The sequence below is a fragment of the Panicum virgatum genome, chromosome 7K (genome assembly GCF_016808335.1).
Source record: "Panicum virgatum strain AP13 chromosome 7K, P.virgatum_v5, whole genome shotgun sequence".
NCBI classification, from domain to species: Eukaryota; Viridiplantae; Streptophyta; class Magnoliopsida; order Poales; family Poaceae; genus Panicum; species Panicum virgatum.
In genome coordinates this window covers 36,432,944-36,547,839 of record NC_053142.1, presented here as the reverse complement: position 1 = coordinate 36,547,839, position 114,896 = coordinate 36,432,944, and the positions used below count along the sequence as shown (strand labels likewise).

General features: G+C 47.8%; 10 protein-coding genes and 5 pseudogenes across 49 annotated transcripts in view; 7 read left to right on the top strand and 8 right to left on the bottom strand.

Annotated features, from left to right (window-relative positions):
- The first annotated feature begins 3,666 nt into the window (after positions 1–3,666).
- LOC120641240 (copper methylamine oxidase-like) lies at positions 3,667–11,977 on the top strand. Its single transcript, XM_039917281.1, has 12 exons — positions 3,667–4,222; positions 7,555–7,664; positions 7,747–8,052; positions 8,373–8,485; positions 8,604–8,934; positions 9,018–9,233; positions 9,315–9,551; positions 9,807–9,992; positions 10,525–10,665; positions 11,051–11,319; positions 11,430–11,511; positions 11,640–11,977. Exons 1-12 carry the CDS (start codon positions 3,988–3,990, stop codon positions 11,760–11,762), a joined length of 2,349 nt encoding a protein of 782 aa, XP_039773215.1. The 5' UTR covers positions 3,667–3,987; the 3' UTR covers positions 11,763–11,977.
- Positions 11,978–13,008: 1,031 nt separating this feature from the next.
- LOC120641242 (glucan endo-1,3-beta-D-glucosidase-like) lies at positions 13,009–14,368 on the bottom strand. Of its 2 annotated transcripts, none has more exons than XM_039917282.1 (4): positions 14,182–14,368; positions 13,709–13,737; positions 13,365–13,602; positions 13,009–13,263 (listed from the first exon to the last, which is right to left on the bottom strand). In XM_039917282.1, exons 1-4 carry the CDS (start codon positions 14,255–14,257, stop codon positions 13,238–13,240), a joined length of 369 nt encoding a protein of 122 aa, XP_039773216.1. In that variant the 5' UTR covers positions 14,258–14,368; the 3' UTR covers positions 13,009–13,237. The 2 variants fall into 2 exon arrangements, with proteins under 2 accessions (XP_039773216.1, XP_039773217.1); XM_039917283.1 differs by having other exon boundaries at positions 13,365–13,599; positions 14,182–14,366.
- A 2,024-nt stretch (positions 14,369–16,392) lies between these two features.
- LOC120641241 lies at positions 16,393–20,421 on the bottom strand (annotated as a pseudogene). Its single transcript, XR_005662202.1, has 4 exons — positions 20,195–20,421; positions 18,557–19,152; positions 18,378–18,439; positions 16,393–18,291 (listed from the first exon to the last, which is right to left on the bottom strand). The product of XR_005662202.1 is annotated as a pentatricopeptide repeat-containing protein At5g11310, mitochondrial-like (transcript).
- A 2,126-nt stretch (positions 20,422–22,547) lies between these two features.
- Positions 22,548–25,700, bottom strand: LOC120641238 (F-box protein At1g70590-like). Its single transcript, XM_039917280.1, has 4 exons — positions 25,054–25,700; positions 24,543–24,676; positions 23,816–23,998; positions 22,548–23,338 (listed from the first exon to the last, which is right to left on the bottom strand). Exons 1-4 carry the CDS (start codon positions 25,649–25,651, stop codon positions 23,165–23,167), a joined length of 1,089 nt encoding a protein of 362 aa, XP_039773214.1. The 5' UTR covers positions 25,652–25,700; the 3' UTR covers positions 22,548–23,164.
- Positions 25,701–26,375: 675 nt separating this feature from the next.
- On the bottom strand, positions 26,376–56,008 carry LOC120641236. 37 transcript variants are annotated; one of them, XR_005662198.1, is made up of 10 exons: positions 55,250–56,008; positions 55,089–55,145; positions 53,255–53,767; positions 40,571–40,654; positions 28,404–28,532; positions 27,958–28,064; positions 27,520–27,598; positions 27,298–27,399; positions 27,042–27,153; positions 26,381–26,941 (listed from the first exon to the last, which is right to left on the bottom strand). XR_005662198.1 is itself a non-coding variant. In XM_039917274.1 (6 exons), exons 1-5 carry the CDS (start codon positions 29,029–29,031, stop codon positions 27,043–27,045), a joined length of 537 nt encoding a protein of 178 aa, XP_039773208.1. In that variant the 5' UTR covers positions 29,032–29,806; the 3' UTR covers positions 26,376–26,735; position 27,042. The 37 variants fall into 37 exon arrangements, 13 of the variants coding, with proteins under 13 accessions (XP_039773208.1, XP_039773200.1, XP_039773209.1 ...); XR_005662196.1 differs by having other exon boundaries at positions 27,520–27,627; positions 55,250–56,007; XR_005662186.1 differs by having other exon boundaries at positions 27,520–27,713; positions 55,250–56,006.
- A 1,407-nt stretch (positions 56,009–57,415) lies between these two features.
- Positions 57,416–61,741, bottom strand: LOC120641235 (annotated as a pseudogene). The gene is made up of 10 exons (XR_005662176.1): positions 61,338–61,741; positions 60,921–61,073; positions 59,967–60,837; positions 59,618–59,741; positions 59,437–59,493; positions 59,283–59,362; positions 58,636–58,880; positions 58,236–58,544; positions 58,081–58,144; positions 57,416–57,855 (listed from the first exon to the last, which is right to left on the bottom strand). The product of XR_005662176.1 is annotated as a telomere-binding protein 1-like (transcript).
- A 1,353-nt stretch (positions 61,742–63,094) lies between these two features.
- On the bottom strand, positions 63,095–64,301 carry LOC120640196. Its single transcript, XM_039916059.1, has one exon. It carries the CDS (start codon positions 64,299–64,301, stop codon positions 63,114–63,116), a length of 1,188 nt encoding a protein of 395 aa, XP_039771993.1. The 3' UTR covers positions 63,095–63,113.
- Positions 64,302–64,667: 366 nt separating this feature from the next.
- Positions 64,668–66,380, top strand: LOC120640195. The gene has a single exon (XM_039916058.1). It carries the CDS (start codon positions 64,668–64,670, stop codon positions 66,378–66,380), a length of 1,713 nt encoding a protein of 570 aa, XP_039771992.1.
- Positions 66,381–71,069: 4,689 nt separating this feature from the next.
- On the top strand, positions 71,070–74,114 carry LOC120641234 (annotated as a pseudogene).
- Positions 74,115–77,756: 3,642 nt separating this feature from the next.
- On the top strand, positions 77,757–80,144 carry LOC120640194 (annotated as a pseudogene).
- A 4,666-nt stretch (positions 80,145–84,810) lies between these two features.
- Positions 84,811–86,323, top strand: LOC120641233 (2-oxoglutarate-dependent dioxygenase DAO-like). The gene is made up of 3 exons (XM_039917265.1): positions 84,811–85,404; positions 85,526–85,844; positions 85,929–86,323. The coding sequence occupies exons 1-3, from the start codon at positions 85,067–85,069 to the stop codon at positions 86,169–86,171; spliced, it is 900 nt and encodes a 299-aa protein (XP_039773199.1). The 5' UTR covers positions 84,811–85,066; the 3' UTR covers positions 86,172–86,323.
- A 3,053-nt stretch (positions 86,324–89,376) lies between these two features.
- LOC120641232 (protein THYLAKOID ASSEMBLY 8, chloroplastic-like) lies at positions 89,377–91,506 on the top strand. Its single transcript, XM_039917264.1, has 2 exons — positions 89,377–89,765; positions 90,742–91,506. Exons 1-2 carry the CDS (start codon positions 89,463–89,465, stop codon positions 91,144–91,146), a joined length of 708 nt encoding a protein of 235 aa, XP_039773198.1. The 5' UTR covers positions 89,377–89,462; the 3' UTR covers positions 91,147–91,506.
- A 3,083-nt stretch (positions 91,507–94,589) lies between these two features.
- Positions 94,590–95,466, top strand: LOC120641231 (annotated as a pseudogene).
- A 15,390-nt stretch (positions 95,467–110,856) lies between these two features.
- Positions 110,857–113,669, bottom strand: LOC120641229 (putative protein Brevis radix-like 5). Its single transcript, XM_039917263.1, has 4 exons — positions 113,423–113,669; positions 112,669–113,328; positions 111,574–111,815; positions 110,857–111,110 (listed from the first exon to the last, which is right to left on the bottom strand). The coding sequence occupies exons 1-3, from the start codon at positions 113,486–113,488 to the stop codon at positions 111,600–111,602; spliced, it is 942 nt and encodes a 313-aa protein (XP_039773197.1). The 5' UTR covers positions 113,489–113,669; the 3' UTR covers positions 110,857–111,110; positions 111,574–111,599.
- Positions 113,670–114,389: 720 nt separating this feature from the next.
- LOC120640193 (G-type lectin S-receptor-like serine/threonine-protein kinase LECRK1) overlaps positions 114,390–114,896 on the bottom strand; it is a 2,429-nt gene continuing 1,922 nt past the window's right edge. The window contains exon 2 of the mRNA XM_039916056.1: positions 114,390–114,896. This exon is cut by the window's right edge and continues 1,145 nt beyond it. Within this exon, the coding sequence (XP_039771990.1) occupies positions 114,509–114,896 (388 nt within the window). The 3' untranslated portion in view covers positions 114,390–114,508.

The window sequence follows — 114,896 nt, the reverse complement described above, 5'->3', positions numbered from 1 at the left end:
GGCCCAGCACACGGTGAACAAAAAGAAACCGAAAACGAGAGCCGTCCTGCAACCGGGTGCTAGAGACATGTCTGCTGCGAGGCCGCCATCGGTGTTTCCCCGACGTTCACAGCGGATTGCGTTTTGTCGCATCAATAGATCCGCGCGGGATAAAAGGAACTCGATCGGGCCGCTTTTGCGATAAGTGCACAGTGGCTATGCCGTACTACAATGTCAAACCATTGTTTGTCTAAACGGTCGTTTAGCTTGTTTAAACACTACAGTGGCACACCGTTTCCGTTTAATTGGTTGTTTTCACCGTTTAAACAGCCGTTTTTCCCGTTTAAACACTCGTTTTGCCCGAATAATGGGCTAAACGGCAGGTGACCGACTGTTTACCGTTTAGCGTTTAGGATAACACTGTGTCAAACACGTTTGCGGCTCGTCGTTGTCGCGCGCATGACTTTGTAGCGTCATGACGGAGAAAAAAAGAATGAACAAAAGTTTCTTTACAGAATCTTCCACACTCTTACTGAAATGTCAAAGACAATATGCTTAATAGAAAAAAGTGAAGAGTGTCCTTATTGTTAGTTTGTTAATAAAACTAGTGGAGACGCAAGTGCCACGATCAGATTATTTAAAAGTAATTGAATCACATCACATGACTACTAAAAATATCATATATAAGTAAATAAATAACAAAGTTTTGCTACGCCATGTAATTCTATATATGGGAGCTATGTGCGAGTCACAAGCGAGGAAATGGATCTTATAAGTTCCATAAATAACAAATATTTTATTTCATTTCTTTCAACCAACAATAAGTGCAAAATAAGCACAATTATATATGGACCACAGGATCAATAACCACTTCTACTCTATCTTAAGAATTAAACTATATAGAAACGAATCTATATGATGGGATATGTCCTAAGACAGAGAGATCAAAACGCCTACCCGACGGCATGCCAAAGGTCGACGAACCATTCTCCAATAGCGAGGTGAACCTGCCTGACTGGATTGGGCGATTACAATGAAGTTGATGGCGCTTCATACGTCGCTGAGGCGAGAGCTCACCTTCTAACCATCATATGTTATAGTATCAATTGATTCAATCATCAATCAATTTATCAATATTAAATGCATTGCTATATTCATGGTAAGCTTATATATGGTGAGCATGCGGATCATGGTGGTTTCTTCCAATCTTGCCTTTGAATTAAGCTTGTTTGAGTGTCATTATTTTCCTTCCTTGCATGCAACACATTTCCTTCTAAACTTATTCTCATGTCACACGAAAGTTTAATTTATTTTCTTTCTTTCTTTTTTTTTCTACCATGCTCGTCACTTGAGACTTTGCTTTGGTCCTCCTTCCATGCTTATTATCTTGGGAACATATCAGATGCAAACCAACCTCTCCGTGCAAACTATGGAAACTTCAATTTGGGACATCAGATCAACATCCCAGGAGAGGGGCGCAGAGAGGTGGGAGGGGAGATTTGTAAAAGTGTGATTACTCAATCCAAAGACGGGTCCAGATCGTAAAATTACTCAATCCCCCATACCCCTTGGATGTTGATTCAATAACTTAGATTGAAGTTTTCATAGTTTGCACGGAGAGATTGGTTTGCACCTGATACGTTGTCTATTATCTTTCCTCCAATTGCCCACGAGAGGATCCAAAATCCTATACATTAAAGAGGACATGATCAACCCGCGCCATATCTTTTATTGTTAATAAACTGATTCAAGCATCAATCAATATTAAATATAATTGTTATATGCATGGCAGATTTATATATGTACACATGCGGATCAGGGTGTTTGTTTTTCATTTTTTTCCCTTTCAATTAGGCTAACTTGAGTTTTCATTATCTCCTATCCGGCAGAGAAGATATGATCAACACATGCTCGAGAATCCCAGCCATACTCCAATTTGCTCGCGAGCCCAGCCATCCATGATGATTTATTTTTGTTCATGGCAACGTGCGGCACCCTTGACGAGCATCCAAAGCACGAAACGAGGGATGCTACATTGCACATGCGTACCACCATATCAATGTTCATATCGGCCGCCAGTGTGACAACTATTTGGGACACCCGCGAGGCCGCGAACCATGTTGATGTGTATCACCATAGCCGTTGTCTGCACTCTATTCCTATACTCAATTACTCATCATCATGTTAGGTGCAACTAGCTTATTACACAATGTCTTGCGGGTCTGCTATATCACATTGTGAGTTCTTTTGGCACGCGTTGTGATATCTCCGTCAAAAAATGCTAATCAATGTAAGTACTCCTTGTAACCTAATCTAACCTGTTAGTTCTAGGACTCATTTGGATCACAAGTTGACGCACTACCTTTTTGCTAAATTTGAATAAAATTTTCTATTTTATTTGCACTGGCGCCAAAAATCTAAGACTACACCAGGGAAGATTAGCAAATAAACTCGTTTTTTACTACACCAAGAGTTTTTGCTAAAGTTAATTTTGCTAATCAATTAATTTTGCATGATATAAAAAAATTGAGGGGGGAATTTTTTTTGAGGGGGATATAAAAAATTTACTACACCAAGAGCAAAATTAATTGATATATCATGCAAAAAAATTTTATATCTTTGTGCCTTCCAATCAAGAGCTTTTCTATATCTTGTGCATAGTCCAAAGAATCATTCTTACTCTTCATCTTTGGCTAGCGAGAAATACGGAATAGATGATGTCTGTATTTAGATATCCAATTGAAGAGCCTATTGCAAAGTATTTTTTTAATCAAAATCTCTATTCCTGTAAACCAGAAAAGATATAAAGAGGCTCTTGGAGATACTCTAAGTGGGGAAGCAAATAACAAAAGTAAGCGGGGAAGCAAGTAACAAAAGTAAGCGGGGAAGCAAGTAACAAAAGTATTAAAATTTTGACAGAAACATTTTAGAATCTTTAAAAGCATGGGTCTCCACAGCTCCTATCAAACCTCTCGGCATGAGAAGCCGACCTCCGTAAGGGGTGCAGCGGGTTTATTCTTACGAGAATTGGTTTCAAATATTTCAATTTTTATGTTAATAAAGTAGAAAAGTGAAGAGTACCCTTATTGTTAGAGCATCTCCAAGAGCTCTTGTATCTATGGATAGCTAAAATCCTGATATAGCTATTATGTAAAACGAAATAGCTAGTGAAAAAGGGACGAAATCCAACAGCTTCTCCAAAATCCAAAAAGGAATGGCTAGCGCTAGGCAAAGATGCCCAGCGACACCCTCTAGATAGAAAACGAGAATAAAAGACGAGGTAGATAGAGTTTCTGTTGAAAAGAAATTTTTTGTCTTTTTTTTTCTTTTTTTAGCTAACTCACCCAAGATATAAAAACTCTTGGAGATGCTTTTAGTTTGTTACCACTAGCAACTTGTTCATTATGGAAAATTGAAATAATTTGACCGTAATAAATTTTCATGTAAATTCTAGACCAACGTGATTCTTTATATTTGAACTAGTCATACAACTCAGCTGTATATTAGGGGACTCTACACATATGTAATTGGAAAATAATTACCCGTTTTGTGCTAACAAAAACAATAAAAAAAGGCAAAATCCGGAAGAACCGAGCCCACCCACAGGCCACAGCGCACGCCCAGCGGCTCGGGTCACTTTTCCCCTCGCCTTTTTTCTATAAATCCACGTGAGCCCCCGACGCATCGCTCTCCAAATCACCCGGCAGTCGGGCACCCTCCTTCCCGAGTCCCTCACCGCCACCGCCACACCACTGCAAACCCGAGTTCCCCTCCCCGGCGGCGGCTCGCTGACGGAGAGAACTCCGCTCGCTTACCTAGGGTTCCCGTAACCCTAGCCCCGACCCGTACACGCGAGGGCCCCGGCGACACGAGGAGGAGGCGGCGGAGAGGGGAGGGGGCAGAAGGCGCGGGAGGCGCAGGCCTGTGCTGTATGTCAGATCGTGGGAGCCGGCGAGGCGGAGGAGGAGGCGGAGACTACGGACACGGTCAGCTCGCGAACCCGCTCCAATGGCCGCAGCTCAGGAAAAGGCGGCGGCATGCTGCCGCGCCGCGCCCGCGCGCGTCGCTGGAGGCGCCCCTGCCGTCCCCGTGCGGGCGATCGCCGCGCCACCGCCCGGGAAGGTCGTCGCCCTCGCCGCGGGGTCCGGTGAGCGCGTGGCCGCGTCCGCCGCCGGCGCGGGTGGCGCCGTGATCGAGGAGATCGCCGCGGTCCAGCCCACAACGGCGAAGGCCTCCTCCAAAGGTATGCCGGGTTCGCCACCTCCGTCCAACTCTGTCCCTCTGTCTCGATCGAGTCGAATCATATAGGTTGATTGCGTCATGAGATATGTTACGGGAGTGCCCTGCCGTGCATGGATCTTAAATTAGTTGGGGCATGCGATGGTGGTGTTTCTGTCCATCACGATTTATCGTGAGCTCGAATTTGAGTGCAGGAAACGCAATCTACTGGTGGTAGTTGCACAGAATGCATCGTTTCGGGCGCATGCAAGCAGAGGATGCAGATTAGTTCGTAGGATCGGACGGTTTTCTCGTGGGATCAGATCAGATACATGGATGATATTTGCACCAACCACATAATTCTTGTTTACATGCGATTGGATTGTGTAGATTGACGAGTAGGCCGTATAGTAGCTGGCGTGCAAATTAGATCTTACAGAGGCAAATCGTGGTTTGCTCTGCCTTATCTGGCTATTGATGATTGGAACACTGGGGGCGGGGTTGGTGTGATGGCGGCAGGGCGCTGCCATACTGTGGCAGTTTACTGTTCAGGCTTTTTTTTGTGCTTGATCATAATTTGGTGCTCCAATTTTTCCTTTGATCATAGGGATCTGATCACTAGTTGCAGCGATCAACTTGTTTTTTACTTCTATACTTTTTGTTTGACGACAAGGTTTCTGCCTTTCCGGTAGGAAAGAAAAATGTCCGGATCTGGATAGTGATGTCAGCTTGGCAAGTACCACCCCCCACACACTCTTTTTCAGTCATGGGTCAAACAGAGTTTTTGGCATTCACGTTTCTGGACGCGCCACTAGGCATAAGCTGCTGATGAATGCTGCTCCATCCAGTCCACTTGGTTGGCAGTGGGCATGCCTTCAACTAGTAGTATTTCTGGGGATTCTGAATTGGTGAGATGCACGCAAGGTTAGCACATAATCGTTGTCTAGCATGCCCATGCTACCTTTTATGGTTCACAGGATGCTCGAAATGATGTAGACTTCGATGCTGCTTTTTTTTATCTGTAATGGGAAAATGACATCGTATCAACCTTACCTCTCGTGTCAACCAAAAATATCATTAAAGATTTGAGACAGATCCTTCTTGATAGCTTATCTCTTATGTGTAACGGATTTTGGTCGGACAGTTATAATACTAATAATGCTAAAATAGTAAATTTTTAATGATGTTGGCATGGATTTCCTCTGAAGAAAATTATTTGGCATTTAACTCAGTCGGATTTCCTGTGTTTTTGAGAAAACTCATCAAACTTACTAGTTGAATACTCCGCGCGTTGCTGCGGGATTTGTAGACAAAAATGTTGAAGTTGAGTGTATTGAAAAGATGGAGATATGAAGTTGTAGTCAATTTTAGCATTGGAGATATATGACATGGTTGTATATAAGATATGCTTAAATACTAAAATTGAAGTACATATAAAAAATTCAAGTTGATGAAACTGATAAAAAGAGGAATCGTAATTGGTATGGTAAGATCGCTTTAATTTTATTCTAGGAGAAAATGGAAAAAGTCTGCATCATTTTTTGAAGTGATTCGACTTTGTATCGACTCTTTGGCTAAGCGAAATTTATGCAAATATTTTTTTTAAAATGAAATGTGAGGAATGCAGTTGTGTGTGAAATGTTGATAATTGGAAATATAGTTGTACAAATATAGTTGTGTCAAACAGTAAAATATTAAGGAGGAACCAAACATAGTATCAATATCAGAACATAATGAATGAATGTGTAACATTGAAGAGAAGAGATCTGGAACAATCCTTCACGGTGCTCTTCCTGCATGCCACAGTGATGCAAGACAAAATTTAAGAGTAGCAAAACAGCTGGGGAAGGCAAGGAGCTACCAGAGCCGAATGGAATAATGGAGTCGAGAGTGTGTGTAACGCTACGATGGCTTCAACTAAGCAAAATATATAGAGCGTTGGGTTCTACAGATCATGAGAAGTGGAAGGGGTGGTGGTGGTAGTGTATTGTTAGATAGAGAGACTTAAGGAAATGACAGTTTGGATGATCAAGTTACAAACATGAGAGAAATGAAGAGACATAGTAAGGTGGATGAAGGAGTGCTTCTTCCATTGTTGGTGGCTCAATGGGGATTGAGAGAAATATAAATTAACATTTTCTAGTGGGATGCATCAATCTTAGAAGACAGAAATACAATAGGAGACTAATTGTTTTTCTTTTTGTTAATGTTTCCTAGTGGGATGCATCAATTTAGAAGACAGAAATACCATAGGAGACTAATTGTTTTTCTTTTTGAAACAAATGTGGATTTATTTATTAATATTAGATAGACTAATATTTAATTGATAAATGAAAATAATGTTCATGAGACAATAATAAAAGAAAATAAAGGGAGGGGATTTAACATATGTATGTTGCATAGAGTAATCTTTAATTGACAAATAAAAAATTTGGCTGTTGGGCTTCTTCTTTAATTATACTTTTGATGAACCGCAACATATTGAAAAACATGACTGAGAGAAATAGAAATTATGACACTCAGTGGATTGATGGCATAGCAACATGGCACTTAGTGGATTGATGACGTGGCAGCACGAGGATTGAGAGAAATACAATTATGACACTTAGTGGGTTGCATCATAGAATATATAGATTCCTGTTCGCCATCGACTTCTTTATCATGCATAGGTGATGAAGCACGAACAGTTTAAACTCGACACGCCTAATCTAATGAGATCGTAACGTTGGTGATTGTATTATTACAGATAGAACAAACAAAGAACATCCAACCTGTCTTGGGACAATATTCTTAGATTGTCCTCTATTTACTTAGAATTGTTCTAACCAGTAAGAAGATGTCTAAATCCAAGACATGAGGCACTGGTTGATTACACGATAATTTAAGACTTGCATTTACACTGTAAGATTCATGCCAGTACACCCTCTTATGTTTTGCCTCAGAGAGGTCAGCATTCATTCATTTATCTATTTTATTGTTAATTCCTCTGACCTCCTGATAAGAACAAGAGAGCGTAGTGCTCCTGACCTGCCAAATTACCTATATTTCGAAAACTTGACCTACTTTTTTTTTTGAAAGGCGCATCTCTCAGCTTGACCTCCTCTAAGAATTAACCTTTTTTATTCCTGTTTTTCTGTGATTTGCGATGTTTGTGGTAGCTGTTCAATATGCATCTACTGCCCCATATTCTTTCTATTGCTCATCGCGACTGTATGACACTTCTGCATGTGTTCTCTTAATTTACCATCTATTCACAGACTATAACTTTGATAGATACCTGGTATGCCGTACATGCTATTTGAAATGTGTACCATGTCTTGACTGAACTAATGTTTTGCTGGACCCAAAAATATGCAGGGATACCAATAATGACAAGAGCCCAGAGGTGCCACCCTTTAGACCCATTATCTGCCGCTGAAATTGCAGTTGCTGTAGCAACTGTAAGAGCTGCTGGAAGATCTCCTGAGGTATGCCAACAATTTTTTTATATATACTTTTCCACACAAGCCTAATAAAATTTTTTTGACTAGCAAACTTTTATGATTGTAGGAAAGAGATAGCATGCGCTTTGTTGAAGTTGTACTGTTGGAGCCAGAAAAGAATGTGGTGGCATTAGCTGATGCCTACTTCTTCCCACCTTTCCAACCATCACTGCTCCCGAGAACCAAAGGTTCTGCTGTTATTCCAAGCAGGTTGCCTCCTAGGAGGGCCAGACTTGTTGTCTACAATAAACAATCAAATGAGACTAGCATCTGGATAGTAGAACTATCTGAAGTGCATGCAGCTACAAGGGGTGGGCATCACAGAGGAAAGGTGATATCATCTGTAGTTGTTCCAGATGTTCAACCTGCAATGGTATGTCTACTAAGTTCGTTTAGAATTCTGCATGCCTTATGCCTATTTTGTCTCAATCTGCCAATCACTCGCTCCATGTAATAGCATTTCATGACCAGTTATTATTTCACAATGGTATTTGTTTGTTATTCTTCAAACATTCATGTTAGCTGGCTGAAGATTTGTTCTTGTCATGAAAAGTTCTTTCACTATGTTATCTGTTTGTTATTTTTCAAACATTCATGTTAACCCAGAGATGTCTGAAGAGTTTTTTTTCTTTTGAAGTTCCTTTTGCACCTTTACCTTTTGCAGCATTTAGTTTGAAATTTTATATTTCACAGGATGCTATGGAGTATGCTGAATGTGAGGCTACTGTCAAAAGTTACCCACCATTTATTGAAGCTATGAAGAGAAGAGGCGTGGACGACATGGATCTTGTTATGGTAGATGCCTGGTAAGATATCTGCAAGAAATTCGTTGTGCTACATCTTTTCATATATTGCTAAGTTTTCAGCATACATTATCATATTGAACATTGGAAAATCGACTTTTTGTATCTATTAAATTGTCAGGTGTGCCGGCTACTATGGTGAAGCTGATGCTCCCAGTCGCAGACTTGGCAAGCCTCTGATATTTTGCAGGACTGAGAGTGATAGCCCCATGGAAAATGGTTATGCCCGTCCTGTGGAAGGAATTCATGTTGTTGTTGATATGCAGAATAATACTGTAATAGAGTTTGAAGATAGGAAGTTGGTTCCTCTCCCCCCACCAGATCATTTGAGGAATTATACTCCTGGGGAAACAAGAGGTGGTGTTGATCGAAGTGATGTAAAACCACTTATTATCAATCAGCCCGAGGGTCCAAGTTTCCGCATCAATGGCTATTTTGTGGAATGGCAGAAGGTAAATATTTGCAATCTATAATCTAAAATTCTAGTGTTAATATAATGCCCTTTGAAATTACAACACTTAATGGTTCTGCCCAGTGGAACTTCCGTATTGGCTTCACCCCCAAAGAGGGTTTGGTTATCTATTCTGTTGCGTATGTTGATGGTAGCCGTGGACGTCGACCTATTGCGCATAGGCTGAGCTTTGTTGAGATGGTTGTTCCTTATGGAGATCCAAATGAACCACATTATCGCAAGAATGCATTTGATGCTGGAGAAGATGGACTTGGCAAAAATGCTCATTCTCTTAAGAAGGTCATTTACTCAGTTCTTGATGAGTATACTATTTGATAATTTAATATTGTTTTGACTCTATCTTTTAACCTTTCTGTGCAGGGATGTGATTGCTTGGGATACATAAAATATTTTGATGCACATTTCACAAACTTCACTGGTGGTGTTGAGACAATTGAGAACTGTGTTTGTTTGCATGAGGAGGACCATGGAATCCTCTGGAAACACCAAGACTGGAGAACTGGTTTAGCAGAAGTAAGGCGGTCAAGGAGGCTCACTGTCTCATTTATCTGTACTGTTGCAAACTACGAATATGGGTTTTACTGGCACTTCTATCAGGTAACTATATCATTGAATTTTCTCTTATAATGTCGGAATAATAAGTAGCATTTAACCAACAAGATCCAATATTATATTACTTATATAAGTTTGCTTAGTTATGCATCTAAGAGTTAAATTTTGTGTTGCCAATGTCATCATGTCTACAGGCTTAGTTAATCCAGTTATGAATTTCCTTTAAAGTATTGTGAAGCTGCAAAGTTCTATTGACATACTTTTTGCCGTGTAATTTAATGTTGATCCTCTTGGTTGCAGGATGGAAAAATAGAAGCAGAAGTAAAGCTTACTGGGATTCTCAGCTTAGGAGCCCTGATGCCCGGGGAATCAAGGAAATATGGCACAACTATTGCCCCTGGTCTGTATGCACCAGTTCATCAGCATTTCTTTGTTGCCCGTATGGACATGGCTGTGGATTGCAAACCTAATGAGGCTCATAATCAGGTGGGTTGCCATCTCCCCCCCCCCCACCCCCCCCGCGCGCGCGTCAAAACAAAAACTAGTTTGCAATCTGAAACAAAAACTAGTTTGCAATCTGAATAGACCACACAAAGTCAAATTATATCTTGAGATTAGATAAAAGAAATTGGGCGAAATAATCAAATGAAAGTTGCTTCACTCTGCAAAATTAAGTACAATGTTCACCCATAGTTCTTATCGCGGTTTTAACAAGAAAACAAGCGATCACGTCCCTAACATAAAAAGAAAATTACACGTTTGAAAACAAAAAAAAAATGCACAACAAACCACGATATCCCGCAGACACTCCTTCTGAAGTGCAGTTGGCAAGGTCAATTGGTTGGAGGGTGTCTGTTCAACTTTGTAATTCTAAATTCTATGTGGCAGTTTATGCTTCTTAGTCCTTTATGGGCAAAACTACCTTGTGTCGCATTATTTCCGTCCTGTACCTTTGCAGTATCTCTGTATGTCCACTATAAGCCATTGTGATTGATAATTTAAATTTCTCTTTCCACAGGTGGTCGAGGTTAATGTTAAAGTGGAAAGTGCAGGCACGCATAATGTGCATAACAATGCTTTCTATGCTGAAGAGAAGTTGCTGAAGTCTGAGCTGAAAGCAATGCGGGATTGTGACCCTTCATCTGCACGCCATTGGATTGTAAGAACTCTATTTGATTCTTTGTCTTAACCTTATGTCATTGCTACCAGTAAATTGTGTATCCAGCATCCAGTCATTATATTTATGCTATTCAATAACAGATGGAAAATATGGTTGGTCTCTGGTGATAATAGATGCAATTGCTTCACCATGCACCTTTTCCTTAGTATTTGTACCATTATTAATCCTCCATCAAGCTAATGCCAGTATAACCTATCATTAGTAACTGCACTATCTTCGATCTTCCATCAAGTAATGTCTGCATGGAATTACTTCAGTGACTGAAGATGGCACCACAATTCACAAATGCAGCCTAGAGCACAAATATAAGTGCATTAAACTTGTGCTATCGTGCCACATTTTATTTGATACTCATTCTGATCAGGTAAGGAACACGCGAACTGTAAACCGCACTGGGCAGCCAACTGGTTACAGGCTCGTGCCTGGTTCAAACTGCCTGCCATTGGCTCTGCCGGAGGCGAAATTTCTGAGGAGAGCTGGGTTCTTGAAGCACAATCTCTGGGTCACCCAATACAAGAGCGACGAGATGTTCCCTGGAGGGGAGTTTCCCAACCAGAATCCTCGAATCCACGAGGGTTTGGCTACATGGGTCCAGAAGGATAGGCCCCTGGAGGAAACCAACATTGTTCTCTGGTACTTTCTTCATCATGGACCATTTTCTTGAACGACGGCACTCTGAAATTGGAATTGTTTGTTCAGCTTACATCTTGCAAAATCTTATAAACTGTGTTCTGGATCTGCAGGTACATGTTCGGGCTTACCCATATCCCAAGGCTGGAAGACTGGCCGGTCATGCCGGTAGAGCGCATCGGCTTCATGCTCATGGTATCAGCTTTGGAGCCTTTCAGCATTTCTTGTCATAGGCAGTGAACCGATGGAAACCTTTGTTGCTTCTTCACATAAATATGATAACCTGGCTTTCCATAGTTAATAATGATGTTTGCGCCCTGCAGCCACACGGATTCTTCAACTGCTCGCCTGCGGTCGACGTGCCTCCCAGCTCCTCCGATGCCGACGTCAAAGAAGCCGAGTCGCCCAAGGCCATCCAGAGTGGCAGTCTCATCTCGAAGCTGTGAGCTTCGCTGTTCCTCGAATTAAGTGACAACCAGGGTGCTGCTGCTCCTACTATTCTATTGTGTTGCTCTAATAAAAGGAAAACTGTTTTCCACTGTCCTGTGGTTTTTTGATGCCCTGTAATATCGTTTCGTTCGCTATGCTTGTTAAATGTTTATCGGCAAACTGTTGAACAGCTGCATTGCTAGCTTACAATAAAGTTTGGACTCGCATAATATCCCTGGTTGTCTGCAGCCCTGCACCAATGAAATCATGATGCAGAAGCAGAACGTCTTCGTCTTCGGTGAAACTAGATTTAGTAATTTCTACTGTGTGTTCGTTGAAACAACAAGCAGTGGACCGTACTTGAACTGAAATTGCGATGAAGACGTCTCGAACCGATCAAGTAGGATGTAAAAAAGGGGTAGATTGAAAAAGTGCCCCTCTAAAATTTAAAATGAGCCCTCCTCTCCCCTCCCGGCGATATCCAATCCGGCCACAGCAACTCCGCATCACTCTAACGTTTCCGTCGACTGGACTGCCGTGGCGGATCGTGGCCAAGTAACTCCTTCACCGTGGCCGGGAACTCAACGGCCATGGTGTCGCTGGAGGCCCTGGCGAGTAGCAGGTGCGCCAGCCTCGCGGGCTCCCCGACCACCCTTCGCTTTGCTCCAGCTTCGCCACTGTTCATCGTGGCCGGGAATGCAACGGCCATGGTGTCGCTGGTGGCCTTGGCGAGTAGCAGGCGCGCCAGCCTCGCGGGCTCCCCGACCCTGCACCCGCCGCCTTTCTCACGGTGGTAATAATGGCGGATCCAGGCGTCCAGCCTCCACTTCTCCCTGTCGCGGTGCTGGGTCGAGGAGGAGGATGAGCAGGGACGCGGTCGCCATGGTATCCGAGAACGGCGCCGTCTCGGGTTGGCGTGTCGTTGCTTGCCGCTGCAGTCGCCGGCTTCGGCAGCGCTAGATTGTGCCTCTGCTCCTGGTGCTGCTCTTCAGAGGACAGCCGGTCTTCGTCTTCCACCCGCTGGAGGGAAGCGAAGAAGCGGCCGTGCCGGGAGAAGGGCCGCCGCCGCGTCGCGTCGTCGCCGGGTTCTGGAGCGGGGCGCCGTGCGGTTGGGTTCCCCGCCGCCAGCGGTTTGGTAGAGGTCCGTCACGGGGATGAGAAATTGGATTGGAAAGAATCATTCGTCAGTTCGTTTGTTCGTATGGCCGCCGGAGCGAACAAATCACGCGCAAACGAGTTCCAAAAAAAAAAAAATCACGCGCAAACGGCAAGTCGACCGACTCATTTTTGAGGCGACAACCTCGAGTTAAGATATCAATGAGCTAGCTGTTCGAAAATATTCAGAGGTCAACTGCATTTGCATCACAGCTTACTGGACACAAGACAAGGTAGCAATCTGCGTCTGCTGCCGTTCCTCAACAAAGAGCAACAGGGACACACTCTCAGTAGTTCAGCTCGCACGGCGTCCCTCCACAACCGGCGGCACTCACCATCAGTAGTACGTGCAGGATCCGTAACCTGCAAACGGTGCCCATTCATCAGTCAGATAACGCACGGCGCACGGATCATCATCGTTTCAGAGCACAAGCATCATCAGATCAGCAGCAGCAGCAACGTACTGGGGTCGGACTGGACGACGAGGGCGGAGTTGTTGAAGTAGCAGTTCCAGGCGTGGCGGCCGCTGTAGGCGTAGTAGAGGTTCATGGCGACGGCGGCGCGGGAGACGAGGCTGTCCGGGTAGTAGCACGGCCCGCCCTTCTGGATCACGGCGCAGCTCACCTGGGAGCACGCGTAGTCCAGGTTCTGCGCCAGGATCTCGTTCGACGCCGACGGCTTCGCGATGCACCACGTCTTCTGCTACGATGCGATGCGATGCAACCCCGCCCCACCCCCATTGCAGATCGTCAGGAACAAGGGAAGCAAAAAAGACGAGGAGGCGAGCGGATCATGGTCTGTACTGTACCTGTGCCTCCGCAAGACGGACGGTGCTGCCTGCAAATCAGCAGAGAAATGAACAGTTTAGACGAAAGCACAATCCACTAATGATGGACGGGCAGCGAAAGCTTTTGCAGATCAAGTATTCATAGGTAGTAGATCTTGGCTACAATTTACCCAAAGTTCAATCAGACGCATACCCAACGGCATCTTCCCTCGCTGGCCAGAATGGCACCGACACGCTACAGAAAGTCAGAAACTGCCTACCCTTTTCAGGCTAAATCTAGATGAGCTAGTGCCCACAGCATTACGACTTTGTGAAAAACAGCTGGAAAAGGTTTGGCAGAAAGTGCGATTGGGAAACAGAGTGTTCAGTTGCTCATCCTCCTACTGACCAGAAATGAAATCTCAGACTGACAAAAATCATCAGCTCCAACTAAGCCCTAGTGAAGAGCGACCAAGTGCTGAATCGCCTACTAGTAGAAATGAACTTGAACTTACCTGCGGTGAAGTAGAGGAGCACCAGCCCCAGGGAGAAGAGCAGGAGCGGCGCAGATGGTTGAGCTCCCCTGCCCATCTTGCTCTGCTTCAGAACAGGCACCAGCACCAAGCAGAAGCTGGGAGCTGGGAGCTTGCCAAGGCCAAGAAGAGTCAGATCACACTAGTGCTTCTGCACAGGGGTAGCAAGCTGGTTTATAATAAGGAAAAGGAGCGAGCCGTTTGATTGCCTTTTTTTTTATAATACGTATCTGTATTTCTAGGTAAGGAAAACGTACAAGTACGTGTACAAATACAGATACAGGAACAGCTGCCCCAGCCGAACTGCGCTAAGGACCCGACAGAAAATAAAAATTACACTGAAGTCCCTGGATCCAGAGCAAGCCGAAGGCACTCGTCGCCGGCCGCCGCCACCACCGAAGAAGACGCCGGGCATCACCTTGAGCAGGAAGAATCCCATTGCCCACGGGATTTGAAAGGAGTCGAAAAAAACACCCGTCGCGAACGGCGGGATGAAGCCTTCGGCGGTCGCCCATCGACCGAGGCCGCGCCTCGACCCATCCTGCTCTTGGATCTAAACTCGCCATCGACAGACCCCGCCGCCGAGGGAAGACCGAGGCAGATCCAGCCAGCCACCTTCCACAGCACCCGCAGCACATCCCGCATCCTGAAGGGCGGGATGGGTCGACGAAGATCAGGGCAGGAGCAACATCACCTGAAGGGCGACGAAGATCCAAGCCCGGACTCCTGTACAACAGCTCCCAAACTCGCCGGTGGCACCAGAGTGGAGCACTATCGGGGCGAGGAGGAGTTGGAGTATTATTCCTCACGCCGCCGCCGCCATCGCCTCGTTGACGCCGCCCCGGAACACAAGCCGCAGAGGAACATCCCCTGGCTAAACCTAGCTCCGCCGACGGCCACCACCGGCGAGTAGACCCTAGACCTAGCTACTCTATGTACATCCGCACGGCGCTTCCCCAGACCTCCACCCTCTCTAACTCCATCCCAGCCGCCAGAGAAGGAGGAGGCCGGCGGAACCGCCGCCGGAACCGGCGTTCGCCCCCTTTTCGCCTCTCTCAGCTGTAGCAGAGGAAAGAGACGGAAGGGTCGAGAGACCCGTTTGATTACCTTGTTGAGTAGAGTAGGTGACACTCTTCTTGCTTGGTTGTTGGGAGGGGATGGAATGGCATGCTACATCCATGTGACTGTGAATTTGAACAGACATAGGTCTAACCCAAAGGGCAACCTCCCATGTGCCTCCAGCAGGACAACAAATCTTGTCCTGATCTGGGAGTTCTCTCTCCCCTCTCAACAAGTCTGAGTCTGCAGTGAACCTTGGTGTCCCACGAAGCTTGGTGGATCCGCACACAGGACATTTTGGCCCACGTTGACCCGCTCGTGATCCTTCCTTCAGCGGTTTCCTGTCCCCAGTCTTTGTGATGTATGCTAGTCAAAATAGGACCATTGAGAACAAAAGGCCTGATACTGTTCAACTTGGTTTCAGATTTGAGTTTACATTACTTCAAAAAAAAGATTTGAGTTTACAATTGTGTACTGCTTTCCAAAGAGCGCTCACATTTGTTTCCTTATACAACCCAGAGTTTATGTCTACGGTTTGGCTCTAGGCACGCAAACATTACCATACTGTATTGTTCGACGACAAACAGATGGACATGATTAACCAATGATGCACTGCTCTGAGATCCACGTGGGTTCCACAACCGTGATAGATACAGAAATCAGTGCTACCCCCTGTCAGTAAAAGATGCCATCAGTCACTTAAACATACCCTGCTTTGCTCCCTTGCTTTCCCAACAAATGATGCTGTAAACTGAACCTGTTATCTGTCTTTTAAGTAAGGCAGGGGCAAAGACATAAAAAATGATTGTACTCAGAACATAGCTTTTACCGACATATATGAGATAGCATAATAGTCACAGAAATAAAACTAGGTTGGCGGGGGCTCAAACCAAACAGGCTTGAGTAACTCTGTTCGGCTGACTGTGGCTGATGCTGATTTGCTGTGAGAGAAAAATACTGCTGACTAGCTGGTGACTGTGTTGATTTGTTGTGATAGAAAAGCACTGCTGCTGGTTGCCAGTAGAATAGAGTGAATAAGGGATAGCATAGTCACATAAATTTGCCATCTTGTTCCTCAAAAGAAAAAATGCCATCTTGACAGGAAGACTCTCAGCAATCAGACGAGGGAAACAATCACTAAACAGTTGATCTGCGTGCCTGCGTCACAATCTACTAGTATTACCTTTTTTTCAAGATACATGGAGCATGTAAGAATTGCTTAGATGATCATAGTTTCAGATGAATAATGCAACCGACTGCAAAACCCATCATCATGCAATTAATATTTATAAGTATACACCATGGAACTAAATGTTCATGAAACAGACGGCTCTATCCTAGAGACGTCTCTGTATACTCTTTTCCTAATGTTGGCTACAATCCTATCTGCAACCTGGACATCGGTTTCTTCAGGATTTTTGAGCTTGTGCTGTTTCTTCGGATCTTTACACTCCTTTAAAACATCTGAAACGGCCTGGGCTTTCTGTAATATTGATTTCTTCTTCTCTATAGCATCATCTCCTTCCTTGTCCCTGTAACTGCCAGGTAACTTTGTGGAATGTGGTACTGAACGCATTAGATCTGTCAACTTCTGTACCAATTTGACTAAACCAAGCCTCTTGAGCTCTTTCATAAGCATCCGGTAAGTGATATACTGGGGCACAATCCCTCTCTCAAACATATGCTCAAACTCCGCAAAAGCCTCCTCAAACTGATGGCGCCGGCAGAGCAAATGTATCAGCATGGTGCTGATTGCAAGATCCGGCTCAAAACCACTATTTCTCATCTCCTGGAGCATCTGCAGTGTTAATTCAAGCCGGTTCGCTTCGCACAACATCTTGATGAGGAGGTGGTAAGTGAGACGGTCTGGCGCATAGCCATTGCTGACCATCTTGCTGTAGAGATTCATCCCCAACTCAATACTGCAGTTCCTCGAAAAGACCATAAAAAAGTAGTTGTATGTCCTTGCGGTTGGCGAAATGCCCCGCCCCAGCATCGCCTTGAGCACTCTACTAGCCCCAGCAAGGTCACCATGCTTGCAGTAGCCCAAGACGAGGGAGTTAAATGTCGAGATATTCGGCGCAACACCGTAGAGGGGGAATTTCTCGAGCACCTTGTGTGCGTCCCCGAAACGGCCTGCCTGCGCAAGGGCATACACGATGGGGTTGCAGGTGAGCAGATTCGCCTCGATCCCCTCCTCCCGCATCTGGTCAAGGAGCCCCATCGCCTGGTCAGGCTGCCGCATGACGCAGTGCGCGTCGATGAGGGTCCCGTATGTGACCACCGTCGGCCGCACGCCGGCATGGCGCATCGCCACCCAAAGCTTCTCCACCTTGTCGAGCCGTCGCGCGCGGGACCATCCGTTGAGTAGGACGTTGTAGACCTGCACGTCAGGCGTCCACCCAGGGTCCTCGCGCCGGAGCTGCTCGACGAGCTGCGCCGCGGCACGCGGGTGGCCCTCCTTGCAGAGCGCGTCGACGGCCAGGATCAACGGGGAGACCTCTGCGCCAGACGACGAGCCGTCGTCGTCGTCGACATCGTTGCTGACAGTGTACCGGTCGGGGTTGCAGCGCAGGAAGCGGAACGCGCGGACTGCGGCGGCGGTGCGCCCGAGGCGCGCGTAGCGGCGGAGGAGCGAGGCGAATGCGGCGGGGAGGAAGGTGATTGGAGCAAGAGGAAGCGCCAGGCGGCGGCGAAGAGGCCGCGGGAGGCAAGGAGGGAGACGGCGGTGGCGGCGCCGGCCCAACGGGCGAGGGCGGGGATCGCGAGGTCGGGGAGGGTGGGGAGCGCGGGGCGGAGGTGCTGGAGTATGGTGGGCGTTGGGGCGATGCCGGCCGCAGGGAGAAGGCGGTCAGGGTCAGCCCCGCGGAGGATGGAGAGCACGGTGGCAGCAGAGGCGGCGGCGGCGGCTGAGTCGCTGGGGAGGGCGGGAGCGAGGACACGCATCGGCCGGGAAGGCATTGCCCCCTTGCCTTGGATGCTGACAGTGACAGGACGCCGTGGGTGCAGCAACACTGTTACGGCTGATGCTACCTAGGGAAAACAAATGATGTGTTTAGTTGTCATGACTCATGTATCAAATGAGACATGTACGGTAGTTTATCAATAATAAAAATTACTTGTGCAGTTGGTCAGATAGGTCCTTGAATGGAGAGTGAACCCCAGATCGTTTTTAAGACATCTGTAAAGGAAGGTAGCTCACATTTGATCAACACTATCAAGATTCTGGTATGAGAGTATTAAAACCGTGCAGGAACAACAAAGATTGACAATGATGTCTCCATTTCAAGAGCCATACCGGGTAAGGCAGACAGCCTAGTCCTACCAAGGTGTGCCATCGGCTGCTCTGTTTAGACCACAAACTGACAAAGCCTGCAGACAGATTAGGCAAAAATATTGGATGTCAGAACAGAAATGTTGCCAACATGTGTACGAGGTTGTAGCATGATGCTGAGTTAAGCAATCAAATTCATGGATTGTAGGGATTAAACAAAGCGCTTTGGCATTGTATAATTGAATTATTTGCTTCATACCAACCTGTTGATGGCTGCAAATCTGCAATGAACAGCGCTACAGAGCACAGTATCAGTTAAGAAGCCAAATATGAGTAATTATCACCAGAGTACTACTCATTCCGGCAATTTTCTTCTATCAGATTATCTATTTTTCAATAACATCAAGTCGTGTTTCACCAATCTGGTGGGTTTCTACTTACAGTTTGTATGTTTTGCATATTTCTTCCACTCTTGCTTAGATACAGTCACAACTTCTTTAATTGCCTCTTTAAGCATGAAGAAAAAGTGTAAGTTGATAGAAAAGCAAGAACCAACTTACAAAGATTATCCTAAACAACTGATTTCTTACTATACGCCAGGGTACTGCAATAAGCATCCTCTGCAAATTTTCACAATACAAGTGTGACTACAACATCAATGAAATTACAGAAATATTGCAAGCATCAAATGTCAGCAAGTATTTCCGAATGAATGATAAAGAGATATATTCTGCCAGTTGCAACAGCAGTACAACCACAGTTTTTCTTTGTCCAATTCTATGTTAGCTTACTCCAGCAACCTTATTTTTTGTTCTCTCCATCCCTCCATCCCCATATGAAGAGGAAGCACTTAAATCTATGAGTCAATTTTTTTCTGGCTGTGGCCTCTTTTCATGGGGTTAGCTCTAATGTTTGCATGAGGATGATATCATCTGTTGGGGAATCCAGTCAGCTAAAGATGGTTTATTACCATGAAGACTAAACTGAGAATAATATGATAGTGCAGAGGATGACCCATCAATATTTTGAAAATTATCCTTTATCTAATTTCTACAGGATTTTTTATAAGTCATTTTGCTTAATCTGAATCTCTACAAAGATACATCTGATTCAGGGATTAGATGGCACCATATGCATGTGTATGAAATTGAAATCAGAGAAGCCACTTAACGCAATTTCATCTAGATGGAGGATCCAGGTGCAGTTGTACTACCTGCGAACCAGAACCCGAGGTTTTAGGAAACATTTTGCATTCTTAAATAGTGACATGTACTTGTGAGTTGAAGCTCAATGCCGAGCTAGTAGGTTCAGAAAAGCTCCCTCGAATGATGTACCCGAGATATTGCACAAATGGCTGACACAATGCGAATCCTGAAGGGGGCCATATCGCAAACAAGATATCAAATTCTCTGCTACTTCCACATCCAGCAATCCACCAGTAATAAATCCCCCATGTTATTTGTCTTCCCAGGTTCTGATTTAAAACATCACGTTGGTCAAACATGAATGGTCATAGCTACGTACCAAATAATGCCCTCTACAATGTATTTATCTGTTTTGACGGGAAATCTAATTGTCCCCCGACTTCACCACACGGAATCAGTAAACGCATAGGTGGAATCAAACGGGATCATCAAGAAATTAAAGGGGCGCATTACATACGTTGAGGATGTGGTAGGTGCTAGGCGTTTGAGCACCTTGGAGCTGGAGCGCTGTCGTCGCTCCCGCGGAAAAGGAAGTCCGGAAGTCCTTCAGCACCTCCTCGACGGCCGACGGGGAGGTGGTCCGCGCGGTGAAGGTCGCGGAGGAGCAAGCCGAGGAATGCGCGGTGGGGAGGCCGTCGCCGCGGCGCCCGCCAAGTGTGCGCCTCCGGGTGCGGGCTGTCGGGGGGGGGGGGGGGGGGGGTGGCGGGGGGCGGCGCCGAAGAGTAAAAGGAGTGAAGCTGCGGAGGATTGGTGTGGACGCGAAATGCTGCGTAGTCGGGGACGGAACCGGCTTTTAGGCTTTTGGCCCGTTCGGCTCAGCTAAAAAGAGCTGGCTGGGCTGTTTCTACAGTTCCCGCTGGCTGGGACGTTCCAGCTGCAGCTGGATCTGCGGACCCTTTTTTTCCAATTGGATACAAATACAAAAAGGGGACTAATGCAAACTTACGTGGATGTGGGAGGCTATATCAGCAACTGTCAGCCTCAAACCGTTTTCGTGCTGCCTCAAGATCCATTCATAAAGCTTCTCCTGCATCAAACAGATAAAGTGGGCTTTTAGTTACTAAGCAGGGGACAAAGAAAAATAGCAGATGTTTACCATATCAATAACAGTTAATGAAAAGAAATAAGAGCTGCTAATACTAATGGGAGCATTATGGATGGGTACATTGTCAGCCTACAATCTCTGCATTGGCATGACAAACATACAGCCTCTAGGTTTATCCACTACATGTTTGTACACAAGACATAAATTATATCTGCACTGGTATAAATGATAGGTTTTGGAAACAGCATAAGGAAGGGTTCCCCCATAAGGAAGGTTGACCTGATACCCATTCATCACAGTATTTTTGTTCATTCTCTGACCATTGTTTTTCCTGTATCGCTCACTGCTCAATCTAAGATTGAGATAGAAAAACATAATTTGCACCTTGGACAGACCACAGTTTAACTGCATGGGATTCTTAAGATCAGAGTCTAAGATAGCTCGATCCAAGAAATTTAGGTCCAAAAATAAAAAGATTTGCCGAGTAGCTAAACATTTCAAGAAACGGCAGGTGCTTCTCCGTGGTGGAACGCAACAAGAAATGGAATGCCCCGAGTGAGCACCTCTGGCGGGAGTCCGCGGCGGCGGGGCGGAGCTCGTCGATGGAGACAGCGGCGGACCTCGCCGATGGAGACGACGGCGGCGCGGGGCGGCCCAGACGACAGCGGTGCGGGGCGGGAGGCAAGCCGGCGGCGTCGGGGTGCACGGACGGCGCCGCGGGACAGGACGGCCGGCCGGCGGCGGCGCGGCCCCCAACCCTAGGCTTGGGTGGTCGGGAGTCGGGACGCGGGGGAGGAGGGGCGCTATGACGGGCTGAAGGCCCCTTCGGGCGGACGCTTTTGCTTTTTACAGGGAGTCGGGCGGAAAGCCGTTCGGCTGCTCCGTCCCAGCCGAACGGCTGGGCTTATCACTCCAGCAAGAATCAGCCCAGCCAGGGCTTTTAGCCCATCCGAACAGGCCGTTTGTTGCTGTCTGTTTGAGCAGTTGGCCTCCAGGAACCTCGGTCAGAAAATTGCATTTTTAGGACTCTAAATGTTGGGCTTCGCTATTTTAAGATTTTAAATATCAACTTCGCTAAAACGATTTTTGAAACATTACCTCTTTACTATACATGACATTAGGTCCTTTTAATCAATTTGGTAAATTGAAATACATGTATTTGCACCCTCTAGGACCGTCTAGGTGCGGGCCGTAACGGCCGGCGCGCGACTCGCGTCCAGGCCGTCTCCGCCTACCTGTGCTCTACGCGGGGCGAGCACCAGGACCAGGAGGCCGGCGCGGGGCGAGCCGGAACGGCCGGCGAGCACCAGGAGGCCGGCACCGGGCGTGTTCTGCGCGGCTCGCAGGGTCGCACATGCCGGCGAGCACCAGGAGGCCGGCGCCGGGCGAGCTGTGCGGCGGCGGCGCGGATGGCTCGGCGAAGTCCCAGACACCACGACGTCCCCATGGCTGCGGCCGTGAATGAGCAGCAGCCCGTTGAGGCACAAAGGCAAAAAGGTCCTAGAGGGTTGAAATACATGTATTTCAATTTATCAAATTAATTAAAAAGACCTAATGTCATGTATAGCGAAGAGGCAATGTTTCAAAGGTCGTTTTAGCGAAATCGATGTTTGAAGTCCCAAAATAGCAAAGCCCAACATTTGGAGTCCCAAAAATGCAATTTTCTCGAAAAGAACTGAACAAACAAACCCAGAACTAATTCCTATAAAAAAACAGAACTAGCTGATGCGGGATTTTCAGAAAACTTTCTCTAAAGGAATATATCAGCACTAATGTCCAATCCAGTCCAGTGCATACATACTTGAAAAATAGATGGCAGCTTCTTTTCTCCAACAAAAGACCAATAATACCATCTCCTTTTGTGGTGATTATATATAGTTTTGGGGCCCTCGTCTTCAGACATCCTGTCAACAATATGAACCTTCTTATCCAAAAAAAAAAAACTCAACCGAGACTCTATAGGAGTTCATCACTTCTTTTAATTGCAACAGCGACACAGCATTCACACATTTGGTCTATGACCAAAGATTTCTGTCTTTTTTCAATGGACAAAATTTCTTTTACAACAAAGACACAAGTCCAGCCTCCAGGCGTCAGCCCTGATGAAATCAGCAGTTTGAACTGTACAGTTTTGTTTGCACCACTGCATCTCCTTCAGAACTATTGCCATGGGAATTCTTTGCAACTTCTCCCGTTGTTATCTGTGATGGACGGCTTTGTACAGATTGAGAAGGTATGGCTACAGCAAGGTAACACTCAAGATGCTGCAAAAGCATACATGTTTGCTCCACCCATTCGAGCCATACTTCAGTTCTGGTTACGAATGACATAGGCAATGGCCATCTGGATGATATAGTTGTTGATGTTTTGGTGTGGTCCATCTCACCTTCTTGGATGGAGAGCCCTAGGTTTCCATTTATCAGCATCTGATAGGGCACGCTGTGAGTTCGCAGCAGAGAGTGATTCCAGTATTACGTCTCTCATATGGGCAGCTGCAGTTTCTCCACGCCGTGTTGCCAACTCCAAATATGTGAGAGACTTGACCTTGTCTCCTGCCTGCATATAAGAGAGACACCATCTTAAAAATGGGTGCCACTGAGTCACCAGGTAAAGGCATGGATGTTCTCTTGACATTGAGGAAGCAAAAACATTAATATCAGCTGGTATGATTTCTAGATAGTGGCAAATGTAAAACCTATTATCATCTTTTGATGCTAGTTTGGGTTGTAGTTACTAGTTGATTAGTTAAAACCTGTGTTTGGGACATTCACATTGCCTGCATCCACCCAATATCTAACCTTCTCTACAGAGGAATTAGGTACAGCTGAAGTGCTGCTTTTCACTTGACCTAGCAGCTCCTAGGAGGATTTCTAACCCCAAGAAATCAAGCAGTACATACTCACATTGTGAGGGCAATATTTCTAGAGAAGAGAACAGGTCTAAAACTAAGGGTATGCTATTATGTTGATTCTTTTTGGAGGCAAACAATCTATACATGGAATTCCCATTAGAAAGAGATAAGGAATGACATACCGCACAGAGTTTAATACCACACTCATAAAGAGCTTTCTTGTGACCACAATCAGCCGCTAGTTGCAGCCACCTCTTAGCACGCACTGGATCTTGTGCAAGCCCTTCACCATAGCTGTAACACAGGGAAATGTTATACATGGCTCGTACATTCCCTCCCTCTGCAGCTCGCAAGTACCACTTTGCCTGCATTAATAAGTTTATCTCAACTTTACATAACATAGCCAAAACAAGTAGATAGTATACACCTCGAGTACTACAGTTCTACAAAGAAGATGAGAGGAGCCTGATGCTAATCTGGTATCTCCTGGTTAGAGTATACACAGTATACACCTCGAGTACTACAGTTCTACAAAGAAGATGAGAGGAGCCTGATGCTAATCTGGTATCTCCTGGTTAGAGCATATACTGATTTATCCTGGTGAGATAGATCTGATTACCTTGGTAGGGGGAATCCAACCAAGATAAACAGCTAATTTCTTACTAGAGTTAAGGAATTTCAACAGAGTATGGTAATCTCAGCATCCTCAGAACCCAAGGTAAATAGTTGTTCAGCAACTTGATAGCATAAATTGTCAAGTCCTAACCTAGTTAGTATGAGATGTGTGCATACAGTAACAATTGATTGCCTAGGTGATTCAACAATTGATTGCATTTAGAGAACAAGAATGTTTCTCTTATGGGAAAATTTTTCAAACTGCGGATGTGCAACATAGCAGAGGTATCTTACAGCTTCCTTCTGATTACGCTTGATCCCTTTCCCATTCTGCAAGCAAAGGCCTAGGTTGTATTGAGCACGAGCATTGCCTGCTGATGCAGATGGATAAAACCATCGGATGGCTTGCTCAGCCTTGGGTGGATCAGCTGCAGAAATGTTTGGCACAAAATCAGGTGTAATGCCTTGGGAGTTGGCACAAACAAGATGATTGGTTGCAGACAAAGGAATAACAAGCTTGGTTAAGCTGATAAAGTATTGGCTGATTCTTTATCACTATGTAGGTTTAGAGTTGGACCTAAACAATGGATGCAAGATAAGAGACAAAGGCGACAGAGCAACGCCAAAGCTTCCCCTAAACTATTGAATGATTCCAACTGCTCTGCGAAGAAAGCTGATAATGCGCGTCGAATATAAGATAATTGGAAACAAGCCTAATCCGCCCTGAATTCCGAATCTTTCTACAACCACCGAGAACAAGTCTCCAAGAGAAAGCTAACTGCACTGTAAGCCAAATCGACCGTACCTTCAAGGTAGGAGACCCCAAGGTTGCACATCCCGACGGGGTGCCCCAGCTCCGCGGCGCTCCGGTAGTACTCCACGGCCTCCTCCCGCCGCCCCTCCTCCCAGCACATGAGCCCGGCGTCCACCATCGCCGCCGCGGAGCCCAGCCTCGCCGCCCGCTGGAACAGTCCCAGCGCGCGCTGCCTCTCCGTATCGATACGCCCTCCGCCCCCGACCCCGACCCCGCGAGCGGCGGCACCCGCCACGGGGCCGTGCTTGACGCGCCGGCCGTACGCGTGCAGCACCGCGGCCTCGCGGAGCGGCCGCAGCGCGTCCCGCCACGCGCGGCACGCGCGGCTGGCCGCCGCGACGTCGGAGGCGCACGAGGCCGCGAGCGCTCGGTGCACGAGCTCCGGCGGGAGCGCGGAGAAGTCCGCACCCTGCGGCGCCGGCGCCGGCGCCGGCGTCGGGGGCGGGGGCGGCTCCGCGGGCGGGGGCTTGTGCTGCTTCTTGGAGTGGCGGCGCCGGCGACGGTGCGGGGAAGGAGACGCGCGGAGACGCGAGGAGAAGGGCGGCGGCGAGGGGGCCGGGGGCGGCCAGGTCTGGCTCCCGGCGTCCATGAGAGCAGCGGAGAGCGCCGGGCGCGCGCCGAGACGCGTCGCGATGTTGGGGGCGGAGAGGGGATGGAGGCGGCCGCGGGTATATGAGCGGCGGGGCGGGGTGCGTCGTTGTGCGGATGACAGGTGGGGCCACAGGTCGGTTGGGCCCTGTGCAGTGACTTGCCATGGTAGCCGGGGTGCGTTGGGCTATTTTTCTAGTACGGGTGTCCCAGTCCTTGTACAATTCTTTAAAATAACTACTTGTACAATTCTTTAAAATAACTAGAACATTAGGCGCGCGCAGTAAATCGAAATAATAAAAATATGCAATTAAATATAAATAAAATGAAGGTAATAAAATGTGACAAAGTGTGTATGGTATAGGATCAATACAAAATCACAGCATATGGTAACACTGCAAATACATCGTTAACATGCTTACATTTGAGCAGCATGGGTACACCATCTATCCAACATATGAATCATGAATATTATAGATCCTCTTTTCATGCTGCCTATTGTTCAACATCTACCACTGAAGACCCTCTTTTCAGAGAAGAAACAAAGGCAGCTATCGATCTCAAGTTGAACGGTCCAAATTTATTTGAGCTAATATTCTCGACAGTAGCAAGAGCAACTGTGGGCCTGGCATCAAATACAAGCAACACAACGCCACCAACGAATATAAGTCAGGAGACACGCAAATGACCATCACATCAAAAGCAGCAGCAATTGGTGAAGTTCATGAAGTTGAACATGGCAGCCAATCAGGCACATGTGATGCATGAAGCATCAATAGGTAGAGTTTGTAGACAGAATGTAAATCACAGCAAAAATGGCAGCTTGAGTTTGAATATTGGATAGAGTAATTGGTTAATTACATATGCAAGGCCCACGCCTAGCGCAACCTCTTCTTCGACGCCGCACCCACGCCCTGGTTGAAGTAATCTCTAACGAACGAAATCAGCACCATCGGCTCGAGCACGAGATTGGGCAACGTCACTGCTATTTATCCACTGTCGGATCTTCCATCAACGGTCAAAATCAAGCACGGAGCAGGCAGGGTCGATTCTCAAGTGAGTAACCCATACTAACTGACACCAGACTGGAAAAGAAAATTAGGAAGAATTAGGTAGAGATATGTTTTGATGAAGAAAAAAATGACATGTGGGCTAAAGTAGTCTACATCTCGAGTTCAATTAAATATCTAGTTAGCATGTCGCCTCATAAAAGGTATCTGGCTAAAATTGGGACGATCCAATCTCCACTCGATCATTTGTATGGTTCATCTAACTCAACCTGCTTGCTGTGCTGCAAACAAAAAAAAAAATCAAGTTGCCTGTTGCTTGAAATCCAACTATGATGTTTATGGGACTATACGCATCAGATTAAGCAAAAGGGTTAGTATTACCTCATGATGGCACACCCTGCAGGCAAGTATCTGCAGCGAGAAACAATACATGGTGTACTGTAGATGGAAATGTTGTGCCTGTAGATAACCCCATGTTGGATTGGACACTGAACTGAAGAAATAATAGAGGAATGTTGTACATCATCCCCAAAGCACAAGGTTGAAGCATTTGAGTGAATCAAGCACCCTGAATTGTGCTATTCGCCGAATGTCTAATTACATTCAGATAAAATCCTCGTCTGGAATTATTCATTACCTTCTTCAAGACATTCTCATAGCTTTTCCTGCTGACCAGAGAGGAGAGGATGAACACATCCACACCCCTGTAGCAAAGAGGCCTCAATCTGATGTGATCCTCCTGACATGCATACAAGGTCAAGCTGAATCAATGATTCGCAGAAGAAAGAGAAAAAAAATACTTGGGTAGTTATCAGCATCACTGAACTGCCTCAATCTCTTGTAATCTGATCACGCTCACCTGCCGTGTCCCAGAGGCCCGAGTTGACAGTGCTCCCATCCACCGAGACATTGGCACTGAAGACAGTGGGGATGTAATCCTGCAAAAGCACATAGAAAACCACACGCCCTTCATCGAGGGAGCACTGTCAACTTGGGAAATGTTGATCAGGCAACTGAAGCTTTTCAACTCTTGAGAAATGTTGATCAGCTTAGCTACAAATTTTCAAATACATCCATTATGCTTGCATTATGTATCTAGTGTAGCAGTGGTTGATATAGCATGTATTTGATTAACACCAATTTTATTTTGTCCATTGAGATAGAACCAAGGTCGAGACAATAATAGTAGAGGCGATACGTGGTAGGAACATTGATTGAGTAAACCTGATCAAATACACAAAGCCAAAGCACAGGCTGTGTATATGTATGTAACAAAATATAGTCCAGAAAACTATACCTCGTTTTTAGATTGTGTAGCTCTTAGGATTAAAGTTAGGATTTGTGGTCATGGTCAATCTACTTAGGTAAGCTGAAGCTATGAGCTCTGTCCATATATATAACCACCTAAACAAAGCACATGTTAAAGTTAATAGTAGAAAAAAGAAGAAGATGCAAGCGGACACGTGAAATTGTAAAAAGAAATTGATCCACTGGTCATCTCAGTTTTTTTTACACTGTTTCTTTGATATATCAATCTTTTATGCTTCTGTGACATGCAAAACACAGTTATTGAGCACAACTGCGTGTAGCACTAAGTTTGTGCCCTACAAATTATCTATTATACCTCAAAATTAAGAGTCGACAGATATAATTCATTAAGTATCAAATGCATGGTATTTTTGCTTGAAAAAGTTACTGCTTGAGGAAAAAAGAAAATTCATTTTTTTCAGATAACATGGTTACCTTAGCTAAGCACAGTAGTTCATTTTCCCTTCTTCTCCGTCTCTGTTTTCCTTCTATCATAAAAACAAAGTGCCTTCTGATGAGCTTCAGGTAGTTACATATCTTGATTAATGGCAAGGATTCTTTGTTCTGCAGAAACATGAGCATAGTTATTTGATTAGTTTGTTGAAATCAGCTATCATTCTTGCACAGATATACCATCGAGGACATGTTATCCATCCCATTCCCGTGCAGCAAGAGAGATAAAGAAATAAATTGGCAATTGGTTAACTCAACATTGTTACGGCATGCTCTTGATGAAAATAATCAGATGGATTCTGAAAACCGAAACAAAACAAGCAGTCTGACTATCAACAACAGAAGTAAAAGAATGGGAATGTAGTAAATCCAACGCCACCTTTGCTCATGCAAATCCAATCAAGACTGGTACTGAATCTGCATTCCATTTTCTTGAAACCAGAGCTACCCAAATCCAAATCATATCAAGAGGAATCAAAATGCAGGAATAAAGGGGCGCAGCTAAAGAATCGAAGATTGGAGTAAAATGGAGTGGATGGGGAGTCAGTATCAGCACCCTAACCGTGGGGAACTTGCAGGGGCAACAGATGAGCATGCAGGTCTTCCCCATGGCAACACCACCGCCGCCGATGAGAGAGATGCGAAGACTGGCAGCTAGGGTGTAGATGGATGGGACGGGGATTTCGGGAGGGGGGAGGCGGCGGCGGGGAGGCAGAGAGCAGAGAGGGAGAGAGAGTGAGGCGTCGGCGGGGAGCAGGAGGGAGGGAGAAGGGCGGCGGGGAGCCGGGACTCGGGGAGGAGAGCGAGCGAGGGGGTTTAGGGTTCGCAGGTGCGGGAGGGGGTTAATGGAAAATTGCCCGTGGGGTTTTTTGCAAATACGACGGCATTATCGAATTTCTTCTTCTTTAGGTGGAAATAAACGTTAGTTTAAGGTTTTATGTGAAAAACTTACAAACGCGGTTGCTGTGTGGGCTGGCTGATCTGGATCTAGCTATGATTTTTAAAAAATTGGAGGACTTTTTTGAAAAAAATGCCGAACACTGTGGGAGATCGACACACGTCCTGTTTTTCTGAGACGCGGGGAGAGGAACGCATAGAGGGGATTTTAACCATTCCGACTATTCGGCGAGCGATGCGCGCCCTACTGTTTGAACAATCAAATCCAGCAATAAAATCAAAATAATATTTAAGACAACATAAATTCTTCACCCTTTACTATAAGGTAATTAAAAGGCTCCTATTGTCATCATCATTTGACAAACAGACTTACCTTAAACCCTTTGAGTGCCCTATCATGACAACAACATTAGAAATTGTGATACTAGAACATAATAGGTTCTATATTTGATTAAACACTGTATATTTAATTTAATATTGTTCAGGTTGGGTATTGTAACGACCCAGGTTTTTAAATAGCCAATTTAGGGTAATTAGAACCAAATCATGCATCATGTGCTTGAATTGCTTGAAAAAGGATCTTTTTGTAAATATAAAGGTTATATGTGTAATTATGATTTTATGCAAGGTCCTTTCTATAGTTATTTTGAATGGGGTGTGCATTTATAGCTTTTGTGGAGGGTGATTTTGCAAAAATTCAGTGCATTTATTGCTTGGCAGGAAACTTTTCAAATCAGCCCAAGTTTGAAGTGAAATTTCATTGAAAAAGTCAAGTTTCCTTTAAATTCAAATTCCCTTCTATGTTTTCAAATTTAGCTCTTGAATCTTTGATCAAATAAATTTTTGCTCAACATCAATGTTGTAGATCTTGAAAAACTGAACAACTTTCATGTTGGGCACTTTTTCATTTGAGCCCTAGATTAATAGTTATCAAGGCTTTACAGTTTGGTCCCTAAATTTTTTGGAAATTGCGTTTAGGTCCTTGTCTTCTTCCTTAGCCTGCCTGCTCCTCTGTTTCCCGCCGACAGCGCCACGCCGCCTGCCGCCGCGCTGGACCGGCCGCAGGCCAACTCCGACTTCGCCTTTGCTTCGCGCTGGCACCTACGCGTCGCCCCGGAGCCGCCCCACCGCCCTCCTTCCTCGCGCTGGTGCTCCCAGGCCGTGCCACGCACCCTCGCCGCTTCCAGAGCCGCCGTGCCGCCACCACCTCAACGCCGCGGTGGCGAGCCCGCTGCAGTACCCCAGACCACCAATTCGCGCGCGCTTGAGAACCCAGAGCACCGCAGCCTTCTTTTCCCCCACTCCTTTGCCCGCTCGCTGCTCCGAAAACCCCAGAACGCTGCTGCCCCCTCCGTGGTTGCCGGCGAGCTCCGCTCGGCCGCCGCCGACCCCCTTCCACCCTCACCTGGCTCAAACCCGAGGCACCACGAGCTTCGCCTCGCTCCACTGAAGCTCCTAGGTCCGGCTTCTCCTTCCAATCGCCACCAGAGCGCCGCCGCCATCTACTTGAACGCCGGCAAGCAAGCCGCCGCCGCGAACCCACCATTTCAGACCCGATCCGCCCCCACAGACCCCGCCATTAGCACCACACGAGTACTGCGCATCTCCCAGGCATCTTCCCCACCCCAATCCGCCGCCGCAGAACGGTCGCCGGCGAGCTACCCAAGCCGCCGCCGCACCTCGCCGCGGGGAACCCCCAATCCGACCACCCCGAGCCCCAAAAAGACCACCTTTGGGTTCGTCTCGGCCTCTTCTTCGTTTCCCCCAACCCAGACCTCGCCGCCGGTGAGCCGAGGCGCCGGTAAAGGCCGGCCATCCTCCCTCTGTTCCTTTTTCCCACGGCCAGGGACCTCGGGTTCAAATTCAAGACAACCCGGGGGGTTTTATGCATAGCCCAAGACTCATATGAATAGTGCCAGCAGGGACTCCTTTGTAATTTTTGCAGTGAACTTTGAAATTCCATAGAAAATCATAGGAAATTCAGAAAAAGGCAAATCTTGATGTTTTGGAATCCTTGTGTTTAGCTCTATGCAGTAGAATCATAATATGTTAGGCTTTTGTTGAAAGTTTTTGCTGTATAAATGGTTTTGTGTCACTAGGTAAATAAATACTAAATGTTTTATCTTTTTCTTATCTGATGATTAAAAGCTTGTCTTGCAGTGAAACTTTTATGGTAGTTTACTCTTGTTACACTAGCTTTTCTATAAAAATTTCATGATCAGTTCCTTGTTGTAGCTATTTATTTGATTTAATCCTTGTTTAGTATACTTAATTTATGGTAAATAGTTTCTGTTCTTGTTAAATCCTGAAAATATTCCTGAGCGTTCATCTAGAATATCTTAACTTGTCCAGGAAGTTTGAGCATCAGTTAATGGCTAGAACAGGAGCTAAAATTGAATCTTGCTAAACTGATGTCTGTTTTGTTTATTTTATCAGAATTAATTCTGTGTATATAAAATCATGAAAAATTCACAGTAGCTAGATCGTCTCTGTTTCAACCTCCTGTTAAATTTTGAGCTTCTGCTCTGCTTCAGTTTGACCTGTGTAATTCATGCTTGTTCTAGATATTATCTGAGTGAATGAAATATTCTGAATAAATGGTTAGATGTTATGGCATGATTTTTACAGGGTAGATTACTTTGTTCATTTTCTATTTAGTGTAATTTTTGCAGAATTTATTACTATTTTTACTCGGAGTAGTTGATTTATTAGCAAACTATGTTTTGTTTGTTATAGAAAACCACCCCCACTTGTTTATGGAGTAGTTCACTTCAGTTGTGCTGTTGATCATGATGCCTTGTGTAGTTAGATTTGTTAGTTAACTACTCTATAAACGATTGTCCATGTGTTATGTTTGTTTGCCAGTTGTTAGCCTACAACTTTACCATGATCTGAGTGTATTTATAATGTCACCTCTTGCATTTCATATAGATACGACTGCCTTATCGGACGGGACGTACGAGTTGATCCCGAAGTCTGACAGAGGTGATCCAGAAGTCCAGGTGAATGCAGCTGAACTAACTGAAGCCCCGAACCAAAGTTCGGAAGAGCCTAGAGCTGAAATAGTTAGCAACTACCGAGAAGGCAAGCCCCGGACATAACCTATATTTCAAATTATTATCATTTACTGTTATTACTTATTTGTGCATTTACAGTTCTTAGGATTTGAATTGAAACCCTAGATGCATGATCCTAGGAACCTATGTACTGAACACTAGACCTGAGTTCGACTATCTGCTAAGCTTATAGGAACGGTAAAAGTCGAGTGATTGCCTGTCACTCGCGAGCTTTATAGGAATTGCTTGTTTACTTTCTGTTATCAATATAAGGACGACGGACGGGGTTGTGTTCGATATCATGTCCTATGTGAGACCCCGTCTGTGTTGATGAACTTACTAAGGTCGCGGTGTGTGGTAGTGCCGGTTAAGTTTTTGAACGTACTAGCCACATGCCGTAAATATGGTACGCGGTAAGCCTAGTAACCGATTGGACCGGGGAGTGGATATACCTGACACTCTCTCTTAGAGATAGGTTTTATTTTATGTTGCGCAACACTACGACTTCTAGGGACAAGGGTGGACCGGGCACGGGTGGACCTTGGAGCCCTGTAGTCGGGGAGAGTGTTCCTATCCACGAGCCGGAAAGAAAGGCAAACGGTTGTTTGGAAACGACCCGGCGGTGTTCCAAACGTGTGTGTTAGGTTATCCTTGCAAGGTTGAATTTCGATTCAGAATCGTCCGCCTCTCACGATGAAATGAGACTGCTTAATTGATCTGCCACACAGAGTAATAAGAGCAACAATATTCTTATTAATCTTGATGTTTGCTTAGAAGTTCCACCATGTTTGGATAGTAGATGCTTACATAGAATGGTTAATCAACTAGAATCTTGAAGCTAAAACTTGAAAGTAAAGACCTACTCTTTATTGATTTTCAGCAAAGGAAAACCAGAGCCTTACAAAGCCTTGCATAGTCTAGCTAAGGTGGGCTACTTATACCCGTTGTCGGTTAAGTCTTGCTGAGTATTAGAATACTCAGCCTTGCTTTTGAAAACCCTTTTTCAGGTATGACTTTTGAGGATCAGATCGCTAGCTTGACCTATCCTTGCTCATTGCCTCCTGGCTGGTCCGTAGAATGGGATACGTCTTCGGCCAGCAATGACTGTGACGAGTAATACCATACTTGGGCTAGCTTGGTATACTTTTGCGACGTGTTGTAGTCATCGTGTCTCATCTTCCGCTGTTTAGACTCTGAACTTATAATCATAACTTGTATAACTGTTTTATTTAAGTTGGCCTTGTAATAATGTTTTTAACTGGCTTGTAATCATTACTATGCCTGTGTTGTAAAAATTGTGGTTGTAATATCTCTGGACTCGCCTTCGTGCGGGGTATGCTTGTTTGATCCGAGAATCGGTGGTTGTATCGGGACGTTACCCGACAGACCAAAAATTGTTCCGTTTGAAGTGCGTTTAAGCTAATGTTGCCTTTATGGTGATGGTTTACGCACTTGAGCCGGGATAATTTAGGCGGTTCTGCCACAGCTGGCATCAGAGCTGCAAGCGTACATCAGAGGTGTTGGAACCTTAAAAATCGCTTTCCATATAAAAGTGGAACAACAGGGTATTTCGAAAAGCTACGTTGGATTCGTTAAGGGTTGTGCTTAGAACGTAAAGTCCTAGGAAATTTATGGGAATTACTAGGTGGTTATCTCTGTATGGTTTATGTTATCTGACTTCCAGCACTTTACATCTTGTCAAACCATACTCACAAGCAACTCTTAATTCCTGTAACGACGCACCTACGTTGAGGTAAGATGGTAAGGATCCTCAGTCAGCTGAGGGAGTCTGACCTTCCCGTCGGCGATGCGAACCGAACGCTGTGCTCAAGCAGTGGCCTACTTGAGCTGCTGCCAATATATCGATCTCGGTCGACTATATCGGGAGTAAAGGAACTTGTGAATACGTCTCTGAGTAGCGTATGTTAACGTTGGCCATACGGCGGAAATTGTATGGCTGCCGCTTCTATAGTGAGCGGTAATGTTTGGGAACGCTTTCATGAGTGCTGGCATGAAAGGTTCATTGGATATATATATATGTTTTGTCAATCTTATGCAGGTACACTAACCACGATTCGATAAGATAAGAACGGTTAGATTTTACCGGCTAGCTATATAGGGAGAGCCGTATTTATGTATGCCACCGTGCTAACCACGTAAGCCCAACGATAGTTGGCAATTATTTATCTTGTGAGGAACGATCAGGACGTGCATGCATATCTAGTTGATGTTTGATTTGGTTCCTAGTGTTTGAAGTTGTTACATGAGCTTTGTAAGGAATTTCTAGTATGAATCCTTATAGATAAATGTTAGTATGTTTAAATCATGAGTGGGTTAAATTTTGATTTTAGTAGAATGCTTGTAAAATGCTTAGGTTTCCTTAGATGAAAAATATGGTTTCGAGTCATGCCTTCCTCCTAAGCCCCATCTTGTTGTTGTAAGGATCTTTTCATTTCTTAGAATCTCAAATGATGAACCAGTACCGATTGTGGTTTATTATTCTCTGAGTTTGGAACCATATCATCTTTGAATTTAGAATCATATTTGCTTTTCCGCAGTCTTTTTAAAGCTTTATTTGAGAAGGTCTTTTGCAAGTTAGTGGCTTTGGATTGTGTATAAACCTTACCATTGATCTTAGCTTGTTCATCAATCCATCCCTTGATCAATGTCTTGAATCTATTCCTATCAAAATCATTATTCCTTTTCCTTCATGGCTCCCTGGTTAAGCCATGATGTTGTTAACAAAACCCCATCAATAGTCATTCTATTCCTCTTGGTGTTATGCCGGATCTTGCTGGCTATGTTGATATCTAAATCCTATATTTTCATTCTTGCTCACTCAATCTTTTTTTGGATAAAATTAAAAAGGTTTATGGTAATAATAAACTTTTGAAATACAGTCCTTGATGCAATAATCATGCGTCACATCATTTCATGACATTCGTCAATGCATAGTGTTGCCTCATGATCGGGAATCTGTAGACTGACTAAGGGTTATGCGTTTGAGTACCACTTCGTGGGTTGTCTTCGGTTCCTATCTTATCGTTGCTGGCGCTATTGGGTTGCCACTCTTGATTTCTTTTGTGGTGGAGTTTAGTCATATAACCTTGATGCCGCGACGAAACCTAGACTCTCGTGTGTGCTGCAGCCACATGATTGAGTTACTAGGAGCGCGCTGGTGTCAAGGTATGTGTGACGTAACTCACTGCAATCCCCTTCTATGCAACCTTACTAGTGTCCTAACCCCTGATCCTTCCTCAAGTGTATAGGGCTTACGAGTTTTAATCGGGGGAATATGGGTACGATATGCGCATTGCGCTGTGTGCATCATCAACTCACCCTTGTGGGCATCATGCTTATGCATTTTCATACATGCATCCATCTAGAGCATCATCAGAGTGTATGCAAATTTAGGTCCGCATCGTGGCAATTACATTGTGTCATAAGCACCGTTTCAATTGTGTATAAAATATTTCGTTATTGCATTGCACCAGCATTGCAATCATACATCTCGAGGATGCATCATTCTCATGGTCATCGAGCATATGCATCTCGCATCATATTGTTTAATCTAATCAACAGTTTGAGCAAAAATGTCCTTGAGCAAAAATTCACCTTGATATCTTTTCTATCCAGATTCACCACCAGATTGAGACCTTGATCCTACTAGAACTTAGGTCCTCTCTTCTTTACAAGAATCCTACTATATGTCAGTACTAGAATAGTCCACCAGTCTTTTCCAACCAACTTTGATGGTGATTGTGATCTCATGTTTTATCCACCGACTCTTGCTGCAAAGAATGAAATCCTAGAGCCTTTAGTGTGGAAAAACAATTGATTAGTTCACACAATCGCACAGTAATTCCTCTCGCTCATAAATTCATACCTTGTTTCTTGAACTTTCTCTAAGTTCTCAATCCTTATCTACAAAAGATCATATCGTCAACATCAACCTTATTTATCGTGACTTTGTCCTGTTGGCTTTGATGGTTAGTCTACTCCTCTTCCCTTAAGAGTTTTTCGTTCGGAATCTCGGGACGAGATTCTTTTTAAGGGGGGTAGGCTGTAACGACCCAGGTTTTTAAATAGCCAATTTAGGGTAATTAGAACCAAATCATGCATCATGTGCTTGAATTGCTTGAAAAAGGATCTTTTTGTAAATATAAAGGTTATATGTGTAATTATGATTTTATGCAAGGTCCTTTCTATAGTTATTTTGAATGGGGTGTGCATTTATAGCTTTTGTGGAGGGTGATTTTGCAAAAATTCAGTGCATTTATTGCTTGGCAGGAAACTTTTCAAATCAGCCCAAGTTTGAAGTGAAATTTCATTGAAAAAGTCAAGTTTCCTTTAAATTCAAATTCCCTTCTATGTTTTCAAATTTAGCTCTTGAATCTTTGATCAAATAAATTTTTGCTCAACATCAATGTTGTAGATCTTGAAAAACTGAACAACTTTCATGTTGGGCACTTTTTCATTTGAGCCCTAGATTAATAGTTATCAAGGCTTTACAGTTTGGTCCCTAAAATTTTTGGAAATTGCGTTTAGGTCCCTGTCTTCTTCCTTAGCCTGCCTGCTCCTCTGTTTCCCGCCGACAGCGCCACGCCGCCCGCCGCCGCACTGGACCGGCCGCAGGCCAACTCCGACTTCGCCTTTGCTTCGCGCTGGCACCTACGCGTCGCCCCGGAGCCGCCCCACCGCCCTCCTTCCTCGCGCTGGTGCTCCCAGGCCGTGCCACGCACCCTCGCCGCTTCCAGAGCCGCCGTGCCGCCGCCACCTCAACGCCGCGGTGGCGAGCCCGCTGCAGTACCCCAGACCACCAATTCGCGCGCGCTTGAGAACCCAGAGCACCGCAGCCTTCTTTTCCCCCACTCCTTTGCCCGCTCGCTGCTCCGAAAACCCCAGAACGCTGCTGCCCCCTCCGTGGTTGCCGGCGAGCTCCGCTCGGCCGCCGCCGACCCCCTTCCACCCTCACCTGGCTCAAACCCGAGGCACCACGAGCTTCGCCTCGCTCCACTGAAGCTCCTAGGTCCGGCTTCTCCTCCCAATCGCCACCAGAGCGCCGCCGCCATCTACTTGAACGCCGGCAAGCAAGCCGCCGCCGCGAACCCACCATTTCAGACCCGATCCGTCCCCACAGACCCCGCCATTAGCACCACACGAGTACTGCGCATCTCCCAGGCATCTTCCCCACCCCAATCCGCCGCCGCAGAACGGTCGCCGGCGAGCTACCCAAGCCGCCGCCGCACCTCGCCGCGGGGAACCCCCAATCCGACCACCCCGAGCCCCAAAAAGACCACCTTTGGGTTCGTCTCGGCCTCTTCTTCGTTTCCCCCAACCCAGACCTCGCCGCCGGTGAGCCGAGGCGCCGGTAAAGGCCGGCCATCCTCCCTCTGTTCCTTTTTCCCACGGCCAGGGACCTCGGGTTCAAATTCAAGACAACCCGGGGGGTTTTATGCATAGCCCAAGACTCATATGAATAGTGCCAGCAGGGACTCCTTTGTAATTTTTGCAGTGAACTTTGAAATTCCATAGAAAATCATAGGAAATTCAGAAAAAGGCAAATCTTGATGTTTTGGAATCCTTGTGTTTAGCTCTATGTAGTAGAATCATAATATGTTAGGCTTTTGTTGAAAGTTTTTGCTGTATAAATGGTTTTGTGTCACTAGGTAAATAAATACTAAATGTTTTATCTTTTTCTTATCTGATGATTAAAAGCTTGTCTTGCAGTGAAACTTTTATGGTAGTTTACTCTTGTTACACTAGCTTTTCTATAAAAATTTCATGATCAGTTCCTTGTTGTAGCTATTTATTTGATTTAATCCTTGTTTAGTATACTTAATTTATGGTAAATAGTTTCTGTTCTTGTTAAATCCTGAAAATATTCCTGAGTGTGCATCTGGAATATCTTAACTTGTCCAGGAAGTTTGAGCATCAGTTAATGGCTAGAACAGGAGCTAAAATTGAATCTTGCTAAACTGATGTCTGTTTTGTTTATTTTATCAGAATTAATTCTGTGTATATAAAATCATGAAAAATTCACAGTAGCTAGACCGTCTCTGTTTCAACCTCCTGTTAAATTTTGAGCTTCTTCTCTGCTTCAGTTTGACCTGTGTAATTCATGCTTGTTCTAGATATTATCTGAGTGAATGAATTATTCTGAATAAATGGTTAGATGTTATGGCATGATTTTTACAGGGTAGATTACTTTGTTCATTTTCTATTTAGTGTAATTTTTGCAGAATTTATTACTGTTTTTACTCTGAGTAGTTGATTTATTAGCAAACTATGTTTTGTTTGTTATAGAAAACCACCCCCACTTGTTTATGGAGTAGTTCACTTCAGTTGTGCTGTTGATCATGATGCCTTGTGTAGTTAGATTTGTTAGTTAACTACTCTATAAACGATTGTCCATGTGTTATGTTTGTTTGCCAGTTGTTAGCCTACAACTTTACCATGATCTGAGTGTATTTATAATGTCACCTCTTGCATTTCATATAGATACGACTGCCTTATCGGACGGGACGTACGAGTTGATCCCAAAGTCTGACAGAGGTGATCCAGAAGTCCAGGTGAATGCAGCTGAACTAACTGAAGCCCCGAACCAAAGTTCGGAAGAGCCTAGAGCTGAAATAGTTAGCAACTACCGAGAAGGCAAGCCCCGGACATAACCTATATTTCAAATTATTATCATTTACTGTTATTACTTATTTGTGCATTTACAGTTCTTAGGATTTGAATTGAAACCCTAGATGCATGATCCTAGGAACCTATGTACTGAACACTAGACCTGAGTTCGACTATCTGCTAAGCTTATAGGAACGGTAAAAGTCGAGTGATTGCCTGTCACTCGCGAGCTTTATAGGAATTGCTTGTTTACTTTCTGTTATCAATATAAGGACGACGGACGGGGTTGTGTTCGATATCATGTCCTATGTGAGACCCCGTCTGTGTTGATGAACTTACTAAGGTCGCGGTGTGTGGTAGTGCCGGTTAAGTTTTTGAACGTACTAGCCACATGCCGTAAATATGGTACGCGGTAAGCCTAGTAACCGATTGGACCGGGGAGTGGATATACCTGACACTCTCTCTTAGAGATAGGTTTTATTTTATGTTGCGCAACACTACGACTTCTAGGGACAAGGGTGGACCGGGCACGGGTGGACCTTGGAGCCCTGTAGTCGGGGAGAGTGTTCCTATCCACGAGCCGGAAAGAAAGGCAAACGGTTGTTTGGAAACGACCCGATGGTGTTCCAAACGTGTGTGTTAGGTTATCCTTGCAAGGTTGAATTTCGATTCAGAATCGTCCGCCTCTCACGATGAAATGAGACTGCTTAATTGATCTGTCCACACAGAGTAATAAGAGCAACAATATTCTTATTAATCTTGATGTTTGCTTAGAAGTTCCACCATGTTTGGATAGTAGATGCTTACATAGAATGGTTAATCAACTAGAATCTTGAAGCTAAAACTTGAAAGTAAGGACCTACTCTTTATTGATTTTCAGGAAAGGTAAACCAGAGCCTTACAAAGCCTTGCATAGTCTAGCTAAGGTGGGCTACTTATACCCGTTGTCGGTTAAGTCTTGCTGAGTATTAGAATACTCAGCCTTGCTTTTGAAAACCCTTTTTCAGGTATGACTTTTGAGGATCAGATCGCTAGCTTGACCTATCCTTGCTCATTGCCTCCTGGCTGGTCCATAGAATGGGATACGTCTTCGGCCAGCAATGACTGTGACGAGTAATACCATACTTGGGCTAGCTTGGTATACTTTTGCGACGTGTTGTAGTCATCGTGTCTCATCTTTCGCTGTTTAGACTCTGAACTTATAATCATAACTTGTATAACTGTTTTATTTAAGTTGGCCTTGTAATAATGTTTTTAACTGGCTTGTAATCATTACTATGCCTGTGTTGTAAAAATTGTGGTTGTAATATCTCTGGACTCGCCTTCGTGCGGGGTATGCTTGTTCGATCCGAGAATCGGTGGTTGTATCGGGACGTTACCCGATAGACCAAAAATTGTTCCGTTTGAAGTGCGTTTAAGCTAATGTTGCCTTTATGGTGATGGTTTACGCACTTGAGCCGGGATAATTTAGGCGGTTCTGCCACAGGTATATACATTTGATAATTAGCATATCAACTCTTGTGAGCCGAGTAAATCCAGCATACATAGATAGGCTGAGATCAACTCAACTTGTGCGGCCACACACAATCCTTCACGAGTTTGCTGGCTTCAGAACATGCATGATTGCCAATGAATATGATGCATCAATATTTGCTACAAAGGATAGAGTAACATAAGAGTAATTCAAATGCCATTTAGTTATACATATCCGGAAGGTTAGTTTGCTTCAATCGTAATAAGAAAATACTTATGATAAACCAACAAGCATGTTGAAAATAGTACAGTATACTCAAATCAAATCATGTCAGAATATATTAACATTGAGTGATCAACACATATAAAATTGCTATCCTGATTCCATATACAGGCAACAAGATAGGTTAGGTTCTTTATAAATGAAACTTCTATAACTGAAACTAAAGGAGGCACGAGCATGGCCCTTATTATTGTCACAGAACAGTCCAAACAATACCGATCAAGTGCACTAATTAACCATTTAACTTAATCCTCCAATAATGCACTTCACCAGTACACTCAGACTGCCTGCTTTAACCAGGATCGGTTGCACAGGAACTCTCGCCAAAAGACGAGCACAGGTGATTACAAGCAACAAAAGTTTCCAAACTTAACTTACAGCCAGAGTTAAAATAAAAGTCTCCAAATTAATTTACAATAAAGCTTTACAAGCCAGAGCTACCTTTCGAATACAGAGTTCAAACGCAGCGGAAAATACAAACAGTTTGAAACAAACTTCAAAATACCGTACGGTAGATAACGTCGATGGCAAAAGACGAGCTTCACATCTTGCCCACTGATGTGAGGCTCACCTGCCTTCACTTCACGGAGGAGACGGAACCCACTCGACCGTCCAACCTGGAGGAAGAGGCTGACCACTCCAGGACGCACTAATTTCCTTGAAGTCTTCCGGAATACAACCTGCTCGGAAGGGTTACAACCAAACCCTGAGTATTCTAATACTCAGCAAGGCTTACCCGGCTATGGGTATACTTAGCCCATTACCTAGACATGCATAGCTCTTTGGCTCTGGGTTATTTTGCTGAAAAGCTACTAAAACTGGATCCTTACATTCAATATTTTAGCTCCAATTGTGATGATAGCTAGAAACTAGGTTTACCTAATTCTTTAGAGCACACATGGTTAATCATATTATCTTTTCAAGAATATCAACAAAAGTCCAACTTTTCTTTTTCTGCCCTTTCAATCCTTACTACGATGCGACGCATTGACCAAGGCTCTCATATCCGCGAGTCACGGCGAATCGATCCGATTTAACCTTGCAAGGTGGACCTAACTCACACGACACATGCAAGCCCAGTCGGGCCATGTGCGTCAACTGTTTCCACATTACCACGGCATCTGAACTACGCCTGCTAAAACCCAGGTGATGGGCCCCTCGCAGTGAACTCCCGGAGAACCCGGAGGCGGCATCCTATCCAACACCCGCCAACTCCCACGCCCAGCGTAGCATGGCGGAATTCAAATCACCGCTGTAATGTGGTACACAGCTTACCGGTTTCGACTACCTCCTACTTCCGGTATGTGGTTAGTACTGTTCAATCCTCAGTCAAAGGGCCAACAACGGAACGGTCCTCAATCGACACAGGCGGAGACTCAACTTTCTTTACCCAAATATCATGCCCAACTTTTCCTCCGCCCGGTCTCCAATTTCCTTCTCATTGCCTTATTCCTGACAACACTGCCTGAAGTAACAACCCTATATCTCGCGGGTGATAGGAAATCACCCGTCTTCTACCGAGTTTACTTAAGCCTAGCAGTGCTAGCGATACCTACACTAGTAAGGACACTGGGTATCAAGATTATGCCTCTATGGTTCCCATCAATTCCTTAAACGTAAATGCACAATAATTTAAATATAACATGGAGTAATTAAAATAAGGGATATGCTCCGGGGCTTGCCTTGCAAGTCAGCGGGGTTAGCGATTTCTTCAGGTGCGTGCTCGACTGCGTCCTCCTGCTGTTCTCCCGCTTGCGGCTCCTGAATCGGCTCGGCAACCAGCTCGTAGGCGACTTCGGTGTCAGCGGCTACACGAGGAAAAAATATGCCATGCATAAGATTCACGAAAAGGTACAATGCAATGCAGCACGCGCAACTAGAGTTATAAACAAAACCGATAAACCACACTTTCAAAACTACAGTCCAACGGAATGGTGTAGTGCTGAGATGGGTTTCGGTTGCTAATTCCTTTTAGCCTGAAGTGTTTCCTTCAAAACATCAACTACTAAGTTTGCTTAGGGCAGCACGGAGTAAGACAGGAGTTTGTTTTGTTGAGGTTACACATGCATGAAACAATAATCAAATAACCACACTTATAAAAGAAAAGTGTAGCTAGGAGCCAAATAAAAGCAAGGACTCGACATGCAGATATGATCAAGCCACAAGAAGTTACCAAAATAACATGATTTTGATAAGCATGCCACATAAATTTTCCAACATTTATTGACGACAGAAAGTATTTATTTTAACCCTAGAAAAGAAATCAAACACTAATAGATCCACAAAAAATGTACACAGGCTATGCACCTGAAACTTTTTCAGTGGACTACACATTCAAAGATTAATCTACTAAATAAATTTCATAATTTTTAGAGCAACGGAACAACCGGTATTAAATAAACTAGTTTAAACACAAAACATAATTTAAGCAGGGGCAAAAGTGATATTTTTCATGCATGAGTATTTTTCTACAGAAGATCTTGATTTTAGAAACCTAACAAAATTTGTTTGGCATTTTTCGTATTTTTTTGTGAATTTCTAGGCAATTTAGAATTACCAGCCGAAATAATTGAAAGATAACATAAAAGAGAGGGGGCTGACAGCTGGGCCCCACTTGCCAGGGACCCAGCCCGCCCCCCACTCCTCTGTTTTGCGCCGCACGGGCGGTCGGCCGGCCGGCGCGCGGCTAGGCGGCCCGCAGCGGCCCTGGCTCCCGCTGGCGGCGGCCTGCCGGCGGCGTGGCTCGGCGGAGCCGAGGCCAGGGCGGGGAGGTGGGGCAGGGAGGCGCGTAGGGCGGCGCAGGGGCGCTCCGCAGCGGGCGGGCGGCGGAGGTGGCATGCGCGGGGCGGGGGCGCGTGGCCGTTCCGGCCGGGCCACGGCCAACCGGCGGCGGAGGCGGGCGGCACCGCGGCCAGGGGGTCCCGGCAGCCCTAGGGCGCACAGCGGCGGCCCGCGAGCTGGCTCAGGGAGGGCAGGCGGCGTGCGCGCGGGGCGAGCGGCGCGTTCCGCGGCGGCGCGGCGGCGATTCGGCGGCGGCAGCCGCGGATTCCGGCGGGGAAAAGCTCGGGGAGCGAGAGGAGGTGGCTGTGGAGCTCACCTAGGGTTCGTTTTGGGCGGGGAACGGCCGGAGGTGGAAGCTCGGCGTAGAGGGGCGGAGCTCGGGGAAGACAGCAATGGCGGGCGACAGTCTGAGCTTGATTTCGGCCGGGTTTGGGCACGGCCACGCTCGTGGGGGGTCGGAGTGGGTGGACGGCGAGGCTGCGCAGCTCGGGGTGCGACGAATCGAAGCGAGGTGGCGAGGGTTGGCCGGCGGGATGACGAACGACGGCCGGCGCAATGAGCTAGGGTTCGCTCGGTCCGTTCACGGCGCGAGGAAGGGGAATGGGGAACTGGAAGCTTCGAGGGCGCGCGCGACGATAAGAGCGGTGCTCGAACAACGAGGATCGTCGGGATAGATGACGCGTGGAGTCGCTTGCCGGCGTTCAGTCGCCGGTATGGGCGCGGGCGTGCACAGTGCCGAGCAGTTGCTCTGTTCACTCGTTTGAAAGATTTTAGCTCGAGTTTGACTAGTTGAAACTCCAATTTCCATATAGAAACTTGAAATTTGGCCAAAATAAAAGTTGTAGAGGAAGAAAAGATCTACAACTTTCGTTTTGGGCGAAAATCGATTTGAGGCTCGGATCAAGGACAAAAACGAGATCGAACATCGCTAAAACAAAGATTACTATGCGAATCCGATTAACGCTAACGACGAACTTGAGTCCACGATTAGCGAAATAAATCAGTGATTAGCGAGCACAATTAACACAGGGGTGTTACAGCCTTCCCCCCTTAAAGGAATCTCGTCCCGAGATTCACGCGCGTATGGGACAGATAAGGAGGGAAGATGCTCGTTAACCAAGGATATTAGAACTATCCAAAAATTACCTTCCCCAACTGACTTACCTTCGGAATCTTTCTTGGGGGTAGCACATTCAGCGTGATCCATCCCTTCCTGAAGGTACCCTGCACAGGATTTTTCACTATCGCATTGCTTATTCGACCTCTGACCTTGTGTAGGTGGTTCGTACTGTGCAGCTAACATCCGAAGTAGATGGCTTGAGTCGCCTCCCGACATACGAACACTGGATAGTATCTTTGCCCAGTTCGGATTATTAAAGGTGCTATCCGAATTCAGTGGATCTTTCCAAGTGGATGAACGGCAGTCCCGGATAAAATGGCCGTATTCGCCACACTTGAAACAAGGTTGACACCCGGTGCAACGACATTTCTTCTTTGATCTCATTGAACTCCGAACAGGTGAACGAGTTCTTGCTCTTATAACTGGGTCGACATCAGTAGTACTCCTAACTTGCCTTCTACCACGTGGAGAGAATTCTGTGCATGTAATTTCCCATCCACTCAAGTCTATGCTGCCTGCGCCGAGCTTGGGAGTCCGACAATTTACCTGGTGATCTTTAATTCCCATCGGAAGTCGCGATGGTGGAATTAAGGAGTCCGAATAAACATTCTGCGTCTTTTCTTGCTTCCAATTTATTTCCGGTCTGGGGTTAGTATATTCTTCAAGTCCTTCGCTGTGCTCACTTTTCTTTTCTTTGGAGCTGCTTCGTAGACAAGGGCGGTCGTACATCTTGCAACAGTGGCAAGGCTCAAATTGCCTCATTGGTGCTTCGGTCATCACGACGTCGGAGGGTAGAAGGTTGATGTGCCCCTGACCAGGGTCCTTCCTACTACTTCCCGCTGCATACTCCATTATTCACCTGAGAAACAGAATTAAAGTGGAGACATCTTTAGCAGTAGGACAACTTCTATTTCGGGTGGGCCCACACAAACCTCATACACCTAAATAGCTATACACAACAATGCATACACGAGTTTCTAGCCCAAACTAAGCAAGGTCGTTTAGGGAACTCAAGATTACACATGCAGTCCAAAACCAGAATTTCCTGCTAAGGTGAAAGGAACTTCCTCTATCCAAAATTCGCACTTGCTGAGTTTAGCATATAGCTGATGTTCCCTAAGACGCTGGAGTACTATATGAAGATGCTGATCATGTTCTTCTTCTGTCTTGGAATAGATTAAGATATCATCAATGAATACCACGACAAATTTATCCAGCTCTGACATGAACACCGAAATCATGAGACACATGAAGTAGGCTGGAGCATTGGTTAATCCAAAGGACATGACCAAGTACTCATAAAGACCATAACGAGTGGAGAATGCTGTTTTTGGTATATCCACCGGTCCGATTTTGATTTAATGATAACCAGATCGTAGATCTATTTTTGAGAATACCTTAGCTCCAGCTAGTTGATCATCTCGGTAATTTAACCAAGGTCCCTTGTCTACCACATCTTGTAGTCTTCTAGCATTTTCGTCCATTAGCAGTTCTTTGAAAGATCAATCCCCTTGGTAACTTCGGAGAAGACTCACTAGATTTAGGTCCGGTATAGAGATTTTTAGGTAGAACGGCGAACGATAGATGCGGGGAATGCCCATGAGGAGATATCACACCGACACAGTGGTATAAGGGATCATAATTAGCAATCTCCATACCAGCGTGTGTCGAGTAGTACAAGCATGTGTTGATTGCTCAGAATAGGCTCTTGGTTTCATTGCGGCGCCGTCAGGCATACTTCCAACGAGAATCTCTTGTAGCACATATAGATCGTGCATGCATAAGCATTACAAGACGGAGGGATAGCAAGGAGGTGATCCAAAAACGGGGCATAACATGAGAGCAACAGGGATTAGCTACCACAGACTGCAGGAAAATAAGATTCTTGCTTAAGCTTCACATACAACTTCCGTCCACCGATGAGATTACCTGATTACCGATCAACAGGGGATTCGGTCCGGTTGGATAGTAACATGAGATCAAGTCCGCTAACCATTCAGGAACCTACGGGAGCTATAAACGAAACCAGCAGACACCTGGAACAAAACTGATGTACCTTCCAGAGACTTACCTGATAAAGCAATGACGTGATTTACAACAGAACGATTTTGACGCTAAAGGAGAAGAGGAGATTAGCATTACACAAGATCATTCTTTACATGCAGTCAGGGACGCCTCCTGATGATGACGATGATTTTAAGAAACATCCGGACTCAATTCTTGCGAGACTCTTCGAGTAGAATAGATAATTGAGTGATGTAAGATTTTCTGTTCAAGAAGAAAAGGTCAAACAAAGCAAGGAATAATGCTGAGACAAGGTAATCAAGCCCTCGCAGCGCAGAGATCGCAACACGAGGAGAGCAAATGTCATTGAGATTCATCACAAGGCTCATGATTAACAAGTGAGGGTAAAACGGAAGGATGGTTTAAGCGGTGTTTTTGGAATATTCTTGCTCAGGATTATATTATCTGATGAATTACACAAAACATGCTTCTTTATGCCAGTACAATGCCACCATACCAAGGAATAAAGATAAAATGTTTCACCCATAGTGCAAATGCTTGATGGCTCGGATAATGATGCACTCCTGGAATGCACGATTGCAATGCTGGTGCAACACGATGATAAAATGTTCCATGCACAATGAAATGGTGCATATGAATTGATGCATTAGTTATGATGCTGGCCCAATGATGCATACACCATGGTGCAAAGATGTTGATGCCCATGTTTTATGCATCTAGGAGGTGCATAAAATATGATGCATACACGCATGAGTTTGCGATGCACACAATACAACACGCGTCTTAGGACCGTTCTCTTGCACGAGACTAACCTCTTGTTAACCCTATGCCCTTGAGAGGGATTAGAAGACACTAGTAAGGTTGCATAAAAGGGGATTGCAGTGAGTTATGTCACATATACCTTGGCACCAGCGCGCTCCTAGTGGCTCAATCATGTGGCTGCAGCACACATGAGACCCTAGGTTCCGTCGCGGCATCAGGGTTATGTAACTAAACACAACTGCAAGAGAAATCGATAGTAGCAACCCAACAGTGCCAACAGCAAGATAAATTAACGAAACCGAAGACACCCGAAGTGTACTCGAACGCATACCCGTTAGTCAGCCAACGCATTCCCGATCATGATGCAACACAATGCACTGACCAATGAGGTGATGCAGGATGTTACAATGACTCTACTCAAAAGTTATTTTGTCATGAACCTTTTTAATTTATCCAAACTACTGAGCAAGAATGGAATGTACAAAGTTCCGGTGTTAGAATCAAAATAGCCAACAATATAGATTACGAAATCAATGATAGGCCGATCATTGAACGATGGATTGAAGGACTTTGTTGGCAAACTCAAGGCTTTGCCACAAAAAGTAACAGTGGTTTGATGGAATTGGTCCAAGACATGAATCAAGAGGTTGACTTGAATGACAAGCTAAGATCTAATGGAAAGGTTCTCACATGATCCAAAGCCGCTGAGAGAGATCTTCTCAACTAGGGTCAGACTAGCAGACTGTATAGGTCTCACTACTAACAACACAAAATCTAGGTGAACCTTTAGGTAAAAGCATCACATTTTAGCAAACGACGCGACAAGCATGACAATCAATCAAACTCAAGATTATGCCAAGATGGATGCATGTTCTATCGTTTCTCACCCAAGCAAGTACCAAATATGGTATACGAAGACGACTAGTGGCACAATTACGTACTCTCCCTATATATACTAGTCGTTCCTACGATCAAGGATTTCATAACGTGCTTAACGAAGTTAGTGTTCCTGCAGACAAACCAAAACAACAAGAGAGATATAATTATCCATTTCTGGACCCTTCGTGCCAGCACACACGAACGGCCCCCATGTGTCCTACGCCACACGGGTAACGCATATGCAGTTTCCCACATATTCACCCATACATTACCATCCACTATAGAGATGGCACCCAGACGTTTGACGCTGAATGGGCAGCGCTGCATACGTCATAACAACGTATTCACTTCCCGTACACTCGCCTTACGGGACATCCAAGGGTAGACGTGTCCCAAGGGTCACGGTCATGGCCAACCGCATGACAGGTTTACATCTCGTAACATTGCCTTACGAAATGACCGTGATCACAATCACACGGTATGAAATCCGCACTCCATATCAGGCGGCAGATAGCGACAGGCTCATTTGAATTGAGCCTTATCACCTCCTCGTATGCTCATCATACGGGACCCGCGCACGTATGAAACACGTGGGCTATTCTAAGGACTATCAGAATTCTCACCTTGCTTACCTCAGCGTAGGTGCGTCGTTACAGAATAGTAGTTGTGCACAAAAGTAAGGTTTAACGAGAAGTAATTGCTGAAAGTGCTGGAATGAATAGATACTTAGATGCCTCCTAACTTATAACACATAATTAGGGCATACGAACTATCTACCTATTCCTTAGCGCATCTAGCGTCAACTTTTCGAAAAACCCAAAAGTTTTGCAGTTAAGCACTCAAGTAATCACCCCCCCAGTGCAATTAGCTCTGATGCCAGCTGTCACAGAACAGTCCAAATAATACCGATCAAGTGCACTAATTAACCATTTAACTTAATCCTCCAATAATGCACTTCACCAGTACACTCAGACTGCCTGCTTTAACCAGGATCGGTTGCATAGGAACTCTTGCCAAAAGACGAGCACAGGTGATTACAAGCAACAAAAGTTTCCAAACTTAACTTACAGCCAGAGTTAAAATAAAAGTCTCCAAATTAATTTACAATAAAGCTTTACAAGCCAGAGCTACCTTTCGAATACAGAGTTCAAACGCAGCGGAAAATACAAACAGTTTGAAACAAACTTCAAAATACCGTACGGTAGATAACGTCGATGGCAAAAGACGAGCTTCACATCTTGCCCACTGATGTGAGGCTCACCTGCCATCACTTCACGGAGGAGACGGAACCCACTCGACCGTCCAACCTGGAGGAAGAGGCTGACCACTCCAGGACGCACTAATTTCCTTGAAGTCTTCCGGAATACAACCTGCTCGGAAGGGTTACAACCAAACCCTGAGTATTCTAATACTCAGCAAGGCTTACCCGGCTATGGGTATACTTAGCCCATTACCTAGACATGCACAGCTCTTTGGCTCTGGGTTATTTTGCTGAAAAGCTACTAAAACGGGATCCTTACTTTCAATATTTTAGCTCCAATTGTGATGATAGCTAGAAACTAGGTTTACCTAATTCTTTAGAGCACACATGGTTAATCATATTATCTTTTCAAGAATATCAACAAAAGTCCAACTTTTCTTTTTCTGCCCTTTCAATCCTTACTACGATGCGACACATTGACCAAGGCTCTCATATCCGCGAGTCACGGCGAATCGATCCGATTTAACCTTGCAAGGTGGACCTAACTCACACGACACATGCAAGCCCAGTCGGGCCATGTGCGTCAACTGTTTCCACATTACCACGGCATCTGAACTACGCCTGCTAAAACCCAGGTGATGGGCCCCTCGCAGTGAACTCCCGGAGAACCCGGAGGCGGCATCCTATCCAACACCCGCCAACTCCCACGCCCAGCGTAGCATGGCGGAATTCAAATCACCGCTGTAATATGGTACACAGCTTACCGGTTTCGACTACCTCCTACTTCCGGTATGTGGTTAGTACTGTTCAATCCTCAGTCAAAGGGCCAACAACGGAACGGTCCTCAATCGACACAGGCGGAGACTCAACTTTCTTTACCCAAATATCATGCCCAACTTTCCCTCCGCCCGGTCTCCAATTTCCTTCTCATTGCCTTATTCCTGACAACACTGCCTGAAGTAACAACCCTATATCTCGCGGGTGACAGGAAATCACCCGTCTTCTACCGAGTTTACTTAAGCCTAGCAGTGCTAGCGATACCTACACTAGTAAGGACACTGGGTATCAAGATTATGCCTCTATGGTTCCCATCAATTCCTTAAACGTAAATGCACAATAATTTAAATATAACATGGAGTAATTAAAATAAGGGATATGCTCCGGGGCTTGCCTTGCAAGTCAGCGGGGTTAGCGATTTCTTCAGGTGCGTGCTCGACTGCGTCCTCCTGCTGTTCTCCCGCTTGCGGCTCCTGAATCGGCTCGGCAACCAGCTCGTAGGCGACTTCGGTGTCAGCGGCTACACGAGGAAAAAATATGCCATGCATAAGATTCACGAAAAGGTACAATGCAATGCAGCACGCGCAACTAGAGTTATAAACAAAACCGATAAACCACACTTTCAAAACTACAGTCCAACGGAATGGTGTAGTGCTGAGATGGGTTTCGGTTGCTAATTCCTTTTAGCCTGAAGTGTTTCCTTCAAAACATCAACTACTAAGTTTGCTTAGGGCAGCACGGAGTAAGACAGGAGTTTGTTTTGTTGAGGTTACACATGCATGAAACAATAATCAAATAACCACACTTATAAAAGAAAAGTGTAGCTAGGAGCCAAATAAAAGCAAGGACTCGACATGCAGATATGATCAAGCCACAAGAAGTTACCAAAATAACATGATTTTGATAAGCATGCCACATAAATTTTCCAACATTTATTGACGACAGAAAGTATTTATTTTAACCCTAGAAAAGAAATCAAACACTAATAGATCCACAAAAAATGTACACAGGCTATGCACCTGAAACTTTTTCAGTGGACTACACATTCAAAGATTAATCTACTAAATAAATTTCATAATTTTTAGAGCAACGGAACAACCGGTATTAAATAAACTAGTTTAAACACAAAACATAATTTAAGCAGGGGCAAAAGTGATATTTTTCATGCATGAGTATTTTTCTACAGAAGATCTTGATTTTAGAAACCTAACAAAATTTGTTTGGCATTTTTCGTATTTTTTTGTGAATTTCTAGGCAATTTAGAATTACCAGCCGAAATAATTGAAAGATAACATAAAAGAGAGGGGGCTGACAGCTGGGCCCCACTTGCCAGGGACCCAGCCCGCCCCCCACTCCTCTGTTTTGCGCCGCACGGGCGGTCGGCCGGCCGGCGCGCGGCTAGGCGGCCCGCAGCGGCCCTGGCTCCCGCTGGCGGCGGCCTGCCGGCGGCGTGGCTCGGCGGAGCCGAGGCCAGGGCGGGGAGGTGGGGCAGGGAGGCGCGTAGGGCGGCGCAGGGGCGCTCCGCAGCGGGCGGGCGGCGGAGGTGGCATGCGCGGGGCGGGGCGCGCGGCGGCGCGTGGCCGTTCCGGCCGGGCCACGGCCAACCGGCGGCGGAGGCGGGCGGCACCGCGGCCAGGGGGTCCCGGCAGCCCTAGGGCGCACAGCGGCGGCCCGCGAGCTGGCTCAGGGAGGGCAGGCGGCGTGCGCGCGGGGCGAGCGGCGCGTTCCGCGGCGGCGCGGCGGCGATTCGGCGGCGGCAGCCGCGGATTCCGGCGGGGAAAAGCTCGGGGAGCGAGAGGAGGTGGCTGTGGAGCTCACCTAGGGTTCGTTTTGGGCGGGGAACGGCCGGAGGTGGAAGCTCGGCGTAGAGGGGCGGAGCTCGGGGAAGACAGCAATGGCGGGCGACAGTCTGAGCTCGATTTCGGCCGGGTTTGGGCACGGCCGCGCTCGTGGGGGGTCGGAGTGGGTGGACGGCGAGGCTGCGCAGCTCGGGGTGCGACGAATCGAAGCGAGGTGGCGAGGGTTGGCCGGCGGGATGACGAACGACGGCCGGCGCAATGAGCTAGGGTTCGCTCGGTCCGTTCACGGCGCGAGGAAGGGGAATGGGGAACTGGAAGCTTCGAGGGCGCGCGCGACGATAAGAGCGGTGCTCAGACAACGAGGATCGTCGGGATAGATGACGCGTGGAGTCGCTTGCCGGCGTTCAGTCGCCGGTATGGGCGCGGGCGTGCACAGTGCCGAGCAGTTGCTCTGTTCACTCGTTTGAAAGATTTTAGCTCGAGTTTGACTAGTTGAAACTCCAATTTCCATATAGAAACTTGAAATTTGGCCAAAATAAAAGTTGTAGAGGAAGAAAAGATCTACAACTTTCGTTTTGGGCGAAAATCGATTTGAGGCTCGGATCAAGGACAAAAACGAGATCGAACATCGCTAAAACAAAGATTACTATGCGAATCCGATTAACGCTAACGACGAACTTGAGTCCACGATTAGCGAAATAAATCGTGATTAGCGAGCACAATTAACACAGGGGTGTTACAATTATGCATCACTGGCCACAAGTATTCTTTTACTGTACTCAGCCTCAAGTGGATACAAATTAATACCAACAGGAGATCAAAACAATTACTAACAATCTCAAATTGTAACGAATTAGTAATTGCAATTAGACAAACAATTAGAACAAACAACAGAAAGGATTACTTGTCATATCCCATGAGTTAGCTCCAAATAATTACTATTTGCTGTGGCAAGAAGTTAATCTCACCGCAGGTGAATTTGAAATCACACAAAACTAAATATGATGTTGCCTATTTCACTGAAACAGATGCAGGCAATGCCTTCATTAACATCAAAAACATGAGTAGTGTGAATCACAAATGCAGGATAGCGATTAGCATTGATAGAAATAATATTCATCTAAGCAGTGTATATATGAGGGTAGAAGCTTACATGTATTTTATTTTATCAGAGTAATGCTCTCTGATCAGAAAAGGTTCAGACTGCTGCACTTTGTTTTTTTTGTTTTTTTTTGGTATACAAGAAAGAAAGAACAATCCCATACAATGCTCAGATGGGCAGTCGAAGACTAATCTTTTTTTGGAATTTAGAAAACATGGAGTATCTTCAAATTTAATGGAGTAACCAATGGAACCCTTGTTTCGGGCTTCTAGCATTTAAGTCTTGCAACCTGCGGCACAGTTTTAACAGAAAATTGAAATCTTCACATAAGCATGGAGAAAGTAAAGGAAAGGCTCATCAGAGAAAGGAGGGGCATGTTCAATTTTATTACTTTAATCAGATTCTTCAAGAGAAAGAAGAAGCATATCAATTAATCTGTTCCATTACTTCGCACCGGAAAAAGAACAAACACTTAGCTGAAAATCAAAGTTTACCATCCAGATGGGAAAATCACACCAGAATTTAAGATGATTTAATTAATAAAGTGCATGCTTTACTGCAGTCCTGCAAAACAATTGCACAAGGGTATCAGCTGTTTTAGTCATTTAGAATAAAATAAACCCAAAGGTACAGTCTACTTATGATAATTTAGTTATTAGGATAAATTTGATTGCATGATCAGATATGTATCATCAAACTATCAAGGATGTAATATCTAATTAGCATTGCAAATTCAGTAGAAAACCAATCGACAAGTCCTAAAAAAAGTTTTCTCAAAACTTTCCAGATCTATTAAAAATGAACTATGTTCTACATTCACACAAAAATTGATCAAGTTGAATAAATAAAATGAAATTTACTGTCACTTTTAATCTATTAACCCAGGTAGATCGACATGGATATCCAGCAGACGAGCGATTCAGTTCAATTTTGGTCAAGTGTGTATGTATGTGTGCTCGAGGCATATAAAACTGTATTAAATAATTGCAACTGATCATGCAAGTAGCAGAACTTTCTAGAAACAGAAAAGCTACGTGGGTATAAAACTTTGTAAGAGTATGCATCACATAAAATTTATGAAGCTAAGTCGCAGACAGTATGGACATAGAATATGTTATACATTAAAGATGGTGAGCTGCTCTGATCTTGAGATGTAAATCTCTCTTCCACTTTCAGATGCAACGGCATTATCTATATTATATTCTGGTACAAAACTTCAGTTCAAGTGCACTTGCCTTTGGATACCACCAGCTAGACAATTTTAGCTAGTTTTCATAATGATAGGTGTTATCTATACATTCTGGCTCTTTTTTTCCTTGAAAAGGTTGGCTGTTGGCTTGGTTTGGTTGTTTAGAGGAGCTGACGTTTAGCAACCAGCTAGTTAGCACGGCAAATTTTTAAGGCACCAAAGGCTTTAGGTGAAGGACACGTGAAGACAAAGCTAGCGACCGTGTAAATGTTAGAAGCTAGCACTATAAATTACAATTTTTTACCTTCTCACAAACTTTAGCACTGCTGTTTTACTATTACATTTTCGTGTTTTGTGGCATGTCAATTATTATCTACGGCATTAGATGGGACACCTGTGGTGCCGACTATTGGAATTTCCATTGAGGAACAGAAAACAGAGCGCTTGAGGTGTGCCTGCATTAGTGATGCAAGTACTCTGGGATTTGATTTCTAGCAGGTACAAATCCCTGATGCAGATAAAACATAAATCTAGAAGCAAGGGATTTGATTTCTATCAAACTCGAACAATGAGACACAACTACAACCTACAAATTACATAACCAGATGGATGAATGGAGAAGGGGCACATGGCGTGCTTGAGGGGTGATTCTTAATGGAGAAGGGGCACATGGCGTGCTTGAGGGGTGATTCTTACCAAGCAGACGAACATGGTGTAGACCTCCTCACGGCAGTCGTCACCACCACACCAGATCTGCAGGAGGAGGAGGTTCCAACGGAGGAAGGAGTCAAGGGGGAAAAAGAACGTGATATAGAAGCAAGCCGAATCCAGGAGCTCGAACTCAGTCCCCCACTCACCTGCTTGCTGGAGCTTGCGGCGCGCGCACCACGGGCTTCTGGAGGCTAAGCCAGATCGACGGTGGTTGAGGTCAGACTTGTTCAGCGGGAGCCCGCCTGATGATGGAGGTGGACTTGGCGAGCTGCGCCGTGCCCAGCGGGACTGCCGTGGAGGAGGGGATGGCGCTGCCGATGCTGTGTGGTCTGGCCAAGGAGATGCACCGACGGAGCGGGCGCGCGGGGGTGGATGGCGGAGTAGAGTGAGGACGGGGTGAGCGGGGACGAGGAGGTGGAGGGGGAGGCCGGATCTGGATCCCGCGGAGCGGGCGGCAGCCGCGGAGCATAGGTGGAGACCGAGGAGGTCGAGCTGAACCTTGGCCGGTCGACGCGGACGCGGAGGCGTCGAAGCTGGGGAGGAAGCGTAGGGGGGTCGCCATGGATCTCGCTCGCGTGACGGGGACAGCGAAGCTCGTGCTCGCGCGGTCGTGGAGGCGGCGGAGCTCACCCGCGCGGAGCCGGAGGAGGTCGAGCTGCCGCCGGAGTGGGTGGCAGGGAAGAAGAACACGATGAGAGAAACAGGAGGGAGAAGAAACGGGGGAAGAGGAGGAAGAGGAGAGGAAAGGGGCGCGGCTCTTATCTCAGCGGGAAAGGGGCCGGGCATCGAGCTCCGGGAGCACGCCGACGCGACGGGGCGGTCTCGGGCACCGGCTCCGACGGGACGTCGGGAGCGCAGCGGAGGACAGGGCGGACAGACGCCGCATGCGAACTGTTCCGGCGGGGGCCACTGTTATGGCGTGTCGAGGCGAGGGAATCCAAGCCGGATCCAAGCGCGCGCAGCTGGAGAGGCCCCGCCTCCGCCGCAGCTGCGCATCCGGCTGCCGCTCCCTTCCCCCGCCACAGACAGCCGGGCTCCACAGTCAGACATCCCCACCGATCAGAGGCTGGATGAGGCCACGCCGGTCGCCGGGCGTGCGCCGCGTCGCCTCCCGCGCTGCGCTCCACCCCGGGCCTATCCAACCACGCGATGCACGCCCGCTCCACGCTAGCCGCAGCGAGCTGCTGCCGCCGCCAGCCAGGCTCCACCGTGCAGCGAGCACGGGCGCTTACGCGTCCGCTGCCACCGCGCGGAGCACGCGCTCCCTCCCATGCCGCGGCAGGCGCGATGCGCGGCGTGGCGACACGCGTCCCTGCTGTACCCACGAAGCGCGGTGGTGCGAGCACCAGGCAGCAGCTATTAACAATTTTGATGAGCCTCTTTCTCTTTGACATCCGAGCCACCATTTGCTATTCGTGATGCATCACTAGAGAGTTTAATAATATCGATCGACTATAATAAAAAAAATTAAGGCCTTGTTTAGTTTGTGAAATTTTTTGAATTTTGACATTGTAGCACTTTTGTTGTTTTTTGATAATTAATATCCAATTATAGACTAATTAGGCTTAAAGCCTTAAAAGATTCGTCTTGTACTAATTAGTTAGACCGTGTAATTAGTTATTTTTTTAACTACATTTAATGCTTCATACATGTGTCTAGAGATTCGATGTGACGAGAACTGTAAAAAAAATTTTGGAACTAAAAAGGGCCTAAATGTTCATGTGCTACGTCTCTCTTCCTGAGGTCAGCTATCGTTGGTTTAATCAGTGGGAGTACAATATAGGCTTTTGCAAGTGTTGCACTTGCAGCACCCAAATATATAGTCGCCATTATCCTCACATCACGTCAAGAGCATCTAGGCACCCTTCTGGGGGTTGTGGCATCGACTGACTGACGTCACCAATCCACCACATCAGATGTAGCCAGAGAAAGCATGAACAGGGTCGTGGTAATGATTAATGGTTGACGCGCTTTTTCGTCAGGAGGAGGTGAGCCTCTTGTAATTTACCCTGCAGGTGATGGTCCATAATTTACTCTGCATGCTGAACCTGCAAGAAATACAGCTCGACATAATTTACTCTGGAAGACTGCGTCAATACTGGGTCTCAGACCATGCGTTTACATAGCTGAGCGCGAAGCATTCACCATTCTCACCCTGCACTGCAAATTTTTGGGAGCTCCGAAATCAGGGAGGGAGCCAAAAAGAATCTTAATCTTTGAATAGACTCGTCAGCTCATCCATACTGAATACAATCCAGCCATGGCGGCATGGCCCATGGGCCCTCGGGCATACTGAAGAACAACAGCGGGCATGTCAAAGGTTTTTCTTTATGAAACATAGCAACAGTCTGTGACAGCATTTACAAGTGCCAAACAAGGTTCTCTCCCTTATTTACCCATAGAGGAGACATAACCCCTGGCTTGAACAGAGACCAAACAACAGAGCACGAAAAAGAAAAGCAATGTTGTAAGTTTGCAATGGCACACAAATTAGTCTGATTTCTTTGGACATCCCTTCTAACTTGTTTCTATTAGGAACAGTATTTACAACAAAGACCAGCTTCCATTCCTAGGCAGGGCAGATCTCAGGAAGCGCAGACTTGCCATGAGGCTTGTCCTGGAGCTTTGCCTGCTGCTGGGACCAGTAGGCCTGCGCCGCAAGCACGCGGTCCAGGAGTTCTTGTGGGACTGGCTGGCCTCTTCGTTGTTGCGGGGATATACTTGCAGTGTGAACTAAGGTCTTCCACTTGTCCTGGTTCATCAATCAGTATTTCACTCACATGTTAGATAACTGCAGATTTCATGTAATCCACTAAACAGAAAGAAATGAGAGGCAGCTAATTCAGAGCATTAGATCACCAACACAGCATTGAGATCCGACATATGGAAATTGTACTAATCACTGATTTTGTGGATCTTCTAAATGACAGCACAAACTCAATAGTACAAGAGGAGAGATTTTGATTAAGAAAATCACCTTAAGGTCAACATATGTCCTGCGGTCCACATGGTCAAATGCATGCATTTTAACAGCTCTCCACCTGAACAAAACAAGATTAAGAGGCACACATAAGGCAAAATGTGATTTACAGTGAACTTGCATCAACTGAAACAAATTTATTGGACACAGACCTTCCAGTCCCAATCAGTTCGACAGCTTCCACCAGCACCTCAACCTCGCCAACAGTGAAGGGCCTCCTAGTGCGCCTTAGTCCGATGTCAGATGGCCTGGGCTTACAAAGAGGCACAATAGCTAGAGCACCATCTTCTGAAGGTGCAACAGGGACAATGGCCTGGGAACTTGCTGGTGTATCTTGTGAAGCCATCTCAACAGGATGAACAACAGAATACAGATCAGTGAGAGAGCGGCTTCGGTAAGGAGGTATTCGCTGCTGGTTGTCATCGCCACCAGTTTCAGGAAAATGCTCTTCACACTTCATCCTGAAAATCATGGAATATTTAAGCTGCCTCCAGTCAACATTTTCCAATCATTACACCTAAGAGACAACTGTATGGCTGTACATTCACCTACCTAGCTAATGGCTCCACAACATCTGCACTGAGTAAATCCATCTGTTCAGGTATGACAACTCGAGAGGGAGAATCTTGCCCACTTTCACATTCCAGTGTAAAGTCTATGTTATTTAGTTTTTTATCATGGCATATCCCAGCTTGACGAAGTGTCTTGTTGTCATCTTGGATATCCTTTCCTTGAAGAAGAACACCAACGCGTAGACCACCTTGCATTATACTATTGACGACATCCATAACAGTTCTCTATAGACAAATCGGAAATGGTTACTGGGCAACACTCGCAAGAAGGTAATATTTATTAAAAAAAACTGAAGTTGAATGCTCCAGCTAGAAAAATGCTCTGTATCGGGTAACAATTAAAACTATTGTGAAGACTCATTATTTCACATTGCGACAAATTGTTTGGTTATTCAAATGTAGAAAGCTAGCATGACTATCCAATCCAGCATATAGATCAGGTAACTTATGTATTACTATTTTTTTTCCAACAGCAAAACAGAAAGTTAAATGGGCTCTTGCAGTATCATGCATTTCATTAACAATGCTGTAATGGTAGATTAACGACAGCAGCAGCAAAGAGAATATCAGACTGCACAAATGGATGCAAGATTGCTAATCAGTAACTTGTAGATGCCCATATAGTACCTTCAATGAACCAATGGTTGCATTTTCAGGGACATTGATGAACAATTCTGGGATGTTGAATGACTTTATTCTTAGCTTAACTGAAAAGGAAAAAGAATGATAAGCCATGGAAATCACAGCAACGAACACAACACTACACACTATCCAAGAATACCATGGTAATTGTCAGATCCGCATGATTTATTTCGACCTTCCATAGATGTCCCGCTGGCTGAAATGATGACAAGCAAAATTTTCTTTTAGCAAGTGAATTGAAACAAGGATTGAGGTCATTAATCCTAAAGAACTTAAGACTTCAAAATTACTAGGTAGATGTATTTAACAGTATAAAATACCTTCAGTTGGCATTTCTTTAGCAACTGATGTTGCATGATGCGCTAGTTTTTTCTTCGAGTATCGTCCTTTGCCCCTTTTGATGTGTGGCAGGTATTTTTCTGCTGCATAAATTTAACTTGCTACCTATTTGATCAGTAGCCCTTGATTAGTCAAATTCATGTGTTGGCTAGTTGCCATGAAGGTAGAGAGAAGCAAGAGGAAGCATGGTTCTTGATTAGTCAAATTCATGTGTTGGCTAGTTGCCATGAAGGTAGAGAGAAGAAAAGGAAGCATGGCTCTCTCTATGGCAGCTATTGAGCATTTAGGAGTGTAGATGATGCAAATATTACCACCATGGGAATGTCATACCTTTGTTGGACTTCCCTCCACAAATCTTTTTTGATGGAATACCTCCACAGATATTATTACGTGCTGCCTTCCTTACCTTCGAGGCAAGCAATTTCCTTATCCTATGGTTACCTAGATATTGTGGTTTGTAACCCTTATCCCCTATGGTGCTTGGATCTGTGCATCCAGAAGAATTTTCATCATCGTCTTTGTCCGCAGTATACTGCACTTCACCCCGACACAAGGAAGAGGTTTGATGTTCCTTGTCATGGCTGCACAGAGGAACACACGAGCTACTGTCAGAGCTAACCAAAGCAGGAGGTCTACCATCCAGATCCACAGAGTCAAACAAACTGTGAAGAGACGGAGCATGCCCATCTGCTTGTCTTCTGACCACATTTGATTCAGCCCGGTGCACTTGTTCAGCTTCTGCTGAACTTGAGGATCCTGGATGGCATATTCCATGAGCTCCAAACTCAGGAATTATGCCAAGACCATGGCTAGTTTCACATGGTCTTGTACAACTAACCAACGAATCCCTAACTAACATATTTGATTTCACTGTTAGTGACTCTAATATTGACCCAGCTTCATTTCTTGTCGACGAGTTTTCTGCCAAGCAGTTGTTAGCTTGCCTAGGAAAGGAACGGATACCACCAGAACCCACTACACACCCACTGCAGCAATCTTTCTCCATAACTATGTTTTTTAGGGGCAGAATTTCATCATGTGGCTCTTCTTTAACTGCTTTCTCATTTTTAGCTTTTGCTGCACCACTAGTATTAGGAACATTGGCTGAATTGTCCTGATCTGCCAATAATGTTCCTGCAACGGTGGCGAGCAAATCAAATGCGCACATCTCATCTTTCTTTTTCCTGGTGGTGCGTTTCCCCTGCATTACCGTTGATCATTAATAAGGATTCAATTGGTAAATTGTGGTCAGAGGAAAACACGATCAATCAAAAGAACATGTACCCGAGCTGAGTTTGGAACACGTGGCATGGTTGCGACTCGGAGGCCGCGGGATCCATAATCGGACCTCTTCCGCATCACCATATCTTGATATCACCTCACAGCGGGTCTTCACAGACGGCAAAGGGAGACAAACACCACATCCATCGTCTTTATCTGCACAAAACTGACAATAAGTAAGCATCCACCCATTATGCCATTGCTGATGGCCCAAGCCCTGGCAACCAATCTAGCACCACTAGAGAATTGCCCCTCATAGCACATCGTTCCGCAGCGGTACCATGAATCTTTTGGCGATTGCAAAATACCACCGAATTCCCTCCTATCCTAGCCCCGTCAGCACCGTACTTATCCGGCGAGCTTTCCCTCTCCGGCGGGTGCAGGAATCAGCGTGGCGAGAACGAACAGAAAGGGGGGCACCTGCCTGCAGGAGCGTGCGCGGTGGCTCGGCGGTCGACGTCGTGGGCTTCTAGCTTCGCAATCCCCTCACCGGTTCTCTTCCACGCCGCCGATGGGAGAGGAAATGGATCCTTGTGGACGGCTCAGCGGAGAGGCTGGATGCGCACCCTGCTTCTCCCCCGACGGGCGCAGGTGGCTCGATTTGGACAGCGGTAGCCGCTCCGCTCCGGATCGGGCTGCGGAAGGGAGGCGTCGGGTGCCGGGGCAAGGAGCGCGGGGGTGCGACGGCCTCGGGTGCCGTCGCTGCTTCCAGATTTGGCCGGAGAGGGACGAGCCCAAAGCCTCGAGGGCGAAGAAGGGATGGAGGAGGAATGGAGGATAGAGAGGGGAGGGAGAGAGGTTTAACGGAGGGGAGGGTAGATTCCAGGTGTGCGATCTGGACAGTTTTGCTTTTGCACTGTGGTAGATGGACCAAGAGAGAGAAATGCCGTTCGACTTTCTGATGAGTGAGAAAAAAAACGCTCAAGGGTTTTGTCGGGCTTCAAACCCTCTGGTTTTAGTCACTTGATGAGAGTTTATCGGTAGTTGAGTTTAAGACTAGGGCGATCCTTGGGGACGAGTCTTCTCATCGGTGACAGTTTGTTTGGATTCAAGTGCTAATGTCCTACAGTGCTAAAGTTTAACATCATACTATCCAAATAGGAGTGGCAGTAAACGGGGTGAACTAAATTTTAGCTTCAAGATTTAGGCTCTGTTTAGTTGCCAAAAAAATTTACAATATCCGTCACATCAAATGTTCGGATACATACATGGAGCATTAAATATGGTTATAAGAAATAACTAATTACAAAGTCTAACTGATTAGCACGAGATGAATTATTTAAGTTTAATTAGTCTATAATTAGATATTATTTGTCAAGTAACAATGAAATATACTACAGTACCAAAATCAATAATTTTTCACCAAGTAAATAGGATCTTAAAATTTAACAAAAATATAAGTATTAATATGTGCTAAAGTTTAACATTCAATATTAGATCGTTCAAATAGGTGTGATACGGGAAAGAACGTAGAGTGATGCTTAAAGTACCAGCGGGTTGTAGAATCCATTAGTAGATAAGGGAGAAGGGCTCATCCTCTTTCTCCTAGGTTGTTTCACTTTGTCTGATATAGCCTTTACAGTCAGGTTGGCGTCCTAGCAGGCAAGTGAGCACAGTTTGCCGTGCGTGGTTGTAATTCTCTTAATACAATGATATGTAGCTTTTATGCATATTCGAGAGAGAGAAAAAAAAGAAGTAGGGAGACAACACTAAGATTTTGAAAATCGGATATATTACACTAGTGGGTAAACTTAATTGAAAACATGTATCAAGTATAGTATATAGATATGCACTCTGTTTGGCTGGTAGCTGATGCTGATTTGTTGTGAGGGAAAAATACTATTGGCTGGTTAGTGGCTGTGGCTGGTGCTGATTTGGTGTGAGAGAAAAATACTGTTGGTTGGTTGCAGCCGAACAGAACGATAGTCATAATTGCGTTTTTCATGAGCTAGTTAATTGCTACACTCGATAATTGGATCGGATATCCTTTGACGTAAAGAAAGAGACACACTTATATAGGTGCTTTATTTAAGAAGCACACATAAGTTTTGAACGTATACGACACATTCTAGCAAGTTTAAAGGATTTAAACACGTGTTGGATTTATGGTAACCTTGTATTTTTACTTGATTACCGAAGGTAACCTAAAACCAGATCTCTTTACATGAAACGAAAGCTAATTTAACAAAGAGCAAATCAGTTCTCACCAGCTTCACACCGACTACCATAAACGATAGAATAATCTAACCTACCAAGCAAATTCATGGTTTTCTTGAGACAATGCGCGCTATGCTCCTCCTCGTCATGTTCGAGAGAAGTCGTTTCCTCCCCAGACGTGGCTTCCACGCCGGTTGTTTCTTCCTCCACGCGCGGGCTCCCGTCACCCGCCGGCAGGAAGTACCACACGGGGCTCGACACGCCTCCGCCGGTCGGCGCCGCCGGCCACCGGACGGAGGCTCCGGTCGCCACGTTGTACACCATGGCCCCGTAGTCTCCTCCCCCGCGCGGGCCGTCCCAGTAGTACACGCTGTTGGCGCTCACGCCCTCGCCGCGGACCACCGCCGCGGCGTTCATGCCGACGAACACCGCGTTGCCTCTCAGATCCTTCGCCCCGGCCACGGTCCAGCAGCTGCTGCCCGGCCAGTTCCCCGGGTCGTACCGCAGCACGAAGACGGCGCCCTCGAATACGTGGACCCGCCGCGCGGTTCCTCCGGGCGGCGCGTCGACGGTGACGGAGCCCGCGCCGCTCGGCCGCCTCCATACCTGGTACAGCTCGCCGTCGCAGAGCACCAGGTTCTTGGCGTCGGTGTGCTGCTCGATAACGTCGTACGGTGGGGGGAAGGCGTCGGCGCCGATGGGCAGCTTCGGCAGCGGCCCCACCTCTATGGGCGGCGCCCGGCGGTAGACGCGGCGGCGGCGGCGGGTGAGGTGGAGCCGTGGAGCACGTGCACCTCGCCGTCCCTCGCCAGGCAGTAGACCTAGCCGTGGTCGTCGTAGGCCACGTCGACCAGGACGGCCCCGCCGAGGAGCGGGCCCGTGTCCTCGCAGTAGGACACGCCGTCGGACGCCCTCTGCACGGCGACCATGTCGGGCCGGACGAGGCTCACGGCGGTGAAGTCGCCGCGAGTGGGGTTGGGCGAGAAGACGATCTTGGGCGCGAGCTCGTGCGCGGGCTGGTACAGCGACTCGTCCAGCTGGATCTCCTCGCCGGTGAATGGGTTGAGCAGCAGGGGCCCCGCTGGTGCCGCGGCGTCGCCCGCGACGAGGGCGAGCCACCCGTCGCGCGAGGCGCCGACGCAGCGGCAGCGCGCCGCGGCGCCGATGATCCGGCTCGGTCTGCCAGCGTGCGGGAGGCTGGCCCAGCGCCCGGCGTGGAGGGCGCATGTTGCATACTCCATCGCACGGTCATTCTTCAGTCAGTTAGCGAGTCAATTAGAGAATAATGGGCATGGGCGCGTCGAGTCGTGGGCATGTTGCCTGGTCTTTTCTCCTTGCATGTAGATGCACGACGCCGCCTGGATCTCGCTCGTGGGATGGCACGAGCCGGTAGGAGATCGTGGTCGCGATCAAGCTTTGTAAACCCTATTTAAGTTGTTGAATAGAGTCAGAAAACGCTGCTACTTCCGCAGCACCAAAACCTCTCTCGCACTCGTTCTCTCTCGCACTCGCTCTGCCTTTGTCGCCGGCGTTCCGACGCCCGGCGAACTCCAACATCGGGCATCAGAGCCAAGGTTCCCACCGACGCCGAACATGTCGCGCAGTTCCGCGCCGGACCTCCAGCCAGGCCACACGCCGTCTCCACCGCGCCGCTTTTGCCGTCGTTCGCCATCGCCGCCGCCACGACGTCCGCGCCACCGAGCCGGCACCGTCACCGAGCGCGTCATCGAGAAGTCGACCTCAACTGTGGTCTACCCGGTCCTCGGCTGCAACGACTACACCGACTGGTCACTTGTCATGAAGGTGAACCTCCAGGCGGCGGAGCTGTGGGACGTCATCGAGTCCGGTGACGGCGACTTTCCTACCGACCGCAAAGCTCTGGCCGCGCTCCTTCGAGCTGTGCCTCAGGAGATGAGGGCAGGGCTGGCCGTCAAGAGGACTGCGCGCGAGGCGTGGGACGCGGTCCGTTTGATGCGGATGGGCGCCGATCGAGTCAAGGAGGCAAACGCCGAGAAGCTGAGGCAGGACTTCGCCGACATCACGTTCAAACACGGTGAGCTTGTAGAAGATTTCGCCTTGCGTATTAACACCTTGGCAAATGAACTGCGAGTTCTCGGGGATCCCGTGACGGAGAAGGAGGTGGTGAAGAAGATGCTGCATGAAGTGCCGGAGAAACTGGAGAGCGTGGCGATCTCCATGGAGACCCTCCTCGACTTGAACTCCCTGTCGTTGGAGGAAGCCACTGGACACCTGCGCGCCGTCGAGCGACGCAAGAAGAAGGTGTCTGGTGGGAAGGACAGCGCCGGCCACCTGCTTCTCACGGAGGAGGAGTGGACCGCCCGCATGAAGAAACGCGACGGCAGCCGTTCCGGCACGGGATCTGGTGGCCGCGAGCGCTGGAACAGCGGCAAGCCGCCGCGCGGGCGCGGTCAAGACGGCGGCAAGGCGTCCGCGTCCAAGGCGGGCCCAACGGACGTCTGCGACTACTGCGGGAAGAAGGGCCATTGGGCCGTTGAATGCCGCAAGAAGAAGCGTGATCAGGCCCAGGCCTTTGTGGCCCAAGAAGAGGAGGAGGACCAGGCTCTGCTAATGGCCCATGCCGTCGTCCTCAACACCGAACCCCCCTCGGGTGCTCAGGCTCCGCCGCCGCCACCGCCCGAGCGCGTCGTCTGCTACTATTGCGGGAAACAGAGCCATTCGGTCGCTGATTGCCGCAAGAAAAGGGGCACTGATTTGCCCCCAAGTGCTCAGACTCCACCACCGCCGCCGTCGGAGCGCGTCGTCGTCGTCGTCGAGCAGAAGGTCCACGCGGATCTGGGGCCCAGGGAGGAGGGAGACCATCACCTCTGGGTCCTGGACACTGGGGCCACAAACCACATGACCGGCTGCCGCCATGCCTTCGCCGAGCTTGACTCCAAGGTGGGCGGCAACGTTCGATTCGACGACGGCTCCGTGGTGGAGATCGAGGGGCGCGGGACCATTGTGTTCATCTGCAAGAATGGCGAGCACCGAGCACTGACGGGGGTCTACTACATCCCCAAGCTCAAGGCAAACATCATCAGTCTCGGTCAGTTGGAGGAGACGGACTGCCACGTCGTCCTCGATTCCGGTGTGCTGACCATCCACGACCCCAGCCGTCGCCTTCTCGCCAAGGTGACCCGGAGTCCGGCGCGTCTCTACCACCTCCACCTCAACATTGGGCGTCCCGTGTGCTTGTCCGTGAGTGCCTCCGAGCAGGCGTGGCTCTGGCATGCGCGATTCGGCCACCTCGGCTTCAGCTCCCTCAAGAAGATGGCGGCGCAATAGATGGTGCGCGGCCTGCCACTCCTGGATCAGGTGGATCAGGTGTGCGATGGGTGCCTCATTGGCAAGCAGCGGCGCGCATCGTTCCCGGCGCAGGCGAAGTATAGAGCAGAGCATGCCATCGACCTTGTGCACGGCGACCTCTGCGGCCCGGTCAATCCGGCCACCCCAAGCGGTAACAAGTACTTCCTGCTCCTTGTTGATGACATGAGTCGGTTCATGTGGCTGCGCATGCTCTCGAGCAAAGATGAAGCCCCTACTGCCATCAAGAACTTCAAGGCAGCTGTGGAGGTGGAGACTGGGCGCCGGCTGAAGACGCTCCGCACCGACCGTGGGGGGGAGTTCACGTCCGTAGAGTTCGGGTAGTACTGCGCCGAGCACGGCGTCGAACGCCACCTCACCGCTCCCTACTCTCCCCAACAGAATGGGGTAGTGGAGCGGCGCAACCAGAGCATCCTCTCCATGGCGCGCTGCATGCTGAAGACCAAGGGCCTGCCGGGGTACTTCTGGGGCGAGGCGGTGTCCACCGCTGTCTTCATCCTCAACAGGGCGCCCACGCGCGCGCTCGACGGCCAGACACCCTATGAAGCCTGGCATGGCGAGCGGCCGGCGGTGCATTTCCTCCGCACGTTCGGCTGCATCGCACATGTCAAGATCACATGCCCCAACCTGAAGAAGCTGGACGACCGAAGCCAGAAGACGATCCTCGTCGGCTACGAGCCTGGCTCCAAGGCCTACCGGTGCTACGACCCTGTCAGCCGTCGCGTCATCATCAGCCGTGACGTCGTCTTCGACGAAGCAGCTCAATGGAACTGGGGTGGTGAAGCTGGGGAGTCCTCTGTGGACAACGAGCCCTTCACCGTCGAGCACATCACCGAGACCACGACGACGACCACCGCACCAGCAGCGACACCGTCTCCGTCTCCCGCGCGCGCATCGTCGCCTGCGTCAGCCTCTCCATCAACACCGCACACGCCACCGGGTGCTGCACCGCATGGTTGTTCTCCTGCACCTACAATCTCCCCGGCACCTCCTGCAGTGCAGCTGGCCACGCCACCAACTGAGGTACTCGACGATGATCTTGATGCAGAACACGACGACGATGTTCCGCTTCGGTTCCGCACCGTCAACAACATCTTGGGCGACGCGTCTGTTCCCGGCCTGGCACACCGAGGGTACGACGACGTCCTCAACATCACCTCTGTTGATGAACCTGCAAGCTTCCGTGAAGCAGAACAGGAGGAGAGCTGGCGCGAGGCAATGCGTGCCGAGATCAAGGCCATCGAGGAGAATCACACCTGGGAGTTGGTGGAGCTCCCCGCCCGACATTGTGCGATCGGCTTGAAGTGGGTGTACAAGATCAAGCGCGACGAGAACAGCAACGTCGTGCGACACAAGGCGCGCCTCGTTGCAAAGGGTTACGTGCAGCAGGCTGGGGTCGACTTCGATGAAGTCTTCGCTCCAGTCACTCGACTGGAGTCTGTGCGCACCATGCTGGCTCTGGCGGCGCACCAGAGGTGGGAGGTCCACCACATGGACGTCAAGAGCGCATTCTTGAACGGCGACCTCAAGGAAGAAGTCTACGTCGCGCAACCGCCTGGCTTCGTCATCTCCGGCAGCGAGAACAAGGTCCTACGCCTCCGCAAGGCGTTGTATGGTCTTCGTCAAGCACCCAGGGCCTGGAATGCCAAGCTCGACGACACCTTAGTGTCCCTTGGTTTCCAGAGGAGCGACGCTGAGCATGGTGTCTACACGCGCAGCAGAGGCGGCCGCCGGTTGATCGTTGGCGTCTACGTCGACGACTTGATCATCACCGGTGCCAGCGGGGACGACATTGTGACGTTCAAGCAGGAGATGAAGATGAAGTTCTAGATGAGTGATCTTGGCCTTCTTTCCTATTATCTTGGAATCGAGGTCAAACAGGGAGCCGATGGCATCTTTCTGTGTCAATCGGGCTACGCTGGCAAGGTGCTCGAGCGCTGTGGGCTGGCGTCTTGCAACGCCAGTACTATGCCCATGGAGAGCCGTCTCAAGCTCAGCAAGTCAAGCCCAGAAGAGAAGATGAATGCCACGGAGTACAGAAGGGTTATTGGCGCCTTGCGCTACCTGCTCCATACCCGGCCAGACCTTGCCTTCTCGGTCGGGTATCTGAGCAGGTTCATGGAAGACCCTCGCGAAGATCATCTCACTGGCATGAAGCGTGTGCTGAGATATGTTGCAGGCACACGGGGTTATGGACTCCACTACACCAGGCAGGAAGAAGAGAAGCCCAAGTTGGTCGGGTACAGCGACGCTGATCTGGCCGGCGATGTCGATATGCGCAAGAGCACCAGCGGCATCATCTACTTCCTCGCCGGCAACCCTATCACCTGGCAGTCGTCCAAGCAAAAGGTTGTGGCCTTATCTTCGTGTGAATCGGAGTATATCGCTGCATCTGCCACGACTTGTCAGGGTGTGTGGCTTGCTCGACTCCTGGCCGATATGATCGGGGGGAGTTTGGCGCGCCAGAGCTCTTGGTGGACAACCAGTCTGCCATAGCTCTCAGCAGGAACCCCGTCTTCCACGACCGGAGAAAGCACATTGATGTTCGTTACCATTTCATCCGGGAGTGTGTTGATGAGGGCCGGATTGTCCTCAGTTACACGGAGACAGAGCAGCAGCTGGCTGATGTCCTCACTAAGGCGCTCGGGCGTGTTCGTTTTCAGAAGCTGCGGGACATGATCGGCGTTCAAGTTCCAGGTGACCGTGCTCAAGATTAGGGGGAGAAATGATGCATACTCCATCGCACGGTCATTCTTCAGTTAGTCAGTTAGTGAGTCTGCTAGAGAATAATGGGCCCCTGCATGGGCGCGTCGAGTCGTGGGCATGTTGCCCGGTCTTTTCTCCTTGCATGTAGATGCACGACGCCGCCTGGGTGATCTCGCTCGTGGGATGGCACGAGCCGGTAGGAGATCGTGGTCGCGATCAAGCTTTGTAAACCCTATTTAAGTTGTTGAATAGAGTCAGAAAACATTGCTACTTCCGCAGCACCAAATCCTCTCTCGCACTCGTCCTCTCTCGCACTCGCTCTGCCTTTGTCGCCAGCGTTCCGACGCCCGGCGAACTCCAACAGCGCAGGCCGCGAGCGAGACCGGGTGGCCCGCGGCGTCATCGGCCGGGAGCACGGCGAGGGGGCGCGAGACCGGCGGCGGGAGCGCGGAGCGACACGCGGCAGGAGGATAAAACTTTATAATACAATATGGAAAACTTTTGAGTGCGACATACAAAACTTTATAGACTCCCTAACTATAAATGTACATATTCAACTTCATAGTATTTTGAAAAAAATATAAACCATATCTTTTAAACTTTATATATATAGTTTGAAAAAATTCTAACTGCGTGATTAAAATGATTTCTGTCCTTGAGTTTTAAATTCTATACACGTGTCTTTATATAAGAATGTAAATTTTTTTTGACTAATATATGAAAAATTTGTAGAATTCATAACATCAACTATATTGAGAAACTTCATGTTCGGATTTGAAAAAGCTTATGAATCACATGTGCAAAAGCTTACTATTTGTAGTTTACAAAAAAAATTAATTGCATGGTTACAAAATCTATATACACACTCCACTTTAAAATTCTATACACAAGCCATTATAATAGAATACAAGAAACTTTTTACTACTATATTCTAAACTTTATTGGAAATTTGTCCTTGCGACACTGCAAAAAAGAAAGATTTTGTGTAGAATACTTCACCACACCAGGAAAGCATGATTTTGGTCTACAACATTCAAAATCGAATAAACTAATCGCTTGCGGCTGACAGGTTAGTTAAAACTACCATTTTGCTATTTGTTGGGTCCACTTATCATTATCTTCTCCATCTCTATTCTTCACTCTTCCCCTTGTCCCCTCTCATCTTCTCTCTCCATGATGGCCTTCTATGGGTGGATGGTCAACTCTGGCGGCCGTAGTTGTAGGCAGCTCGTACAGGTCCTCGCTATGCATCTACTACGGTAATGATGACGGAGCTCATGCGGGTGGCGTCAGCACAGCTCATGGCGAGGCATGGGCAAGCAGCAACGGCGCGGGCCTTGAGTGCTGCAGCTCGTGGTGGCCGGTGCTAGGGAGTTCGGGCAGCATGGCTCGCAGCGACGGACGTGGCGTGGAGCACGAGCGTCGTGGCCATGTGAAGGAGCTACGGCCTGCAGAGGGAGCAGAGCATCTCACAAAGTCTAAGACCGTCCACAGCGAAAAGAGCAAATGAAAGAGCAAATACACTGTTGGCACTGTAGATACACTGTTTGGCACTGTAGACAGAGAGGGCGTGAAAACCGAGGAGCTGTTTGGCACTGTAGATACACTGTTTGGCACTGTAGACAGAGAGGGTGTGGAAACCGAGGAGGAGATGCTCCTTAGGATGCTCGGCCCGCTGTGGACGGCCTAAAAAGATAGGGGGAGGAGAAGGAAGATGGAGGATAGAGATAAAACACTGCTTAAGTAGTATGAGATTACGTTTATCTGTTAGCTAAGGTCCCCGTTCGCTTTTACCTGCTGGCAGCGCACAAGCGCCCAATGAGAAAATTGGTATTCCACGCCTCAGCGACAGCGACCCTTCCTCGGTTGCCTGTTTCGACGGATCCCTAACCCGATCTCGATGTCCCCAGGTCGGCGACCCAGTTGGCATCGCTGCCACGCCTGTCCTCTAAAGAGACAAACCGTTCGCCCAGCTGAGCTTCCGTGCCGTCCGCTCCGACGGCTTCCGCTTTGCCTTTCTCCTCCCTGCTCCACAGCCTCCCGATGAGCGTCCGACGTGGAACGCGGCGGCGTTGTCGGCCCCTTGTCTCGCCGCACCGGCGATATACATACAGCAGCAGCTGGCGAACGAGCGCGGGCGCGGCGTGTCCAGGAGAGTGGAGAGAGCGGGGATGGCGGTGGTGGAGGTCCCGGTGATCGACCTGCGCCTGGCCGGCGCGGCGCCGGAGGAAGCCGCGCGCCTGCGGGCCGCGTGCGAGCGCCTGGGCTGCTTCCGTGTGACCGGCCACGGCGTGCCCGGGGGGCTCCTGGCCGAGATGAAGGCCGCCGTGCGTGCGCTCTTCGACCTCCCCGACGACGCCAAGCGCCGCCACGCCGACGTCATCCCCGGCAGTGGCTACGTCGCGCCCAGCGCCACCAACCCGCTATACGAGGCCTTCGGGCCGCCTTTTTTTTAGAGAAAAGGAGGTTTCCGCTTTATTTCCAGAAAACAAAGCACAGAGGTTCAGTTTTCAGTTCAGTACAGCGAAAGAAGTTTTGGAAACTCGCTAGGAAAACTTTAGCCCAAAACTGAGACATGTACTCCAGCAGAAACAGAGACATCGACTATGGGAAGGTGGGCGGCAAACAACGGTTCATCTTCAGATGGATCTTGTGTACTGGCAATGTCCCTGAACACCACCCCAGTTGATGTTGCCGAATCTGATTGTGCTGCCATCTGGGAGCTTGAGGAGGGTGCAATCGCTTGCGGTTCCCAGAAGAGTCGCAGAGATTGGTGTAGTCGTACCGTGAGGCCCTCCATCACCCGCTCCATCTCTTGCAAGTGTACAGCCTTGCACAGAGCTCGCCAGTTCCTCAACATCTTGATTAGCTTGAGTAGCAAATCCTTCTCGCTTCCGACGTCGACGCCTTCTGCGCGCGCCTCGACGCGCCGCCCCATGTCAGGTTGGTGCGCCACGTACGTCCTCTGATTGAATAGAATTCGCGCCTTTTCTTTCCCGGGTAACGCAATCCTGTTGCTCGCTGGGAGACCGTTAAGGCCTACGCGGAGAAGATGCACGACGTGATCGTCGACGTCGCCGGTGTGCTGGCCTCGAGCCTGGGGCTGGAGGAGCACTCGCTCAGGGACTGGCCGTGCCAGTTCCGCATCAACAGGTACAACTACACGCAGGACACGGTGGGCTCCTCCGGCGTGCAGATCCACACGGACTCGAGCTTCCTCACCGTGCTGCAGGAGGACGAGTGCGTCGGCGGCCTCGAGGTGTCGGACCCGGCCACCGGCGAGTTCGTGCCGGTGGATCCTGTCGCCGGCTCCTTTCCTCATCAACATCGGGGACATCGGCACGGTAGGCAGTACCCCTCTCGGTGTTCCTGAGGTCTTTGATCACCCCATGCCGTGCATTTCCAGGTGTGCAAGGGCGGGCCCAGGATTTGGATCTTTGATATTCAAAATATCAAGTAGTGCAAAAAAAAATTTAACAGACCGACATACATATTACTAGCGCATAATTGAGTACGGACAACACAAATTATTCATAATTTGAAATTGCACAGCATATACATACTAAATGATCAACATATCAAAGTGGAATAGAGGGTAAAATTCTAAAACAACAAATGAGTGACAAGGATGCAGGTGCAGGATGCTTACAAATTACAAGATTACTTTACGATCCTTCATGTCTTGAAAATATTTGATGATGTCCTCATCTCTCACTTGCAAGAAGAATTCCCTTTTCAATGAATGTGATCAAACAATTATTCAAAAATGTCTGCCCCATCCTCTGGCTCATGAGGTTTCTTCTTCGCAGCAGCTCTTTGCAAGAAAAAATTCAAATCAGTAGCGGCACTGCCACCCCTCTTCCTTTTCATAGTTCAAACCTACAAATTATAAGTATTGAAGATTCATAAAAAATCTGACTATTGCTGCAAATTTTTTCACAAATCCATAACCATAAATAATCACAAGTTATGAATAAATTTGTCAATCCACTATTCACCTTGGTTCACTAGCTCGGGCTCAGGCCTGCTCGGGCTGCAGTCCTGCAGACCCCCGTGCAGCAGTGCAGGGGGAGGGGAAAGGGGCGGCCCGCGGCCCCCGTGCGGCGGCACCCCGTGCAGATTGCAACGGTGCTGGCCGTGCCGGCCACCGGCCTCCGGCTTGCCGCTTGCGCCCGCCCCTGCCTGCCTGGCGGCCTGGCCGACGCCCGCCGGCGCGGCGGCTCGGCACTACAGCCTACGGGCGGCCCGTGGAACGGCGGATCCGGCGAGGCGGCGAGGCCGACGAGTGCGGGACAGGCGGCGGCCCGCAGCCGGCGGCGACTGGCGACTGGCGACGGCGAGGCTGAGAGGCGGAGGCAGTGTCGCGGACGCACTCGGGAGGGCAGGTGAGGGCGCAGGCTGAGGCAAGACAAGGGCTAGGGCAGGGAGTAGGCGCCGATTGGGTCAGGTGGGGAATCGGCTCAAATTTGGGCCGTGTGAGGGGATTGAGCCGGCGGTGGGGTAGGCTGCTTAGTTGTTTTTGGGCTTAAATGAAGACTGAGCTCTTAGTAGTTTGGTTTGAAGTATGATTTTCGTTTTTTGAATCATATACCTAGAATACACTATATGTATAAAATTTTTATTCAAAAATAATGAGTATTCAACTGAATACCATTGAATTCAATGAGGCCCGCCCCTGCAGGTGTGGAGCAACGGGAGGCTGCACAACGTGAAGCACCGGGTGCGGTGCGTCGCGCCGGTGCCGCGCATCTCCATCGCCATTTTCCTGCTCGGGCCCAAGGACGGCAGCGTGAGCGCGCCGGAGCCGTTCGTGGACGCGGACCACCCGTGCCGGTACAAGGAGATCAGCTACGGCGACTACCGGGCCCTCCGGCTGTCCACCGGCGAGCACGCCGTCGAGGCGCTCGCGCGGTTGGAGGCGTAACGTGGGCGCGGTGGTGCAGCGGCTGATCCGGAGCGTCAATTTGGCCATTTGGGGCGGCGAACGATGACTTTGAGCCAAGTGAATTGTGATGAATTGCTTGCTATCTATTCCGATCAATAAATTTTTTGTGTCACTAGAAAGTTGCAACACGTGCAGACGCGCGCACACAAAGATCTCGATGGTTCGTACAATCTTAAAGTGAATTTGTGTCAACGTGGCTGCTGTTTTTGATCGAGTATGGCATACTTTTTCTTTACACGTGATTAGTTTATATTTGATACTTCAAATCTAAAAAAATTATTTTTAAAACCTTTACACGTGCAACTAAACAAGGCGGTCCACTAGTGGCAAACCACAGTATTCCAAATTCTACCCTTTCATGCTGCTCTTTGTCTCTGCTATCTTCTGTAGCAAGTTTCAGCAGACTTAACTTTGCCATGTTGACTTTAATTCCTAAAGTGGACAATGCTAACAGCATGAAGTTCTTTAGACACATTAGTCTGATTAACTCTAGTTTTAAAATTTTCTCGAAGGTCCTTACCTTGACACAGCCCAGCACCGGCTCACTGGACACAGCAGCGTGCACGCACAAGCACAAGTCACGCTGTCGATCGTCTGTTGCAGCGGAGGCTCAAGCCATGTACTTTGATTTTCTATTTATACTTTGTTTTGTTTTTCCTTAGCTTGAAATAACAGATTCAACATTATTGTCATAACTAGATCACCATTAAAAAAACTAATTCAACATTTATAAAAAATATTGAAACAACTTATTATAAATGTTGAGGTAATATATTAAAAATGTTGAACTAGTATATTGAAATGTTGAAATATTTAAAATTAAAATTTAAGATAATATATTGGATTTCATTTTGTTGCATTAATTCTAAAGAATACTATGATTTAAACAGAGTTAAAATTGGATGCATGGTTTAAGAGAAAACATCATTTGAAACTTGAATTTGTTTACCATCCCACACACCCTCCTGTTGGGTTGCGACACGTGTCTCCAACCTGTTGCCCTACCAGCCTACTCCCGCGCTTGTAGTTCGTGCCGTGCATGCCACGCGCACCTGCCCTCACATATCATCCCAGCCATCCAATAGCATTGCACGCATCTCAAATAGTGGAAGATGTATTAATAAAAATCTACCGGAACATGTATAGGAATCCTGCGCTGAGGCCGCCCATCCAATGATCCAACGACCAACGACCAACGGCTTCGATGACTTGGCCTGTCCCGCAAGGCCCAAATCAACATCTTCGGCCTAGCTGGAATATCAATAAGGTACTGTCATAATTCTATTTTAATTTATAATTAATTTAAAAACAAGTTTGTAATAGTACTGAAATTGTAATACTAAACGAGTGTTCTAAAGTACCAAATCTAATTCAGCTAATCCGCTAATTAAATTAAATTGCTATACAATATCAACGGATTCATACGGAAGTTACCGGTAGATCACAAGTGCGGAATTCGGCAGAGCTTCGGCGCTTTTCTTCTTCTCACCCCTCTTTTTTCTGAATTTTTTGTGTAATTTTTGGGCTCAAATAAGAAGGAAATGGAGGCCAGAGCTTATATAGGGTGGGAGACCCCTGTCGCCTGTGGGGGGCCTGTCGCCAGTTGGAGGGGCGACAGGCCCCTGTCGCCCGGGGGGCGACAGACCCCTTCCCCCGGTCAGGGATCTCTTTGCAAATTCAAAAAAAATTACATTAAGGTCCTGTCGCCCGTTGCTTGGGCGACAGGACCCCTGTCGCCCCTGGGCCGGGCGACCGGGGGTATTTTCGAAAATTTTCAAAACGGACATATATTTTTGAAATTTTTATTTTTTTAAAAAAGAAAAAAGAAAAAGCCGCTGGCCCGAGACACTTTGAATTGGGCTCCAGAGCCCGGTTGGAGCGTTTTTCTCACTTCTCAGTGTGATTCTTCGACTGAAAAGTGAAACCGCTCCTCAACCTTTGCCTCCTGCTTGACGGCTCGTACGGTTGCTAACGGTACATGGACCGTATTCCACGGGGGCCGCTAACGGGCGAGCATTCGCTGGGATGTGCTACCGACGAATGTACGTTGGGAGTTGGCAACAACGCGCGAGCGTATGCACTAGCTGGCAGCGAATAGGTTTCTTTATTGCCTTATCTCCCACTTCGTGGTTACTTGTTTCTCATCTAGCCTTTGTTCCTTTTCCATTTCCCCTATCTAGCTTCTGAACACAATAAAAAAATATTCCGCATGTCTTTTTCCCCTTCGGGAATAGCGGGTGAGTGGGTAGAAAACAAGGCGGGGGATAACTTTCACATACATATGAAAGCAGAAGCTCTGCTTTAAAACATATTTCTTTTGTACAGACATAATTAGAGTAAATGTGTTACTCAACTATTAATTCTAAACATGATTTTGAGTATTCATTCTTGACTTCATACTAGTGAGTTTGAAAAAAGTATAAAACATTATTATAATTCAAAAACTTTGCACTCCCGAGTTGAGGAACTTTCAACTATAATATTATAAACTCTATACTCCCAACTCTGAAACTTTATAATTCCAAGAAATAAAAAATATTCAATAAAAGCTCACATGTGTGTCAGAACGAAGATGTTGAAGACATTATGTTTGAAAAATTACTAAATTTAAACTCATGTAACCCAAAACTTTATACTTGCACCTTAGAAATTTCACTTTACACAACCTTATATTTGATTATAAACAACTTTATAATAAAATATCAAAACTTTTGACTCCTTTATAGAAAACTTCTTACTCGTACATGCAAAACTTTGTAGAATCCCCGATTGAATTTCCATATTCAAAACTCAATATTCATAATCGTAAGAACTTATGAACTATATGGACAAAAAGTTTATGTTCATAGTTCAAAAATTTCAAAATTCATGACTAAATTGTTTTTATATTATTTATATAAAACTTTATAATACGATATGGAAAACTTTTGAGTGCGACATACAAAACTTTATAGACTCCCTAACTATAAATGTACATATTCAACTTCATAGTATTTTGAAAAAAATATAAACCATATCTTTTAAACTTTATATATATAGTTTGAAAAAATTCTAACTGCGTGATTAAAATGATTTCTGTCCTTGAGTTTTAAATTCTATACACGTGTCTTTATATAAGAATGTAATTTTTTTGACTAATATATGAAAAAATTTGTAGAATTCATAACATCAACTATATTGAGAAACTTCATATTCGGATTTGAAAAAGCTTATGAATCACATGTGCAAAAGCTTACTATTTCTAGTTTACAAAAAAAATTAATTGCATGGTTACAAAATCTATATACACACTCCACTTTAAAATTCTATACACAAGCCATTATAATAGAATACAAGAAACTTTTTACTACTATATTCTAAACTTTATTGGAAATTTTTCCTTGCGACACTGCAAAAAAAAAGATTTTGTGTAGAATACTTCACCACACCAGGAAAGCAAGATTTTGGTCTACAACATTCAAAATCGAATAAACTAATCGTTTACGGTTGACAGGTTAGGTAAAACTACCATTTTACTATTTGTTGGGCCCACTTGTCATCATCTTCTTCATCTCTATTCTTCACTCTTCCCCTTATCCCCTCTCATCTTCTCTCTCCATGATGGCCTTCTATGGGTGGATGGTCAACTCTGGCGGCCGTAGTTGTAGGCAGCTCGTACAGGTCCTCGCTATGCATCTACTACGGTAATGATGACAGAGCTCATGCGAGTGGCGTCAGCACAGCTCATGGCGAGGCATGGGCAAGCAACAACGGTGCGGGGCTTGAGACGTGCAGCTCGTGGTGGCCGGTGCTAGGGAGTTTGGGCAGCAGGCCTCGCAGCGACGGACGTGGCGTGGAGCACGAGCGTCGTGGCCATGTGAAGGAGCTACGGCCAGCAGAGGGAGCAGAGCATCTCACAAAGTCTAAAAAGAGAGGGGTAGGAGAAGGAAGATGAAGGATAGAGATAAAACACCGCTTAAGTAGTATAAGATTACGTTTATCTGTTAGCTAAGGGTTCCCGTTCGCTGCTACCTGCTGGCAGCGCACGAGCACCCAATAAGAAAATTGGTATTCCACGCCTCAGCGACAGCGACCCTTCCTCGGTTGCCTGTTTCGACGGACCCCTAACCCGATCTCGATTTCCCCAGGTCGGCGACCCAGTTGGCATCGCTGCCACGCCTGTCCTCTAAAGAGACAAACCGTTCGCCCAGCTGAGCTTCCGTGCCGTCCGCTCCGACGGCTCGCGCTTTGCCTTTCTCCTCCCTGCTCCACAGCCTCCCGATGAGCGTCCGACGTGGAACGCGGCGGCGTTGTCGGCCCCTTGTCTCGCCGCACCGGCGATATACATACAGCAGCAGCTGGCGAACGCGCGCGGGCGCGGCGTGTCCAGGAGAGTGGAGAGAGCGGGGATGGCGGTGGTGGCAGTGGCGGATCCAACGGGGGGCTGGGGGGCTCCAGCCCCCCTAAGAGCCCCTAATAACATGTAAATCACTATAGCAAAAGCCTCAAATTACCATTAAATCTTCACACAAATCAACATATCCATTATTTCAGCCCTCTTGTCTCTCATCCTGCATCCGCCACTGGGTGGTGGAGGTCCCGGTGATCGACCTGCGCCTGGCCGGCGCGGCGCCGGAGGAAGACGCGTGCGAGCGCCTGGGCTGCTTCCGTGTGACCGGCCACGGCGTGCCCGGGGGGCTCCTGGCCGAGATGAAGGCCGCCGTGCGCGCGCTCTTCGACCTCCCCGATGACGCCAAGCGCCGCAACGCCGACGTCATCCCCGGCAGTGGCTACGTCGTGCCCAGCGCCACCAACCCGCTCTACGAGGCCTTCGGGCTCCTCGACGCCGCCGCGCCCGCCGACGTCGACGCCTTTTTTTTTAGAGAAAAGGAGGTTTCCGCTTTATTTCCAGAAAACAAAGCACAGAGGTTCAGTTTTCAGTTCAGTACAGCGAAAGAAGTTTTGGAAACTCGCTAGGAAAACTTTAGCCCAAAACTGAGACATGTACTCCAGCAGAAACAGAGACATCGACTAAGGGAAGGTGGGCGGCAAACAACGGTTCATCTTCAGATGGATCTTGTGTACTGGCAATGTCCCTGAACACCACCCCAGTTGATGTTGCCGAATCTGATTGTGCTGCCATCTGGGAGCTTGAGGAGGGTGCAGTCGCTTGCGGTTCCCAGAAGAGTCGCAGAGGTTGGTGTAGTCGTACCGTGAGGCCCTCCATCACCCGCTCCATCTCTTGCAAGTGTACAGCCTTGCACAGAGCTCGCCAGTTCCTCAACATCTTGATTAGCTTGAGTAGCAAATCCTTCTCGCTTCCGACGTCGACGCCTTCTGCGCGCGCCTCGACGCGCCGCCCCGTGTCAGGTTGGTGCGCCACGTACGTCCTCTGATTGAATAGAATTCGCGCCTTTTCTTTCCCGGGTAACGCAATCCTGTTGCTCGCAGGGAGACCGTTAAGGCCTACGCGGAGAAGATGCACGACGTGATCGTCGACGTCGCCGGCGTGCTGGCCTCGAGCCTGGGGCTGGAGGAGCACTCGTTCAGGGACTGGCCGTGCCAGTTCCGCATCAACAGGTACAACTACACGCAGGACACGGTGGGCTCCTCCGGCGTGCAGATCCACACGGACTCGAGCTTCCTCACCGTGCTGCAGGAGGACGAGTGCGTCGGCGGCCTCGAGGTGTCGGACCCGGCCACCGGCGAGTTCGTGCCGGTGGATCCTGTCGCCGGCTCCTTCCTCATCAACATCGGGGACATCGGCACGGTAGGCAGTACCCCTCTCGGTGTTCCTGAGGTCTTTGATCACCCCATGCCGTGCATTTCCAGGTGTGGAGCAACGGGAGGCTGCACAACGTGAAGCACCGGGTGCGGTGCGGTGCGTCGCGCCGGTTCCGCGCATCTCCATCGCCATGTTCCTGCTCGGACCCAAGGACGGCAGCGTGAGCGCGCCGGAGCCGTTCGTGGACGCGGACCACCCGCGCCGGTACAAGGAGATCAGCTACGGCGACTACCGGGCCCTCCGGCTGTCCACCGGCGAGCACGCCGGCGAGGCGCTCGCGCGGTTGGAGGCGTAACGTGGGCGCGGTGGTGCAGCGTCAATTTGGGGGCGGCGAACGATGACTTTGAGTGTGACAGAACCGTCAAATTAAAACTCTAATTAAGCGTAATGGCCGTCATTTGAACACATCGAGGGCATTATCTTAACGGCTTAATTTGGCGATTCTTTCTCAACCCACGTCCCGATCGAAACAACACCGATAGTCTCACGCGAAGGTGGGCGCAGATGGTACAAACACGACATACATTCGAAAATACAACAATATACATAAGACTTGACCTTGAGTTTTACAAATCAAGTTTGAATACATACATAACCTATAAACTTTACAATACCGAAAATAAGGTCCGAATAGAGAAAAGGATCTACAACTACCAAAGAGTACCCGAGGAGATCTCTAACTAAGCGTCGGGCTCCACAACCTCCCATCTCTCTGTATTACGACGGATGAACTTAACGCAGCAGGGACAGAAGTCGACATCCGGATGTCCTGAAATAATTGTGGCAACAAATCCTGAGTATACTAATACTCAGCAAGGCTTACCCGACCATGTGTATATATAGCCCCTATCTAGACATGCACGGCTTTCTGGCAAGTGAGTTATTTTACAGAAAAACATCTATAGTTGGATCCTTATTTTCAATGTTTTAGCCACATGTTATATATAGAAAGACTCTCATTTAATGTTGGCATCTCTAAAGCAATCAAGTTGAAGCATTACAAATATGATTCAAAATAGTACCATCATTTAGCACCAATATTTCTAATTCATTCCTACGAGGCGACAAAGAGATCAAGGCCCTCATATCCGCGAGACACGGCGAATCGATCCGATTTAACCTTTCAAGGTGGACCTAACCAACACGACACGTATAAACCCCGTCGGACCATACGCACCAACCCTTCCCCTCCCCGCCTCGAACTACAGGATCGCCCCACCATCATATGGTCAGCCGAGCTCAATATGAGACCACCAAAAGTAATACATGCATCCCCAATTCTCTGCGACTACTCGACTACCCCAGGAGGTGAGATGGAGTCATGTACTTTCGAAGCAAGACAGTACTAGCCTTACCGGTTTCGACTACCTCCTACTCCCGGCATGCGGTTAGTACAATTCAATCCCCGATCAGCACTGCCACAAGGACCGGTCCTTAATCGACATAGACGGGGCTAAGACAACCAGGAACCCTGTCCTGCTGCCATACCTAAACATCCTCATCTTTTCCCCGTCCGGTCTCAATTCTCCATTTATTCCATCTCGAATTCAACATCTCATGTACTGGAATATAATTATATCTCATCTCTCGCGAGTAATCCGGAAATTACTCGTCTTCTAAACATCCTATATCTCGCGAGTGCAAGAGATCACTCGTCTTCTACCGGAAACCCATTAAACATAGCACTTCTATCGTCCTATACATACTAGTATAACTCTGGAAATCCTATGGATCATGCAACTAGGGTTCCAAACAATTTCTAAACCTAATGCACAAGTAATAGTTACGTATATAGGTGTCATAATTTAACATAATAGGATGTGCACCGGGGCTTGTCTTGTGGCTGTTGCTCAGAACTAGGATCAGATGGGCCTTGGGCTGGGTCCTCACGCCTCTTCTCCTGTGCTTGATCCGGTTGCTCCTGCGGTGCCGCAATCACCTCAAACACGGCGTCCTCAACGGCGGATGCTACACGAATGCATATGAAATAATTAAGTGCAGCTCAATGATGCAACTACTACATATCAAATTGAAATGCCTTGCGGACTGTCCGCACCCAAGTGGCGGACCGTCCGCGGTTCAACTCTGCAGACCCACCAGACCCAACTACCTCACTGGACAATTTCTATACTAGCTGGCGGACTATCCGCTCACCCTTAGCGGACTGTCCGCAATACACCCACGCCAAACCTCCAGAGACAACGACGCCTCTGGGAAGATCTTAAACTCTACTGCGGACCGTCCGGCCCCCCTTGGCGGACCATCCGCAGTTCATTCTGGCAATTCACCAGAGACGACAACATCTCTGGACAAAATCCTAGACTCTACGGCGGACTGTCCGGCCCTCCTTGGCGGACCGTCCGCAGTTCACCCCTGCGAACCCTACCAAACAATTTCGTCTCTGGACAAACTTCGATCCCTACGGCGGACTGTCCGCTCTCCAATAGCGGACCGTCCGCTCTCCAATAGCGGACCGTCCGCTGTACAATTTGCGAAACCACCAGAGACAACATCATCTCTGGACAACTTCTAACCTGACCGGCGGACTGTCCGCGCCCACCTAGGCGGATCGTTTGCGACTCATATCCCTGGACACCGCACAATAGGCGGCAGCAAGCGCGGCGGCGGCCGTTCACCGGCGCTGGCGGCGCACAACGGAAGGGGAAAAAGGCCGGGGAGCACAAGGAACTCACCATGAATCCATTCCCGTGGTCGGTTCGGACGGAGGATGACCGGAGAAGCGGATCGACAGTGGAGCAAGCTTCAAGCGGGCTCCAATGGTGGCCGGCGGCGGTTGGGGCGATTCCGGCCGGGAGAAGCCGGGCCGGGGGTTGGGGAAGGTGGAGGAGGTGCTGGGGACGATGCTCGCACAAGGAATCGAGGTGTGGTGGCCGGAGGAGGGAGATCGACGGAAGGAGGGCGACGACGGAGCGAGCGGACGAGCTCCGCTCGTCACTGGTCGAAGTGAAGAGAAGGAGGAGGAATGACAGGCGGGTCCCACATCCATCCAGATAAATATCTGGGCGTCGCCTGGGCGGACCGTCCGCCGCCTCAGAGCGGACTGTCCGCGAGGCAGGTGTTACATTGAGCCATGTGAATTGTGATGAATTGCTTGCTATCTATTCCGATCAATAAAATTTTTGTGTCACTAGAAAGTTGCAACACGTGCAGACGCGCGCACACAAAGATCTCGATGGTTCGTACAATCTTAAAGTAAATTTGTGTCAACGTGGCTGCTGTGTTTTGATCGAGTATGGCATACTTTTTCTTTACACGTGATTAGTTTATATTTGATACTTCAAATATAAAAAATTATTTTTCAAAACCTTTACACGGACAACTAAACGAGGCGGTCCACTAGTGGCAAACCACAGTATTCCAAATTCTACCCTTTTCATGCTGCTCTTTGTCTCTGCTATCTTCTGTAGCAAGTTTCAGCAGACTTAACTTTGCCATGTTGACTTTAATTCCTAAAGTGGACAATGCTAACAGCATGAAGTTCTTTAGACACATTAGTCTGATTAACTCTAGTTTTAAAATTTTCTCGAAGGTCCTTACCTTGAGGTTAAGTAAAGTTTGTTCTAGATTGGTGACCACCAATCAGAGTGCCTTTATTAAAGTAGGTACATCTTAGAGAGTGTGGTAGTTGCTCATGAAATTGTGCATGGTATTCATTCTTCTCAAAAACCTAGAGTGGTTCTCAAGTGGCTTATGACAAAGTTAGCTGGGACTTTACTTTTTGAGGTCCTAAAAACCAGGAAGTTTAGTCATGTTTGGATAAACTGGATGGAACTTTTAGTGAAGGGAGCCTGTGTGGGAGTAAAACTAAATGGGGAAGCGAGCTCTTTCTTTAGCCCTAGGAAAGGGCTAAGATAGGGAGATCCCACATCCTCCCTATTGTTTTAGTGTAGTGGTAGATGTCCTGACAAGGCTGTTCGAAAAAGTTGCTGAGGGAGGTTTGATTAAAGGGCTCCTTGCATATTTTATTTCTAATGGTGTGATCACTCTACAGTATGGTGATGACACTATTCTATTCTCTTATTGTGAGGAATCACATCTTAAAAATTTGAAAAGTTGCCTTTGCTTGTTTGTGAGTACCTTTGAATTTGGAGTTAGATGGGGCTTATGAGGTTTCCCATATTTTTGGTTGTCCTATAGGATCTTTTCCAGTGAAATACTTAGGAGTACCTCTTCATTTTGATAAACTGAGAAGAGAGGAGGTGCAGCCTTTAGTGGATAAAATTCTTTAAAGTGCACACCTAGAATTCTAGATGGATTGACGTGGAGACTTCAAATGAGCATCCAGTTAGTAATAGTAAGATTTTCTACTATTTAACAATCGAGAAGTCTCGAAGACATCTCTTTTGTGACTTCTGCGGCTACTGAATTGTAGTTGTAGCCACGCTACTGCTCTCTGCATAATAGCATCTCTCTGCAAATGGCTACACGCTTCCGTCCAGAATGCAGGCATTCAGATTACCGTGTTTCAAAACAACAGATATCTTTTCGACTTCTCGAGATCTTCTGTCTGCCTGCATGACAAACCGGCCACTGATTGGAATTGGATGGTGCCACGAGGCAACCAAAGCTATGTGCGCAGGAGAGGTTTAGAGGTACTACAGATTAATTATTTTCACCCGCTCAAGTCAATGAACGTCATCAGTTTTTTTTTGATAATAATGAACGTCATTAGTGAAAGCACCTGGATTGTATTCCATGCCTCAGTGGGATCGCGACCCCTTCCTAGCTTGTCTGTTTCCACTACTCCAGGGATCCCTACCCGATCCTGATGTCTCCCGACTCGGCGACCCGGTGCCATTCGCCGCCCGCGCCTGTCCTATAAACAGACAAGCGACATGATGCCAGCCACCACGACCGAAACTCCGAAAGTGTGCGCCGACGTCTCTCTTCACAGTTTTCCGTATCAACTGGCTACGCGATCCGATGGCGAGAAAAGCCAGCCTTGACGTGGAACGCGCGGCGTGTCGGTCGCTTGTCTCACCAAACCGGCGAGCGAGCAGGGAGGTCGTCGCGTGTCGCCGCAGGCCTCTCGGTGCCGTCCGCCCCGACAAGCGGCGCCGCCCGTGCTCCCCCCGCGGCCGCGCCTCTAAATACAGCCCCAGGCGGCCAGGCCCGGCACCGAGCGAGGCCAAGCCAGTCCCGCGGCGCGCGCGCAAGTCGATTCGGGCGGCGCGTCCGGGGGAGCAGAGCCGGCCGGCTCCGGCAGCGGGGATGGCGGTGGAGATCCCGGTGATCGACCTGCGCCTGGCCGGCGCGGCGCCGGAGGAGTCCGCGCGCCTGCGGGCCGCGTGCGAGCGGCTGGGCTGCTTCCGGGTGACCGGCCACGGCGTGCCCGGGGGGCTCCTGGCCGAGATGAAGGCCGCCGTGCGCGCGCTCTTCGACCTCCCCGACGACGCCAAGCGCCGCAACGCCGACGTCATCCCAGGGAGCGGCTACGTCGCGCCCAGCGCCGCCAACCCGCTCTACGAGGCCTTCGGGCTCCTCGACGCCGCCGCGCCCGCCGACGTCGACGCCTTCTGTGCGCGCCTTGACGCGCCGCCGCACCTCAGGTCGGCCTCCGCTCCGCTCCGACTTGCTGCATAAAAACCACGCCTTCTCGACTTTTCTGGTCCATTTCATTCCTCGTAATATAGAAATTTGGCCCCGTGTAACTCAGAATCCTGCGCGCAGGGAGACCGTCAAGGCCTACGCGGAGAAGATGCACGACGTGATCGTCGACGTCGCCGGCGTGCTGGCCTCCAGCCTTGGGCTGGCGGAGCACTCGTTCAAGGACTGGCCGTGCCAGTTCCGCATCAACCGGTACAACTACACGCAGGACACGGTGGGCTCCTCCGGCGTGCAGACCCACACGGACTCGGGCTTCCTCACCGTGCTCCAGGAGGACGAGTGCGTCGGCGGCCTCGAGGTGCTGGATCCGGCCACCTGCGAGTACGTGCCCGTCGACCCCGTCGCGGGCTCCTTCCTCGTCAACATTGGCGACGTCGGCACGGTAGGAACTTCTTGGCAGCAGGTCCGCGTGCCGTCTCGGTGTTCCTGAGCCTTGACCTCTCGATCGATGCCGCGCGTTTCCCAGGCGTGGAGCAACGGGAGGCTGCACAACGTGAAGCACCGGGTGCGCTGCGTCGCGCCGGTGCCGCGCATCTCCGTCGCCATGTTCCTGCTCGCGCCCAAGGACGACAGGGTGAGCGCGCCGGAGGCGTTCGTGGACGCCGACCACCCGCGCCGCTACAGGGAGTTCAACTACGACGACTACAGGAGGCTCCGGCTGTCCACCGGCGAGCGCGCCGGCGAGGCGCTCGCCCGGTTGGCGGCGTGACGTGGCCCACGTGACCGGCTGCAAACTGGGAGCCGTTAATTATACTCCGTATCGGCTGTCTCGTTGACCCGTTGCGTTGTAACTTGGGGAGAAGGATGGCTATTGTAGTGGCTTGTGAATTGCTATTGAGTCTTATCAATAAGGGTTAATTAGATCTGTGCCATTATAATTTTTTCGTTTTTGAAATACACCATTACTATTCAAGAAACTATGCCACTGCCATTATAACTCTGCACATGTTTGAGATACGCCATTATATACGTTTGGAGACGATTTGTGCCCGGTGTCAGACGTACGGTGGGTACCGTATATTCGTATGGACAAGATTACCCCTTCCTCTTCTCTCTCACTCACTCACTGACATAAGGGGCCCAGTCCTCAGTGCTCCGCCCCTTCCCTTCTACCTCTGCCCTCCTCGGCGTGCCCCTCCTCTCTCCCTTCCCCTGCTGCGCCGGCGCGGGGGTGGTGGGGCGCGCGAGGCACGGTGCGTGCCGCGGGGCAGACGAGGTGCGGATGTGCAGCCGCGGCGGCATGACGGCACGGCGGCTGGCCCGCGAGACGGCACCGGGCTCCTCTCCTGCTCTCACCGCCCCGCCCCTCCCCTACACCGGCCCTGCTCGTCACCGCCCATGGAGCCGATGCCCCGGAGCTGGTGGCCTCCGAGCTCGCCGCCCCGTCCCCCCGAGCGGGCGAGCTCGGCGCCGCAGCGGCCCGCAGGCGAGCGAGCAGCGCCGCCGCGGGCGAGCTCTGCTCCGCCGCAGCGCGGGCGAGCACCGCACAGGCGAGCTCGGCGGGGCGGAGCGGACGCGGCGGACCTCGGCTGGTGGAGCGGGCGCCGTGCAGCCTCCCTCCTCGCCGGCACACCCCTCTCCTCCCTTCCTCGCCGCGCCGGCCGTCCTTCCCCCTCCCCTGCTTGGCCGGCGTGCGCCACATCCCCTCCCCTGCTCGGCTTGCGGGACGGCGGCGGCAGCCATGGCGTGCGGCGGCGCAGAGGCTCCCCTGCTCCGGCCAGAGGAGCCCGGGCCGCAGGGCCAGCAGGGAGGATCCGAGCTGTCCTTCCCCGCCGGCCACCCGCACCCCAGCCACCGGCGGGCGAGCGAGCTCCACCGCCGCTGCCCTTCTTCCTCCTCACCGCACCCTTGGGCGCTCCACCAGCACGCACGCGTGCCCGTGTCGGCGGCGGAGAGCCGGCTGTGTTCTTCCCCGGCGGCGGCCGCCCTGCCCCATGGACATGGTGGTGTCGTCGGAATGCGACACGGATGCCAGGGCGTCGTGCCTGCCGTTCATGCGGCAGGTCGGCTAGCGGGCGGCGGCGGGTGGCGGCAGAGGCAGGGGCCAGCGCCGCTCGCCAGCTCTCCCGCTCCAGCGCCGCCCCTCCCACCCCCTCGCTAGCGCCAGGCCTGCGCGGGGCCATGGCGGAGGCGCCGCCCCTCCCCTTCTACCTCCGCCGCGCATGGAGCTCCCAGCACCGCCGATTGGAGAGAAGGGGGCGGTGAAGCTCGAGCAGGAGGCGGCGGAGCTCGAGGGGGAGGGAGGACCCGCGCGCCGGCTGCCCCGTGGCGGTAGCGCTCCGGCCGCGCCGCGCTCCCCCCGCACGCCCAAGCAGCCTCCGCCCGCGCGCCCGCCGCACACCGGCCGCCGCAGCCCCGCCCCGCTGGTAAGCTTGCCCGCCGCGCGCCGGCCGCCGCAGCCCCGCCACGCTGCTCCGCATCCGCCCCATGCGCGGCAGAGGTAGAAGGGGAGGGCGGAGCGCTGAGGACTGGGCCCCTTATGTCAGTGAGTGAGTGAGAGAGAAGAGGAAGGGGTAATCTTGTCCATACGAATATACGGTACCCGCCTTATGTCTGACACCGGGCCCAAATCGTCTCCAAACGTATATAATGGCGTATCTCAAACATGTGCAGAGTTATAATGGCAGTGGCATAGTTTCTTGAATAGTAATGGTGTATTTCAAAAACGAAAAAATTATAATGGCACAGATCTAATTAACCCTATCAATAAAATCTTGTGTCACTTGAAAGTCGCACACACACACGTGCAGCCATCAGCCATGCGCAGCGGTCTCCATGGTTAATAGAGGGAGAGGCAGAGACCTTTTTTTTTAGTACAACAATATAGTTGGGTAGACTAGAGATAAAATCCAAAAGACACAAAGATTACAGCTCAGGCACGTTGATAGCTAGTCTCCAAGCGCTCCTATCCAACGCTACCTCTTCAGAGATATTCCAATCCTTAGTCTTTCTTAACCGACTTGTCCCAAATCAGTTTAGGTTTATCTCTACTCCTCTTTACCTTATTGACACGATTTAGAACCCCACTACGCACCGACGTCTCAAGAGACATCCGTTGGATATGTCCAAACCATCTCAACCGATGTTGGGTAAGTTTCTCCTCAATCGGTGCCACCCATACTCTTTCCCGAATAATTTCGTTCCGGACTCTATCCCTTCTTGTGTGTCCGCAAAACCACCGCAACATCTGCATCTCTGCTACACTCAGTTGCTGGACCTGTCGCCTTTTTGTGAGCTAACATTCAACACCATATAACATCGCCGGACGAATCGTTGTCCTATAGAACTTGCCTTTTAGCTTTTGTGGCACCCTCCTGTCACAGAAGATGCCAGAAACTTGACGCCATTTCAACCAGCCAGCTGAGATTGTATGCCTAACATCTTCATCAATGTCGCCATCCTTTTGTAGCATCGATCCTAAATACCAAAAAATATCCTTCTGGGGCACCATTTGCCCATCGAGACTAACATCTCCACCCTCATGCATAGTCGCGCTGAAATCGCACATCATGTACTCAGTTTTGGTCCTACTAAGCTTGAACCCTTTCGACTCTAACGTACGTCTCCACAGCTCTAAATTCCTATTAAGCCCTGCCCTACTCTCGTCAACTAGCACTACATCATCAGCAAAGAGCATACACCAAAAGATATCACTTTGTATGTTTCTTGTGACCTCATCCATCATCAAAACAAATAAATAAGGGCTCAATGCTGACTTCTGATGTAGACCTTTTTTTTCTAGTATAATAGATAATTCGTACCTAATGCAGTTTGTATTCAGCACATTATAATTTTGCTTACATGTTAACTATAGTCAAAAGAAGATGAACTTCATACAAACTGACATGTAAAAAGATGGCCAAATTTATACCCTCGGCAAGACAAAACGTCTGAATTCTGAAATGTGAAGTTCTGAACCCATACAAAACAGTCACAATCCCACGCCACTATCCATTCAACTCGAGCATAGGCGGAGGCCAGAGCGCCCTGCGGTGCGGCGATGCTCTCCTCGCCCACCTGCTCTCCGCTCCGCCTAATCCCGACCGGCGGTGGCGCTCGCCGGAGGAACGCCGCCGCCGTGACCATCACGATGCGGGACCGGAGCAAGAACCGTAAGCCGACGCAGCGCGGGCGGTACCTCAGCACCGAGGCCATCCAGGCCGTCCAGTCCCTCAAGCGCGCCGCCCTCCGCGGCGGCCCCGCCGTAGCGGTAGAGCCTAGGCTGCGGCGCCTCCTTAAGGCCGACATGGTCGCCGTCTTCCGCGAGCTCGCTGCGCAGGGCGAGGCACTACTGGCCCTTCAGGTACGCCGTGTTATGGGCGCCTGCTGCTTCACCGGCAGAGCCTATTGGTAATCGACTTGGTGGCTGTTTGGGCGTTGTAAGGCAAATTCTTAGCCAAATTGTGTTGATCAATTAGTCAGTTTACGGGTTAGTTTAGCTACCAATGTGTAAAATCGTGAATCTCTGTCATGAGGTTGTGCCATGCCGAACTGTCTCATCGGCCTAAATTGTTCCTTCTCCAAATTGGTAAAACTTTTCAAGGAGATAACAAATTTGGGAACATTGTTTTGCCCAAAAGCTGTCAGCCTTTCTGAACTACAACAGATGTGCACCTATTATTGTTATTTATAAACTAACTGTCCATTAGATAGCTGTGCGTGCAGTATATCTAGTCTGATCCAACAATCTATCAACTAGGGAAAACTCAGTCTAATCTTAATTGTTGGTTGAAATCTCCTACCTTCCTTCAGAAATAGCATGATGTGCTGATCTGGCCCTCAAGATTCATGCCTGTTCAAATTTTTGTCCACTTTGATTTGAGCCATTTCCTTTTAACTGCTGGATGCAGTGGATGTGCTTTGGGTGCTGTTTCTTAAGGTTATGAATCTAGTAAATGTGACGCATGTATATGATTACTTATGTTAGTCTACAGCAAAAGTATTTTTTTTTCAATATGGCTGCTGTTTCCGATTGATTAGGATCTAGTAGCATGAATGAAGGCAAGTCAGTGGCAGCTCATAGAACTACCAGGACTACTTCTAACATCTTCTTGTTGCAGTTTCACTGTCAGTTTCTGTAAATGACATTTTCGTGGTGTTTTTTTTTTTGGCAAATTTACATATCAATATCCACTCTTCTTAATTATTGTCACTTTTTTATATATGCATTTAGGATTACTAGATGGTGCTACTGCTGAGAAGCAGAAAGTTCTATTCCTGAACAGATAAATGCAGACTGAGATGCTTCTCATTTCTCACAATGTTGTCATTTCTGATAGGTCTTTGAGGAGATTCGTAAGGAGCATTGGTACAAGCCTAGGTTGCTGTGGTACGTAGATCTTGTTACAGTGCTTGCAAGTAAAGGTTTGCGGTCTGAGGTTGACAAAGCCTGTTCCTACCTGAAGAGGGAACAATTGGAGCCAGACACTGAAGGTTTCAATCTACTTCTGAAGGCACTCCTAGATGCTGGGTTCACACAATTGACACTGGATTGTTTCCGTCTGATGAAATTGTGGGACAGTGATCCTGATAGGATAACATACACAACATTGATCAAAGGTCTTGAATCCCTAGGAAAGATGGAGCTATCTGCTGGTATAAGGTTGGAGGCAGAAAATGATTACGGTTCCTTGGACTTCGTTGATGAAGTGGAGATGGAACAGGCTTGTACAAGTAGTTCATAACAGGATGACCAAATGGTGGGTTGGTTGCTTATTGATCGAACAAGCAGGAGTTATATCTGCATTGTCCGTAATGACCATATGGCAACCTGGCAAAGAAATCGCCCCAAATATATAGATAGTTTAGGGTTTAGAAAGTAAAACAACATAACTTGTTGCAGCAAGGACTACTGACTGCCGACATCTAGCTTTTGTCAGTCCATATTTTCTTTTGTAACTTGTCAAGATTTTTCTTTGAGAAGTTTTCTGCATCTATTCATACTGTTGACTTGCCATCTGAATTATAGTCACATTACTGAATTCTGTTTGCGACTTTCAGTAATCGCATTTCTGTATATATAAATGGCTGCGTGCTTCCACTCATACTGAATTTAGAGCGTGCTTGTAAAGTTGCAGGTGGTACTTCTGTTTTAGAATTACTATTGTAGGTTGCTGTGTGTGTAAGTGGAGGATTATGGCAATTGCTAATATCCATTCGTACTGTGTTCAGTTTGCCAATTTACATTTCTGGAGATAATGTTCAGATGGCCATGCCCCAGAACAACAGAGAGGGGGAATCATCTTGCCATTAGGATTAGGCCCCAACATGAAGGGAGGTAGGATCTGCTAACCTGAAATTTCAGAAGCAGAATTACAATGCTTTCCCGGAAACAAGACAAAGGCGTGCTCGCCCGCCCTGAAAACGCCAACCCATCTACGAAACATGAGGAAACCACAAGGTCGGTCAGAGCATGCTAATCTGAAATGTGAAGCGGTTGCCCTGCATCTGCTTCGACTCTGAAATTCTGAACCGAATGCGACTGCTCCTCTGGGCCTGCGCCGCGGCGTCCTGCGGCACCATCATGCAGCCTTGCAGCGGGGGCTGGGGGATTGGCGACCGCGTCTCCCACCGGATCACGATCGCTCCACTCTCGTCGTCGCTATTGTAGATTTGTATTAGTCCACGCGTACAGAAACTCTGGCCTTTGTGGTTCCGTTTAGATCATGTAAAAATTTGGACGAAAGTTACTGTAGTAATTTTCAAGAAGATTAGGACTAACACATGATTTTATTATAAAACTAATTACACGGATAGACTAAAAATCACGAGACGAATCTATTAAATCAAATTAATCTATCATTAAATATTATTTACTGTAGCATGGCATTGTCTAATCATGATCCAATTAGGTTTAAAAGATTCTTCTAGCAATTACACCCGGAGATTGTGGAATGAGTTTTGTCAGTTATCCACATTTGATACTTCTAATTAGTGGTCAAATGTTAAGTTATTGTAGTGCTGGAAAATTTTGGAATTTAAACACATACTCACTCTGTTTCAAAAAGAATGTAATTCTCATTTCGAGGAGTCAAATAATTTTAATTTTGATTAAATTTGTAAAAAAATACTAAATTTTTTTTTATCTCCGAATAGATGTACTATCTTATTATTACTAATTGGAGGCTCTTTTTGAAGCCTCCAGGTGAAGGCACCTATGATTCTAGGTGGACAGTCTAAAAAAATAGAGAAATTCTACAAAATCTCACAAAAATCAGAAACATCCGGCTATCAATTCGGCAACTCTGATCATAATAGCCATTGGATCTTTTATCTTTTTAATAAACTAGGTGCATGTCCATGCGTTGCTACGGGTGAAACATTTTTTTTGTCGTAAACATCAATACGCACGAAACCATATATTAAGCTTTCGTGCAACTTACTATGTGGTCATACATTTGATTCTTCGTTTAAGCTTGCTAGAGCACATGGCTAGGATGCTTCTGCCACCGTCGGTCACGCAGAGCATCATGGCCCCTTAGCTCTAGCAACTATTTTTTAATGAACCAAAATACCAATCTTTCTTTCAGTTCCTTCACTATAAGTTTATCTCCGCTCAAATACTTACCTTGATCATCCCGAAGCACCTTAAACTAAAGCTAAAGTTAATCAAGGGAAAAGTTTCCAATACGTAAAATAATAAGAGAAAGGGTAATAGAAATGACAGTTCTGATTTCTCATTCACCGGTAAAGAAAAGAAACAAGATTATATGGATCAAATGAAAAAGCATACCTGAGTTAGGAAAGGGTCATACACGTACAATGGAAGTATGCTATGCAAGTATATAAAGTAAAGAAATCATGTTTGCTTGATCATACAGTATTACAAACACAAGAATATATCCAGATTCCTCCTACCTAGCACTAGCAGGTCCTGATGCAGTTAGCTACATGGACCGAGCATGCTTCTCTGCTGCTTACTTCTATCACTATCAGTAGATCAATTGAAAACACGCATCAGCTTCATGTATCCTAGATTCAAATATCCTATCCGTAGAGAAAGGAAAACATAACAAAGCAATGTGTGCGTGACTGCCATAAATTTATTTAGGGATTGGCGTGCGGGAGTCAGGATGTTGAAGGCATGCGTTTTAGCGAGCGGTGATCCGTGATTTTCACACGGCCGAGATTGTCCAGCGGAACTACGAAGGACCGACGGCGCGCGGGATCGCAGGCGACGCACCGTCGCCTTCTTTGGCTTTTTAGGTGTAGAGATTAACCATGTTTGCCATTATAAAAATAGATTAAAGTAATCCCTAAACATATATCAAAAATTACCCATCTTTGTCATTATAAAAAATAATCTAAAGTAACCCCTAAGCATATATCTAAATTACCCACCTCTACCATTATAAAAAATAATCTAAAGTAACCCTATAATCTTCATGTAAATTACCCACTTATGACACTATAAAATAATATCAAATGACCACATAAATTTATATATATATTATCCAATGATAACATAATAAAAAGTTAAAATGAACCCCAAATATTAATCGAAATTATGTTAATATAATAAAATCTTAAAGCGCATCAATATAAAATTCTAAATTACTATTCCTATTATTAGTAATAGTAAGATTTATATTATTATTTATATAAACATACTAATCATAATGTGTTTGTCACCATATATTCGTGTATGAGAGAAGAGATAAGAATACAATTTTCATATTGTTCACATAGTTCAAACAAATGTTCAGTCAAACATATATCAAACATATATGTAGGTGTGATGCAAAGTGAGAATAACTAAACCTGTCACATTTATTGTAATTTCATAATGATAAATATGTATTTTTATAGTATTGAATTATAATATTTAATTGGTTAAAGAGAGTGTGAGATAGATAATTATTATATATCTCTAACTAGTCCGTGCGGGGAGCACGGGTTGATAGACTAGTAGAAATATATTACATGACTAATCTAAAGATACTTATGTTATAACATAAATATTAATAATATTTTATATAAATTTGGTCAAATTTAAATTTGTTTGGCTCCTCATAAAGCAAGATTCAGTACAATGTTTCTCTTTTTTTTGCACGGAGGAAGTACAAGGTTTGGCGCACAAATTGTGTACCCAATTCTGAACTTCTGATTGGCCTTTTTTTTCTTCCAAAAAAAAAATTGGCCTCGCTTTATCCTGTCAGCGAAAGCTTCCGGTGCTCGCGTCCCCTTCGCTCTCCTGCCGCGGCGTCTTGCCTCCGCCGCCGTCCCCCACCCGCATCCCGCATGGCGGAGGCCAAGCCCCGTGTCCAAGCTCGGCTCGCCGCTCCCGCTCCCGCTCCCACGTGGGCTCAGCGGGCCGAGGCCCTGACCCACATCCTGACCCACCCGTCCCACTCGCAGCTCTTCCTCGCCTCCCGCGTCCCGTGCCCGGGTTCCGCCTCGTCGTACCCGCCCTTCCTCTGCCCCGGCGCTCGCCTCCGTCTTCCTCCCGCGCGCGGCGCGCCTCTGCCTCCCGCCCTCGTCCTGGCGGTCCCGGTGCCCCTTCCAGCTCCCGCCGCCGCTCGTGCCCTCGGCGGCCATCGAGCCGGCGCCCGAGCGGTGGGGCGACGCCGAGCTCGCGGCGTACGCGCGCCGGCGCCGGGCGCGGAGGGGCCCGCTCACGACGCGGCCGCCGGTGTCCGTGGCCGGCGTGGTGCTCACTACCGTGCCCAGCGTCGCGATCGTCGTCGCCGTCATAACGGAGCTCTTCTGGGTACGGCCCAACCGCATCTGAGGTGCTGGGGAAATTTAAATATTTGCCATCTTTACCAATCGCACTTCTCCGTTTGTCATCTTTAAAATTACAATTATAGATTTGTCCTGTGCATGTTTCGGATCCTCTATATTTTTGTCATTTTTGACGACGTGGCACGCCAAGGCATCTCGCTAGCATGTACAGACCGCGGGAAATGACGCTTGTGCCCCTAGCTGATCTCTTTTAGCCCATCTCCTCTCTTGCTGTCCCATTGTCATGTGGACCCCGCTTTGTCATCATCTGCCTCCCGCCGGATCCCGTCCAGGGTTCACCTTACCGACGGTAAAGCGATTTTCGCCAACTAGCGGTATCGGTAAACCAGCGGTAAATCGCCGGAAACCGCTAGAAATGACAATTCAAATTCAAAAAACCGGTAACCGTTGTTTACCGACTGGTAATCGATGTTTACCGACCGGTAACCGTCGTTTTTAACCGGTAAACACTGTATGATTTTGGAAAATTAAAAATTTTGGCAGCATTTCACCGTAATTTTGTAAATATCATTACTGATGGTATATATCAAACAATTATATAACATTTACACATACATAGAATAGAAGTTCATATCCATAAAAATAGAAATTCACATCCATAGTCCATATAGATCATCACAACAATAGTCCATGCAAATCATCACAACCATAGTCCTCACAAACCATCATCGTCAATATATATAATACATAGTAGTGGTTTCCGGTCCAAATGAACAAATGAAAATATATGTACATATTTGAAATATGAACACACATATATACATATAGCTAAAATGAACAAATTAACATCCAACTACCATGAACAAATGGATCCATATAGCTAATATGAACACATGTTTTTGAATATAGCTACACAACAAGCATCTAAAAATCAATGTAAAATCAAGAAATACTCACAATGCAGTGGTTTCCGGTCCAAACGCGCCGATTTACGATCGGAAAACGCCGAATACCGCTCGGGATTAGAGGATACCGCTCCGGATTACCGGTCCGAAAGTTTTTTTTTTATTTTTTTGAGTGCCCAAACAGTCAAATATTTGAACATGTTCTATATTAGAATGATGTATGTCATCTCTACTTTCTTACCATATTTTTTTCTTTTTTATTTTAAATATTTTTGAAAATTTTAAATTCGGGCGAAATTTTTCAAAATTTACTGCCGATATAAATTGCCGCCTAATAGCAGTATCGGTAAAAATCGCCGGTAACCGCCAGTTACCGATCGGTAAGGAAAACACTGATCCCGTCTCCCTGATCCGTTGGAACCCAAAGCCATCTTGAGCTCCTCCCCCGGCTGCCTCTCCACGCTGGCCACTCCTATGCAGCAAAGCAAGCTAGCCACTCTGTACTCCGACCACCTATGTGAGAACCGCCCAATTTGATACTATTTTAAATGAACCGCCGGTCATTATCACCCAGATGAGAGTTAACACGTGCTTGCCGTAGAGCGAGCCACGTGTTATCCCACATCTAGAGACACGAATAACCGACACGTCATTCATTCAAAATAATACCAAATCCGGTAGTCCCGGTATGTGCTCCAACATACGCCCAGGATCAGCATATGCACATACCGTATACAATCGAATACATAGCCAACAATCCACAAAGAGCAGTTATATAAAAACCAGAGTTCGAGACTTAATATTACAAGTTCAACATAGGTGGGTTTAAAGCTTCACTTTACAAGCCTTGGGCTCACGCGAGTCATATTAAACAGAGATTTAGAGCTTATTGAAAATACATGCTCTCCCGAAGCTCAGCTACGATAAAACCTACTTAAGATGATGATGCCTTGCTCAAGGACATCACCACAGCAGCAACAGCCTACTCTTCCCCCGCATTAGGATCAGCGGGGTAGAAATGGCCGAACACCACTTCTGGCTCACCTGCAACTAGGTTTAGAAAGCACCCTGAGTACAAAAGGTACTCCGCAAGACTTACGCGATTAAATAAACAAGGATCATGCAAAGGCTCAAAGAAAAGCTTTAAGTTAAGTAATTATTGCATAAGCATGAGCTCTTTACACTACCACCTAGCAGAATTAATTAATCTTGCCCAACCCCAAACAATTTTAGTTGATTAAGAGAGTAAAATACTAAACAATAGATCATTAACAAGACATGATTCCAAAACCAACAATACCGAAACTCTCTAAGAGGAATTCGGCGAACCAAGAGCTTGCTCATATCCGAGAGCGCGGCAATTCGAATTGATTTAACCTTGCAAGGGTGTACTACTTTACCCACACGACGCGAGGACCATGCGACTCACCCAACCGATCACGCCGGGCAAGGGGGTACTCACGTCAACCGTTCCCAACAAGGCTCGATCATTGAACCTCACACCTAGCTTACGAGTAGAGACTTAGTTCCACCAGGGACATCTCTAAACTTTCCTACACATAAGTCCACCTGGGGACACACTAAGCCTCTCTGCATAGCCTGTAGCCACGTAGCTAGGACTGCACATCAATGATCAAGTCAAAGAAGGTAATTGGCTCATCCGTTCCATTATATTGGATATGTGGTAGCACGGAAAGGTGCTCAAGGCCGATGGCATCCACTCGGTCCTTAATCGATCCAAGCGGACTATGCCCATGTGACTTCATTCTCTAGGCCCTACCATTCCGCTCGAACCTCGCTACTACACTCCACTTATCCCAGCTTCCCAAGTGCGATCAAGGATGGATGGTAAATGTGATACTCTAACCCAATCCTTTCTTGCAAGTTATACAAGTATTCAAAGCAAAACTAAGCATCTAGTCAAATTAAGTTATTAGCTGACTAACACGTGGCAAGGACATGGTTAAACAATTCAAGGATGGCTAGTGCATCAAAGTAGGTACAAGGATGCAATACATAGATAATATATAACCCAACAGTACCCGATGAGATAGCTAACTAAATCAGATTAAATAGGTGCAAGGAAAATGCTTAGCTGCTTGCCTGGGTTAACTTCCGGCTCGACCACGAACGGGACTCCAAGCTCCGGCTCAACGGACTCGACGGGTTCCCCGGGTTCGCTCTCCGACGGTCCGGTCACTAAAATGCATGAATGCGATGCAAGAATTAAGGAATGAACTAAACAGCAAGCATAAATCATGAAACAATTTGAGCATGCAGAGGACATCACAAAGAACTCATGAAAATTGGTTTTGCAGCAAAAGCATTTTCCTACATTTAATCATAAATATAACAGTTTTCAGCCACTTTAAACAAAGTAAAACAGAAAAGGAATGCAAACTCAACTAAACAAATCCAACAAAATTATCATGGAAACTAGAAAGGAACACAAAGCTAACAAAACTGGTTTTGCCATTTTATCACTTTCCTGCAAAAAAATTCCACAATAAACCATATTTTGGACAGCAAGCACAAAATCGAAATAAAACCCTAACCAACAGCAAGTAATCATGTGAACAACCTGCACCACTGGAAACTACACCTCACAAGGAGTCTAACAAAATTTGGTTTGACATTTTTCTAGCAGTACACAAATAACCAAGCAATAAACTCACTTTTGCAAGATAAATCTATAGATAAATCTACAACAAAGTAACATGCAAAACAATATTTTTCCTAGGTAGATCTCAGCTAGAGGAACTCAACAAAACAAGTTTCACAATTTTTGGAGCTATACATGAATTTCTATGAATTTTGGAAGATTGCAGAAATATGGAACCTAAGAAACCCTAGCTAAAACGCTAGGTACACCCGAGGTAGCCACCCCGGCCACCGACAGGTGGGCCCAGGGAGCCGGGCGGCACCACCAGGCCGGGTCAAGGCCGAAGCCTGCCTTGACCCCGCGCCTGGGCGCGCCCACGCGCGCGCGTGCGCGGCGCGGTGGCGCCGGCGGACGGCGGCGCGGCGGGGCGAGGCTGGAGGAGCTCGGGGCGAGGGCGCATGGCGTGCCCTAGGTGACGGCGAAGCTCACCGGCGGCGATGCGGGCGAGGAGCGGCGGCGGACCGGTGGCGCGACGAGCAGAGGCGGCGGCGGGCGGAGGCGCTCGTCGCCGGCCCTGCAGGGGAGGGGAAGGGGCCGGGTTAGGGGTGGAACGGGTCGAGGGAAGCGAGGAGACGCTCCACCCGCGAAGAATCGACTAGGGACTCACTGTGAGCGGCGAATCGGCGGCGAGGAGGGAGCTCGGGGCGGCGGCGTCAATGGAGGAGGGGGCTAGGGTTTGGGTTGGAAGGGAACGGGGTCGACCGGGCGCGGATAAGGGCGTGGGGGAGGACGACCGTGGCACGGGACGCGAAGATGGCCGGCACGTGGCGCGGCTCACGAGGATGGCCGGCGGCGGCGACGCGTGCCGCGGCGCGCGGGAGAAAACAGAGAAGGAGAGGGAAGGGGCTGACAGGTGGGGCCCGGCGGAGGATTTTATTTTCTTTTTCCTTTTTTTTTTCCAGGGCTGTGACAACTCTCCCCCCCTTAAGAAAATCTCGTCCCGAGATTTAGGTAGACAAGAGGGGAAGGATAAAACTCGGACTAGGTTGAGGCCATATTTACCTAGACAAGATAAACATCTAAGAGATGATGCACAAAGGCAGGGATGATGTGATGTGAGACATTCCTAGGGTTTTCTTGATGGTGACTGTGTACACATATAACAATATCTGGGAAACTGAGCTTCATCAAGAAAGTGGGGGTGGTAGGGAGAAAACTTACTCATCGGAAAAGAATTCCGGGTATTCTTGACGTAATCGATCCTCACGCTCCCAAGTGGCTTCATCTTCGGAATGATTGCTCCATTGAACCTTTACAAACTTCACCATGCTACGCTTCACCTTTCTTTCATCTCGATCAAGAATGGCAATTGGATGTTCTTCGTAGGTAAGACCTGGTTGAAGATCAAGTGACTCAAGGTCGACGGCGTCAGCTGGAACACGATGGCACTGCTTCAACTGAGAGATATGAAAGACATTGTGCACTGCGGAGAGTGATTGAGGAAGTTCCAATTGATAAGCCACTGCTCCAACTTTCTTGATAATTCGAAAAGGTCCGACATAGCGTGGCGCTAATTTTCCTCTGACTTGGAAACGGCGAGTGCCCTTAAATGGAGAAACCTTGAGATAGACATAATCACCAATCTTGAGATGGAGTTCTCGGCGACGACGATCAGCATAAGTTTTCTGACGAGATTGAGCAATGCGAAGATTCTCACGGATAATTCTGACTTGATCCTCAGCATCTTTTACCAAGTCTGGACCATAGAAAGGCCTTTCTCCCGATTCGGACCAGTTGATCGGAGTTCTGCACCGTCTTCCATAAAGGGCTTCAAAAGGAGACATCTTGATACTTGCTTGATAACTATTGTTATAAGAAAACTCTGCGAATGGTAAGCATGTAACCCATTTCTTCTCATAGATTAGAGCACAGGCTCGAAGCATGTCTTCTAAGACTTGATTCACTCTCTCGGCTTGACCGTCGGTTTGAGGATGATAAGCAGTACTATAAGTGAGATCGGTTCCCATCGCTTCATGAAGACTTCTCCAAAAGTGAGCAACAAACTGAGGACCGCGGTCAGAGACAATTTTCTTAGGAACACCATGAAGACAGACAATGCGAGTGAGATATAACTCTGCATATTGCTTGGCATGATAAGTAGTCTTCACTGGAAGAAAATGAGCAGACTTTGTCAATCGATCCACAATTACCCATATAGAATCATATCCTTGAGAAGACCTAGGTAATCCAGTGATGAAATCCATTCCAATTTCTTCCCATTTCCATGATGGGATAGGTAAGGGCTGAAGAGTACCAGCTGGTTTAAGATGCTCGGCTTTAACTCTTCGACAAACATCACACTCAGAGACGTACCGAGCGATTTCTCGCTTCATGCGAGTCCACCAAAATCTTTGCTTGAGATCTTGATACATTTTTGTACTACCTGGGTGAATGGAAAATTGAGAACTGTGGGCTTCATCAAGGATAATTCGCCTGAGCTTATAATCCTTTGGCACCACAATTCGCTTCCCAAAGAATATAACTCCTTGATCATCAGTAGAGAAACACCGAGCTTTGCCCTCCCTCATTAATTCCTGAATTCGAGCCATACCTTTATTCTTCTTTTGGACTTCCTTAATTTGATCATAAAGATCAGATCGGACTGTAAGAGTAGCAAGATAACCTTCTTTGACCATAGAAATTCCGAGTTTCCGAAGATCATCACAGAGAGTATGCACAGGAGAAGCTATGGTCAAGCAGTTGCATTGAGCCTTCCGACTTAGTGCATCAGCGACGACATTTGCCTTACCAGGATGATAGTGCACTTCCATATCATAATCCTTGATCAGTTCAAGCCATCGACGTTGCCTCATGTTTAGATCAGATTGAGTGAAAATGTACTTGAGACTTTTGTGATCAGTATAGATGTTGCAATGATTACCAAGCAGATAATGACGCCATATCTTTAGAGCATGGACAACAGCCGCAAGCTCTAAATCATGGGTAGGATAATTTTCTTCATGCCGCTTGAGTTGACGAGAAGCATAGGCCACTACTCGGCCTTCTTGCATAAGAACACAACCAAGACCGATGCGAGAAGCATCGCAATAAACATCGAAACTCTTGGAAATATCTGGCTGAGCAAGAACTGGAGCAGTAGTGAGGCGATCCTTAAAGGTTTGAAAGGCTTCTTCACAGGCTGGGGACCACTCAAACTTGACCCCATTTTTCAATAACTCGGTCATAGGCTTCGCAATTTTAGAGAAGTTCTCTATGAACCGGCGGTAATATCCCGCAAGTCCCAGAAAACTCCGAATCTCATGGACATTCTGAGGTTGCTTCCAATCCAAAACATCCTGCACCTTACTAGGATCTACAGCAATACCATCCTTAGAGAGGACATGACCAAGAAAAGATACTTCTTCAAGCCAAAACTCACATTTGCTAAACTTGGCATAAAGACGATGCTCCCTAAGCTTTTGGAGGACAATATGAATATGACGAGCATGATCTTCTTTGGTCTTGGAATAAATGAGAATATCATCGATGAAGATGATCACAAAGACATCAAGTTCCTCCATGAAGATGCTATTCATCAGATACATGAAATAAGCCGGTGCATTGGTGAGGCCGAAAGACATGACAGTGAATTCATAGAGACCATATCTAGTAGAGAAAGCCGTTTTCGGAATGTCTTCAATTCGAATTTTGATTTGATGATAACCCAACCTTAAATCAATCTTAGAAAAATAACGAGCTCCAAAGAGTTGATCAAACAAGATATCAATCCGTGGAAGAGGATATTTGTTCTTGACAGTGACTTCGTTTAACGGACGGTAATCAACACACAACCGTAAACTATCATCTTTCTTCTTCACAAAAAGAGCCGGGCATCCCCAAGGAGAGGAGCTCGGATGAATGAAACCCTTGTCCAATAAAGTCTTGAGTTGTTTCTTCAATTCTTTCAACTCATGGGGAGGCATTCGGTAAGGCTGTCTAGAGATAGGAGCAGTTCCGGGCTTGAGCTCTATGACGAACTCCACCTCACGATCAGGAGGCATACCCGGTAATTCTTCTGGGAAGACATCCGGATACTCACAAACCACGGGAATATCTTCCAACGTCGTGGTTTTGGTACCCGCCAAGGCATATAAACAAGATTCCACCTTGGCAAGGGACAGTACAACTCTACTCCCAGAAGGGTGCAAAAGATCAACGGTGCGGGGCCCACATTTAATAACTCCGTCATGCTTACTCAACCAATTCATCCCAAGAATCACATCTAACTCTAGCTTGTCTAGAATGAGAAAATTGGCTCGAAAGGTAACTCCCCCAATGAGAATTGGAACCTCACTAGCAAAGTGTTTGGCAATGATTTTCCCACCCGGTGATTCTATATGGTATGGCACTTGTAGGTTTTGAATCTCAAGCTTACTATGCAGCATAAATTTCTTGCTTATGAATGAAAAAGTTGCTCCAGAATCGAAAAGAACACTTGCAGGGTGAGAGTTGATTAGGAGCGTACCCATGAGTACTTCAGCATTCTCCGGAATTTCTTCAGCGGTGGTGTAGTTGAGACGGCCACGTTTAGGAGCTTGTTGTGGCTTAGCTTCTTGACGCGATGCTTGAGGCGGAGGAGCATTGGGTCTAGGTGCATTGAAGGCACCACCACGCCTCGGAGAGGGGCAGTCCCTAGAGATGTGGCCTAAGCCACCACAATTGAAGCACGGACCCTTTGCGGTCACACCTGGGTTGTTCCAATAAGCACTGACCGGCCTAGGAGCTTGTCCTTGAGGAGGTTGAGGGTGACGCACAATCCACATAGGACGTGGAGCTTGAGCACCCGGCGCCCGAGGTGGAAAAGGAGAAGGCCCCAGACGTGGACGTGAGGAGCTACCGCCTGCTGAGGTAGGAGCAGGACGCTTGTTCTTTGCTTCCAGATTCTTCATCTTGTGCTCGGCTCTAATGGCAATATTCACCAAGTCATTGAAGTCTTCAAACTTGGTAGTAGAGAGCTTGTCTTGCAACTCTGCAGAGAGCCCATCATACAGGCGTTCTTGCTTCTTGGCATCGGTGGCCACTTCTTCAGGTGCATATTGGGAGAGAGTGTTGAAGGCATTGACATAGGCCATCACATCACGACCTCCTTGAGTAAGATTCAGAAACTCCTTCTTCTTGATGTCCATGATACCCTTGGGAATATGGAAGGAGCGAAAAGCTGTGCGGAACTCCTCCCATGTGAAGCGGTAGTTGGCAGGGTGAGATGCCTTGAAGTTCCGCCACCAAGCCCCAGGGGCATCATGAAGTTGATGAGCAGCAAAGAGAACCTTCTCATGGGGCTCACACTCAATAAGATCAAGCTTCTCTTCAATCACATTGAGCCAGAAATCGGCATCCAGAGGATCTTTGGAGCCACGGAAGATAGGCGGGTTGGTGCGGAAGAAATCTCCGAACCTGTTCACTTGAGGCTCAGCTCTTGGACCATTATTGCCGGGATTGCCCAACTGATTGACTAGGTGTGCCATGAGTTCAGTTTGTCGGGCCAGGACGTCCGCGAGGTTTGGGTGAACTGGAGGATTAGGAAGGGGATCCTCGTTGTTGCGGTGGTTATTACCACCCGAACCACTGGCACCATCCCTTTCATTTCCCGAACGCAACACCATCCTGCTAATAAACAAAACGGTTAGCGGTCAGGAATGAAAGATAGAGGATGATACACAAAGGCAGGGTGGAAAGACAATGTGTAGATAAAAATCTAACACATGATCAACACCGGAATAGCAACTCTAAGAAATAGAGCAGATTTGGTCCACTAAGATTAGCAAGAACGAGATCAGCGAAAACTAGACCACGACACACTAGATTAGTTAGATGCAGGTTTGAAAACCACAAGAAAATATGCATGCATGCGAGGTATGAATGCAACATGACGTCTCCTCACAGCGTGAGCACGCCTTAACGTTCTAACACTCACTTACGATCCGCAACAACCGCATTGTCCAACAGCGCTACAACCCACCTACTAGCGCTCAGGACAATGGGTGATTCCCACCTTCTCAACTCCGGTAAAAAGGCTCAAAAGGTTTCCAGCAGGTGAAAGGGTTTTCCTACGCTACCGCTACTCATGCAGACAAGAGAGGTTAAGCATATCTTAATTAAACAAGTGAAGCATTAAGGAAGAAATAGCTCTAAGACCAAGGAAGAAAGGTAGCAACCAGCCTTAAGTTCAAAGTTTTAGCAAAAGTAAACATTAGTGCAAGTGATCAAATTTTATTTGACTCTCAACCCACTAAGCAAATTTTAGGTTCACTTCATGGAAACTCAGCTCCGACCACCTATGTGAGAACCGCCCAATTTGATACTATTTTAAATGAACCGCCGGTCATTATCACCCAGATGAGAGTTAACACGTGCTTGCCGTAGAGCGAGCCACGTGTTATCCCACATCTAGAGACACGAATAACCGACACGTCATTCATTCAAAATAATACCAAATCCGGTAGTCCCGGTATGTGCTCCAACATACGCCCAGGATCAGCATATGCACATACCGTATACAATCGAATACATAGCCAACAATCCACAAAGAGCAGTTATATAAAAACCAGAGTTCGAGACTTAATATTACAAGTTCAACATAGGTGGGTTTAAAGCTTCACTTTACAAGCCTTGGGCTCACGCGAGTCATATTAAACAGAGATTTAGAGCTTATTGAAAATACATGCTCTCCCGAAGCTCAGCTACGATAAAACCTACTTAAGATGATGATGCCTTGCTCAAGGACATCACCACAGCAGCAACAGCCTACTCTTCCCCCGCATTAGGATCAGCGGGGTAGAAATGGCCGAACACCACTTCTGGCTCACCTGCAACTAGGTTTAGAAAGCACCCTGAGTACAAAAGGTACTCCGCAAGACTTACGCGATTAAATAAACAAGGATCATGCAAAGGCTCAAAGAAAAGCTTTAAGTTAAGTAATTATTGCATAAGCATGAGCTCTTTACACTACCACCTAGCAGAATTAATTAATCTTGCCCAACCCCAAACAATTTTAGTTGATTAAGAGAGTAAAATACTAAACAATAGATCATTAACAAGACATGATTCCAAAACCAACAATACCGAAACTCTCTAAGAGGAATTCGGCGAACCAAGAGCTTGCTCATATCCGAGAGCGCGGCAATTCGAATTGATTTAACCTTGCAAGGGTGTACTACTTTACCCACACGACGCGAGGACCATGCGACTCACCCAACCGATCACGCCGGGCAAGGGGGTACTCACGTCAACCGTTCCCAACAAGGCTCGATCATTGAACCTCACACCTAGCTTACGAGTAGAGACTTAGTTCCACCAGGGACATCTCTAAACTTTCCTACACATAAGTCCACCTGGGGACACACTAAGCCTCTCTGCATAGCCTGTAGCCACGTAGCTAGGACTGCACATCAATGATCAAGTCAAAGAAGGTAATTGGCTCATCCGTTCCATTATATTGGATATGTGGTAGCACGGAAAGGTGCTCAAGGCCGATGGCATCCACTCGGTCCTTAATCGATCCAAGCGGACTATGCCCATGTGACTTCATTCTCTAGGCCCTACCATTCCGCTCGAACCTCGCTACTACACTCCACTTATCCCAGCTTCCCAAGTGCGATCAAGGATGGATGATAAATGTGATACTCTAACCCAATCCTTTCTTGCAAGTTATACAAGTATTCAAAGCAAAACTAAGCATCTAGTCAAATTAAGTTATTAGCTGACTAACACGTGGCAAGGACATGGTTAAACAATTCAAGGATGGCTAGTGCATCAAAGTAGGTACAAGGATGCAATACATAGATAATATATAACCCAACAGTACCCGATGAGATAGCTAACTAAATCAGATTAAATAGGTGCAAGGAAAATGCTTAGCTGCTTGCCTGGGTTAACTTCCGGCTCGACCACGAACGGGACTCCAAGCTCCGGCTCAACGGACTCGACGGGTTCCCCGGGTTCGCTCTCCGACGGTCCGGTCACTAAAATGCATGAATGCGATGCAAGAATTAAGGAATGAACTAAACAGCAAGCATAAATCATGAAACAATTTGAGCATGCAGAGGACATCACAAAGAACTCATGAAAATTGGTTTTGCAGCAAAAGCATTTTCCTACATTTAATCATAAATATAACAGTTTTCAGCCACTTTAAACAAAGTAAAACAGAAAAGGAATGCAAACTCAACTAAACAAATCCAACAAAATTATCATGGAAACTAGAAAGGAACACAAAGCTAACAAAACTGGTTTTGCCATTTTATCACTTTCCTGCAAAAAAATTCCACAATAAACCATATTTTGGACAGCAAGCACAAAATCGAAATAAAACCCTAACCAACAGCAAGTAATCATGTGAACAACCTGCACCACTGGAAACTACACCTCACAAGGAGTCTAACAAAATTTGGTTTGACATTTTTCTAGCAGTACACAAATAACCAAGCAATAAACTCACTTTTGCAAGATAAATCTATAGATAAATCTACAACAAAGTAACATGCAAAACAATATTTTTCCTAGGTAGATCTCAGCTAGAGGAACTCAACAAAACAAGTTTCACAATTTTTGGAGCTATACATGAATTTCTATGAATTTTGGAAGATTGCAGAAATATGGAACCTAAGAAACCCTAGCTAAAACGCTAGGTACACCCGAGGTAGCCACCCCGGCCACCGACAGGTGGGCCCAGGGAGCCGGGCGGCACCACCAGGCCGGGTCAAGGCCGAAGCCTGCCTTGACCCCGCGCCTGGGCGCGCCCACGCGCGCGCGTGCGCGGCGCGGTGGCGCCGGCGGACGGCGGCGCGGCGGGGCGAGGCTGGAGGAGCTCGGGGCGAGGGCGCATGGCGTGCCCTAGGTGACGGCGAAGCTCACCGGCGGCGATGCGGGCGAGGAGCGGCGGCGGACCGGTGGCGCGACGAGCAGAGGCGGCGGCGGGCGGAGGCGCTCGTCGCCGGCCCTGCAGGGGAGGGGAAGGGGCCGGGTTAGGGGTGGAACGGGTCGAGGGAAGCGAGGAGACGCTCCACCCGCGAAGAATCGACTAGGGACTCACTGTGAGCGGCGAATCGGCGGCGAGGAGGGAGCTCGGGGCGGCGGCGTCAATGGAGGAGGGGGCTAGGGTTTGGGTTGGAAGGGAACGGGGTCGACCGGGCGCGGATAAGGGCGTGGGGGAGGACGACCGTGGCACGGGACGCGAAGATGGCCGGCACGTGGCGCGGCTCACGAGGATGGCCGGCGGCGGCGACGCGTGCCGCGGCGCGCGGGAGAAAACAGAGAAGGAGAGGGAAGGGGCTGACAGGTGGGGCCCGGCGGAGGATTTTATTTTCTTTTTCCTTTTTTTTTTTCCAGGGCTGTGACAACCTACCTCCACATGTACTCCGACCACCCACCTCAAGCAAGCAGGATTGGCTATAAAGCCGGAGCACAGCAAGGTTCACCATTGCTGGCCGCCATTGACTCGTATCCTCCACTGGACCCGGCCACGAGGCGGCAGCTAGCTCTCACTCGGCTGCTCCGCTCGCTCGCCCACCTACCTCCTCAAGACCTGCCACCTCACCGACCGCAGCGACGTCTACTCCTTCGGCGTCCTCCTCGTCGAGCTCGCATCCGCGCGCCGCCCCATCGAGACCAAGCGCGACATCAAGGAGCGCCTCACCGCGCGCTGGGCCATGGCCAGCTTCATCGGCGGCCGCGCCGCCGCCGTGCTCGACCCGCACCTTGCACGCCCGCCCGCCGCCGAGCGCGCGCTCGAGATGCTGCTGGAGCTGACCTTCCGATGCATGGGCCGGGAGATTTGCAAAAATGGGACTGCAAACATTGGCCTTTGCAGTTTTGCCATTGACCCCACATTTCATAGGCACAGATGGTCCCACCGTGTCATTCACTGGGAGTGGCAAATTCACGAGTGGTCAGTGTTTGCAGTCCTAATATTACAATTTTTTCGCATGGGCCCCGTCAGGTAGGACAGGCCCGCCATGAGAGACTGCTGCAGGGCGCAAGCAAGAAACAGAGAAGGGGGATGGCTGGAGGTTGGGAAGGATCTGACATGTGGGGGTCACTTAACAGAGAGCGCTAGAGGGGAAGGAGGCGGGCAAGAAGGTCATTTTCCGCACCATCTCCGCGCTGGCGAGATGGGTTGGCGTGCCACGTTGTCAAAAATGGCCAAAATGTAGGATCTGAAATATGCACGGGGCAAATCTATAATTGCAATTCTAAAGATGATAAACGGAGAGGTGCCACTGGTAAGAATGGCAAATATTTAAATTTCCCGAGGTGCTGTTGAGGTATACCATGCTCGACGGGACACTGCTGGAACTGGAATTGTTTGATACCGGTAGCAGGAAGCAGTTGCAAATTTGTGCATTTTGCTATGATTGTGGCAGAATGTCATGTTCTTTACAGTGATTTCGTTGCACAAGCCATTGCCTGACAGTATTGTGTAAACCGCATTGAACTGCAAAACTTTGTGATTTCATTCGCCATATACTATACACCTGGAAATGCAACGGTAGATATGGCCTGTTGGTGGTATTAGGTTATGGACTTCTTGTTGCTCAGGCCTGAAATAAGTTGCTCAGGCCTCAGGCGTTTAGGTGTCTTCAAAATTCCAAAACTTTACAAAATTCCTCATCACATCGAATATTTAAATACATGCATGAAGTATTAAATGTAGCTAAATAAAATAATTAATTACACAGTTTGTCTATAATTTGCGAGACGAATCTTTTAAGCCTAATTAACCCATGACGGGATAATAATTACCAAATACAAATAAAAATGCTACAGTACTTTACATCCAAAAGTTTACGCATCTAAACAAGACCTCGGTGATTTGCTGCAACATCTTGCAGCAGACTGTTCTCACTAAAGGACATAGCCGAAGATTTTGGTTCATGTGTCTGGCTGCCTGCAACTTATTTAGTACGTAGTATCTCTTTTGAGACTGCATCTTATTTATGACGGCATGCTGTATTCGCCGTGTTTGGATGGCCTCTGAAAAAGTTTTCGTGAAAACTTTTCGATCTTTTAACCACTAATTAGAGATATTAAATAAAATCTAATTACGAAACCACCGCCACAACAATATCACTGTAGCAGCTACAGAAGCTAATGAGGTCTTTAAACGCACGATTAGAAGATAATCAGACGCGGTTACTGTAGCATCACTGTAGCCAATCGTGATGGAACTTAGCTCATTAGATTCGTCCCGTAAAATTATACTCATCCGTGAAAAAATTCGCAAATAAACTTCGTTTGATACTCCATGCATATATTCGTGTTTTTTTGAAAAAATTTTGACCGTCTCATCCAAACACGGCCAATGGATCAGGATTCAAGAAGCACAGGGATCTCGGCAGCTCCATAAAACTGGGCCTATTTATGGATGCCTGGGGGCACCAGAGGGCCACGGACACGGACCATTCTAGGCCCTTCATGCCAAAGGAAGCCTCCTCGTGGGCCACCACAAGCAAATCAGACTATGGCTGAGTCACTCGGTGTTGTTCCTGTATCACGAATCCTTTCTTCTTCGCGGACTCCCGAGGATGGGGGTTCGAACCCCCGTCCCGCACCTGGGTGCTGAGGCCGCGTGCGTGTGTGTGGGGTCTGCGTAAGTCTTGCTATTGTGCGTCCCGAGACTATTCGAACAGTTTCACCTGTGTTGATATTTTACATGACTTTCCGATGCTCCTAGGTGCCTTCAAAAAAAATCCTTTCTTCTTCAGCATGCCTGCTAGAAACTAGTTCCAGAAGGATCAACATCCAATTTGTTGGGGGATGCGGGTGTTCTTGACTCCAATCCAGGGTGACATTGGCTGAAATATCATTGAGAAGAATATTTCTGGCTCAATCTTATAGTGGATGATATGTGTTGCACCCCTTCTGCTTGTAGAAAAAAGACTCCTTTGCACACCTAGGGCAAACTGAACTCGGAGGTCTAGTCAAAGCAGCAATGTCGAGCAAGGATGTAGTAGTATAAACTAGGTGGCCAGACTGCACAATCTTTGTAATTGTTTTTTTCTGTATTCCATCATGCTTGATCACCAATAAATTGGAAAAAAAATTGGACGTTTTTCTGTTTCTGACGAAACAGAGGTTGTTCTGCACCTGTTTTGGGAGGGCTTATGGGAAGCTCATACATATCATGCGCTGTACAATTGATTGTGTGGCCATACGGTTCATAAGCTGATATGAACAAACTTTATTATAGGATCGAGTTTGATCTTCCATTTCGAATCTGGGCTAAATAGTAGTAAACACTATGTACATTTCAGCAAAATATCACACAAACAAACAGCCCCAGCGTGCAACTATAAGTTAGGCACTGTAACAACCGTTGGAAAGGGTTGTGTAAAGGATTTCAGTCAGGATGCAGCGGAGGTCGCCATCAGTGCTCATCAGGTTTTAATGAGACTGATGAGGCTGTGTTCACTTCTCCAAACTCCTCTAAATTTTTCAAACTTTCCATCACATCGAAATATTAAATATAGCAAATGACCCATGCATGAAGTACTAAATGTAGGTAAATAAAAAATATAATTGCATAGTTTTGATGTACGTTGCGAGACGAATCTTTTGAGCCTAGTTAGCCTATAATAGAACAATATTTACCACAAACAAACGAAAAATGCTATAATATGCTACAGTGTCCGATGTGACTTTTTCTCCCTGATTTTCTTGGATCTAAACCGGGGTTCACAATCCCGGACGGGAAGTCCGGTTTCCGGGAAAATTTCCCGTTCCCAAAACTGTCCGGGACGCATTTCCCGGTCCGGGTTTTTGGCTTCCCAGATTCCAAATTCAAAAATCTAAAAGTCAAATTTTTTGGTCAAAAACAAATCCCGGAATCACTGTAGCGGTAATGTGAACCCTGGTCTAAACACACCCCTATAATTTTCTAGGTAAAGTGTCACTGTCCTTGTCTCGTTTTGTGGCTGTGCTTCGTCTGGGCTGCCCCTGTGAAGCTGTCGGCCTCGGTGACGAGCCCGAGGATTGGGGAGTCCACCTTGTTGGCCGACCCGCTGCCGCCGCCGCTGGACGGCCCGGAGAAGTTGGAGGTGGACCCTCCCGACGCCGACGCCGACGCTGAGCACGACGCCGAGTACTCCAGCTCCCCGATCCCATCCTGTGAACCCCACACGATGCAATCATCAGAATGAGCATCACAATCAGCTCGCCTTCGTTGTTCTAGAAGGCGATAAGGCAGAGCAGATGGCATGTAGTAGTTGTGAGAGGTGAGATACTTTGGACCTGGTTGGTTTGCGCTGTGCTAGTGAATAGTGACACTTTGATCGCTAATTACAGTGTCAAACAAAGTCAGTTTATAAAACTAACTTCAGAACCCTCGGCTAGGAACCTTGAAGAATCTAATGAGGCATTTGACCGTGCGATTAGAGAATAGGTACTGTAGCATCACTGTAGCAAATTATTTATTAATTACCATCATTAGATTCGTCTCGAAAAATTACACCCATCCCTGAAAAAAATTTATAAATTGACTTTATTTACTACTTCATGCATAAAAGATTCTCCCGTAGCATAGCGCGGTCCAAACACGGCCTTGGTACTACGAAAGCCAGTGGCAAAACTAAAAGATTCTATGCAGTCGGTGCATTCTGCATTGTGAGTTGGGGATTTAACTTGCTACAGGAAAGCATGATCAGTAGTACTCTGCCGCCATATTTATCATCAGGCGTACAGCCAGTAGCAAGAGGGAAAGAAAAGGTGTACCCCCCCCCCCCCCCCCCCCCAATCGCCGAAAAGATGGCTGCATTGCGAATACTGGTACCAACGATCGTAACATGAATTTGAAACGAGATGCTGAATCGGATTATGGTTTATGGCGGCATTGCAAATCTTTTATTGCCTCGCTGCTGTACGCGGCTGCTGGTTGCTCCGGTACGGTGGAGGCAGGTGGCCAAACTCCACAGTGCAGGTGTGATCGGAGCAGCGAGCGGGAAATCGAATCAAACGCGTACCGGATGTTGGTGGTCGTCGTCCTCGGATTGGCACGGGGTGACGGGCGCTGCCGGATCGTCGTCGTCGTCCTCGTCGCTGTGCGAGGGGTGCTCGGGCTGGACGACGACGCTGTAGAGCTCGACGATGCGGTCGCAGTTGTCGGCCCACCAGCTCTGCGCCGCCCACGCGTCGCCGAAGTACTCCTCGCTGAAGCGGATGCGGCGGAGGTGGTTGGTGCCATCGCCGCGCGACACCAGCGTCATGAGCACCCCGGGCTCCGGCTCCGCCGCCCACTCCCGGTCGCTGTCCGCCGCGCCCGCGGCGGCCTCCTCCTCGTCCGCAGCGCCGCCGCCGCCGCCTTCCAAGGGAGAGCAGCACTTGTCGCAGTGCTCGTGCGTCGCCCCTCCATGCTCCCGCTGCTCCTCGCCCGCGCGGAGGCGATCCTTGCGGTGATCTCCGGCGTCGCCTTCGTGCGGCTGCGCCGGCGCGATCTTGGCGGACGAGGACGCGGACGAGGACGACGACGACGCCGCGGCGGCGTCCTTTTCCCTCGGCGCCTCGGCCTCCTGGGAACGCCCCCGATGCCGTCGCCGCCGCCGCCGCCGCTGTCGCCGCGGCGCCCGCGCTTCCTCCTCGCCGCGCCCCGCCGCCCTCACCTTGATGAGTGACAAGGCCTTCATCTGCGCACGTGACGGACATAACATCACATCACACACGCCGCCATGGAAAGATCAAGCAGAAGGAGCGACAGGGGCCGGGCGGCCTGGGGCGTACGCTCTTGGCGATGATGCCGACGGACTTGGCGACCCTGCTGCCGCCGCCGTGGAAGCACGCGTGCATCGCGGAGCCCAGCGGCGCCCCCCCGGGGCCTCGACACCTCCCCTACTCCTCCCGCCGATCTCCTCCGCTCCGCGGCGCGCCGTGCACCTGCTTTGCTCCTGGAACGAAGACGCGAGGGGGGAATGGGATGGGAATGGAATTTGAAACAGGCGGAGGCGGCGGCACGGAATTAACGGGCGGGCGAGCCCGTCGCGCAATCAATGCCGCGGGATCGCCGTATTTAAGGCAAGCGTTTGGTAAGGGCGTGTTTAGTTCCAATTTTTTTTTTCAAAATTCCCGATCACATTAAATTTTTGGACACATGTATAAATCATTAAATATAATTTTAAAAAATAACTAATTGTATAATTTAGCTGAAAATAATGAAATGAATCTTTTGAACCTAATTAGTATATGATTGAACATTAATTACAAAATAAAAACAAAAAACTATAATAGCCAAATCTAAAATTTTTCAGGAACTAAATACGCTCTAATTCCATTCCATGCCCAGGTTCCAGCTCGCCAGCCACCGAGGGCAGAGCTGCCTTAACTGCTGCGCACGTACGCAGGCGCGCACGGGGGGCTTCGAATTCGCCCCGGATCTCCGCGTCGGAGGATGCCCAGGGATCGACCCCGAAATTACCATTACGTGACGGGGATGGCGTGGCGTGCGGTGGTTGGTCGGTTGGTTCGGCGAGCAGTACTGGCGCGCTCTGAGAATTCGGGGCCGCTTGCGCTTGGGCCTTGGGGGTTGTTTCTCCGTTCCTGAAACAAAGTCTTGGGTACCAGCTACCTTCTACCCCCCCCCCCCCCCCCCCCCCGCGATGACCTTCACTTTGTAGAAAGGAGAAAACAGTATAGATTTCATGACCAACAAAAGGGAAAGCTCCCTTTCCTATTGTCAGTCGGAACAACAGTAGTACAATTACTATGTGATGATGCAGCCAATATCATCAGCCTTCTATAGCACAAGAAAATTAAAAGATGACTCCGAAACAGAAAATAAAGCATTTATGACTTGCTCTTAGAAATGCCATTTTACATAAGTGAACTTATGAAGGCTGGAATGCCAATAGGAGGCTGGGGAGCTTCTGTTGATCCATCAAGCATCTTGGTCACCTTAAGCATAGTTGGGCGCATCGTTGGTTCATCCTGTATGCACCAAAGAGCGACTCTTGTGAGTCTTTCCACCATTTTCATATTAATAATTGCTTCCTCATCACCTTCAACTAACAAGTCAATGCGGGCACAGCGATAGCAATCATATGCCCAGAATGCCAATATAACTTGCTCCTCATCAGCAACCTTCAGGTCTATGTTCCGCCTGCAGCATACAATCTCTAGAAGGACTATCCCAAAGCTATATACATCTACTTTACTAGAGATACCCACATTCTTGAACCACTCTGGAGCAAAGTATCCTCGG

Coding starts and splice junctions, on each gene's coding strand:
- LOC120641238 (XM_039917280.1), bottom strand. CDS start 25,651: ATGGACGCCGGGAGCCAGACCTGGCCGCCCCCGGCCCCCTCGCCGCCG. Junction 23,999..24,542: donor AGCGTAATCAGAAGGAAGCT/GTAAGATACCTC, acceptor TTATTAATGCAG/GCAAAGTGGTACTTGCGAGC. Junction 23,339..23,815: donor GTGGTATTAAACTCTGTGCG/GTATGTCATTCC, acceptor TCTTATATGCAG/GCAGGAGACAAGGTCAAGTC.
- LOC120641240 (XM_039917281.1), top strand. CDS start 3,988: ATGGCCGCAGCTCAGGAAAAGGCGGCGGCATGCTGCCGCGCCGCGCCC. Junction 8,053..8,372: donor CAGATGTTCAACCTGCAATG/GTATGTCTACTA, acceptor TATATTTCACAG/GATGCTATGGAGTATGCTGA. Junction 11,512..11,639: donor GCATCGGCTTCATGCTCATG/GTATCAGCTTTG, acceptor TGCGCCCTGCAG/CCACACGGATTCTTCAACTG.
- LOC120641229 (XM_039917263.1), bottom strand. CDS start 113,488: ATGCACGCGTGCTTCCACGGCGGCGGCAGCAGGGTCGCCAAGTCCGTC. Junction 113,329..113,422: donor TCGGCATCATCGCCAAGAGC/GTACGCCCCAGG, acceptor TCACGTGCGCAG/ATGAAGGCCTTGTCACTCAT. Junction 111,816..112,668: donor ACGACGACCACCAACATCCG/GTACGCGTTTGA, acceptor TGGGGTTCACAG/GATGGGATCGGGGAGCTGGA.
- LOC120640195 (XM_039916058.1), top strand. CDS start 64,668: ATGTCGCGCAGTTCCGCGCCGGACCTCCAGCCAGGCCACACGCCGTCT.
- LOC120641232 (XM_039917264.1), top strand. CDS start 89,463: ATGCTCTCCTCGCCCACCTGCTCTCCGCTCCGCCTAATCCCGACCGGC. Junction 89,766..90,741: donor AGGCACTACTGGCCCTTCAG/GTACGCCGTGTT, acceptor CATTTCTGATAG/GTCTTTGAGGAGATTCGTAA.
- LOC120641233 (XM_039917265.1), top strand. CDS start 85,067: ATGGCGGTGGAGATCCCGGTGATCGACCTGCGCCTGGCCGGCGCGGCG. Junction 85,405..85,525: donor GACGCGCCGCCGCACCTCAG/GTCGGCCTCCGC, acceptor TCCTGCGCGCAG/GGAGACCGTCAAGGCCTACG. Junction 85,845..85,928: donor ACATTGGCGACGTCGGCACG/GTAGGAACTTCT, acceptor CGCGTTTCCCAG/GCGTGGAGCAACGGGAGGCT.
- LOC120641236 (XM_039917266.1), bottom strand. CDS start 29,031: ATGGGGAAGACCTGCATGCTCATCTGTTGCCCCTGCAAGTTCCCCACG. Junction 27,628..28,403: donor AACTACTGTGCTTAGCTAAG/GTAACCATGTTA, acceptor CCCTCGATGAAG/GGCGTGTGGTTTTCTATGTG. Junction 26,736..27,041: donor GCAGGGTGTGCCATCATGAG/GTAATACTAACC, acceptor TTTCTTTTCCAG/TCTGGTGTCAGTTAGTATGG.
- LOC120641242 (XM_039917282.1), bottom strand. CDS start 14,257: ATGGGCAGGGGAGCTCAACCATCTGCGCCGCTCCTGCTCTTCTCCCTG. Junction 13,738..14,181: donor GCTCCTCTACTTCACCGCAG/GTAAGTTCAAGT, acceptor GCTGATTTGCAG/GCAGCACCGTCCGTCTTGCG. Junction 13,603..13,708: donor TCCGTCTTGCGGAGGCACAG/GTACAGTACAGA, acceptor ATCGCATCGTAG/CAGAAGACGTGGTGCATCGC.
- LOC120640196 (XM_039916059.1), bottom strand. CDS start 64,301: ATGCGCCCTCCACGCCGGGCGCTGGGCCAGCCTCCCGCACGCTGGCAG.